The 144,179-nt window shown below is 38.7% G+C and overlaps 3 protein-coding genes across 4 annotated transcripts; 2 read left to right on the top strand and 1 right to left on the bottom strand.

Annotated features, from left to right (window-relative positions):
- The first annotated feature begins 23,911 nt into the window (after positions 1–23,911).
- LOC134002202 (RNA-binding Raly-like protein) lies at positions 23,912–84,631 on the top strand. 2 transcript variants are annotated; one of them, XM_062441502.1, is made up of 8 exons: positions 23,912–24,167; positions 67,581–67,656; positions 68,755–68,802; positions 72,306–72,484; positions 77,097–77,213; positions 79,097–79,266; positions 81,402–81,440; positions 84,003–84,631. In XM_062441502.1, exons 1-7 carry the CDS (start codon positions 23,912–23,914, stop codon positions 81,432–81,434), a joined length of 879 nt encoding a protein of 292 aa, XP_062297486.1. In that variant the 3' UTR covers positions 81,435–81,440; positions 84,003–84,631. The 2 variants fall into 2 exon arrangements, with proteins under 2 accessions (XP_062297486.1, XP_062297487.1); XM_062441503.1 differs by lacking the exon at positions 23,912–24,167 and adding an exon at positions 50,695–50,836.
- Positions 84,632–118,608: 33,977 nt separating this feature from the next.
- Positions 118,609–121,318, bottom strand: rbis (ribosomal biogenesis factor). The gene is made up of 4 exons (XM_062441853.1): positions 121,253–121,318; positions 119,804–119,922; positions 119,571–119,687; positions 118,609–119,458 (listed from the first exon to the last, which is right to left on the bottom strand). The coding sequence occupies exons 2-4, from the start codon at positions 119,912–119,914 to the stop codon at positions 119,390–119,392; spliced, it is 297 nt and encodes a 98-aa protein (XP_062297837.1). The 5' UTR covers positions 119,915–119,922; positions 121,253–121,318; the 3' UTR covers positions 118,609–119,389.
- Positions 121,319–123,706: 2,388 nt separating this feature from the next.
- LOC134002189 (carbonic anhydrase 1) lies at positions 123,707–130,409 on the top strand. The gene is made up of 7 exons (XM_062441483.1): positions 123,707–123,910; positions 124,175–124,372; positions 126,071–126,189; positions 126,916–127,008; positions 127,148–127,210; positions 127,311–127,466; positions 128,797–130,409. The coding sequence occupies exons 1-7, from the start codon at positions 123,877–123,879 to the stop codon at positions 128,914–128,916; spliced, it is 783 nt and encodes a 260-aa protein (XP_062297467.1). The 5' UTR covers positions 123,707–123,876; the 3' UTR covers positions 128,917–130,409.
- Positions 130,410–144,179: the final 13,770 nt, after the last annotated feature.

Below are 144,179 nucleotides of genomic sequence, written 5' to 3'. Positions count from 1 at the left end.
TGTTATTGCAGATCCATTTCTATGAAAGCACACAAGAAACTGCCTATAGTCTCCTCCGTCTCTGCCTGTCCCACTCACTCGCTCTCTGGCTTCAGCTCTCTCATCTAAGCTGATTTTCCATCCCTTTCTTTGGAGGAGCCACTGTTGCCACTCTTTGATTTTGACACACAGATCTGCCAACATCAGCCCTCGGTGGCACAAAGGAGAGCGGTGAGGTGCTACAGTAGGTGTTGAAGAGGTTGAAAGTGGCTTGAGATGCTATTAAAACGAGTTGTAGCGACGGGAGTTAATGGCAGAAAGGTAAAAGTTGGAGGTGACGCCGCTGTGATTCACAAATTGCTCAGATCAATGTTTAAAGAGCACATGGTGTAATTAGTGGGAGTCTATTGTGCTCATAAATCTCTTTTGACTCTTTTATGCAAACTCTACCAAGGGAGGCATGGGCGTTAAATATCCAATTGCCCCAGCAATAACCACCGAGCAGCTGCACTATACTGTATCAGACAGCAAGTGCATTAACCTGCCTTGTTACTTACTGCTGTGGTAATAATGAGAAGCAGTGTGGGCACACTAGCATGGAGATGATAACTCTACATGCATATTAGGAAAAAGAAAATAGGAAAGGCACAAAAAAATGATGTGCTGCCATAGTTTTTACTGTTTCCCTCCATTCTCTATCAAGTTCTGGCTCACACACGTCCTTGTTCAGCCACTCCACCAAAGTGCACAAGTGAGAGGAAGTAACGAAGGTCACCTTAATAATATCCTGCCTACAGCCTCTTAGTGCAAAAACCCCACCACAAAAACAGAACAAAACAAAAAAAAAACTGTTGTTTTAATCAATTTCAGTTCAGAGGCACCGCAGGACATCTACAAGCTGGCAGCTGATGGAAGCCTATTGCATATTCTTAAGACGCAGTAAGTGTGACTATGAAGTTGACATTGGCTCAAGATGAAGTACAGTAGCTCGTTGCGACATGTTTGGACAACATTCTTGTTTGCTCAAAGTGAAAATATATCTTATGAAAGGAGACTGTCCTCAAAAGAAAAATGACACAACAGGTCATAATGTCAGTCGCCCAAAAGCAAACTATTTGAGTGTCAGATGCAAGGGCAGTGGCTCAGCTCAGATGATGTATTGTTCATTATTTGGAGGAGGTTGGGAGGATGCAGATATTAACCCAACAGAGGACTTTGCCACAGGAGAAGCGCACTTACAACTACACGTCAGGACAGTTTCGTTTTTTTTAAAGCATAACTACAATTTTCTTCTAACCTTAACCCTGTGGTTGCTATTGTAGCCATGATGACAAAGGTCACCCAACTTTAAGGAAGTCATAACTTTAAACCACACCTCATGTTTCTCTACCCTAAAAAAATGATAATTTCACTCTAAACCACAATCTCCCCCTAAAGTTAATCAAGTGGTTTTTGTGCCTAAATTTAACCAGCCCTTAACCAAAGTGTTTTTGTCAAATCATAAAATATCTTTATTTTTTGGAACAGTTAAAGAAAGCACAGGCAAATTATGATGTCTTGCCAATTACTGTCAATAGGGGCTCCAGATTAGAAAATGTTCCAATGTGTCATTCTTGAGTGTAGATGGTCAGATCTTGTACCAAAGAGACAACTTTCATCTTGCAGAGTTAATTTCAAAGTCTCCATAGACAATATGTGCGATTAATGGATCTGTAATGGTTATTGGGACTTCTTATGTCCAAATGACCACAGCCTACTTCAAGTAACATAATAGAAGTGCTATACCACAACTTGATCCACTCCTAGAGCCTTATTTCTCTCCAAACCTGCTTGTCTACAGATGAGGGGGGTTAAAACACCACAAACGCAAAATGTTGTATATAAGATACATGAAGAAAAGCCCTGATATTTGACAATAAAGGAACAAAAGAAGGACTGCAGTGTAGTGAAACAATAAGTACAAATCTTTTGTGTCCAATGTCATTATACTGGGATCATAAAAATCTGCTAAAAGACCCTTAAGTGTAGGCTGGAGAGCATATTGGAGGAATAATACAGATCAGCTGGAGGGTAATTACATTTTCTGAGTGGTGTGTGGATACCAAATACACACTTATTTATAAGGTCAAGGTGACTGGGCCTTACCTTCCAAATATCTAGAGCTGAACTTTCCAGCCTCAAACATTACAACAGAATTAAGTAAATATGTAGTTTTTGGACTTTTTAAAACGTTTTTTATTTAGCTGAGCACTGCAAAACTAATGTATGCATGTTTATGTATACACTGTATATGTAGTATGATATAATCTGGGTTGCTTTATATTTATGTCCAATAGATAATAGATAGTTTTTGCACCAAAGGCCAGGATTTGGACCTTTACTTGAGGTCACATGTTACCTAAAATCAACTTCAAACTCTCATCAGAAAATGTTTAACCAGATGTCAAAAGGATTGATGTGTTTTAATTACCAATCACTTGCTTTATTTCATATTTTACTCATTTAGTTAAAGGTAGAGTCAATTATTCTGGAAAAACATAGTTGATATTTTAAGTGAACACCCTAACAAATACACCCCTCCCTTCATGCTCCTTCAATAGCTCCGACCCTTCATATTCATGAAATCACATTGCCAAGGCAATGACCAAATGAGAAATATGACAGAATCCATAGCAATGAGTCACTCCTGTTCGTCTCACACATGATCATGAGCGGAGGTAAAAAATTGTCTCAAGTGAGCACAACAGTCCATCTACACTCTCCGCCTCTCTGCATCCTCCCCACCAATCACTTGACCTGCGTTTAGTGTCTCTGTCCACTGGAGCAGCCGTCTGTCAGCTGGAGAGCTCAGAGGACAGCAGCACAGGACAAACTGCCTCCACCAAGCTGACTGACACCAGAAATTCACTGAACCAAAACAGTTTGCATGTCAGCTCCACGGAAAGAAATCTACAGCTTGTATTTGTTGATTCAATAATGCAGTTGATGTGTTGAAAACACATATACAGCTGGATGTATGCGTAATTTAAACAGCTGTCTGCTCAGATTACGCTTCACTGAAGGTGACAGAAACAGGCTTGGAGCATGTCTACGTGAGACTGACTTGGATTCAGTCTGGATTGATACATTTAATATAATAGAGGCACATCAGTTCCACTTTCTATATCTTCTTTCCTCCCTCCCCCCAGACCATTCAATGGGTGCTGGAGTCAGGACACTGTCACGTCCTCACACAGACAGCTGCTCTGATGACTTCCCCCCGTCGTGTGTATAAGCATGAATGCCCGCTGCTGCTGATAGGCCGTTGTAGTGTTGTGTGGCTCAGTCCAAGCCACTGTGTCTACATGCCCATTTACAGAGCCAGGGCTGTGTATGAACACTGGGTGTTTTTCAGCGCACACACAGAACAGACAGCTGAATTTGATAAAAAGTATTTTGGATTAGAATTGCTGACTCTACCTTTAATTCATCAGTTATACTAAATATAAGACATAATGTTTTATTTAAGTGTTTTTTTTGTAGGCCTAAAATAATAACTAAAATAAAGTGACATTCAAACACAACATTGAATTTAAAACATTGAGTCTACTGGAATCAGCTTGTAAAATACCCATTATGTGTCTAAATTTAAACTCTGCCTCAAGTTGCTAAAACCTCCAATTTCCCCCAAACAAATACAGAACAGAGTTAACAACATCCATGCCCTCAGTGGTGGCTATGATCATGGTCACACTCACATGTACTTACATCTATTTTCAGTAAATTAGAGCCCAATAATTTAACACAAACCTCAATCTAACACACAGCATAGTTCCACCTCATATCATATTCACCGCATATAACATTGCAAATAATAACCCATTCAAGAATATTCTGCTCAGGATTAATACTGCTATAAAGATGATCCATTAGGAGCAGATAATGGTGAATAAAGTATTTAAATCTGTTGCTCAAAGCAAAGCTATGACATTTCTATTCCATTATCTTTTAAGATTATTGGCAAGCACGTCCTGATGATAAAATAAAAAATCCCTTCACCCCAGGTGAGGACATTATAGGTTCCATTTACTATAATAAATACTGTCATAAGGAATTATATCTTCACTATCTTGCACTGACCCATGGTGGGAGAAATTATATCTAAAAGGTTGTGAACGCATCCCCAGTCCAATCCATAACTCGACTTGCAAGCCATGCTTGTGCTCTACATAAAAAAGCTTTGCTCTGTTATATAACTTTCGATTTTTGACCCAATTTCAACTCTTGTGCAGTATCACTCAAACAGAGAGAATGAGAATTCATTGTATGTGTAGTGATGCATACAGTCCTGATCAGAGATGGCAATTCTGCAACCCACATTTGTAACTACTGCAATACCTCATTTCCCCAACAAACTGTCTCCAAAGCGAGGCAGAAATGCAAAACATTTCCATGCAGCGCTGAATCATGCTGTCTCATGAGGGAAATCAACACATTAAAAGCAACAGAAATACTCCATGTAAAGTCTGAAGATGGTTTTTCATGGCCTTGTTGTTCTTTCAAGTCTCGTCTCCTGCTTTGAATCTGTGCCAGTGTCAAAGTAGTGTGTCAGGATGTGTCATTGTCTTATCCAGGCAACACTTTTCAGAGGAATCTGTTTAAGGGCTCCCTGTTTTTTTTGGGGGGGGGGCAGGATTGGTGGAGTGATGCGCAAACACCATCAGGAGCCTGTTTATTTTTAAACAGCCCTGCGCTGATTGTATTTTGAGTGACTTAATAAGTGTCAAGAAATTTGGAGAAACTTTGCTGGGTTTGACACATCACCCAGTAAAGGTCAGCAGAAATTAGTGGAGTAAGAAGGCAACTTAACCTTTCCTTGGGTTGACTGACAGGGAGACAGAAGTAGCTTGATTGCAGCCATTGTGTACTCTTGTGTTTGATGATAATTACATGCCCTGTTTTTTGCCCAGCGGCATAAATATTTCATGAGTTCCTAGATTTAGAAGGACTAAAATATTGTTCTGTCCTGTAGCACAAACTAACTTTAAGATATCTGTGCGGCAGAGTTGCAGTGGGTGTTATACAATCCTAATGACTTCCACTGGTAATGACATTTGTGGCTTTCTGCCCTGATTCTTGCAAGTGTGTATAAATGCTGAGCGAGGAAACAGGCAGTTCTGTAGTTTTACACAATCATGTCCAAAAAAAAAAAAGGAAAAGACTAAATTACTATTTTGACCTCAGCAACCACAATTGCCTCTTTAAAAAAAGACTGGATCACAAAGTTGACCATGCTGTGAAAAGTAAAAGTTTAATTGCGAAGTTGTGAGACATCAAAACAATATTAACATTCATATCACAACCATTTTGGAGAAGAATTGCAGTGTAATTTGACTATAAACACCATCCTTCCCTAAGTGGCAACACAAACAGTATTCTCTACTTTCCTAGCATTATTATATTCTCCCAAAAATATGTGTTGTTTCTGAAACATTACCATTACACTGTATGTGAGCACGGCATATTTGCAGTACTTACCAACACACTGAACTGCAGAGTGGCAGCAGCATCCCTGTCTGCTGCTGTGTGTTGTTCAAAGAGAATTCTTTACGCCAGCAGGATTTGTGTCTGCTATATACAGCGCATAATAAACATGACCCAGCGGCACAAACGAGCACACTTCAGCACTTGTATTGATTACTGGCGGAGGGATAAAGAATATAGCATCTGTAGACACAGCTGGGTTTTGATGAACATTCCCTCTTTGGACACTAGCTGGTAAATGCAGCTGAACATTAATATTCACCCCCTTTTCTGATGCACTGAATGGTATAATGGAGACGTCTTTTCAAAACATGCTTAAGAACAGCGTTTTATTGTCATAGATTGTAAATTATAACCTTTAAAATCTTCTTTCTGTTTTACCTACTTTGTCTCACACTGAGGAAAAACCTGGTATGGAGCCAGTTTAACAGAAGCACAGAGAGGGGGTTGTAGCACATTCATGACTCTTTAGGGTATAGCTTTCCATATGCTTAATCACAAGTACTAAATTGAAATGTTCACAGTGACCTTACCAATTGTTTTATATGAGAATTCTGACATTGTGAGCGTGTTGAAGGGGTTTAAATTGTAAGACGTTCAAGAAAAGGAACAAAAAATACATTTTTTTTTTTTTTTTTTACAAATTTGGGTCAAAAAGCATAAACCTCATAAACAATCCATGACATCCTTAAAAATGTCAGAGTCTTTGCCGCCACAGGGCTTGCCAATTGTGTTCAGTGTGATTATTCAGACAAGCAATGTTTTCAGACTAGAAACTATGTCACTTTTTCAGGTGATTCCCGATTATGTTGTACAAATGATGTGTCAACAGTGTGCAATGCACTTTTTTACATGTTTGCTGACAACATCTGGGTAATAGATGCATTTAATATAAATGCTGTGTTATTAAAATACATATAGTTAGCTTCAATATATGTATTCCTGGTTTTCAAGTGTCACAGCGATCATCATGTTCTCCACATTTCTGATTACTGTTTGCTTCCGGGTCGGAGACAGACTGAAGTCTCTCAATTTTTGAGGACGAACGCATTTTGGTTTTTATCTTCTTGAAAGAAAAAAGGAACCTTGAGACTGAAATGTAGAGAAAACTCATAAAATATACAAAGACTCACCTCCCAATTTGAGTGCCAATTTAGCATAATCCAAGCCTTAAATCACAAGGCAGACACAATTGTTTTTTAACTGAAAAGCTAAAACCAAGAACAAACTGATGGGGCCACAAACAAGTTCAACAGAAAAACTCTTACTTACCTCTTAGTAACTGAAAAGTTAGTTTTTGAAAAGCATGAGACATACTGTGGTGGTTTTCAAACCCAAACCAGCAATCTAAGGCAATAAGGGATCCATACTCTGTTAACACCAGCAGACCAACATTTTCTATGTGGTTAAAGGGAACATATCATGCACACTTCCAGGTCTATATTTTTAGTCTGGGGCTCAACTTTGTATGATTTTACAGTTTTAAAAAACTCCCTAAATTTCTTATACCTTATGCAGCCCCTCAGTTCAGCCTCTGTCTGAAACAGGCTGTTTTAGCTCCTCGATAGGAACTGCATCAATAATCAGTCAGATTTCACCTTTTTTTGTTATTCCTTACTCGAAATGAATGCATCTTAAAAACGTCTAAGAGCCTGATTCTAATCCAAAATATGCACGTGGACAATATGGAACAACCTTAGTAGCTTTACCAACAAAGGCTCCTGAATGGAAAGCCATTTGTGGGGATGTGTGAACAAGCACTGGCTTTTAATTTTCTTGGAGCTTTTATTTTTCATATGTTCATCTCAGATTTGAAACTGTGACCATATTCAACACAGATATCCAACATCATAACAGTATAAAAATAACAGAAAATTATAAAAAAAAAAGCATGATATGTCTCCTTTAATGATTGTAAAACCACGTCACTGCAGAGGGGAATGAAATCAGATTCATCAGATTCATCAGATTAAAGACTAATAAATAATAAACACACTGTCAAACATTACAATGGAAACATTTGAGAACGAGAAGACAAATTGTTAAAGAGACCATGTACTGTATGTCCAGCTAGAGGGTGAATGGGGGCTACAACAATAGTCTGCTGCTTACAACTCTGTTACAACTCTAACAACTGCCATAAAATCAATACTTGGGCATTTTCCCAACTCGTCGACTGGCCTAGTGCCGGGAAACAGGACGTGACATGGAAAAGTGACATCACCTGCAGAGGTTGACGACAGTGAGCAGGTGTCATCCACCGCATCCTCATCCAGCAGCGGTCATGTGTCATGGCCTCGACTGGTATAGATACGGAGGATTACCCACCTGACATCAGAAGAAACCATTTAAATGAAGGACAAAATGTTTTCTACCCTGCATCAACAAATCCAGTGGATTGGTTCTGTTTGTTCTGATATCTTCCCACCTGGATGACTGAGATGGCTCTACACGCCGCCGTTGGACTATTCCTGTCCAGCAGTGATAAATAATAGGATGTTCAACCAACTAGTTTGTCAAATGAAAAGCAATCTGCAAAACACACTATCTATTTATCCTTAGGAGTCTTGAAGATGTTTGTGTGGAGACATTTTTTTATGTGAGTATTTAGAGTGAAAATAAGACATGTTTTTCACCAGCAAGTGATTCACTTTGCTTGTGCGTCGCTTGAGACTCTCCAGATCTTTGTATAAAACTGAAACATCTTTAGAAGGTCATTGTACAGGATTGGACACATAATGTACAGATCCAAAGATAATGTTCAAGTGAGTCCTTAGATTGTGAAATCTGCAGAAAGTTAAAAACAAAATGCATCTGTATTGTTTGTTAGTTTTTCTTAAAAACCTTTTAACATGCTATCAGTACTAACTCATACTGTGCAGCCAAACATTGGAAATTATTTAAGAATCATCTGTAGGAATAGTTTTGCTTTTAAGATGTATGCACATGTGATTTGTAAGGGATTTGTCACATTCACCAATGAATACCCCGAGTTTTGTCTGTAGGTAGAAATAAAAACCATGAATGGTCCAGATGTATCATATGAGTCATGTACAGTCTGCTTTTCTTCACAAATGAAACACAGTTTCAGATAAGGATTATAATGCCTTATTCTGAATGAATTGTGAATCACAAATCATCTACAATAAATATAAAAACCTTGAATACATATATTTTTTAATTAGTATTCTGTACAACATTTCAAGAGTGATTTACAAAGAGGTTCAACATTTTTATTTTTTATTTTGACATGACAACTTATACAGTTCAGTAGTTGGGAAATTCTCACACTCTGACAGTGTTTTTATGCAGATCTGTCCAGAGGAACATCCTCTATTATAACACCTAACAGTGTAACATCACCTTCTGTATAATATTCTCTAAAGGCATTGACTACCCACAGTGTTAAATGTGTTATGTCAGCTGATTTCTGACAGCAGGATTTGAAGCTTTGTGGTGTTACATTCTTCTTATTCACTCTCCAGTAACATTTCTTTGAATTAAACTTGCCCACAAATGGAGTGGAACATGTAACTCTATATAGCGATTTGAGGGCATTGATTACATTAACGATTAACTCTCCCATTGACCTTTTTAAACCTACTCATTGACAGGTGAGAGCGTTTTGGGACATTCGCTGAAACAACTGATGCTCACTTTTCTTCAGGGGACCATCTCTTTTACTACTAGTGGTTTCTAGAGATGTATAAAATCATGCACAAGATCTCAAGAATGTTTCCATTTGATGTAAAGGTGCAGCCATAAAAAATAAAAAAAAGTCTCAGGTTAAAATAGCTCTGTAAAAAAAACGTAGAGCCCAAATGAAAAGCTTAAGTGAGCCAGCGTGGAATAAGATGATTTATCAGCCGTGAAGCTACTCAAGGGGGAGCTGTTTGTGGACATTAAAACAATCTATCAGTGAAACAATGACATGAATTGCACACTGAATGATTATCTATAGATCATTGTGAACATTTAAGCTATTGTATACTGTATTAAGCCAATGGAAAGCTGTTCCCTAAAGTGTCATCATCATTGTAAACTGGGCTATAGGCAGTACAACACAGCCATTGTGGGTCTCTACCAAATTATCAACATATCCTATTTTTTTATGTAAGTAAAATGACACCGCTATACAAATTGTCACCTGTCTAAACCAAAGTGGGCAAACTAAATTATTCATAGGGTAAGAAACACATTTTCATTTTATTAATGTTGTCCTGAAAGTGACATTGAATTTCTATCAAAGTATCTTCCCCTCACATTCTTTTTCATCTCCTGTCTATTACACCCAAATACACCTTCATCAATACGCTCCCGGGTGAGTCATTAAGAGAAAGTCATTACATGTCTTCTGCATACTGAATAATAGAGCTGGCGGTAGTCGTCTTTGTCATTAAAAATGTTATTAACCAGGATGCGACGATACCAAGTGGATTCAGCAGGAAACTCCAGATTCTCCGTGAAAACACTTCAGTCATAGCTGTGTTGGATTCAGTCATTTTATAACCAAAACACAGACAACTAAATTGATGAGCTGATGTTATTAGGGATGATATTTGTACGCCTGGCTTTCATGCAAAACCTGCAAATTGCTGCTCGTAACTGACTTTGTTAGGATGACTGTTTGTATCTCCAAGGATGTAATGAATATCTAACGTGACAGCCATGTCAAAAAGACTAACAGACACAGATTAAAAATAACAGGACATGATTGCTGTAAAATACAATTGTCTCACTGCCTTTAACAGCATCTGTCTAAATACCAATTGCTCTTTCCGTTTTGTTGTTGTCCTTCTGGCAATATTTCTGCCACTATCTCAGGTAAGCAGGGATCGAATTTCCTTACTGTCACCATTAATAAAGTTAGTTTTGTTGTACTGTGCATGCATGTTGCATACATCAAAATTTGACAAACTGCAGCTCTGGGTTTTCTTTTTTTTTTCTTTTTTTCCCCGCAACACTCATTAGAAAGCATCATATTTTTGTCACAGGAAAGGAAAAATCTCTCAGCTGCAGTGTGTGTGTGTGCTGTCACTGTCTTTTGAAATAACCACTGTGCTGCTGTCATGAGTGATAGACTTGAAAATGTATGTCATGTTGCCAAGGACTTCTGATGACTAACTTGGAAGACAGACAAGCACAGAACACACTGCAAGCCACTGAGCAATGGGAGAAAATACTGAGGTTTAAAAGTATGGAGTGGGACAAAATCCCACATTATTGGCTGATTTTAGGCCAAAAATATTTATATTATTATTATTAGCTGAAATATATATTACATAATACAATATAATATATAATTTTTAACGAGTCACTGTTAATGTGTAGACTGCTTAATTAAAGCTGCTGTTGGGCGATGACCCAGCAGAGAATTATCACCTAACTCTGCCATGTCCCTCAGCTTTCAGCTAATTGTTTTTTTTGTTCATTTTGGTTTTGGTTCACACTCGCTTCTCTCATCAGTGAAAAAGCTCCCTGCTTACCTGCCCAACACCAAATGGCAGACAGACAGTTAGCGACTAGTTTGTGATCAAAGCATTTAGTCAATAAAGAGCCAAATGTTACCTGGTAGAGACCAAAATAGAGCTAAAGGGAGAGTTAATATTATACCTACATTTGTCAGATGCCCACAAACACGACTACAAATCAATGCTAGTGCTCATGTCTGCTGCTAACAAGTTCAGTTTATAAGGTATAAGGTGTTTATGTAATGTGTTTTCAGCTTGTTGCACTGTAAAATGGCCAAAAAATCAATTAAGGCAGCTTTTAATTGACTCGTCAAACTTTCTCTTAACACTTTGTTTGGGACACTAAAGGATCTATGTTATTAATATGTTCTGATGGTGTTAACATCATACAAAACTTTGTAAACATTACAGGAAAATTGACATTTTCATAAGTTTCGTTCCAAAGGTAAAGAATGGGCTTTTAACACAGTAATATTCCCAGTATTGCCAATATCTGAATCTCTAAGTATTAGCTAACACAGCATGTTGATTACACACCACATGCGACAAGCTAAAAGCTCTGCAGTCACTCAGAGATCTTGATATATAATGTAGAGGCTCAGGGAGGGGTGCAGTGCAATAGGTATCAGTTGTGATTTAGTGTGAGAAGGAGCGGAGGTGATGGAGAGAAAAACATCAGGCCTGTCTATGCTTACTTCCGAGCTCCTCGGAGAGATGTGAGGCAGTAAACACTAAGCTGCCTGCAGCGCTGTCATATTATTGGGTTAGCCATGAAGAGAACCCGGGCTTAATCCTCTTCAACTCTGCAAGGCAAAGCAGGGAATCAGTGTGCTGTGATTATCACATGACAGTGTTTATAGTTTCATTAAAGTAAATCCATAACTTTGCAAGCAAGCAAATAACATGTGATAAGTGAGAATTTGATTTTGAGTTGATTCATTTTGCAGTGATTACAGGATTGTAAAACATTGCTTTCAAGAGGCAAAAGAGAGAATCCACAAGGGAAGCTTATTATTGTGTAATACTTGTTATTACTTCACCAGCATGACAAATTAACAGGATTCACTCTTCCACGACAAAGCGGTTTATCTATGTATTTTAACCCCCCTGGGGCTGGTGTGGCGAGGCGAACCGCCCCGTCTGTCATCCATTTCCCCACGATTCTTTGATCATTTTGTGACCTCTCCGCACTCCTCTTCCGCCATCCTCCGCCCCGGAGGTTTATTCACATGATGATTCATCTGGCACTCTATCAGCATTAATAATGCAATCTGACAGATGTTGTATAAGGCAGAGTGTGAGGTGTCACTCTCAGCCGCAAACAAGTGAGGAAATGGATAACGTGATAAGGTTTGAGAGGGAGACAGAAAGAGGAGGATCAAAGGTTTAGCAGTTCACTTCACCTTAAGTCATGTTAGTAGTTTACAGATACAGAGCCCCTAATCCTCTCCGATAAGATTTCACTTTTATTCATCATTTACAGATATTTTTTTGGCAAGAGTCATCTTTATTCAGAATGTGGGACATGGAGATGGATTTCATTTTAGGAATGACAAGTATTTATTAAACCAACACATTACAGTTCTCTAAGTGCAGCTAAAAAACAGCCTGGATGATGCTTCCATTTAAAGGTGGCCAATCACCCTCAAAGCATCATTCCCATCATAGGAACTTATGCCATTTTTGTTGGCCATTTGAGTGTTTGAATTCATGCATTGCTCTTAAAAGGATGTAAGTGTTCATCTGCAGCTGGTATGCTATTATTACACGGTCTGGCTTTTGCGCCGTGCTTTAAGGCTTACATGTCATCTGGTGTTGCTCTAAAAGGAAATGAAGGGTTTCATTCAGGTCAAGAGCTTGAAATGCATTTCTCTGATATTCAGCTTCTTCCTGACAGTTATTATTTCTAAAAAACAATATGTTTCTATTCTCAGATATGATGTTTAAAACCTTTTAAAGCTACTTCTGTGCCTTTTGTGATAGCAGTCATTCTGAAAAAGTAGGTGCCATCTTTTTCAGTTGATTGATGTTTGTTTTTTTAAATGAAACCCTTCAGATCTATATGATAATCCTGATTTCTCAACCCCACAACTGAGTTAGTATTTTTTTCTGTCTATTTTTTTTAAAGTAATTGTTTTGTCTCATGTAGTGAAGTTTTGCAAGTTTAAGTTTGTGTAGTAGTTATGTGTAAAGCCATGTGCTGTGTGTGTTTATTACTCCAAAAGGAGAAGAAGTGTTGAGGGCAGCAGACAGACTCCATAAGCCTCTTGTGCTTCACAAAAACCAGCATGTGCTGTCAAACTGTCAAAACTTATACTTCAAGGATTCTGATCGGTCCGCCATGTGAGGCTCTCCATCGCTTTAATGTCTGCGATATTTGTGCACCAGCGTGTGTGTGACTGACTTTATGTATCTGTGTTCCATCTGAGTGACTATACATGTGTATATTTGTCTTTGTGTGCATGCCTGTTTATGCACATGTCCTCATGTGTGTATATTTTATGAGCGTGTCTCCATGTGAGTGTGTATGGATGTTTGTGTGTGTAGATTCAATATGTCTTCCTCAACACTCTGATCCATTTTACTGATGTCTGCAGCACTTATTCTGTATGTCAGTAGACCTGATAAATGGAAATATGCTGGGGCAAGAAGAAAAAACAAAACTGCTACACTTCATGAAGCATGATGACGGCTTCATTGCCCAGGGAGGCCTTTGAGGATTCCCTTGGGCTCCAACTAGCTAGTGCTTTTAAAACTCTGTAACTGTGCCTTGCAATTACTGGTTTGGAGTAAGTGAGTCTGTGGTTTGACTAGTTGAGAATAGGTGGAATTAGCCGCAATTACTACCTGCTGCAATTTTGTTTTGAGACACACAAAGAGAGAGGAAGAGAAGTATCAGCCCCTTCATCAACCGTATCTTATCGTGTTTCTGCAGATCTTCCAGATTCTCAATTATTTAGACATCAAGTGAGCTCTGTGAAGAGTAGGGCTGTCAGCAAACACTGAGACTGTTTTAATTTAACTTTACTGTTATACTATGAACACTGTGCAATTAAAGGGAAATGAATTGAGGGGGCGTGATGAAATGTCTATTTACAGACGCAGAGGGTGGAAGCCTTTATTTTAAATGGAAGCACCACATGCAGCCAGCCAATTAAATAAAGCTGTTGAACAATCAATTTCCATCCAAGTTTCTGTTTCAATTTTTCAGTTTCAATCTTCTTGTGCATGAGACTACTGTTCTAATGTAAAGACTTGCTTTGGATTTAAATTGTTAACATGAGTTGGTGAGAATATATGTCATGATCTCTGCAGTAACAGTGTTGAGGCTCTTCTGAGACTCCTGGGTTACTGAAATCCAACCCTTAAATGCAGGGCTGATAAGTCTCCTTTGATTTTTGAGAACTATGCCCTTCACTACAAGAGGCCCTTCACTATAAGAGGCTACTTTGATATGCACATATTAAATTGAGAGAAATCAATTGAATTGAACACCTAGTGAGCTCTGCTTTTGTCTTGAATTCATTCCTGCCTGCAAAAAAATATTTTACACATACCTGTAATGTATATGTCTCACATCCATAAAGCTAAAAAGGCATTGATTATTCTTGGGTTACGGAGAGCCAATCATACATATGCAAACATTCCCACAATGTTTGACCTTCTTCACCTGTTATAGTCTGTGTATTTCTGCAAACTGGATCATATTTATTATGTTTATCTGCATGTGTTTGAGTGGGATGGAGGGAGTGGGGTTATACATGTAATGAAAGCTGCATATACCATTCCATTCAGAGTATAACAACATTCATATCTCAGTTTCTTGACATACAGTATATTGTCCTGATGTAGAGCCATTGTGTCATAGCTCACTACACAATGAGCTGCAATTTTCACTAAATGTATAATCCTTGAGATGTCCTTTATATGAAACCCTATTTATGATAATATGGCCAGTTTTTTGTTTTTTTTCCCCATTAGCCATGCATTGTATTTGCATTCAGTAAATACCACTCTACGCAGTGGTTTTCATTGTATGTCTGATCACATCCTCTCACAAGTGACTCAAGAATAATCACAAACACAAATACACATATGTGCTGGATTGTATATAGAAGAAAAAAACTCCTTTATGCACACTTTGCACAAAATTCAGAAGATAATGGTCCTACTGCAAGAAATACTTGATACTTGATACTTTTAAGTAGCACATCTAGTGATTTACATAAAGTTTTTATTGGAGTTTTTTCTTTAAGTATGAACAAAATTCATACATTTGAGTTTGCTGTACACAAATTCAGTACTTAACTTGTTTTTCTGTTGCATTCTGCCTCTCAATGTGTGTTTTGTTGCCCCCAGTGGTCACTAAATGTGTCATTTCAAACAAAGGTCTAGTGGAATGCACTTGTCAAATTTACTAAGGCTGGAATTTTTTTTTTTTTTACTCAACAAAAAAACAATAAATGCATTGTGAGTAAAATCACAGAAGATTTCAATGTCTGTATCAAAAATGCAACACAATTTTTAAAATTGTATTGGCTTTACCTGGCCATTGAATTAAGTTCTTTCTGCATCTTTAAGACAAACAGTCAATGTCAATTTGTAGGCAAATATCGATTGACCAGGTCCATAAAGAGAAACTGTAGAAAGTCCTTATGTTAGCAAGTCAATTTCTGTCAACTTGTAACCTCCAAGGCCATTTTTCTCCAAATAAGTTCTTGAAATTGCCGTGATGCACAAGACAGACAAGAGGTAAGATTGATCTACTGTAAGCTATACAATGACTGGAACAGTACACCTCCAGGATCGCCAATAATTCCCCAGTTTACCTTAATGTCTGGGTTCGACCTCTAATGGTGTATTCGTTTGACTGATTGGTTCTCTGGCAGTTGTAATTACCAAATGTCTTCAGCCAGGGGCTTAGTATTTCACACAGGCGAGGGACAGACTTTGTCTCAATTAGCTTTCGGTTTTATCTCCTCTGCCTTTCTCTACACCTCACACCTCGGTGGCGCCGACAAGAATGTTTGTACCTGCTATACACAGCGGCACTATCAGTTCAATCCTTGGCATGACTTTGAAGATAAGTCACCGAACCATGAAGAAGCTTTTGAAGTGTTGGGGATTCTTTGAAGTTTGCAATACAAGGTTATTTTTCTTCCTTTTTTCTTTTTTTTTCTTTGTCGATGTGTTACACAAAGTTTCTGATATGCAGATATTACCTTTGAACATTTAGCCTGGCAATAAGATTGGGGGAGCAGTTGCAGGCATAAACATAACATGATGGAGATTTGTCTTATCAAAGTCCATCTGATAGGTGTGTCAAATTGATGTCCTATCATACAGATCCCTTCACACAGAACTGCCAATGCTGTTTTCAGTGATTGGCATCTCCATCTTTGGAAGCACCACAGCAAAGAGAATTATGTGGATACTTTTCCCATATTATCTCTAATCATGTTCACATATTGAAGTTTTATAAGTTTTACCAACTGGTGCTTTAAGACCCTCCAATTGCAAATGGCAGCAGTTCTGATTTGTTTATTCCTGTCATGTGTGGAGCCATGAATGACTAGAATAAACTTCTCATCCTATTGCACTTGGCTGGCAAAATGATTATGAATAAAAATGAAGTTGACATTGGAAACGGCGAAGCAGGATAACTTGCTCATTGAAGCCTGATGGCCACATAAAAAGAGAGCCATGGCCAAATTTTCTTGGCCAACTCTACACGATGTAAGCTGAGTTTCCCTGGCTGAATATGAAATTAATGAATTTCCGGTGACTTGATTGTTTGTGTTGCTTGCGGTGTGAACGTATGGTCAGAGCAGCTGCACTTCACAGCAGACAGAGAGCATGACTTTGCCTCTTGGTGTGTCCAAGTCACAGCGCCGTGCTACACCACCAGCAGAAATATGTACACTTATAAACCTAATGGCCTAGTGGCGTGCATCTTCTCATGAAGCAGATTTTGTGGCAGGCGGTGCTACAGGGAAGGGCAGCTGCTGCTGACACATAGGTCATGGCAAAGCTACAGATGGCTAACCAGCCCCTCTGTGCAACACCACCAAAGAAGAGGCAATGCCAAATATATGCTCCTAATAACCTCTTGGAATTTGACTCAGGAGGAGCAGAGCAAACAGCATTCATTAGCATAACCCACAGTAAGAGTAAAGCACATCAAATTTTTAAAAATGAGCTTGTTTTGATTACATTATACAGATAATATTACTGCTTTCTGCATAATAATTCCATAAACGAAAACCTGTGAATCTTGAGGTCATTTAAATTCCACTGACGCAGTTGCCAAGCCTTTGAAGCCAAAAAATTGCCTGTCATCGTCTTACAATAGCACGGCGCGGCTCACAGGGGTGCCCATAAATAAGATATATCCTTCTGTGAACTGTTAATTGGAGGGAGCTGAGAACAAGATTAAATGAAATGTCCCCTACTCTGACAAAACATACTGCTGTTTGGCCACATGACTGTTGCAGATACTGAAGCCTGTGTTGCAGTTTGTGTTTTCATTGCAGGCAAACACTTTCTAATGCATAGATTAATGTTGCTAATGAAGAGTTGGGACTTTGTTTTACCTCTCCTGCAGAGTAGATGTTAACAAATGCTAATTCGCCCCCATTAAAAATTTGTCCCAGCTGCAGCTGCAACTTAGAGCGCTAATCATGACACATCCAAATTTTAATGAGGAAAGCAGAACGGTCAATGGTCAAACACCTACCATATAAAACCTTTACAACATTACAGCATGTTTTAAACTTTTGTTGTTGTATATTATTTGACGTTTTTATTAGTTTGATTGTCACTTTCGATTGATTTCAAAGTACAAAATAGCCACTGTGTGCATTAGACAAACACCAACAGCAGTGTCAGACCTGTTTTATTGAGATTTTATCCTGTTAGCTTTAATTAAACACCAGATTTTTCTACAATAGGCCCACAGGAAGTCACACATCACTAAGTGATGGGGCAGCATTAGCTCAGGAGGTGGAGTGGATCATCCACTAATCATGGGGTTGGCAGTTTGATCCCCAACTCCACCTGTCGACATATCAAAGTGTTCTTGGGCAAGACTCAGAACACCAAATTGCTCCCGGTGGTTAAACCAGTACCTTGCATGATAGTTGTCTGCCCTGTGTGTGTGTGTGTGTGTGTGTGTGTGTGTGTGTGTGTGTGTGTGTGTGTGTGTGTGTGTGTGTGTGAATGTATGTGTGAATAAGCAGCAAATTGCAAAGCGCTTTGGATAAAAGTGCTATATACTTGCAGCTATTTACCATTTGTCATTTACAAATCGTTAAGTGCAAGTAAAATACAGTCTTTTCCTAAGATGTATCAACAAACATCTTTTCTTTAAGGAGGGTATGACAGACCATTCGAGCTGGTCGTGTGCTTTATGTTGACTTATTAATATTTCTGGGTATAAGATTTAAATGTCTTTAGGTCCAACTAATATACAAAGTTTGCAAGTGTAGTTATACAGTTATTGCAGTTATAATTTTAGCTACACTGATAGTTAAAGTGATACAGCTGGTATCAACAGTCATATATATGTATTTCAAACCTATAAATGATAAATAACTGGGGTCATGTAGTGGGCATAGATATAATAACATAGGAGAAGAGCAGGCTGCAGCCCTCGAGTAAAAATATACTGTAGTGGAGCTTTTCCTTTCAGCATTTTTCCAAAAAAATGAAGTGTGAAAGTCAATGCAATAAGCATGAACGTTTTAATAATGGAGTGTACCGTCCACCACATTTCAGAGGGAGAAGAAAGGAATTCAAAACATCTAATAAGTGCATAAAACATGATGCATTGCTATAGTAACCAGCATATGACGTACTTAGACCCAGCGCCACCTGACCTTGAGTATGATTCCACTGTTGTATTGCTACTTGTCGGAAAACAAAGGATTGTAAGAGCTGTTTTCCGACCCTGCCTATATTTTCCTGTTGATTTTAACCTAAAATAACTGATGTGTCTGATATGCTCATAAACACCCTTACTGTATTTGAGAAACATATGGTATTTGTCTGCCTGCCCATTATGAGGAAATGGGAATATCCCACCACACTGAGGAGAGAAAGCTTTTAAATATCCTTTCGAGCTGTGTCCCATAGTAGAGAAGAAGCTTTCAAAACAGTCATGCAGAGTGGGTTTTATATCATAAAACACCCTGGTGCTATCCTTAGCAATCAAATTGGATTAAGAGTAGACAGAGATTGATCTATTCTGCGCTCTACAGCTCACTGTTTGACCAGATTAGTTTCAACTCTGTAGCTGTATACTACTATAGAAAAAAAAAAAGAAATCTTGTCATTGCAGTTGAAGTGTTCCCCTGTCCATCACAAACAGTGGACTCCCCCAGGACAATAACAAATTCCACTCGTATATCATCCCATGCCTGCCATGCCTCAGCACACAGGAGTCTCTCCCATCACGTATTACCAATTTCCCCGCTGCAGGTGAACGAGGGCCAACTGAGAAATGGCTCCATTTGCATCTTAGCTAATTGTATTGTTGCTCCAGGCTTTCTAAAAGTCAATGAATTTTCCGAGAACAGAGTTCACGAGGAATAGAAAATGTTGGGAGCTGCAAAGCATAGAGCCACTGTTTGTAGTGAAATGAGCTTTGCTGCAGGGAAGAGGAAAAGGCCCAGCCGAGAAAGGCTGGGGTATTGGAGTCAGATAAGATGTATGAGGTACATCTACCAAGATCATAAATACAGTAAACCATCCAAGTAAAAAAAATAATTCTGTAAAATATACTTTTATGTATTTAAAAGTTCATTTGGAGCTGTGTTTCTGACCACATGATGAATCTAGGTCCATAATTCACTTTCCTTAAGGCTCTTTTTTGCTCTATTTCCGACCATTCCTGAGTGATCTTTAGCTTCTAAATGCCCCACTGTGTTCACCAGTTCGTCACTAACTTTGTCTGCTGTTTGGTGCTGGGGGAGGTCGAGGCGATGTTGACACCTGATTCCTCAAATTTGTGTGTGATGATGGTTATCAGTGAGGTTTCAATTCTAAAACAGCCTCAGTTCCATTACTGTGGCTAGAAGACAAAAGCATACACCCCCTTAATGTATCTTCACACTTCAAATCTAAAACACACTATACACAAAAGATTGCTGACTCTCTCGCTAACCATTGTTTGGAAGAAAAAAAAAGACCCACCAGGAATGGCTTGTTATAGTCATAAATAGTGATGTTGTATAAATGTCCCATTGACCGAAATTCATTTTGCATTTACAGTGCTTCAAGTACCCTCGGTTGGCAAAATTACAGTTGTCCCTCTTTCTTTTATAGACCCTCTCTGCTGTAGCTGTCAACTTACTGAGCTGAATCCGGCCCGACACTGAGTGCTTTGACACATAAAGCCAAAGGGCAGTAAGTGATTGAAAGCACGAGAAAATTAAGGTTTATCTTTCTCTATCTTGTAGACTAAACTAATTATTCAAGAGGAGTAGGAAAATGGAATGTACTTTGTGGCGTTTAATTGCTTTAAGGCTATTGTCTTGTTGATATTGAATTGAATTCCCACAACTGCTCTTTTCTTTAGTCTTTTAAGATTCAGACAAAATGTTCCTGCTGCATACAATTTGTTGCTATAGAGAAGAATATGTTCAACCTACGATCACAGTCTTTACAAAAGAGCACAAATGTATGGCTGGTTGAATCGCAGAAAGCTCTGCAGCTTAAAATACAAATAGAGGCATTGATTTACAAATAGAGGGGATTTTTTTCTCTCGGTTGTTACCATTGCTTTCACAGGCAGAGACACATTTTAAGACAAGATATAAATGGAATGGATCCATGAGGCAATTATTCAACCTCTGCAATACATGGCAGCAACCACATTGGAAAAAGGTGTATACGGCTACCTTTCTCTGTTCTGTTTCACCGAGCAGCGTCTCCAGCCTTTCCTCAGCCCGTCAAGCTGCCTTGGCAACAATCAGAGCAGAGTGGCTGAGGCATGGCGCAGAGAAATGTACAGTGGTGGAGTGGTAGGAAATTACAAAAGGAATCAATTCAATGAGTTCCCTCCCTCCATGAAAAAATGTCTATAAATCAGGCAGGTGGCCAGACCCAAACAACAACCTTTTAAGAGCCTGTCTACCAAGGCACAATGCATTACATTGCAAAGTAGAACTCAGTGTTATGGCCCCTTCTTCACTAAATCCTTTCTTTTTTTTCTTCGACCACTATCCCAAAATAGCAGCGCTGTCAATCACATGACCTTGGTTCTTTTTCTGCCGACCTTATCCGTATTTATTTATTACTGGCATGAAACTGGGTTGCCTTTTCATACCATATTAGAGGCAAAGCATGCCAGGATTTTCTATAATGCCAGAACAGCAAAGTGTTTCTCTGCAAAAGGAGACATCCACCTTTTGAAAAATGTGACACCTATCTGACACGACCACGCTGGCATGAAAGTGAAAATGAAGACTTATCTGTCTTCTGCTCTTTACTGACAAAAAGGCAGCACTCTAGAAGCTGTAATCATTTTTAAAAAGCAGGCTTTGAACACCAGGTCATCATTTTTCCTCTAAAAGCAGTTTGCAGACTGCGTTACGGGGATGACGCTCTTCTTTGTGCTTTTTTGATAACAAATGTCAAGTTCTATGTACTGTCAATTAGACTCCTAGTGCCTATCACATCCTATGTTGATGTCTTTCCATGTTTTTCCTCATGATGCTATCACCTCATAGGATGAGAAGCTTAATCGAGGCTGTAAATAAACTAAATGGCAAGGTCAGCAGGAAAACCACTGATGGAATAAATTAGTGTCCTGCTCTAAAGAAAACAACAAAGAAGACAACATGAAATATAAGAGTAAGGGGCGATAAAAGGGCTCAGTGACCGTTACCCACTACTGATTTATCTATAGAGAGAGGCAATCTAACGCTTCTCCACTGATTTGTCATGTTTCCTGTGTGCTCAATACAGGGAGGTTGTCAGTTTGCGGGTTTAAACTACCGTTAGGTGGTCATAGTGGTGCTCATTTGAGTTAGCACATACATGTGTGTGTGTGTGTCACATTAAATTTCAGTGTCTGCCGCTGATAAATGTCAAGGCCACTTGAGAGATGGCAAACAGCAGCTTATTCCCACACACACACACACACACCCACACACAAAAACAACACACATCGATGCATCGCTGTAAACAGAGAGCCCATAGGAGTCGTGAATCGTCATGCACCCGTACTGGGTGTTGGATAGTCATGGGAAAGCGAATAGAATTAGACTGTAGGTGATGTAATGCTAAAAAAAAAGGGCTGCCATGAAATAATATGTGTTTATTCATGAATGAGCAACTGAATGTTGAGTGTGATCTCAGTCTCAGGTGTAATGGATGCCTGAGAGAGAGCCTCTCTTCTCCATCACATGTCTGCTCTTGAATTTCCCGGTTGACTGGACAGTCTCCTCCTTCGTCTACCAGTGCAAGCGACCTTATGACAGAATTTAACCATCACTCAGTGGCGAATTACATGCTGTTTCTGAGATTTTTGACATAATCGCATGCCATGCTTTAATTAGCCGAACAAACCCAATATAGGATAGCACTTGACAATAAAACTACATGATGTAATTGGGGCGAAACTGACTCCATACTGTGTCATGTCAAAGTAGCTGAGCTGTAAGGATCTTCAGCCCTTTGCAGTGGAAAATTAAGTTGGATAAACTGAAGAGAAAAAAAAGAAAGAAAGAGTGCCAGTGAGAAAATGTGTGTGTGTGTCTCTGCGTGTGTGTGTGTGTGTGTGTGTGTGTGTGTGTGTGATATTTCAACAACATCAATGTTACCTTGGTTACTAATCCTATTTAGTGAGGATTGGATCCATTATTCAGGTCCTTCGTCTCAAAGCTGAATAGTGGTTATCACCGTATGTCAGGGATGGAGACTCAGAAGAAGCAAATATTGAATATTCAGTGTTTTCCTCACATTATTTCACAGTATTTAATGTACTAAGTGTAATCCATTTTGGAATATAAACTGTAATGAAAACCTGGATTTCTACAGCTATAAGAATGAAATAATGTGTGCATTAGTAAGAGGATCAATGGAAGGGCAAGGATAAATACGAGGGCTACTTCAACCTATATATCTATCTATCTATTTATCTATCTATCTATCTGTCTGTCTGTCTGTCTGTCTGTCTGTCTGTCTGTCTGTCTGTCTGTCTGTCTGTCTGTCTGTCTGTCTGTCTGTCTGTCTGTCTGTCTGTCTGTCTGTCTGTCTGTCTGTCTGTCTGTCTGTCTGTCTGTCTGTCTGTCTGTCTGTCTGTTTATTGTATGTATACCCTTTTTCTAGGGCAGACATAACATAATTCTGCAGCAGATCATCTTTCAGCTAACATCCATTCAGATTATGAAAAGGTTACTTAGAAATAATTGTACGAAAGGCCTACAAAAGCTGAGGCTAATGTACGTGATAACTTGACAACACAAAAGAGTCTGAATAAAACTGTAACATGAATTACAGCCGAGGCATTCTGTGATCAGTGAAACGGCACACAAAGCATTAGGGATGCAACAATATGGGTATTGAGATAGCAAAGCGTTCCCACTGACAGCTACTGTATTTGGTTTCTCACAAAGCAGAGAAAAACTGATACAACACTCACATGCAGTTGTCCCACTCAGCCATCCAGTATTTGAACCATGCAAAAATGTGGATTAGGTAAGCAGTTGACTGGCCAGTAACCTTACAGATGACTTGGATTAAACCTTATGTATTAACCAAGTACGTAATCCAAATTTAAATTGATTGATTTAGATTCCAAGAATAAATTCAACTACTAACCTTGTCTTTTCTTTAGGAGCAGAATTAGCTGGAGTTGGCCTGTCCAAAACCTCTAAAGCCCTATCCCTCCCCTCCCCCCTCTGTCTGTGTCCCAGGAGGGCAACTGGAGGAGAATGACTGGTAAAACCCAGACCAGCAACGTGACCAACAAGAATGACCCACGTTCCCTCAACTCCAGAGTCTTTATTGGCAACCTCAACACAGCTATCGTCAAGAAGACAGACATAGAGGTCATCTTTGCCAAGTACGGCAAGATAGTGGGTTGCTCCGTGCACAAGGGTTACGCCTTCGTACAGTACTTGAACGAGAGGAACGCCAGAGCGGCAGTGGCGGGAGAAAACGCTCGTATCATCGCTGGACAACCTCTTGGTGAGTTTTTCTGTAATTGCTCACATGGCAGATCCTACTAATAACATGCGAGGAGGCAGATACAGTCTACAGCACAAAAAAAAACAACCAAAAAACTTCCCCTTAAAAAGAAGAATGTTTCGTCAAAGCTTGTTCTCTGCTAGAGGAATGGATTGTGTCTCTCGGGAACAGAAAATGCCTCGGGCAACTCTCAGATTTTTAGTTTAGAACCTCCCATGGCTCCTTAAATGCTGAAGTGTCTGTGTTTGTTGTCACGCTGTTTTGGAGAAAAATCCCTCCAGAATTTGTTAACTGATCTACTACTGACTGTAAGCACAGTTTGATTTTAACATTTACTCGGCAGTAACTCGCTGCAAAGTATGTCAAAGTTCTTGTGGCACACTACTTAGAGCAGGGCAGAATATGTTAAGTGGCATGGGATGTAGCTGTGCAGGCATTGATTTTGTACTGTGCTTTGTAATGGATTGTTTTTGTGCATCTGGACTGTGAAGTGTTTTTTTATTCACATTTGTTTTGCTCACTACTTCTTTGTACTGTGCTTTGTAATTGGTTGCTTTCATGGATCTTGACTGTGAAATGGTTTTTTTATTAACATTTGTTTTGCTCATTGCTGCAAAAATATTCTGAATATTGTTAAAGTATCACAAGGTACCTTACTGGACAATTTGAAGAAATTCTGCAGGATTTATGCAAGTTTTATGCAAGTCTGACTTTACCTCCAGCAGCATTCAAGTTGGCCCTGTCTGGACATTTTGGCTTGAATGCACAATTAGTTTTGTCTCTGAATGGCCTCATCGTGGGCTTTCTCTTGTTAAAACTCCTTTGAAGCCAGGGGGTGAATTTAAAAGATGCAACAGAGCACATTCCTCAACATTACATTTAGAATATAATTTTAGAGCGATCACGACTGGATAATACTGCATATCGACAAGAAACCTTTTCATTAAAGTCTGCAACGTGTTTGGTATTTCAACTAGGAGACATGGTGTTCAATGTGTAGAGTGCAAATATCACTGGGTTATTGTATCTTACACTGTTAGGGGGAAAAAATGATAGTAATATATTGCAATGATATGATCAAATTGAGCACTGCATGATGTCGGTCCAGTCAGGAAACGGCAGGGATCATTAAATTGTTATAAATGAATCCTAACATGAAGGCTCTGACCTCAGAACTCCCCACAAGGATACACCTAGCTCCACACAGCAGGGATCGTGGAGTGACGATAATATCTTCTCCCCTATGGGAATGTACATTCAAGGCCTACATGTGGACACTGGGGTGGAGGTGCAGCTGAAATGCCACATCTTTGTAATTTCAACCAGGGAACATGAGGTACAGAGAGCAAAGAGTGCAGATATCACTGGGTGTCAGTATTTTACAGAAATCAATGAGATGTTCAAAGACAGCAATGACTGATGAAAGTTCAGTCAGAATTATTATGTGATTGTAGAGTTGATAGTAGATCATCTAAGCTCTGACCTCGTCATTCCCCACGAAGATACACCAAGCTCCACAAAGCAGGCATTGTGACATGATATGACTCTTAATTCATGCTGGTGATGGCATCTGTCCCATCTCACAGAGTGATGGTTCAGCTGTGGTTCAATCTGGTGTCGTGCCAAATTGGCAATACACCCAGTAGTCAGTCAGTCAATGTCAGTCTCATGTTTTGCCTTGCCTACATGTGAAAAGTACACCCATATGTGAAGGGGCAGTACCAGCACACCCAGCAGGGAGGCGAAGGTTTTAAGATGTAACAGTTCTGTGATTGAGGTCTGCAAAGGTTTAGGCACAAAAACACTTGGTTAGGATTGGGAAAATATATTAGTTTGGGTTAAAATGATCACTTAGAAAAGCTGTTAAAGTTTAAAACACTTTCCTTACTCACAGTTGGAAATGTGACAGTTGCGGTTGGAAGTGGAAAGCGAATGGTGGTGTCCTGCAGCAAGGTCCACTAAATCCAACCAACACCTTCATATATAAGGTGACACATTTTACATATTTGTCACCTTATATATAGTCTGAACTGCTCCACTTGACAGGCTCTTTGAAAGTTGCACATGCATGTACTTTTCACACCTTGGCTAAACGTGACACTAACATGGTATTCTCTAGTGGATCAGTGGGTGCATTACATGATTTGGTGTGATACTGGGTTGCATGGTTTGAATGGTGTGAGTACCATGTCTGCACGAACATTTCAGCAGGTTTGTCAACTTACTCTAGGCTAAAGAAGACCTTTTTGACCACTCATACACTCTGCCACTATACAGTATCCTCATGGCACATTTTGGTGTTAGGGTTCATAATGACAGGAATAGTTATTTATGTTTTTATGTATTATGTATAACAAACACAGCTGAGGTAAACAAACCGAATTAAGTGAAATACAAGGTAAAAATAAAATTCCCCAGACTGTAACCTTTTGTGTTGTGTTGAACACAACGCTGGAGCTGACAAAATTTATGTGCAGATTACAAGCGAAGCATTTACAGGAAGAAGATACAGAGTTGATTTATAGGTTTTTGTGTCTCCTCTGTTCAGCAGGACAGGATATATATCAGCCTTTAATATCAAACCAATAGTCTGACTTGACTGACCCAGCTGCTTGTAAAAATCCACCTGGCTGCAAAGAGACCCAAGTGGTTTCTTCGTTTTCCTTCCTATTGTGAATGAATGAATAAATGAAGGCTTTATTTCAAACATGTAGAAAAACAAAAACAAAGAAAAGATATAAATATATGTATCTTACATAACAGAAAACAACAGTCAAACGCACAAAACAAGGAAAACAACATTGATTAAACATGTTTGAAAAGGAGTAGGAAGCAGCATTCGCTTATTGAATCCTACCCCTTCTCCAATTTATAATTCAACTATTTATTATTTATTTATTTCCTGTGTGTTTATATCTTATTTATGTATGTATTTTAATCCTAATTGTTATTTATATTTACTTATTACCATATCTAAATAATCAAACATATTTGTCTGATACAGACTCAAAAGAAATAAAATAAAATAAATTAAACAGATAAACAAATAAATAAAGAGAATAATATGTGCAAACCCTAGTGCTCGTCCCACCCTCCTTCCTCCCTGTACCTAGTGTAAACCATGTGCTTATACCGTAAAGGTGATGTTGGCTGTTTATGAAGGGCTGTGTGTGTGAGTTTTTAATTTAATTTAATTTATTCTCTCTGAAAACCAATCTTACTAAAAAGACATATATATAATAGCAATAATGAAGGATTTTTTGTATCTTTTTCTTACGATTTCTCCATCACAATAGAAAAACATCAACAGCAAGTAATGAGCTCTCTTCGCCTGATTAATGGTGGCTAATGCGTTTTTTGCTCCTCAAGTCTCCCATTAGTTTGATATTTTGCGATATGGATGCTGTAATCAGCGAATAAGCAGCAAAACACATCAGTTATTAAAACCCAGTCACAACCAGAACCATCGCCAGTCAGAGCCAAAACCATCACTGAGCACTCTACCATATCCATGATAATAGCATCAGTGATTTATTCGTGACTTCTCTGCAAGTGTGATTGCTTGTTTTTGGTTGAGAAAGCAAACATAATGGAAAGTATTTTCATAAACTCCAGAGTTCATTTCAAATCAAATCTTGCAGCAAGACAACCCTGCCCTCATTGTTATCACTCAATCTACAAGTCATGTGGCGGGAGTATTACTGGGAAATTCATCCTTAATTGACAATTAAGGACAACCTCAGTCTCATCCTCCCCTAGATGATGGTTTTTATATTAACATGGCTAAGAGAGGGATCTGTCATCCTGTTCCAAAACGTTTCATTAAAGCGTTATTATCTGCAAGTCGATTGCAACTCAATTTCAGAGATCACATCTGTAGGTAAGCTAATATTGCGCCATGTACTGAAGGGACTGCTCTCCAATATGTGCTTCAAACCATCACTGAACATGTTTACCAAGATCATCCACCGCCAACGTAAAAAGGAGCAGAATATGTTGTCGCGGAGACATTGCTATGTTTTGAAAAGCATGCTTTTTTCTGCTGGCTGTGGTCACTGGAAAAGGAGGTCAGTGGAATAATCACATCATACTGTGACTGCACAGATCCACTTCTGCTGCTCAAGCGCACTGGTGATGACTAATCTGTGCACTCAATGATACACAAGTGTCAAAGGTCATAGCCTGATGCCACCACAGAAGATGAGACTGTCACTCTGTGTGTATCATTGTGTGTGTGTGTGTGTGTGTGTGTGTGTGTGTGTGTGTGTGTGTGTGTGTGTGTGTGTGTGTGAGCATGGATGAAAAACAGCTGATGAACAAATGCAGAAATTCTATAATAACACAGCTGGCAGCATCTTCCTCCTCTCGTCGCTGAGTGAAAAATGGATGCTCCATTACCCTATCAAATATGAATAGGAGTTCATGAGATCACATCTAGGATTGTGAGCATAGCAATCATTACTAAATAGCAGTATATGCGATGCTATTCTGAATGGTGTAAGTACTGTATTTCTATGCAATTCATAGTTACAAGCATGAAGAAATTTCTCTATAACCACTTCACATAAGCACGGATGAGGAATATTTAGTCTTGGAGGGGAAGACGCGAAGAATGAGTTCTTCTGATGCTTCTCTTCACGGTGCTGAAACCTTCAAAAGAGAGAGTGGAGAAAGAAAAATGCCTGTCCAAAGATTAAATACTTTAATTTTGTTCTCCAAGATGTTCTCATCGCCAGCCAGAATTGGTTTTAATGCTCTCCAGTTGCGAGCAGCTCTTCCATTTCCTATGTGCATTAAATTATAGAAATGTTGTCAATCAACACCAAAAAATCAAGCAGACTTAGTATGCGTACTGAAATCGCTGAGTATACCTCATATTGTTGCTTTGGGGTCCCTCGCTCCATAATGCTAAAACATTCAAATCCAAACTGTGTCCCAGATGATGCAAGAGAATATTTAAAAAATCTGCACAGTTTACTGTTTTAGGAAGTAAATGAAAAAATAATACTTTTTATATAATCCTCTTACACTATACAGTACTTGCAGGCATTAATCAAACTGTTTTGTAACGCTCCTGCCAACATAAAATTTGGAAACATAAAAGAGAAAGCCAAATGTTTGTCCAAAGATTAAGTGTTGTTATGTTAGATGTTCTTGGAGAGTTCTCATCCAAAATTTAGTTTTAATGTTTTTCCAGCTGTGAGTAGTTCCTCTGTTCTCTGTTTGCATTAAACTATGGGACAATCCTGGCAGTCAACACCGAAAATACAACAACAAAGCAGAGGTTTATGTAATTTGATCACTTTGGTGTTTGTCTTCCTCTCATTCTGAAACATTAAAGCTACAATGCGTAACTATTCTGCATTATAATGTCTAAGAACTAGACCTGTTATATTTTTTGTCCAGGTGTGTACTTACATTACCCCGAATGCATCCAACAATCTTCAAACCCAGAGAAATGTGTTATTTTAATCTTTGGTTATTGTTCATTTGGTCACCTATACGTGGCCTCATACACCCTCTACCACAGAGTATACAGGCACAAGATGGTGATAATCTTGTAGCACACATGTCAGCATTATGGCTGTTTATGATATGTCTGGGTTGTGTTTGTCCGCCAGAAAATGTTCAGAAGAATTTTAGTCAAGAAGGATTTTAGTCATTGGACATCTGAATCTTAAGTTAATCAGAGAAACAAGCTGAACAAACATGTTGCTTTATGTGCATGCTCTGTGCAGCTGATGTGCAAGTCCTTTAATGTTTTGTAGCTGTGAGTCGGATTTCACTCATTCTTCAATTTCTTTGTTGGACATTAGTGTCAATTACAAGCAAAAACCAAGCAAAGGCAAAAAGATCAAGTAAGTTTGGTAATAGCAATAAATACCAACCAATACTGACATGCGTGATTAGCCTAATTTGAATGCGCTACATGTTAAAACCCTGTTTAAAATGTGCATGTTGTATTGAATGTGTCTCTCTCCATGGTGCTGAAACAATCAAACCCAGTATCTCTCTCTCTCTCTCTATATATATATATATATATATATATATATATATATATCTCTACCTCTCTCTTTATCTCGCTCTCTCTGTGTCTCTCTACTTATTTTGATCCCCCCCAAAACTAGTTTTCATTTCACTACAATCACAACAAAGTCACTTAAAACGATGTAAGAAAATGTTCCAACCATTTGAGGTCAGCTGCTCTGTTGTAGCATACGACATGTTAGCTGCAAACATCTCTGTGTCTCACTTCTGTGTGGATGTGTGTTCCCTTGCCTCTGGCTAAAAGCTGACTGGGGGGATTCTTCTTGACACACACACAGTGACATGATGATTGCTGGCATTCATGAACCTCAAATGAATCTGAGCAGATTTCATCCTCACCCACTGAGATCTATCTGCTGTATCTTTATGGTCTCACTCCTCGGTGGACTCAGTGGGCTGCCATGGAGACAAAGACTGACAGATTTTTTCACTCTGAGCTGTCCCAGCATGTGCTGAGCCTCCATATAATATTGGCACTGACTCTTGAAATCCATACAGCACAATGACAGTATATAACCCATTGGCTGTTTTAACATTCAATGCTGTTTTGCAGCTAGTCTAAATCAAACTTTCTAAGTTTTATGGGATTTTCTGAGGAGTTATAGTTCTATAAGTCTGCTTTGATGTATTTGCACCAAATGCTTTGTGATGCATAACACTCTTGCCCTTTACGTAATAAGACTAGTATCAATCCTTTCTTGTTTTTCTCAACTATAGAGGTGGTTGTTTCAGCTATATCCGGATGTGGCACTGTGTGCTTTTGTGTGTCTGCCTGGAGGCAGGAAAAATGTGATTGGCAGATGCTGATTGAAGCCCTGATGGAAAAGGACAAATGAAAGAATAACAGTCCATATTTTTCTTAGAGAGGCCATGTATGAAGATACAAGTTGCTGTGCAACCTGGGAGACGAGGAGAGACTGAGAATGGCAGAAAGAGGTTAATAGCAGAGAGAGGTTGAACTAACAACATCTCTTGAGAGTAGCAAGAACACCTGATAATCTTCCCTCTGTTGACGCCTGTTTTGAGTAGTCTGACCCTCCCTGAAGAGATCTGCATTCTCTTCCACCTGGAAGTTTCATGGTGAAGGTCCATCCCATTACAATATTAATGACCACTGTGAAGGATAATGTGTGATGGATCACCAATCATACTGCCTCCAAATGGCATTGGCAAGAGTTAGGCACATAAATAATAAAGTGATTTAGATGCAAAATCCATCCTAAGCGGATTACAAAGGCAGTGGCACTGCAATCAATCGTCATTTAGGGCCAACATGATGCATAGCAAGCAGCACAGAACACAGAAACTGAACTATACTGAGAAGAAGGAGAAGACGGAGCAGGGATAGGTAGAAGCAGAATGTGCAGACAGTACTGCTTCAACTATGGCCACAATAATATTCTGGCCGTGTAAAAATACACCTGCTGGAGGTGTATGTTGTAATTCTGGATACACGCTAATGCAATGTTTAATGTTCTTGTGGGTAACTCAACAGATAAATATGATGTCATTTTGGAATATTTGGTGCATAACTTGAGTGAACTTTGATGGCTTTAAGTTTTTACCTCTGTTATAGATGAGTTTACTCTGTACAGTTTTGTGCTATCCTAGATGTAAGCTAGTATTTGTTAAAGAAATGTGATGAAATCTTGCTGCTTTCAATCCAAAACTGTGATCTTAGTCCACCAAGTGCTGATTTACAGCTTTTGCAACCTACTACTGTATGTGACTATAGCTATGAGCCCCATTTACACACCAACCCACCAGAATACAACATGAAATTAAGTTTAATACACTGACCAGCTAGTGTAATGCTACAGCAAAAAAACAAACGTGTTTTCTTTCCTCAAATCCACTTTGTAGCATTCTCATTCCATGTCACCCTCTTTCTCCATGGCTGTGTTTTCGGCTTTACAATACTCTCATTCTCCTCTTGTACGTTTTTTTTCCCATGCACAGACCTGCCAGCACTATGGCCAGAGCTTGTTTATTGTTTTGCTACATGTACAGATGGATGGTGCGCGTTGATAACATGTCTCTACTTGCGTGTTAAAAAAATCATAACGCTATGATTCAGCAGGCATTCATCACACCATCTGACATGCCTCAAAATTGATATTGTACAGCTGGACAAAGACTGTGATTGAGGCTTTATTGGACACACCTCGCACAATATAACATACAAGCCTACAGGCACCTTCATTTGGCCTCAGCTCTGCAGATTTAGAAGCCATTCTTTATACTTAACATTTTGCACAGGTGTCCTTCTAAATGTTCTGTTGAGCTGAATGCAAAAAAAGGTTTGAAGGCATTCTGTAAAAAATGTAAGAAATGTATTTTCAAGTGAGGCAAAGCAAATAGCAATATTTCCTCACAAAATACATGTAACTCCCTGAATGCACTATCTATCACAGGGATAATATATTGAATATCCAAGGGGGGATTTTTCCTTTATTTCAATCCAAACCAATCCTCCTGTATCTTCTCCACCTGGCTGCTGTGATTCTCTCTGTCATTCACCATTAGCATTCAGAGACTCACTCTCACTTTGAAATTTGCATAGATAATTCCAACTATGTCTACAATAACTGCACGTCTCAGTGACTTCAGTTTGAGAGCCAGGTCTGGAGGCATGAACAGCCATGTGTGAGAGGCCTTATGGGTTTTTGCAGTATGCAACTAGATGGGCCAATTCTTCTTGATCCACTGGACTGAGCTTTGCCAAAACTAACCCCATAAGGCCCCCTCTGTGTCTTTCATGTCCCTGTGTTTGCTTCTCAGGCTGTGAGAGTATTCAGTGGGTGTGCATGTGTGTGTCTGTGTTTGTATGTGTGGGCTGTGTGTGCTTTGCAGAGGGGGGATACGTTGGAGAATTACGGTTTGTGCCTCTCTCAGAAAAAAGGATTTTCACGAGAGCAAAGGCACTTCACGCGAATTGTAATGTCAATACATAATCTATTTCTCTCTCTTTCTGTCTATTTCCTCTCTTGCGTCTCTTATTCCCTCTCTTTCTTCCCTTCCATATCTCTTCTTGTCCTTGTGGGTGATTAGAATGCACCCTGGTTGTCTCTCCTCTCGCTCATTAATCACGCTCGGAGAGACTGGGCCGGACGTTGAATGCACAGTTGGCCTGACCCAGCGCTTGACAAAAGCATCCATAACACCAGGTACAGAGTAGGAGCGTAAGCCCGCAGCCATACAATAACATCAAAAGTATACCCAAGACAAGAATTTATTTGAGCTGTAATGTATTCAGAATGTAAAAGCATGTTTCTTTTGTGGAAACAATACTGAAAAAAATTTAAAGATTGTCATTGTGCACTTAATAGGCTTTAATAAAGCCACCCGGGAAAACCAGGAAAGCACATTTCCCCGGCTGCCAGGATCTGTTTCTGTCTTGTTTTCTTTCTTTCTTCTTTTTTTTTCTATCTATCCCTCTCTCTCTCCTTCTTTCATAAATTCAGACAAATGCTTTAGTGGGGCATGAGCCACAGTTTGGACAAAGTGAGATGGATTACTGTGTGGATTTTGGCAGGGGAAACTGCAGCTAATTCTCTGATTAGAAACCTGGGTTCAGAAGGCAGAGAAACACTGAGCTGTGTATCAGAGTCAGAGCGCTGGACTCAGTGGGCAAGCTGTGTGTATGTATGTGTGTGTGTGTGAGTTTCTTTATGTGTGGGGGTTTGCATATACTCATGTAGATCTCAGAAAACAACCTTCTTTTGTTGTATGTGCATTTGGTTTTGTCTGCATTTTTACTTCACTGATGACATATATGTAGTTATTTAAATGCTATGATAACATGAGCAAAGTATTTCACTCTCACATTCAGTGTTTCATTCTCCATCATCTCTACCAGAGCGCAACAGGCTAGTTAATATGATACCATTTTTTCTTATGCACTTAGCCAGCAAGTGTGCATGAGCAAAGTGCCCTTGAGCAAAAGAAGAAACCTGCTAACTCTGCACCAGCAAAATGAAAACTAATACCTGCCTAGAGCCAACCCATATTCCAGTGAATCACATAATCCCAGACTCACATTTAATCATAAAAAATCAAAAGCACAAGATTAAAACCTTGTTATCGCTGCCAAGTTGGCTGACAGCTCTTCTAAAGCACAGGCTAACGCTAGACAGCAATAGCAGTCTTTATTGTTCCTTGTACTGTTAAATATGTTCACACATCAATAAAGACATATATCAAAGGAGGAAATACACCTCTTTTTTTATCAAGATAAAGTGTGAAACACAAAGTGTGATGATTCTTTGTTAATTAATTGTTCTTAAATGTATGTGATCAAAAAACAGCCTTTAAAAGCCTTTAAATCTTGTTCTTTGCAGTGCAATGTCACACAGATGAAATGCTGCTAATGAGAAAGACAAAGTCTGCTTGATACTAACAAGTATTTTTTTTGAAAGCAAAGCTACAGTCTTACATTGCAAAGACTGATAACATTATTGGCAAAAAAGACATTATCAGAGCATATGTTTAACACAAATATACTTCAACCCCAATGTTGTGTTCCTCTTTAACATATCATAAAACATACTTAGCTTCTTGCTGTCATGATACTTCATTTCCTAATTTTAAGAGAATTTCTTGTGAACCTGATTTTGAAGTTTTGACGTTTCAGAAGTTCGCTGAAGGAAACTTAATTACAACAGAGTTTAATCTTCTCCATATTAGTAATTGGTATGTACAATACACAGCACCACCTCCATATAAGTCTGTTTGGATTTTTGTTTTTAAACTTTATAACAGTTTGTTCACAAGAGTTGAGTTAGACCTCTCTGGAGCCTAATTAAAACTGGAAGAAGTAATATCAATACATACATTTTTTGCAAATATATATATATTTGTTTATGCATAGCCCGTACATCATATAGAATGAAATGTTTTTCTTATTTGTCGAAATAACAACCTTTTATGGTCATTTCTATATTTTCTCAGCTTCATTAAATGTGCAAGCTCAGTTTGTGGCAAAGGGAACGCTTCCTTTTGCCACTTCACTACTTTTTTTATATACTGGGTTTTAACAAGGTCAGCGGAAAAGAAAGAAATGTATGTATTTGACAGAAGACAAAAAAAGAAAGATCTTGCAAATAGTATTACTATTTTTACAGCAGTGGAGTCAGACCTAAAAACAATGAGAAAGTAAAGTCAGTGTCAGCAAAACACAAGAGTCCCCCATGTTAACTTTGGAGAAACACTGCAATGCAATTAATTTGTAAGGTAGTAAAGTCTTTCAAAATTTACCTCCCCCACCATTGTTCATGACAGGATCTCACGTTCAATATTGATGCTGACATGCGTCAGTAAGTAAAAGACACATCCATCTTCATTCTTGTCTTCATGTCTTTGAGCTGACCAGCCAGCTACCGCATTCTCAGTCTGAGCTTACATTTTTTTTTCCTTTAGCTGACTGAGGATCTTTGATAGCAGCTTGGAAAGAAACTGATGGAAGACCAGTCTGTGAGAGACGGTGAGAAACAGGATTAGCTCGAAGCCTAACAAGCATCCTGGCTAAGATGTGTTCATTAATATTACATCCATCTACAGAGAAAGTGAGGGGGGAGGGAGGGGGACACAGACAGAGAGGCAAAGTGGCTTTGGACCACTGAAGAAGAACGGAGTTGGATAATTGTTCCCCATGCATAATCAAATATGCCTGTTTACTACTGAGAGCTTAGGTTCATATTTAGGGCATGCTGATGCAGGCAGGATGAATGGATCATTTGGGTGAATTTGTTGGTTGAAATCTGCAATCTGTGCTTTCATGTAATGCAAAAGATAATACAGTGCAGTAGATATGCATGTTGGCACGCTGCCTGTTCTGATTAGACAACATATTTGGAATAAGCACATTAACTAAAGAGGCTTGTCTTCACTCTGACTTTATCTGTAGTGTCTCTGCGATGTGTATCAAGAGTAATGAGCCTTTTGTGTGGGATTAGTGTTCTTACAGATGCTGTATGTGTGCATGCTGAAAAGATAATTCTCCAATAAAAAGCTGTGTATGTGTAGCAGGTGTGCAGCCTTGCTATGACAGAGACCACTGCGGTGTGACCTTTACACAGAGCATCAGCCAAACAGACAGACCTTCCTAACAGACCTGACACACACCCCAGGGAATGAAAAATCTGCCCTTTAACACTTCATAATAATTGATCCAGTCAGTCATGTCTGTCTCTTAATTTGTGCCGTAATTGTCGATACGCACCTCAGGCTGAACGACAATAGAGAAACGCGGGCGACAAAAGGTGACGTATTGTGTGAGTAATGGCTCGTGACTTGTGATTACACATGCAGAGATAATTACTGTGACCCCAGAAGGTTTCTGCAGACCCGTGCTCACAGGGCTCTTCAGAGTAACCCCTCTGACTCCCACGCGTACTGCATGAATTAAGAATCACTGTGACAGACTGGCTGGGGAGTTCACCCCCCTGAATGAAGATGGACAGTATGAACAAAATAACATTAAAAACAGCCCATAACCTCGCCGCAAGCAATGTCTTGCTCTGTCATGTGTTTGCTTTTCCTCTCACATTTCCTTATTTGACTTTGCATGCATCCCTCCTCTGTCTCCTCGCTATCTCACGCTACTTTGCTTTCACCCTTCCTCATGCCTTCATTCTGTTACTCACAAGGCCTTTTCGCAAATTACACTGCAAAGCTGTGGGCTTATGAATCATCACATCCACTTGTTAGCGCAGAATACTGACTCACAGCTCAAGGACAGAGCCTGGCCTTCATTCAATCAATCAATCAATCTGACTTTATTTGTATAGCACCTTTCATACAGGTTAGTGCAGTTCAAAGTGCTTCACAGATCACTGACAAGCTGATAATAAGACAGAACAAGTGTAGACTGTAAAAAACACAAAAAAACTCTATTCAAGACCAATGTGCATGAGAAAATAAAAATGTAATAAAAATAGATTAAAAAGCTATAATAACAGTGATAATAAGAATGAGAATAAAATACAATAAATTAAGTGACTAAAATAAAGTAAATTGTGTCTTTAAAACATTATTGATCAAAAGCCAGGCTGAAGAATCAAGTTTTAAGTTTACGCTTAAAGATTTCAATACTTCCAGCTGCTTTCAGATCCTCATCAGACTGTTGTAGCAGTCAGTTCAGAGCATAAAAGCTCAAATCTGCTTCACCAAATGTTTCAGTTCTACAATTTGAAACAACCAACAGATTCATGCCAGAGGACCTGAGGGGCTGTACTGATTCCTACACTGTAAGCATGTGAGACATACAGTTTATGCCAGTGTAAGACTATGAAGTGCATTTAAAAACAAGGCCAATAATTTAAAAATAAATATGGAAACTTACAGGCAGCCAATATAAGGGCTTTAAAGCAGGTGTAATGTATTCTCTCCTTGGTCCTGGTCAGCACTCAGGCTGCAGATTTCTGAATCAGCTGATGCTGATTTATGAGTTTTTTTGGTTGACCAGATAGGAAAGCACTACAGTAGTCCAGCCTGCTCAGTATAACAGTGTGTCTCTGTATCATTCAGGAAGAGAAATGGTTGCACTTTAGCAATATTGTTGAGGTGATAAAAAGCAGATATAGTGACAAACCCCACATGAGCCTTAAAGTTCAGATCTGAGTCAAAGACCACATCAAGATTTCTAGTTTCCAGTTTCCAGTTTCTTTCTCTAAGCTTTATAACTTATGACTAATATTTCTGTTTTATCCTGGTTGATCTGTTAATGTAAAATACATTTAAAAAGGGTATCAATCGGTCCTATATCATAAGAAGACACGGGCGCATTTCAATCAGGAGAGACAAGTGAATGGAGAAAAAAAAGATCTGTATAATAGCAAAGATAGAAATGATACTCATAAAACGTCTTTGGCGCTTGGACTCCACAGGGACATCATCCCTTAGCAACAGTGAAATAGATCCCCCCATAGAGTCCAGACACTGGTGGTGGCGGTTGCTGATGACTTCTGATGAAACTGATGGCTGATGAAATGATAAGACTGATAACCTTGCGAAGCCTGGGCGAAGATGGGGGAGGAGGCGGAGGGGCACACATAGCAGCTGTTTGCCAGACTAATGTGGAGAAAGCAAAAAAAAACAACAACACAACAGCAACCAGATGATGGGCTAACAATGAAGATGTGTTGCTGTGCTATTGAATAGATGTAACTAGCTTGTGAACAGCTGATACTCAGTCTACTCCCCCCGGCACCGACTGCTATGAAATAGAGTGAGCATGAATGAGGTGTGATAATGTGATGATGGTATGAGGAATAAAACTACGGGCCTAGGCATGCAAAAGACTGAGCCTTCGCTAAGCTCCATAAAGTTGTTTGTCATCAACATAACTGTGGAATAAGATGCAAGGGGTAAAATATATAGATTAAAAAGAAGTGGCCCTAACAGGTTATTTTAGAGGTTTTGTTATTATCAGTTACAACAAATAACTCCCTGCCAAAAAGATAAGAGGTAAAACAGTTCCAGATAGTCCAACGTGCTCACTTACTCTATTTAAAAGAAGTTTGTGGTCATCTGTATTAAAAGCAGTGCTCAGATCGAGTAGCACCATCACTGAAGGTTGATTGGCATCTACATATATCCTGATGTCATTTACTAGGGCTGTCTCAGTGCTATGATTAGCCCAAAAACCAGACTAAAACATCCACAATTTATTGTTTGAGTAAATACAATTGTTTGAATTGAATGTACACTAGTTTTTCTAAAAAATATTATCTAAAATTGGAAGATTGGATGTTGGTCTGTAGTTGCTGGGTGTCAAGAGGCTTCACAAGTACAGTCTTGAATGTTGTGGAGAAGACGCCTCATTGCATCAATTATTTAGAAAGTGTCCTCCTCAGACACATTTTTAATAGAGGAGGTCAGGATTGAGTCAAGGGTGCATGTGGAAGACTTCATATATTTAACACTTGTATTTCAGCATCATCCAGGCTAAAACTGTCCAGCATGACTTCACACTGTATGCTGGATGTTTCTTTAGCTGTTATGGCACTGTGTAGTTGACAGATACTAGACCTGATGTTGGGTGTCTTCTAATTGAAACGCATCACAAACTCATCACATCTACAAGCAATAAGATGGTTGCTATGGTCTGTAACAGGGTTAATGAGGTCATCGATGGCGTTAAAATGCACTCTGGTGTTACTTATTTTATGAGTTTATTAGGCTAGAAAAATAAAATTGTCCTACAGTCGGTTTAATATTTCTGATAAAATCTCTTCATGCTCATGTAACTTATTTTGGCACCATCTGCATGCTCTGCGATCCAGCAGTACTTCTTTAATTTAGTGGTTTTCATAATTCTTCCATGACATGCTCCTCTTTTTAATCGTTATTTTAATTTTAAGTGGTGCAACAGCATGAAGGGCTGCAGCCATCTTATTGTTAAATGCATTAACGAGACTGTCAACTGAGGAAGGAGTAGATGTAATCTGGTTTCTTGGCAATATGTGTTAAGAAGTTTGAGGTCACTTCAGGGGTAAGACAATGTTTTATTTATTTTTTTAACTCTATATAGAAGTTGGCAGCGTAGAATAAAAGGCATTAAAAATAGACTGAAAAATGGTCTGAGAAAGCAAAGTCAAAAAGTATATTGTATATTGTTTTTCAGATGAGGCATTTTGTCTTGATGCATTTATATTTAGAGTGTACATCACCAGGCTAAAGAAAATCATAAAATTCATTCAAGATAATACAAATTCTTGGGATGTGAGCAGCTCAAATCTATTGAGGCAACACTGTGTCTCTCAGCTAAGACTGCTGAGAGACACGATCCATCCATACCTCTAGGGGGGTTGTCTGAGCTTGAGGAAGCTGTGGGCAGAGGGGAAGTGTCCACAGAGGCACAGGTCTTTTTAATGATCAGTCATTCGCATGGAGAAGCTGAGACTGCTGCCTTGGGCATCACTGTCCGGCAAAGGTCAGCAGAAGCATGATGATGGTTAACTACCTCGAGTTTATTGCAGTCAGCACTTCTTTGCATAAGCGGTAGACAGACGTAAGCACCCTGACACCATCCAGATACAGTTTACAGTCAGGCTATAACCATCCCAAGGTACTTGCAGCTCTGTTTAGAGCAGTGGTGCATGACAAAACTAGCCACTTGGCCTTCTTAGACCTCAAGCCTGTGCTATTTTGGGGAGTGGGGGGAAGCAGAAAGATTTCTTCTGTGAAGCGCTTAGTGATGTCTCTGCTTTTGAAAGGTGCTTTGAAAATAAAGTTACTTACTAACTTAACTGAGAGGGCACAAATTTGTTCCTGACACGAAAACACGTCTAATTGACTACACACTAATTAACCAAAACATCTGGTGCCTCATCTTGATATTTTTACACACCCCCTTTTTCACAATCTACTTATCTCAAAGCTTCTCTTAAAATTCAGCTCCCTGTCCTTTATCTCTGTCTACTCCTTTGTGACTGGTACAGATTTAATTAGGGAAATCAGTGAGGGATAATGATATCTACCTGAATTGACCTTTTTAAAAGAAAAATAGAAATGAGTGTCCCATATATTTTGCATATTGAGTGTAGATTTGATCAAGACACCAAACTACCTGCTTGCTTGATGAAACTTGCTTTGAGTAGAAGGGACAAAGAGAAGAAAAAAGGTACAGTGAGAAAACATCAATTGTGGCTGTCAAGGGGGAGGAAGTATAACACACAGCTGGCTGCTCTGTGTCTCCAAGGAGAAATTGACAAATCCAAGCTTTATACAGGAAGGGAGGGGTTGTCTTCAATAGATAACTGCTAGTTCAAATTGCATTCTTGACCTTAACAGCATCCTTATTAGGCTGTAGCCTTGGTGGAGAAGTACAAGTGGTAAACTAGTTGCAAATTAAATGATTATACAAAAGGAGGCGCAGTTAATATGAGGAGAATTTGTACTCATATATTGCATTCATAAAAGATGTGTACTAGTGTAATGTTACATAATGCAATATCAGTACCAAAGCCTTAAAACACAGAGTGTGTCAACACACCGAAGTGGGCCTCTGCAGCTGATGAGTTCTGGGACTTTGCGTGCTTGAGTTGAAAAGTGTGTCACTGTTTTCTCCGTAGCCTACCTGTGTGACAGAATTATTAATGAGCTGTGTCTGTATTTATGCAGCTCATCTAACAGGGGAAGATGGGCTGCCTTCATTACTTTGAGTTGCGGGAGCCGTTCTGTCAGATGAAATTTGAGCCCCGACCAAGACGAGCACTTGTTATAACAAAAGGGGAAATTCATCAAGTGTTCATTTGGTTTGAAATGACGGGTCAATACAGTGTCAATCTCGTGTCCTCATGTCTGGAGTAAATGGAGATCATGAAATGAGGAGTATGTGTCTAAAGAGGAACTTTCTCCCTCGGTGGTCACTGAGCACCACACTGTGGCTCTCAGCAGTCATTACCACTTGTTGGCTGACACCAGTATGGGTTAGCTTGCAATTGTGGCTCACATTGCAACATTGTGCCCCTCAAATTGTTTAGCTTGTCCTCCTAAAATGCTACTTTACTAGGTGAATTAATTTCTAACTTATAGTAGGTACTTATCGTCCTTTTGTCAGCTGTTTAAAGGAAAAGGGGGCGCACAGTACAGTTAAAAGATTGGCTGACAATTTTTCTAGTCGGTCTTGAAACAACAGTCAGGTGCCCATATGATCACTGAAACAGGTCTTACTCTCTGTATTCATTCAATTCAATGCTAACCAGTAGAAGATCCATTTCAAATATGCAAAATACATTTAAGCAAACATTTATTCAAAAATTAATCTGAAGATATTCTCTCTCCTTCCACAGTATTTTCCTGTTGAGACAAAATGTCTTTAATTTTGAAAGATATCTACATGATTTGACAAATTTGGTCAATTTTAAAACCTCATATTACCTTCAAATAAACTTTTACCCAATTAAATAACACTGATCCACTCATGCGATCCTTGAGCCTCTGTTACTTATACTCATTCAAACTTTTTGGTATTGGAATTTAAAGAGTTGCCTCTGAAATGAGACCACAGTTATGAGCAGTAACATTTTTCATTTTGCATACATTATTTTGGGGGCTTGTGCACAAAAATAGGGGTGCTTGGTAAGAGTTTAAATATATTTTTGCACAGAAGGAAGACTGTGGATTGTGTCCCCTAACACTATTAAAAGTACATTGTGAAGGGAACTCTTAATAGGAGTGTTTACAGCAAGAAAAAGCGTGTCAGTGTTCATTTGGACACCTGACTATTGGAAAAACTGCTAATCTATCCTATAATGTGCTTATGGGTGAAGACTGAATTTTGGTCCAATTGGATTTCACACACATCAAAATTGAAGGTGTGAAGCCAAAGAGGTGTAAATGCCAACTTTTGGAAGAATAATATTGCTATACATGTATATTATTATCAATTACATCAAGGCGGTTAATGAAGTATTGCATGTGTAGTCGCAGGGTTGATGGCTAAATTCCCCAACTCCCTCCATCCACGTGTCAAATTGGCCTTGAGCAAGATGATAAACCCCAACTGCTTCCATAGTTTAGGCTTTTTTCTTACATGGTAAGAACTCCTTTGTACTGTACCAAAGTAAGTCCACATTAACTTTTAGGAAAGTGTATTATCAATTATTATTATTACAGCACAAAGTTTGGGGGAGTTATTTGTGTTCACCGGGTCATTCTCTGGTCATCCTCTATCCTGGGAGCAGTAGGTCATGACCCGTCTCTCCGCAGTTCATCTGTCTGCCTACTGAGGTTGGCTGGGATAAGCAGCTGTCTCGATAAGACAGGCTGTGTCCTACGGTAACCAAGGTCAGGTGGAGATATGCTGTGCTTTGTGCAGACGGTCACACTCATCTCCTCTCAGAATGGATTGCATGTGACCTTTGTACGGGCTACGTGACTTCACTTAACTTCAGTCAGCATTGCGGCCTGTCCAATACCCAAGAGAGGCACAGATGAGTCAAGACTAACCTTATTTGGACAAGTAGTAGGGTTAAGGGTTTGGTAAGGGTTTAAATACTCTTGTCCGGATGTAACCAACAAAATTGAGTTACACTGTACCGTGTTTTCAGTTGTAACAGTAACTCTGTTCTCGATCGAGCTTCGGTAAATGTTCCTGTGTAAGATGTTCGCTTAGGTTAACCAGCTCTCCATCAGTTCTTTCACACAATGTGTTACTTTAAATGAGGTGCTGCACTCAGGCCTCACTTTGTGTGTGTGTGTGTGTGTGTGTGTGTGTGTGTGTGTGTGTGTGTGTGCTCTGACACAGATGTATCTTTGTGAGGACCAGTCTGAGTCACACTGAGAGAGTGGATATTTAATATGTGAAAAGCAGTTTGAGGGTTAAGATGTGGTTTAAGATTTAAGCTAAAGGTTAAGTTCCACGAAGTGTGGTTTGTCAGTGAGTGTCCTCACAAGTATAGAAGTGTGCACTGTGTAGAAACTGCTATTACACATTTTCAGAGCTCCTCACAGTTCAGCATGAATGATTTTTCAAATGTTTTGACCAAAACTATGCATAGTTCTGTGAGTTATTTGTAGTATTTGTTTGTTTGTTTTTCCTCAGGCTGAATCACCAGCAGAACTGTTTTGCTCTGTTTTCAATTTCTATTCTTAAAGCTGCTCAACAGACCAAGCACAGCTGATTTTCATCTCAAATACAGAGCTAGCCAGGTGTTGAAGCACTTGCATTTTATGATGATCTATGACAAAGGGGACACCTTTGGGAAATATTTTGCACAACACTGACACCTACAGGAGAAAGGAGTTATCTGAGAATATCATCTGTAAATTGCTGTATGTAAAGGAAAAAAAGTTTTAAGTTTATTTTTGTGTGGCATTCTTGTTCAATTACATTTTATATGTAATTGCAATTTAAACGTAAAGTTTCTGGCCTCAAAGAGTCTTCAGAAATCCAAAAGGCTGTGGTGTTTGCTGCTGTTTCCTCCTTTGGATTTGACTTTTTTCATGCAGCCAAGATGCTCAAGCCAAGGTGATCTCATTTATGTACCTGAACTGTTATTTACAATTTAAAATGTAAAACATCTCTTACAGTATGTGACACATGTTCATTTCTATCAGTCAGATCATTATTTCAAACAAGTACTTTATCTACATTTCAAGCCATAGCTTTCAATCTGCCATTCATCATCTTTTGGGTATGAATCACTCTTTTCTTTGGGAGTGTCACTTTTTCCAACTCATGGCAAATAAATAGTTAATCTCACATGCAGAAGGTCGAATTAATGAAGTGAAATCCATCAGAATTGCTTTTCCCTTTTTACTCCCCCTTTTGGTTGAAATCATTCCAGTGGGAAATAGCTCGGCTATTGTGGCTCCATTACATCCAGGAGACATTATTGTCTGTGTATTGGGTTTTTCTAACCCATGCCGCCCTGTGTGGTTTATATTATCTCTGCCGACTGCGGGTGAACAGCCGTGGCACTGATAGCGTCTGAGCTGAATTAGATTTGGCAGCCTTTAATGCCTGTGTGAATAGCAATTGCGGATAGTTCAACATTTGAATATTTCTTAATGTGATTCTTTGCACTCTGCTGACCCTGACAGATGGAGAGAGAGCAGGAAGCAGAAAGAGAGAAAAAACTGAGTGAATGAATGAGTGAGTGAGACAAGGAGGAGGGAGGTTAAATAAGGCAAACGAAGGAAGTAGGAGGGAGTGATATTGTCGATTAGATCTTAAAAACAACACAAATAAAGTCTTGGGAGGATGTGGGTTGGGTACATGTAAATCTTGTGTACTGCAAGAATACAATAATCTGATTAAATGAAGGTACATAGTGTATTAGGGGATGGATGAGAACAGTGTTTTCTTCCCAGGCTTTAGTAAATAATCCCTCCCTGAAAAACACAATTAAAATAGAGTGTGTGTGTGTGTGTGTGTGTGTGTGTGTGTGTGTGTGTGTGTGTGTGTGTGTGTGTGTGTGTGTGTGTGTGTGTGTGTGTGTGTGTGTGTGTGTGTGTGTGTGTGTGTGTGTGTGTGTGTGTGTGTGTGTGTGTGTGTGCATGTGTGTGTGCGTGTGTATTTTCTTATTTGTTAACTTGCTGTGGATCATCAAGTTCCTCTGCCTGGACAAGGATTTATTTTGCATCATTAACTGGAGTTTTTGTCCACAAGAACAAAAAGAAAAGATTCCCACTAGCTATTTCAGTGTAGACAAAAAAGATTAAAATCTGATTTACAACAAAATGTCAGTACATACTGTATGATCACCAGAACAGACATGTAATAATACATTGTATTCATGGGACAGTTTGTGTTGTATTTTTGAAATATTGATCTGGCGACAGGGGGCCACTGAAACACATTTTGGCGCTGGTGCCTCAAAAAAAGCTCCTGGCTTTCAGTGTTGGCCTTGGTCAGAAATATTCAATTCTTCTGTTCCCTTTATGTTTCCTTCATGCACTTCAGTTTTTAGGTGAACTGAAAGAGTCTGAACGTGTATGAAAAGGTGTTTTTTTTCTCCTTTTCTGTCTGTATTTTGGTTTTGTAAAGGACAAGGACAGATTGGTGGTCCCTGCCTTTGGCTCAAGACATACTGGGATAAGCTCCAACCTCAAATAACCCTGAATAAGCAGAAAGGGAAAATGAACAAAGGAATGAACACATTTTTTCATGTAAATGCAAGATTTGAAGCCAGGGAATTTAAAAATAAAGCTGTGTGTTATGTACAAACCAAGACAAAAATCTTGGTGGCATATAAGGTGACGTATGTACAGAGTTGGCTCAGTCACATTGATTGCTTGAAGATACAGAATCTGCAGGAGGTTTATTTGACTGTAGAGTTTAATCAGCTGAATATGAAAATGCACCCAAGCATATAAAAATCACCAGGGCTGCTATTATTGGATTTAATTATTCACTGTGTACAGAGTTTATCTTGGAATTGTCTGCATGATATCATCACTACAGTCTGTCCCTCTGATATTCATCTCATGAAGAAACTAGCTATAAGCGTTGCAATAAAGAAATAACATATGTGAAGAATTCATATTTTTAGTGTTGAGGTTCTTGTTTCCTTTAAATCTCTCAGTTGGAAGCGGCCATTGTTGTCATGCTGTTTTCTCTCCACTAGAGTGTGCAATTTTCCTTCCAAGGTTTGAGTTGAAATCCACACTTGACTCAGAGGGGTGCTTTTGTTGAAAACCTGTTGAAATGTTTCCTGTAGTCTTCTTACAGTGACTGAGTTCTCTCTCTGTGTGTGTGTGTGTGTGTGTGTGTGTGTATGTGTGTGTGTGTGTGTGTGTGTGTGTGTGTGTGTGTGTGTGTGTGTGTGTGTGTGTGTGTGTGTGTGTGTGTGTGTGTGTGTGTGTGTGTGTGTGTGTGTGTGTGTGTGTGAAGGATCCTTTTGAAACTCTTTAGTTTTTAAGTATTTTTCCTTTGCTCACAGCAGTTTGTTGTTCTTCCTCCCTGTATGAATTCCCCTTTGAGCACAGTGACCCCTTTGAGCAATTGCCTCGATTAATCTAAGATGCATGTGTAAACTCAAAGAAGGAGAGTGAGGAAATTATGAAATGTGCAAGAACAAGGCAATAAAGTGGCACCGATTTATGATCACGTGAGTTTTTGTTTATTTGCCAATGCAAAGAATTTAAATGAACAGTGTGCAGCTCCATAGGGAGAAAAAAAACCTTGGAGCCTGAGGCAGATTGTGGGTTTTTTTTATTCCTTAAGGTTGACACTGGCCTGCTGAGTTGGACTTAATCCAAACAGATGAGTCGTCGAGGCTTGGTAAGCACGGCAAAGAGAGACGATTTGCTGTCACAGACTGCTAAGCAGTTGCGGCAGTTGACACACTAGATATGTTCGCAATTACTCAGTGCCAAAAGCAGTGCCTCTCTAATGAGCTGAGAGAGGCTGTAAGTCATAGGCCAATGAGATGTGATGGCTTGAGCAGATTTATATCCATCATGTAGAAAATCTTCCCGGTCATCCAGTGTATCCCTCCATCTCAGCTATAAATGAGGGTCATTTGTTAAAAGGGAGTGTGTTTCAAATGTCAGCAGAGATTGTCTGAGAATGCAAAACGCTTTGGATTAGATTGATGCATGCACATCTTCTTGGAAGATCTTCATCTCTTTAAAAATAAAGAGTAATGATGTGTTTAGTGCTTTAAAGACTGTATGAGGTTACTACAAACTCGGGGTATATTCTTCTTCCTTAAGGCAAACACCACATCCAAGTTAACATCGCTCCAGTTGTGTAATTTCACATCAATCTTACCCTCATATTAAGAAAATACATGAAATTACTTTTACTGGATCTAACAAGCCTGTTATGCAGTACAGCAGGGGAAATAACTGCTCCTCAGTCCTCAGCAGTGATGGGTAGTCACAGTGTAAATTTGACAGTAGGGTGGTCCTGTGGGATAATGTGTATCGGAAAGTTTTTTTACTCTTTCTCACATAAAACATATGGGATTTAAACTATATGACAATTCATGATGGAGATCATTAAAATTAGTTCGAGCCCATCTCTCTGGAAGCATCAGCGCCCCCTGAGGAGTTCAAGATTGAGACATTGAATATTTTTAGCCGAACTGCAGTGACCTTGGGGTTTTCGGGGCTGTGAGGGAAAAACTACAGCTATTGCCGAGATTGAAAGAACATTTTGAAACGGTTGATAAATCAATTTCACCACAAGGTTTATTTATTTTGTGGAAGATCTTTGAAGCCAACATGAACGAGTCCTTTAAATGATTGGGGAAAAAATGTGGCATGACTAAAACCTCAAAACTGCTACTAAATGGACCTTGTGCTTAGATTGTACTGTCAACTTTAGGTGGTGCAGTTTTTCTCCAACTTGTTTACAGCAATTGAAGTTTCACATCCAGCTTGAAACCACTCTGAGAAGAATAAAAAGAAGCTCTGGCACAAGACGACTAAAACCAGCTTCACAAAGGAGCATTTAATTATAATATGTTTCTTGAAATGAAAATGTAAAAAAATTTCAAACGAGGAGCTTTGCTTTGCTCGGAGATTTATTCTGATGCTCATTTAAAAAAAGGGCCTTGAGGCAGGTGAGAGTATTAAAAACAGCAGGCCTTTAAAAAAATCTCATTTTGAATGCAATAAGTCACAGAACGAAGCACATCAAGAGAGGCATTATTAATTATGATGGATTCAAATGTCCTCACTTTGTCATTTTGATTGCATGCATCCTCTTCTAAATGTTGAGTTTGTTTGCTGTATTATTCCATCATGGACAGCAGATGTCTCTGCTTTACTTCAAAATACAAGGTAGATTTTTTTGTCTCCATTGTTGGCTGCTGATCTTTGTAATATTTTCATACCTTCTTGTTGTTCTCCTTTTCCTAGGACTAAAAGGCCATTTTTACTGTAAATGGTTTTGACCTACAGTATAGCTCAGTGTATGAACCAGAAATTATATCTGCTGTATTGATTCATTCGATTTCACCAAATTCACTATAAAAAAAAAAAAGATGAAATCCATCAAAGTGAAAAGCTAACAAAAAGACAATTTGTCATTCTGGAGCATGTGAGAGTAGCAGCGGTTTCAGAGCAGAGCAATATTGATTGAATTCCTGCTACTTCCATGCAGTTGGCTTCAGAGTTGTTTGTTTCTACTGTGCAATTTATCTTGGCCCAAATAAAAAGCGTTGATATTCAACCCACACAACAATAATGTAATATAGTGGAATGAATCGCACAAAATAAAGATCCAGGCTGCTTCCTTATCCCTGTCTCCTTAGCAACACAATCCCCTTTGCAAGTAAGATGAGATCCACCTTTTCTCAAGTGTGCCCAGAGGTTGTGGAGGGATTTATTTTTTTATTTTTTAATGACCCTCTGTACACATGTGGAATAAGATAATAATCAGACCATGGATGAATATAACAGCAGAGTGATTAGCTGCTAGATGATGCTGCCGTCTTGCTTTACATACAGAAAAGGTCAATCAGTGCTTTGTTTATAGGCAGGATCTGTGTCACCTCGAAGGTCAAAAACAGTGCTGGATTTCAGGGTTTAACCCCTGTCTTTTAAAGGTTGGATTGGGATAAAATATTAAGCAACTTGCTTACAAACTCCTCAATTCAATTACTTTGATTTAAACTTAGAGTGAAAGCTCAATCAATTGTGTTTCATATTGCCATCGGTTTTTGGGCTCCTTATTTAAATGGCAATGCATTTTGGCATTAGCAATTCATTGTGCCGAAATCTATCACATTTACATCTCAGCACACAAGAGTGTCGACGGAGGACTGCATTGCTATTCTTTATATTGAATTGCCAGTTGTAAAATTCGTTTTCAAATTGCATGAGCAGATTACACGTTAAATTGTGTGTAAAATGCATTGTAATTTAAAAAAAAGACTTCCCTTGAAGCATACAGTGAATCATATTATTCTCAGTAGAAAGTCAGAATAAATTTGAAGCATTTTTGAAGAATAGTAAGTAGAAAGAAAAACACTTGGAGGACAAAATTCTGACTAATGTATTGTATTTTTAGACAATGCAGAAGGAAATATCTCAACAATTATTGGACAGATTGTCATGGCATTTTATACAGATATTCACTGTCCCCAGAGGATGAGTCTTTATTACTTTGATCATCCTCTGGCTTTCCCTCTGGTCCCACCATCAGGTTGACATTTGTGATTTCAAGTAAAGGTCTTGGCGGCTATTGGTTGATGTAAGAGCTGCTTATGTAGAATGATGTAAAGTGAACAACCTGGCTGAAACCTGATCCTTAACATTTACAGGTATGTTAAAGCACAGATAAACCTACAGTTTGTGGTGTTTTGAGGAGAACATTTACTAAAACTCTCACTTGTGTACACTGTAAAGTTAGGTATTTCCATAGTACCTTAGTTTATCATCAATTAAATCACATTCATCTTCAATTTCTGATGTTAATAATGACACTTTTTATTAAAACTAATCAATCACTGAATTGTAACTGTTATAGCGCATCAGTCTATGATTGATTAGTGAGGTATTTGTCTCTTTTTTAAATTTAGTATGCATTCTTTTATTAAGGGACGATTCATCATTTTCCATTTCAAAGTCATGACTTCTCTTTTTCAATAGACTTGATCAATATAGATATTAATGTACCTTATGAAAACACAGGAAAGAGGGGAAAAACATGATAAAATAAGAAATTAAATCTTTATATCAGATAATCAGTTCAGAAAAGTTTGACTGTTTAATTAATAAAAACTAAAGTCAGAATAACAAAGAAGTTAAACTGAGACTACACATTCCTGTCACCTTCAGTGGATTCAAGCAATGCGTTTTTCCCAATAATGACATTAAGATGCAGATAAGATGAGTTTTTAAATCACATCGGTTCTCTAGAGGTCATGACTATTTGTTTTCCAATGTTTGTCTTATAATTTCCTGGATTTGTGTACGAGCTGGCACTCCGCTTTAGCCCGGCCCCCCCTCTCCCGTCTCTGAGCATGGTATGATCCTCGCTCAAGAAGTGCCTCCAATTCTCCGTCTGAAGGGCTAATTTATTTCCAGTCAGAAAGTATCGCAGCGAGCCGAAGTCCTGACGCCCCGTGTCTCTAGCACCTGAAAGAGGATCTGAAAGAGCGCAAAGCTGGACCCCTACACAATGACCATGTACAAGGGGAAGCGTCGCAATCATCGATGTAAGTTTGCACAGCGTCATTAAGGGCTTCACGTCCTCCTACACCGAGGACATTTTCTTTTCTTTATGCTGATGTCGCTGTGTGTTGTTTGCAGAAGATACAAGTTGCAGATGTTAAACCACAAACACGCATCTGGATCGCCTTAAAAAAAATCGGATGCAGGCCTGTTTAAGTTGAATTAATTTGGATGAAATGTGGTTTTATGCAAACACTGTTTCATTGTGTCAAAGTTAAAGGCAAAAGCCACATCGCGTCTGCCGGGCTGCCTGCAGCTTTTGTCCTTTTTTTTTTTTTTTTTTCTCAATCTTTGCAATGGTTACCTTACCCGACCAAAAAGGAAGCCAAGTTACCTGCTGCTCGCTGGCTGATCATTTCTGCATCAAGATATATCCGTTTCAAAAAGCCATCTGTGTGCACCTGCTCTGTTATTCATTCTGCTGAATTTAGCATATAATGAAATGTTTTGACTTATCAAGGCTGTTGATGTGTTTGTTATAAATAAAGAAAAACAGTCATTCAGGTACGCACTAAACATTCAGGCATATTATGATACTTGTATTTAAATTCGAGTTTCATTATGCTGATTTGTCCTGCTGGTGCTTGACACACACACACACACACACACACACACACACACACACACACACACACACACACACAAACACAGTAGGTTTTTAATACAGTAAACACATTATGATGCCAAATTACTTCACTCATGTGGTGACAAGGAAACTAAAAGGTTTTTGCTGTCAGTCATAAATTGAGCACCACCAGTGAGGTAACGGTAACAGCTGAGTGGATTAGATGATCAATTGATCAGGTGACAGAAAATTAATTGGCAACTCTTGTCATCTTTCAAGCAAGAATCTTAACCAATATCTACTTAAAGCTTCTTACTTGTGATTATTTGCTCCTTTTCTCAACCTCATGTGATAGTAAACTGAATATATTTCGACCATCAGACACAACAAATGATCTGAATATGTTCCTTTGGTATGTAGGTAAGTTTGCTGAACATTTGTGATTTACATTATAGACAAAGTAAATAACAAGCAGACATTAGTAATTGACCATTTTCATAATCAATTAATCATTTTTGAGTAATTTAAAAAAAAAAAAATGGCTCAAATTCTGTGATTCCAGCCTCTCAAGTGTGAATATCTCATGGTTTCTTTTGTCTTCTATACCAGGAAACTGATTTTTGGGTCTTGGACTGACAAAACAAGGCATTTGAAGATGTCACCTTTGGCTTTAGGAAGCAGTGATCTGATTTTTTTTCATCATTTTCTGAACCACTAATGAATTAATTTGAGAAAATAATCGATAAAGAAAATAGTTGTTAGTTGCAGCCTTAATTAAAGTCAAGATACACTAAATGTGCCACTGATCAATACTGCTTAACTGTTTATGCTTTCCTAAATATAAAAAGTCAGACAAATCCAAAGATAATCGCTCTGTTAACAATTAAAGTGTGTAAGCACATCGTTAATTGCCAGTTAGCTAATGTGCTGTTGGCTCAGTACATTTAACACACTGTGACTTCCCTTTTGTCTTCTATACATTTGAGTGTGATACAGGTTTAAAAGTACTGTTTTGTGGTGGGTTTGTTCTGTTCTAGCCAAAATGCAAAAAATATATTGTGCCATGCTGAGGCTACGAATAGACTGTGCTGCATAACTTTCTGGATGCACATATTGTTTAAAGACAAGGTGGGAGGAAACCCAAATTTGGACGCAGTGCACAGAACACTCAGTGTCAAGAGACGGCAAGAGCAGGCAAAAAAATCCGAGAGCTCTCAAGCAAAAGAGCGAAGGAGATGGTGGCCAAGGAATCTGTGCTTGTAGGCTCAAATTGGTGGAGCAGTTGAGCCTGTTGAAGAGGTTGTTCTGAATTATTATCTGTCAGCTATTGGGCCAGAAACACTGCAAGAGACTGCCAGTGGTTACAGGTCCAAGCCTCTGTGTTTAAGAAACAGCAGCAGTAGTGAAGTGCTATATTTGAGGTTAGATTTATCTCTAGAGCAGGCCGTGAATCTGTTGATGTCGATGTGTTTTATTAGAGATTCCCAGGTTTTATTGTGTACTGATACACTGATCACTTTAAGCACCTTGGTCACCTCCTGCTCGTACACAGCAAATCCATCAGGCCTCTGCAGGAGTGGAAACTCCCACAAGTGCAGATTTAGAGGCTCGTTGGGTTGAGGCATGAGTGCTTTGAGCAATGGAGTATGGAAGATTTCTTTATTTTTTTATTGTTGTTGTGGGATGATTGAAATTTGGGGTTGGGAAACACTTTTCCCAGGAGCATATAGTGCAGATTCAGCAATGTTAGAACAGTGGATGAGTGAGTGACGCATAACTGTATAGAGGTTTGCGTAGGTGTAATGTTTGGATAGAGTTACTTTGAGACTATGGAGATTTATATTTATATCCTGGCACCAGCAGCTCAGTTCTGTGACGATGCTACATAGATGTGGTACAAATGTCAAGGCTTTTATAAATAGTGACACTGTATTACATAAAAATCAATAAATTAGCAAAGATGTCTGTTGTCTTGATATGAATGTGCTGTTTAAAACCCATCCTTGTTTATCTACACAGCAAGGTTTATTTTTATGTAACTTTAGAAACTGTAAAAATATATTTTCTCCCAAAGCATTTATTGTATTTAAAAGCAATTACAGTTTAATTTACAGGATGTCCACTGTGGCATGTTGTCACACAGCACAAGCTGCTATTCAACAGGCTGTTAAATTTGTAAGCTTGTACAAAATTGCTTTTTGTTATTCGTGCCAGGGCTCACAATGCCAAAGAGGAGCCACAGTATTAGCAAAATGGTGTCAGGTGCCAAAAAGTTGAGAAACAGCGAGGGAAAATGAAAAATGGCAGTGAACAGAAAGCTCATGAAGATCATGCTGGTGCTTCAGCTGCTAGCTTGGATATCATACCACCGCTGCTCCCACAGCAGGAACCGCCCAAGCCAGAGAGCAGCGCTGATGGGTTTATGATGCCTATATTAGTGACCTGCTATAGGGTCGGACACAACAACAAATGGAAGAGTGGATATGCCTGGCTTGGTGTCAAAAGAAGAAAGTGAGGATGTTTTGTCTGCAGGGAAGCTAAACAGAAATCAGGAGTACACTTGGCTGAACAATGTATAAATGGAAATTATTGTGCACCAGATGTTCGGCGGCAATGGAAAAAAATACAAGAACAAACTAAGTATTGCTCACCAAAGAGCATTGGACATTTCCCAGGCAAGTCAAGAAGACACCCTGCCAAAGCAAGTGGTGGATATGCAGTCCAGCTCAATTGAAAAGACAGCTATCGCATTCAGGGTGACATACACCACTGTAAAGGAAACAATGTCATTCAAAATGCTCATGCACCTTATGAAGATGCAGGTCCTAAATGGCACGGATGTTGGCGAAGTCCATACACCTGACAAAGCTTGTGCAGAGGTAATTGAGTGCATGGCTTTCTTGAAGTGATGCAAATTTATTGATGTTAAAAAGATTGAGCTTCTGTTAAGCATCACAGTTAAAGCTGCAGTCTGTAGTAGAAAAAAGTGGCCAGAAAATTTGAACGAGTGAAGCCTCCAGGTCCCTCCTTCTTCCTCTCTGCTGCTGCTACAGCCCGGCCTTCTAAGACCCTCCCCACATAGGAATCTGCCCACAAGAGAGGAAACCTGTTTGACCCAGTGGGAGCAAAGCAGACGCTGCATGGGGGAGGGGCTGCAGAGTGAGAGCAAAGCAGACGCTGCATGGGGGAGGGGCACTGCCGAGTGAGAGCAAGCGCTGTGTGGGGGAGGGGTGCTGTCAGCAGTGCGTGTACAGTGTCATTGTCTGGGCTCTGATTGGTTGTTTTGACTCGGGAGCGGTGGATTCTTGCAAATCATTTTACGACCACCGGGTGGACCCATAGAAAGAGAAATCTTATTCTACTGTCAGATCATAATGACAATTTTAGCAAATATAACACAATAATAGTTACAAACTACAGCTTTAAAGACAAAGCGCATTATTTATGCTGTGACGTAACGGGTGAGAGTGATGTTGATTCCTTGACATGGTTGAACTGAAAGAAGGCTCCTATGCCAGCTCAATCTACAGTCTTTACGATGAAGGTTTGACGACTTTTTGAGTAGAAATCTTATCAGCATCTCCACAAAAGGACTTCGCTGGTGTACACTGCCTTTGCACACTGACTTGAAATTGCAGTAAAAGATTCCGTTCATAGAAGTAGCTGGCCGCAATAATTTGAATTTCTCATCTCGATGTTGCACTCAGTCTATCATCAATCAAGGAATGCGAGATTAGTGCAGGAAATTTCCCTTCACTGATGCATCACTTTCAAACAGCCAGCAAGGACTCGTCAGGCAGGAATACAAAAGCCTGTAGAAGCGCCTGACCAACTTCGGGTTGGCCTTGATGAAAGATGTCCTTCATGACTTAAAGAACTTGTCTCTTAAATTTAAAAAGGAGAATTAATTAATACATTTGATCTCAGTGCTGCTCCTCTCTGAATATTCAAAAAGTCCAATAAATGTGAACTAGTGTATGAATAAAAGACTAATTCACTAATATGAATTAGCCCTTTATTTATCTTGAACATGTCCTTTTTTTTTTAAATCCTCAAATCATCATCAACAAATAAATAAATAAATGGACCATTAAAAACATAACCTTTCATGTTCTTGAATAGATACTTGGATAGTGGCTGAGGTATGCCAATGGGACCCCCCTCCCCAATTGTCACAGGGTATTTCACACACTGGTGGAAGGCCATAAATATTTAAGATTTTGCAGCTCAGGAATCTTTGGAGATCAAATGGGGTTCCAGCCCTCTGCATCACTGGGATTTGTCTTCTTTACCCTTGTGTGTGTATCTTATATGTTCTGCTGTGTTTTTTCTCATCTTCAGGCTAGGGAGACTTTGAGGCTCGAGACACGCTAATCAAAATCAATCACAGAAAGAAACCTCCTTCAGACAATCACTCTTCAGACCTTTTCTCTGCAGATTTTTGCTCCAAACGTCTGGGCTTAAGTTATTGTTTCACTTGCGCTTTCTGTGTTGATTGAAGGGCTGCAGCGCATGACAAATAAAATGTTTCTTTCTATGCTGCAGATGTTAGTTTGTGAGTGTATGTGTGTGCTGTGCTTCTTATGTTGTGGAGGGAGGGAGGGATGGAGTGATGGAGTGAGGGGGGCACAAGAGGCAAGCTGTTAGATCTTTTGTCAGATGTCCTCCATGTATCTCAAGCCATGTGTCAAGGGTAGTTGTATTTGTGAGTGTGTGTGTGTGTGTGTGTGTGAGTGTGTCTAAGAGCGTTTTTTATGCCTTGCAGACTACACTTCTTTTCAGCTTAGCCCCATTTTGCCAAAAAATTCAGTTTGCGTGTCCATGGGAAGGAATACAAATCATGCACAACAAAATCTTTGGTAGAGCTATTAGTCGGCTGCTCTACTTCTCTTGAATAAATCACAAGCAATTACAGAGTATAAGCTGTTCCAGATACTTTAGTTGCCACCTAAGATGCAGAATCACCAGCTATGCCTCCACACTTTTATTTTTGACAATGTTCAGCATCCACATCCCACTCCTGTGTGTACTGGAAATGTGATTTTTATCTGTCAGAAAAGACCTAATGAATCTCTTCTATCGATAATGAAATAATGTGACAGAGATGTCACAAGATGTCGCTCCTCCAGAGTCCTCATCACTCTCCCCACCAGCAGCTCAGGGCGTAGGGGAGCTAAGGCTGTTCGGACTGTTGCCAGGAGACTCGCCAATCAGTGTGACATAAAGACGAGCATTCAGTGACACACACACTGACATCTGCACACATACGTACAAGCGTGTGTTGAGCGTCGGTGTTGTCTCTGCACGTATGAGCAGAGACAACACTGACACTCACAAGCACATGACACCTTATTATCCACATTCCTGCGTGCAATAACGTTTGGGGAGGAGAAATTTCAGAAAATGGCAGATTTTTTTTGTTCTTATGTTGAAGAAGAATATTTAGAGCAACAGGCTTCGGTGGAAGGCGTATTAATTGGATCTAATGTGCACAGTTGACAGGTATGACCACAGTAGTGTACCAGTCGGCAGAATCGTGAAATTAATGTCTGTCAAGTGTCATGGCAAGCACACTGAAATAATTAGAGAACTTGTAACATATCACTCGCTCGCTCTGCTCCTATCACAGCGTTCCTCTCACATTCACACTCGCACTCACACACCTATGTAAGGAACACAGGTTTTGAAAGGAAAGTACAATATTACATCACATTTTCATGCATGTAGGGAAGAAATATGCCTGTCAAATGTCTCTCATTCAGTGATTCTCTTTATTTCCTGGTTAAAATGAAATATAAATGTCCTGGTGGGAATTATAAAGCAGCATGATGTAAGAACAACTCAAAGATTTCTGTTCTAGTTTCTACGCCAAAGAGCCAATAAGGGCCTATTTTTAGCAGTGAAGAAAGTCCGTCGGCTTTAACCTGATTATCAACGGTTGTCATGATTGTTTCTCACCACAGAGTATCAGAAGAAAGCACTTGTTCTAAATGCATATGTGTTTGAGACTAACTGCTTGGTGTTTGTTTTCTAACGGGTGCATCACTCCCCACCGCTAAGCTCAGCAGCGTTTTCCTCGTTGGGTCGTGTTCGTCCGTCCAACAGCCCGAATCGTCCGCTTTTTGAAGTGCATCATTGTTGACTCATGTGAGACTGCTCACTGGGTTTTACAGGTCACACAGAGGGATGAGATCTCAAATGGATGCCATGCCTTTATCTATTCTGCTGGTGCCTGAAGGGGCTGGGGATTATGTGCTGATCCCCTTGGACTTTGGTCGATGCAGCCGCAGAGAGGCACTGAGGCAGGGCAGCAGACTTAAAGTCATACTTCAGTGTTTACAGAAAGAGCAATGCTCCAGTTTTGTAATGGGATGTTCACTGAGATGCTGTAGTCATATATAATAAAATGGGTGTTTAGTGAGCTCTGGTGTGTATTATAGAGAGACGGGATGGAAGAGTGGCTGTGATTTTTGAGGCACTGATCATCGTTTTGTAGCCAGGGGAGAAGATGAGTTTGTAGAATACGTACAATACAGAAATGGAGCTGAAATAATTAGTCAATCATCAGAAAATGATTGCAACCATGTAAAAAATGCAGTGGCGAGAGCCTCTAAAATTGCTGCTAGACAGTCGGACAAGACAAGCAATTTAAACATGTCAACTTGTGCTTTGGGATATTATAATCAGTAATGAATTCATTGTAGCCCTATATGTAAAAGTGCAGTTAAATCCACAGATAATTGTTTAGTTTAGTTTAATTAGATTAATTAAATATCAAGACTCTTGTTGGGATATTTTCTCTCATTTGGCTAATTTGGCTTAAATATTTATGTATTTACCAGACAAAAAAAAAAGTTCACTGGTTACAGTTTCTAAATTGTTAGGATATGCAGCTTTTCTGTTTTAGATTCATGTAGATTAAACATGTTTGGGTTTTGGACTTTAATTCTGATGTAACCGAGGGGTCTGGGAACGTGTCAGAGGCATTTTTACATTATATTTATATATCATAGCTTATTTTATAGGTTAAACATTTAGATCAATTAATAAAAATGTAATCAAAACATGAAAGCAATACTTGCAACGTGGAGCTTTTTTTTTTTTTTGGGACCAAAAATGCATTTAATGAAGCAAAAGTTGTGAAGGTGCAGGTTTTTTTTATGATATCTGGATGTCTGAAAGGCTTGGAACTTTTTGTCCTTTTTTTTTTGTGCAAACAATGTAAATGTTCCTTTCACTGTGCTTCCAATATCATATTACATTATTGATATGCAGTTCCTGGAAAATGAATTTAGTAAGTGTTAATGGATAAGATTCCTGATTTAACATGGTTTATGTCGTCATATCACCCAGTTGGAGTCAGTGACATGAAATAACCATTATACTGAATTTTAAAACTGGGTCTTAATGTGATGCAAAGGAATACGATGTGTAAACCAATATTTTGAATTCAAACAGAAAAATGTAGGGAGCCACATCACCTCACCTTGAACTTTGATTCACAGCTCTCCTGAACAGCCCCGTTTGATGTCTGATCTTCAAAGGTTCCTAGAACAGCACCTTTGATATGCAGATAGTCGTCGCCCCCCCCCCCCCCCCCCCCCCCCCCCCCCCCCTGTAATTAAACAACAGCCATCCACGGCATTTGCCTGCTGTGAATCTCTTGTGGAGAGATGTCAGTAAACAAGCTGTTTTTCTGCAGGTGTTGAAAATGTCCCCGAGCTTAATAAAGGAAAAGGTAAACGGTTGTGTCAGTATGAAGGGACCAAAGCATCTGTAACCTTCATCGAGGCCACGGCAGGCACAAAAAAAAAGGAAGGACAAAGTTAACGTGTGGGAGTGAATGAAATTGTCTGATTCAGTATGGCGGAGGACTGCTTATTTTCCCCTTCTTCTTCTTGAAAATCGAAACCTGTCCAGCACAGTAAGGATTGACTGTGAATGGTGATTTTGATTGTGATTAAATCTGTCAATTAAGCTGTCAGTATATACTATACCTACAATATGGCCTTTATCAGTCCTTTGAAATACATCAGAGAAGCTAAGATAAAAGGCTTGGCAGCCAGGGCCTAGCCTGCAGATCTTGATTGGTACAAGACTGCCGCGATAGCTTGATTGAGTCTGGCGGGTCTCATGTGGCATTCATGTGGTGTCAGAATAATCGGGCAAATGAGTTACTGAATGGGAAAATTCATGTTGATGCCCCCTCAGGTTGGAACAACAACTCGGAAAGTAGTTGAGATGATGAACGCAGAAATATGGCAGATGAAAGTAAATGTTTGGTTGATGGCAAGAAACGTTTTAATAATTCATGTATGGGTGCTTGTGTCCATATTTATCCCAATTTCAGTTGCTAGTTTGATAAAGTAACGTCAACAGTTTGATGCTGTCAAAAAAGATTCTCAGTGCTGCTGTTATCAAATACTCCCTTCTGTATTCTTGTACTCTGAGAGTGATGGTGGAGGGAAAGCCAAAACCATGCTGCTGTCTGAACGAAGCTGAGATCTTTTTATGGGATCTCTCCTTCTCCTCACCATGACAGTATTGTGAGTAGAAAATCCTGTAGTTTTGCCAACCTCTTCATTTTGTCTGGTTGACTGATGTTATTTAGTTATTTACTCCTGGATCATGTCACTTAACTGGAACATTGACTATAGTATCCATCCAATCCAGATTTAGGTGTAACTTTTCCCCCAACCTGGCTCTTCTAAACTAAAAAGGCCCACTCACAGGTACAATTTTTTCCAACGCTTTTCATATGGTGGATCACTACCTCATCCTTGATATGGTCTATTCTATTGATTTAATTCAAAATGCCGTCCTCTGGTTTAATCTTCATGATATATATATATCAGTTTGTTACCTTTCAGGGTTCACAGTCTGACTATATAATTGTTGAAGATGGTGTTCCTCAAGATTTCACACTGGGACCACTCCTGTTTTGTTTTTTTTAGTTTTTTTTATGAATGACGTACCTCTGATTGTCTTGTTGCTGATGACACTGTTATTTACATATCTAACTATATAGAAATTGAAAATTCATTACAGAATTCTTTAACTTGGTCCATATCTGGTTTCATTACAACAGACTTGTAGTTGATTTGTTAAAATATGTTGGAATTTGGATTGGCCCCGAACTCACCACATTGGTTTTTATTATAAAAAAGAACACATGGTTGTCTGAGTTCACTCAATTAATTCTTAATTCTCAGTTTTCCTATCTATTATTGGGAAGCATTATTAATGCTGACATTGTTATCAGAACACCCTTCATGTTGTATATAATTCTTTATGTAGGTTTGTTGTGTGGTGTCCATATAGAGCTCACCATTGTAAGAACTGCTTAATTGGTTGCATTCTGCCTAGGAGGCAGCTTAACTTGGTTCAGCTCATCTTTAGATGTGTTTACTTTAATTGCCCTTCCTATTTGAAACACCTTTTGGATCCATGTAGATCTTCATATTTACTCAGACATATCCCTTTTTTATGTGCCCAGAATTTTCAAAAAAGTCAGTGGCAAGTCATTCTAGAAAGCTCCATGCAACTGAAATAATCTTCCTCTTTTTCTCTGATCTACTACAACTTTCCGCCGCTTCAAGACTTTATTTTCTCCTCTTAAAACAACCTGTTTATTGTTTTAATTTGTGTGTACCTACAATAATCTGAAGACAGACTGCTTCAGTTGCTCTTTATACTAATGTAATTAATTTATGCTACGGGTCATTGTATCCAGCTTCTCTTGCACAACAGCTGAGGGATGGTGGGGAGGGTGAGCAAGATGTGGTATTTGCAGTGCATGTTGATTATATAATGTTATGTATTTTGTATTTGCATATATAGGATGCCCTTGAAAATTAAATGCTACATCTCAAGGGGCTATACTTTCAGTAAATTAAATGTAATGATTTATAGTGTATTGTGTTGGGTATTACATGAGGCAATTCCTTCATCTCAGACCCCCTGATTCCTCGCAGACTGGCCCAGCCTCACATTTCAGTGTCGAGTTCAAGTGAAAGACAATCAGGCTGAGGCCAGCGGGAAAAGTAATTTCCTGCATCCCTACCTGTTCCTTCTATACGTCTATCACCTGCTGATTGAGCTCCTTCACTTTCTTCAACAACAACAATTTGCATCATTACTTTGTTCAATTAATTAAGACACTGGGGAGATTGGAGCCAGAGTTCCTCATTCAATGGAGAAATGATCAGCATATGCCTGTGTATTGCACTCTCTTACACCCTCTTTCCCATTCTTCCTCTTTCTTGGCCTTTTAATGTTTACCTCATCAAATAGACATAGGTGTTTGCATGGAGAGAATGAAATGAAAGAAAACCCAAGCGAAAAAGTGACAAATGTGTTGGAGAGGCATCAGCTCTGGTCTATGGGGAATTTTCTTCTGTTTTTGGAAAAGAAAATATCACATTTCTCATTCCATGAAGGTCCTCGCTGATATGTCTGAAAGGGAGTTTATTGCAGTCAGTCACCTGGTTGGTGTGCTGCGTGTCTGCGATATAACTCAAAAGGGAACGGCAAAGCTTTTTAGATAATCGGGAAGACAAAAGACGCTTTTTACCTTGATGGTGACAAGGTCTTGTAGTGGTTAACAAGACCAATAAATATCACTGGCTTAGCTTTAGTGATAAATTGTAATAAATCTGTAATGGTTGCTGTTTTGTCATCAAATCTGCATTCAAACCAACAGCTGTGAGGTAAGGGGAGCCACTAGTTTCATTTTTATCATCAGTTAAATGCAATAGTCTCACACTACAAGCACACAAGCACAATGGCCACAGATAAGAATGAATTTCTGATTCTGATAAAGAACCTTTAACTTCCAGATCCCAAAATAACCCCTCACTTTGCAATTTCATTATATATTGATAGCATCTCAAAATGTACATGTCTGTTAAAAGCACCAGTTTGTATTCCTCTTGTTTCATTCTCAAGATATTCTCCCAAAAATGAACTAATTCTAGTATAAAACCCAATTAATGGTGATTTTTTAAATTCTTTTTTGTGGACCTTTTGTGTTGTTTAAATCCCTGCTAGCTTATTTTTGTTCTCTGTATTAGGAACCAGACATACTGTATTAAAGGGGATAACTGACTCACATCAGTTGGTTTTTTTTTTGGTCAATTATAGCTTCTGTGCTGCACCACAGCAGGTGTCCAAACAGGCCATTTGCAGCAGCAAAAACGTACAAAAAAGCAGCTGTGCTTTGGTTGCGAGGTTAATGTGAGGAATTTAGACATGGAAGAAAGGTAGTTTGGCATGCAAATTACTGCTTTTGATGTGGTTTTGGCCATATAATTAGTGTTATTTATAACCAGGACATCAGTTACTGTTAATAGGTTTTTCGTCTAAAATGGTATTGAGCGTGTAATGCCTGACATATGTTAAAACAATATTCTTTATCACCAGATTTAAAGAGAAGCCTGTGCAAAATGAGTTATTGAAAGCTGAGTGATTGCATGTCATTATTCTAATACGGCGATGAGCACAGTGTCTTGCAGAAGAAATATATTTTAAGGAATTCACCCCTCCATCCATCTTCCAACACTCTGCCCACATTAATACAAAGAGGATCTTTGGCTGACTGAGACACAATCTCGCCGTTTCTCCCTCTCTCTGACTTTGTGTTGACCCCTGCTACCCATGCCTGTTAGCTTTCCTATGAAGCCTGGGGCTATTAGCTGCTTTTCCCTCCTCTGGTTTCCCCTCTTTTTTTTTTTTCTTTCCTCAGAGAGGAGTGAAAAAAGAAGGTAGATCATCTCTCTCAGGAAGAAACGTAGAGAGCGAGAGAGACGGAGATGAGGAATGAAATGAATGAGAGATTGCGGTCTGATTTGTTGTGGCTTCAGCAGGACCAGCAGGTTTTGTGTCTGCTCCAGTAGTTCATTCATATTCCTGGAAGGAATATGAAGGTGTCTTCCTGTTCCCCGCATTCTCAACAGAGTCACCCTCTCCTTATGTTTTTGGCTCCTGTTGATTTTCACTGGAGCTCTCTTTCTCATCCCAATGATTCCCCTGCAATATGTTGCCATATGGCACAGTGTACAGCCTTGATTTATTCAAATCCTCAACTTCCATTGCTCTGGTGCTATTCATCCCTTGCTAATGAAAGGATGGAGGGAATAAGACTGGCAAAGTTTTCGTTGGCGGCACAGGTGTCGAATAGAAAGGCCCTACAAGCCATCTTGTGTGAGTGCATGTGCAAGGGAATTGAAGGTGATAGGGGGAAAGAAAATGAGTGGAATGGAGATAGAGAAAGAGACGTTGAGGGATATGGCGAGACTGAGGGCAGAGCAGGAGGCATGAGTAAGGGTAGTCTGTGGGAGACAGAGATGTAAGGCAACAAATGAGACCAATAAAACACATGGGCAGGTTCCTCCGGGGAGTCACGGATCCTTGTTTTTCTGACAGAGAAACACAGGTCTTGTCTACAGTGATTACTTACGATCTGTGCCTCTGTCTTTCCAATGCTATTTACCTGCAGGACCCCCCCCCCCTTCCATGATTCCTCAGCCAATAAGGGTGTTACCTTAAATATTTATTCATGTCTGTGTTTGTTTTTTTGACAAACAGACACCCTCCCTCTCTGGAAAATAGAAAACAGGAGTCAAGCTCAAACATATCTATAAATAATTACGGGGCTGCAAAATTCAAATTGCATCATATGTATGTTCATGAGGCTGCAAGGTTGAGCTGTTTTTTGTTCTATTTGCTGGCCAGCCATAGCAATGCAACATACCCTTAGCAACCCTTTGTGTAAGTTGTTAAGCACCGCAGGGAGCTCCGGCCACCTCCCTCTGTGACCACACTGCAGATTGAGCAGACAAACCGATGGTAAACAGAAGAATAGCTGACACACAACTGAATAATCCACACAGCTCTGGTCCCTGATCCAGTTTACAGCGTAATCATACATAAGTCCAGCCCTCAGTGCTGCACAGATAGTGTTTTGCTCAAAAATGCATCAAGGATCCTTATTAAGGTGGCATGCAAATATAGTAGTAAGCCCCTAAGCCCCTTTTCATGTATGTAGATGGACAAACTGAGATTTAGTGGGAAAATGTGGCAATGAAGTTTGAAGGAGGTTTGCAAAAACACATTTTGCATCAAAGCTGCTGATTGCTAATATGACCTTGATTTAAACCAACTTTTAGAAACCAAATAAGTAGACAGTAGTTCTGTATTTTTTGGTAGGCTAGAAAAAAAACATTTGATCATGCTAATACAAATAACAGAAAATTAATTGCCAGCAATGTTGATGGATTAAACTGCAAAGTCATTTATAAAACATTTTCTGGTTTCAGCGTCTAAGACATAAAATGTTGCTTTTCTCTGATGGATATGATTGTTTATTGAATATCTTTCTGTAATATGTCGAACTAAACAAGCAATTTAATGGTCTAATCTTGTAAACAAGAACACTGTGTTGGCATTTTCTGTCATTATGTAAATTCAATGTTTAATCAGTTGTTTGAAGAAGTGATTGACCAATTCAATTACAACTGAAAATAACCATTAGGTGCTGTTTGAATTCAAATCCAAACTAATAAAACTTCTTTAGGAGTAGCTGTTGTTTGAAGCAGTCCAAGGTTTTATTTCAGGGTCAACGTTTCCTTAAAATCATTGACATCATTAAAAAGAAATAACACCTCTATGAAACATAACGAGATGCTATTCACACAGAAAATGCTGTATACTGTGCTACAGTGTAAGTTTTGCCTGAATGCAGACAATATTGTAGACCTGAAAAAACTATAAGACAAATGATAGAAACATAACTGGTATACTAACGCACTAAAACCCAATCATGTGTGCACACTTGAAATTTTGAGATTACTTTTACAGCAGTAGTATCTAGGAATAGAGCTAAAAGAATCAGTAGATTAATTGATGAGTCTATCTTAATAAAGTTAATAGGCAATAGGCAACTACTATAATTTGTTATATATTAAAGGGCCATTCCCTAGTTTCAGCTTCTGAATTTCTCATGTAACTAAACCTGAAATTATTATTTTTTTAAATATCGTAATATGCTTTAGGGAAATTAGGCATTTTTCACTTTTTTCTTAAATTTGTTAGGCCAAACGAATAATAATTGTTAGTGTCTGCCCTGCAGTGTAACAAGGATTTGGCTGAACAGAGTACTGTATGTGACCCTACATGCTGTAGTAACACTATATAAAAAGAAGATCTAAGGTTCAGGATATATTGATTGCTTGAGATTCTTGATACCAGATATACTTAGTTGGATAGCTGTGGTCTAATTAAATGTTTGATCTTAATGTGTCTCTAAGTAAACCGTCAGATTAATGAGCGAAATCATTATTATCTCCTAAATCAGCTTCACGGTCAATCCCAACGTGCTTCATCAAGTATGCTCACTGACTCATTTGGCCATGCAGCTCTGCGTTAAAAAGTCTGTGTTCTAGCATGTCTAAGTAGGTAGTATACAAACAGACCAGGATTTAATCCTATTTGTCGTGAGAGCAGCCACTGGGAGAAGGAGGCAAGAGTTTGCCAGAAGCTTATTTTCACCCCAGTGCAATTTCACTCCCGGGGATTGGGGCGCTTCTACGTGTTTGGTGTTGAGGTGGAGATGGGGGAGGAGGGAGAGGGCAGGCGCATAAATTATTTAAGCAAATGTGTATTGCTGGAAGGGACAAAATGATAGTGAGAACATGGCTGTATGCAAAAAATAAAAATTTGTCAAAAAGTGCTTTTGAAGTGATTCACATACCTATGAGGCACTTAGCCGAGACTCTTACCCAGAGAGACTTAACCATGTCGAGTTTAGGCTGAATGGCTCAAGGGCACCTTGTTGATTGATTGATCGCCTTTCTGACTAACATAAATGCAAATGGGTTGTGTGATATCAAACATAATATAAAAAGCAGATGATGGGATTCTTGTCAGACTATGCAGTGTTTGTTTTTTCTCGCTTTTTGCTTCAAGTGATCCATTTTATTCTGCCTCGTCTGTGCTGTTTATTCATAACTGACCTCAGATAAGGAGGAGGATTCTACTTTTTATTACCGATGAAGGTTTTATTCTCATGCATGTTCTTAATTTTGCGAGATATAGCTTCACGTCTGCTATAGCCATAAAGTTTCTGGGCTGATTTTGCTCTGCTTTTGAGTGTTTCACTTTGAGTCGGGGTGCTTATTTTGACCCCCTGGCTCCTCTCCCAGAAGCCACTTAGACTGTGCACAAAAATACGAGGACCTTGCAGCACCCTTGGCAATGCACAGATAGCGATTTGAAAATTCTGCATCACTGACTGGCTTGTTCACAAAGCTGTACACCTGATGGTACGGGTCTTCTTTTTTTTTTACACAAAGAACGAAAGAACAAAAATCAAAGCTCCTTTTACACACAGCTTTCTTATACTAATTAGTTTTCATTGTTTTTGTGTTTTCAAGGATTCTCTCCTGCCTTGCAACAAGAATTTTATTTCTATAATCTTCCCAGTGCACGAGAGCAACATCTCCAGTCTCACCTTAGAAAATTGGCTCCAACATTGCACCTTAACATTAGTGAATGTGTCCTAAAGTGCTGCTGCTTTGTGTGTTGCTTATTTAAATGAAAAGTTCAGTTTTACAGTGAAAATGTCAGACCTCAAGGAGAGCTTGCATTGATATTTTACTCTCTTCATCTTGAAGTAGTACTTTCATGCTCTCCTGTGTTTAGGCACTGCTTTGAGCTATACGCTGTGCCATCACTACCATCATGAGCCGTCGCTCTGTGTGAGGATTTTCGAAGAAAGGAACTTAATGCACATTGAATGAAATCCTGTAATGCCCTTCATTCTGTTGGGTAAACTCCAGCATTTATGAATTTAATAATATCAAATATTTACATATTTAATAATCAAATCTAAAACAGTCAAACCCTTTTTTAGCACTTATTAGCAGTATATAAACACTTAATAAATAGTTAATAACATGCAGTAGTGGGTTGTTAGCGGATATGAAGACATTGAAATTGTATCAATGTATGTACATGGCAATACCACATCTATAACTGGTGTATTAACAGTTCATACATGATTAATAACAGTGTAATATAACTATATGTATAATATATATATAACACAACACTCTTTGCTGTAATGGAAAAATGACTGACAAGTGATTTGTTTGTGTGTTTTTCAGACATAAACATGGCAGGTGAGCCCAAGCCTTACAGGCCTAAAGCGGGCTCCAAACGGCCGCTCTCAGCTGTTTACAGGTAAGATTTGTCCTCCTTACAACATGCTCTTCCTTCTTGTCATTACCCTTTAACAATCTTTCACATGCTGCTGCTCCATCTGATGTAAACGTGGAGTCCCATTTAGAATATGAAGATTCCTATTATGTTGGGGAGTTTTCTTCCGTCTTCTTCTTCTTTTGAACCTTGAATTTCTAATTTAGTTTTTAATACACTCCACATATCCCAGCCTTGACTGGAGTTGGTTCGGCACGAGCCTGTAAAGCTCAAAGGAGATGCTGTTGTATAAGCTTCATTATGCATGACCCTGATTTTCTGTCCCGTACACATCTCCTGGTCACAAACTGATCAAAGCAGTGCTTGTTTACTGGAGTCTAACATGACACAGGAGCAGACATGTTTTTCTATTCACCGGGATACCTTTCTATAACAGTTTGTCCATTGGCAAAGTTTATATTCCCACCAATTTACTCCATTTTGAATTGTTAGTTTGTTGCATTACACATCTTCTTTTACTAATTCATCAGTGTGTACATTGTGTTATTATGAACCCTCATTTGCATTTCATAGCTGCAGCTGAAAACAGCCAGGGTGTAATATGGTAATTATGGAGCGGGAACAGGAGAGGCAAAAACCAACACTACACCACTTTAAATTGAAATAGTAATACATTAATCCTAATTAAAATTCCTGTAAGAATAGCAAGATTTCAAAAAGGATCCTTCTTTGCCTCTCTCTTTATTTTTCTTTCTGAATTCTAAATTAGTTGCCATCCTCAGTGTCTACTTAACACTGATTTACTTCTCTAGGTTCTAAGAGAAGGTTTTTTCTTTCGTTCTTTGGCTGTACATCCCCTCTGCAAATGTTCTTTTTTTTCTTTGTTAATCTGTGGTCTTTGCATGCCAGTATGGCTTAGGCTTGCTGCTTAACCTGCGGTGAGCTTTAAGAATAAACTAGAGCGTGTCCATTCGAGTCAAAACAGCTTGAGTTTGATCTGCTTACTTAGTTTTGACAGATCCAAAATGGGTCCTTACAACCCATCGCTTTCTTTATCTCTTTCTCCCTGTCTCTCTCTGCCCCTCCTGCCCTTCCCTGTCTCTCTGCCTTTCACTCTCATAGTGGTTATGAATTCGACTACGAGTACTACAGGGATGATTTCTACAACAGGTATGTATCATTCTCACACTATTATAAGAATTTCAGATTTCACTAGGACACAAATGACCGTTCTCTACATCTTGCCCCTCTTGTATTTACTGTCACTAAGCCTGTCAAGCTTTCCATTCTCTCAAGGCACATTTGCAGTTTGTAATAATAACAGTGGTCGATTTACAGCTGAAAATGTACTCTTTTTAAACAATGGGTTCTTGATTTCAGACTGTTGTAGACAAAAGCCACTGTCAACTTTTGCTCAAAGACTCAAACAGCTGTAGACGGCTAACTAATTAAGCAAGCATTAGCTCCATGATTTATACGTTTTTGATTACCGTTGGTTGCCGCCTGACATTAAAAAGTCAGACCTTTTACACCTGACCTTTTACAAAACAACAGTCTTGTAAAATGGGTCTTAACTACTAACTTTATAGCTACTTACACATTATTGTGCCGAAAAAGAGAGTTTAAAACTTCATGTCCCAGGCAAAATAGCAACCTCACCAGTTGATGATCCATATAGACGACATGGAAAGAGCATTATTCTATTGGGTTCACCTAGTTACACCTAATATAGAGAGCTGGAGCCATGGCATAATGTCCGGGCTAATATGTGTTCCACCAGCTTCTGTAATTTAATGTAATCTCTTATTCAGTGCTCCCTTTATCAGTCTTTCTGAAAAATTGAAGGTTTTTCCTGGGTTTACTTTACATATTCTAATACAGTTTAAGATTTCATTATAGCAATTCCTATCAGAAGTTGACATTGTCGTGATTGTAATGAAGTTAAACAAAGATAAAGATTGCTTCGTGAGCACAGAAAAAACTACAGCCCCCAAAAAAAAAACCCAACTGCAAGCGTGGCAGCACACTACTTACATCAACGTAACTTGGGTTATGTCAGTATCCATAACGCTTCCAAAGCTTTCTTCTAAAGAAGTAGGAAGGTAGTAGACGGCAAAGATCACAACTAAAGGTTGAAAAAACGATCAACTTTCTAGTTGTAACCGCTGCCTCTCTACAAATGCATAAAGCGTTTGCTCCTCGCTCATGGACGCTACTCCTCTGTTGAGTCATTACAGCCCACAAACATCTAGGACTTGATGAAATGGTGTTCATCAAAAGTCGCTAAAAACACCACTACTGAACAACAATATTACCTACCATCCTTATCTAAAGATACGAAGCAGTCAAGTCACATACTGTTGACAGAGGCTTGTCTCCAGGGCTGGAATGTTGTTACTTATGACATCATTTGGCTTTAGAATGTGTTGTATCACAATAAATCTCTACTACTTCGTTGTTCAAAAGATGTTGGAGTCTCAAAAAATCACCAGGAGCTGAATGCAGTTAGAGTTTTATTGCCAGCACTAGAACCCTGAACCAAAACATACACAGACCATGTCTATGCAGAAATTATACAATGATCTCAGATAAAAGTTTTTTTTTATACTTCTAATTTTGCTGACCTCCGTGGGAAAGCGTCAACTCCCCCACAGTGAAGTCACTTTCAACCAATCATCTTTCTTTCAAAACAACCTTATCTCATTTTCTTGGCACCATTCAATATGGTGGTACAGCTTTTTCGTTCTTGTCCCTGCTGCACCTGACTTCGACTTGGTCGGGCCTTATTATGGGCACGAGTTTTTCCATTCCGTCATCGGCCTTGAAACTCAGTCCTCAGATTTTTTTCAATCAGAGTTTGGCACAGATCATTCAGCTACTGTTGGTTGCTTCAAACAGCGACCTCTACAGGTCATTTCAACTTCAATGGTGTTAAGGTGCTTTTCTTACTGCATTCTTTTCGCAATAATAATAAAAGTATGGTATATTTAGTCACATACATTGTAGTTTATATTTATCAGATCATTAATGTGCTTATTCACTCAGTTAGTGCAGAATCCCATACATCTCTTCTTTTAACATAATGACCTCAGTTTTGATTATCTTTAGCAAATAATAGTCAACAATCAAGTACCCTTTTAGCAGATACAACATTATAAGCATGTTAGAAATCAAGTGAGAAGTTGGTGAATTCTCCATTGACTTGTATAGAGACGGAAGTCCTTTTGACACCAAAACGGTCGCCCCCTGGTGGCCTTTTGATAGAATGCAGTTTTAAGTTACTTCCGCGTTGGCATCATTTCAGAGGACCGGAACTCCCCGCTTGGTTTTACTTCAGCTCCCCATTAGGACTGACTATCTCTAATAAAGCCAATAGGGTTCAATACATATATATACTCAAGTAAAATAAAGAAAAATGTAAGAATTTTGCTCTGACATAACCCTGTTAGGAGGCTTTGCTTACACACTTGTTCATATTTTTCATATTTATCATACGATATGTTTTCACGTTCAACATTGCAATGAAAGGAAGGCAAACATTACGCTACCTTGGGTATTTTGGCTCGGTTTGTTGTAGTCTAAACGTTCTCAAATCTAATAAAGAGCAGCACAAAGCTGTCAATCTTACTCTATACCCCCAGTCAATGTGATAGTGGTGAACAGGGCTTTTTTAAACAGAACCTGTAGATCCAAACTAATGTTGATGGTGAATAATGTGCTCATTGGCCGGTGACTATTATAATGTTAGTAGTCTAGTTATTCAGCCATGCTAATGTTTGAAGCTAACATCAAAGCTGATGAACGCGCTTTAATTAATTTGTTACACTTTTGCTTTTGTGATTTTGGGGTTTGGAAAGAGTTGAAAAAACACCATTATCCAACCTCTGACTACAGCCCCATACATGCCACTTTAATATATTAAGAAATGCAAAGCTTGACAGACCTGGTGTGCCTACTTATAGTATGGTTGGTAATCTATGATTGGACAGCAGCTGTTTGGGCGATGGGTTTAGCATATGGTCAACAGGTTTTCCCTCAAGATTTTGACCCTTCCTGTTTAAAAATCCATTGTTAGATTTAATTCAATAACCTTCCCCACAGAGTCACCCTCAAACAGTCATCTTGTCACAGTGGTGGAACAGATCAAGCGTGCCACTCAAACATGCTGATTAAAGAGCACTTGTTGTCTCTCTCATTTATCCACCAGTGATCATAGTGCCTGTTTGTGGAGGCATTTTCTAAATGTCAAACTTGTTGAGAGCTGTGACAGACATCTACTGTCATGGAGAATAGTCACAAACAGCACTTCATCTGACATTAACACCCTCTTCTTTTCATCCTCTTCACATTTAAGAGGATATGTGAAGTGATTATTTGCATGCATATATTGGTCTGGATAGCTCTACACAAAGAGGTTTGTGGTAGATTTTAATTGTAATGTCTGCCTTTTGCTTATGTGTGTTGATTGAAAGACAGAAAGTAAAACCATACATAGAAAATCTACTTTGAGATACAATGCTGGCAACAGATAATGGGCTTTAGATAATGGTGAATCTTTCAACTCCACTAGACAGACATTTTCTGAATGCTGAAGGCTTCCTTATAATAGACACTGACTTATAGAAAAGGTATTAGAGGTGAAGTGTAATAGTATAGGTTTTTCTTCTCTTGAGGCTTTTTGACTACCACGGCCGAGTGGCTCCCCCACCCAGAGCTGTGATCCCTCTCAAACGCTCCAGGGTGCTCGCTCCCTCCTCCCGCCGTGGGAAGACCTCCTTCCCCGTCAAAACTACCTCCTCTTCCTCCTCTTCATCCTCCAGACCTCCCACATCATCCTCCTCTGGGCTCAAACGTATGTACAATAAGGTGCTTTCTACTCTTGTCTTGTGTTTACTGTAGACTAGTCAGATTATATATATATATATTATTTTTTTTTAATGTCTTTTTTTCCCCACAGGAACACTGGCTAATTACACTAATGGCATTTTTTCTCATTTTCAAAAAAGACTGAAGGCGTAATGCAAATCTTAAAACCCTCTCTCCATAAGAAAAAAGCTGTGGCATAATTTTGCTGTGTTACTTGCACCACCACACTATAAAAAGCTATTTAATTCACTCCGGCAGCTCAGAGCACCCCACACTGATATGTACAGCAAAAACACTAAACCGCAAACACAAATATAATCCGAGCTTTCAGAGCAGCACCCATTCTGCAAACAGTGTTACTCCTGTCATCCAGGATCCATCTGGATCTCATTGGTCTTCTGATTAAGTGGTGATGCATTATAATGTACTAAATGTAATTAATGTGCGATTGGGGCCATCTCTGTGGAGCTGTGGTCAGCTGTGTTTTCCTAAACGTTGTCTATCCGTAGCATGTGTAATTGGCTACTGTGTTTGTTTCATTGTTGCCTGTCTGGGCCAGTGTTATCAGCACAAGCAGCTTGGTAAGGTTTGTCAGGAGGACCCAGTTGCAGTTGGTATTATAGAGAAGGGAAAAAAAGCCCATCTCCTATCCTCTTTTTGGACAGAGTCAATGAATTCTCTCCTCTGTCTAAGCAGTGCTGCTGTATGTTTGGGAGACTAATTTGCCCCTGCCAGTACCATAAAAAATCAGTACTGACTTTGGCATAGATAGATTGGGCAGCAAAATAAGGTTAGCTTGTCCAAACAACAGGGTGGGCAGTTTGAAACACTTGGGCTGTACGAGTAATGATTCACTTGAGGGGAGACAGAGAAAAAAGAAAAAAAACAGCCATCAAATGCATGGCTCATGAGGATGGATAGATTTGTGTTTTCCCCTTTTGACTTTCATAATCTATTTTCGTCAGTCAGTTTTTCAAAGACATGTTTGGACTTTTGGCCTATTTAAGCAAACACTGTGAATGTAGAAGGAAATATATGGAAATAAATGTTATTAAAATGTTATTGAAACCCAATGTTTCAAGCACCCAAGCAAGCTAAACCTAACACCAACATCCATTTGGCCCATAGTTTATATGAAAGTATTAATGATGCATGCAGCTTTATAATGGTTTACACAGATAGTCATAGACCTAAGTGAGACACCATCCCAAATATGGTAACAAACCTCCTTCTCGCCCTAAAATCAGGCAGCTGTCTTTTGAATAAATAATAATCTTTTTTTTATAAATTAAATACAACCTTCTTAATTTTTGCATTTCAAAGTGTTTGTGTGGTACATAACACGATAGGTTCGATGTCAGAATGTAAACTAGAGTTGTAAGCTGAAAAGAGCTTCATTGATTGAACATACCCAGAGCGTTCTAACACATCCAATAGTGTTCTCAAGCAGTGGAGATTGCTCGTTGATGAAAAGTATAGATACAGGTTTATTTTATTTTATTATAATTTATTGGTGACATTTGTATATATTGGTGCATTGCAGAAAAGCAATAAAACATGGCATCTCTAAAGTTCATATGTCCAAGCTGGTGACTTTTCAAGAACTATTTATTTCAGTATGAATTACACCAGCATCACCAGCCCCAAAACTCTTTGTCCAGTTTAATCTTCGTAGACCAGTGATTCAAGAGATCCTCACTAGCCCCAAGATAAAAAGTTCTGTGGTTCATCATAAGGGTCCTAAAATTAGATTCATTACTCATTCCCTAAATCTCTCCTTATGCTTATTAAATAACAATGTCATTTTTTTTCTCCCTTTCCCTTAAACCCGAGCTATCTAAAGATGGCATGTTGGATTAGGATGTGTATGTTTTCTTTCCGCAGCTTATGTGACTGATAGCACAAAAGGAAAAAAGGCCTGGAGGCGCCGATAAATTAGAGACTGTTCCACACTTTCTTATCATCAAAGGACAACTAGTAAGCTGCCCAGAGCGAGCTCAGATAATGTTGGAATCAGGAAGTAAGTGTGTATTTTGGGGTATATGCGAGTAGACGTGTGCATTCGTGGATTCTGGTTTGCACACATAGAAGCAGGTGATACTGAGAGGCAGATAGAGACACTTCAGTGAGTCCCACCACTGAGATATCCTTTAATATCCACAATTTTCCCTCCTTTTTTGACTCCAGGAAAGTTACTTTTCTGCTGCTCTTTTGCTTTGCAGTTGATGGCTGCTTGACAGAACAACATGAGATTAGTGTTTGTGATTTCCACACACATATTCCCTATGTGTATGCCCTTCAGTGTGGCAATATATTCCCCCTTTTCTCTGTCTTTCTCATGCACACATGAATCATTCTGCTTCTGCTTTTTAAGGAAGTTACATACTGAAAAATACCGCAGAGTATGCATCAGCTCTTACCTGGCAGTTGTTTTTCAGTATGAATTCTTCTGAAAGATTAAAATGTCCTTTTGGGAAATCTAGTTTACTGCGAGCTAATATGTCTGAAAATGTTATCATGCGCAGACATCGTCTCACACTTTAGATGTTTATGTTTTATGCAACAGTTTAGCTCATTCACAGGAGCATGCAGACATAGAAAGGACTGCAGGTCTGCATTGAGATGTGGTGTGAGTGTAAATATACATGAAATAAACTAACTTAAACATCTGAATGCAGACAAGATACCATATACAAGTACTGTTTTGATTCCATGCATGTCTGCTGCCTCTTGATTTTCCGGCTGAATCTTTACAGGAACTCGTGGGTTTGTTTACCGAGCGCCCATCCATCCTCTTTCCAGCCTTGACAGAATCTGATAGATGTCAAAGAGAATTTTATGTTTTCTTCTCCACTTGTGGTGTCTGTTTTTTCCCTCCTTTCAAAAGATGGCACATTTCAGCTGCCGAGGGTTAAGGAATAAGATTATCTTATTACTTTATGGTCCAAATTCTTTAATCTGTTCAGTTCAAGCTGCTAAAGACTACACCCTCGTTTGAGCAGCTGTGAGACGGACCAGACTGAATTAATGGTGACGTCCATCAGATAGAACTTTTTTTTTAAATATATTTTCAGCAGATGTTATTTGCATATGACATATCAAGGTTAAGACTCAAGACTTTTACAATATAAAGTTACGCTTCATCTACTCAAAACTTTATAAATGTATTGTGGAGTGAACACATAGTGTAAGACCTAAAGCAAAGCAAGAGGGGGAGAGCAATTATTCATAAGGCAGTAAACAGAAGCTGTGGGAGAGAAAATCGTGCCCCTTCTTTCTCTTGCATTGCTGTTAGTGAGGCAATGATCAGGCAAAGTTGCAGCGAATGTATGAAATTTAAAAATGCAATCGAAAATAATTGATATTAGTTCGTTTTTGTTGTTGTTTTTAAAATTCCAGCTTAGTGTTCAGAAACTAGACTGGATTAAGAGACCGAATGCTATTTTGCATCGCAGTACAATACACGCCATGTTTTATTCATATTTGATTTCAAAACAACCTTTAGCAAGGTGTATGGAAGAAAAAAAACAGACACATAAATTTAAAATAGGGAAGGAATTGTTATTGGTTTGAACTTGAACATGAAACACTTTTGATGCCAAGGAAATGCTAGTTTATGTTCTATAGATGAAGTTTGAGGTAATTTCACTGCACTGCATCGTTGAGTTACACAACAATTCAGCAGTGCTTTATTTAATGGGTCTCAAAATTTCCTGATACTTTTTCTGGAAATAACTAATTTAACACCAATGTTAGGGAAATCACAGAATGAGATACTTGTTTGAATTTAGTTTATGAAGTTTATAAGCAGTTGACAATTTTCACACTGCTGAAACCTTAATCCCTGGAAAAGCCTGATTTGTCGTTGACCTAAATTATGCTACCATTTATTTTGAATTACTAAAATGGAAGTGAACCAATAGTCTCAATTTTCCTCATAATATTTATCACAAAATTATAGTTTTTGTTTTTTTCCCCCCGGGAAACATCCTGAGAATTTACCATCACACTTTCTTTCTAAGAAAATATTAGGAAACCATGCGACTTGCAAGTATTACAAATAATTCCTCAGACTCTCGGACAACTGGATAAGCTCAAAAACGCATCGTCATCACGATAACATTAATGCTGTTTCATTTTATAATGCAAGACTATTTCCTGAAATATACAATATGCACACAGCCAGGCAGATCATCCTTCAGTGTAAGCAACCCAATGCCAAACATCTACTGGCAACTGAAAGATAACAGTAGTTTGTTCACACATTGGCACCGTCGAGCCAAACTTCAGCAGCACTGCACAGCATGGTGGACGTAAGCCATGCAGTAATCTTCAAATTGAAAGCAGCAGGTCCCCAATTTCAAATAGCTAACTTTACAGTTGGCCAGAATGAGATGTTCTTCCCTTAAGAAAGTGTGACTCAGAGTTATGATATGATAGCCAAAACTAAGAGTATTAAGAGATGACAGTATGCAGTCTGTGATGAAGCACGTGAAATGCCATCATTAAAATGAGTGTACAAATTAGAATTAGGAGAAACTAAGCCCATCTTAAAGTCGCAGTAAGTGAAGATGTGTGTTTGTCTCTTTGTGCTGCAGCAGTGAAGACGGACCAGCTTCAGACTATTAAACGGGAGCTCACTCAGATCAAGATGAAGATTGACTCTTTGCTGGGACGTCTGGAGAAGATTGAGAAGCAGCAGAGAGCCGAGTCTGGTGAGAAACACACGGCAGAATCTGAGCGAGCCGGGAAAGAAAGGGAAAAGGGCCGCTGAGGGAGGGAAATTAAGAGCACACACCGGCCATAAGTCTTAGTGACATTGCGGGAGATAAGAGCAGCAGAGCTCTCTGTCATAACAGCAGACAGGTGTCAACGCCATGCTGACTCAGTTTATATGAAAGGTCTTTATAGATGCCCTACATTACAGGACGAGTGCAGCTCACTGTGAAGGTCAATAGTCGACTTTAAGATAAAATGCATGTTCCAGTTTTCACCAAGCATGTTTGCACTGGTTTATTCCAACTCATGTGCTTTCTCTTTTAACTTCATGACAGTTGAACACCAAATAAATCGCACTAAGTCCTATTTCTCCTCCAGGCAAACTGCTGAGTGATATACTGGAAGTGAGAACAAGAGTTAATCCAGATACAGGAAACAATGACACATCCAAGATTATTTGATCACAAGGTGATAGTGGGTGTATTTAAATTGTAAAAGTCAAAATTCACAAGAGCCAGTGGTGGACCAGGTGGCAAAGCAGTTATTACTATAAACATTTTACATTTTGGATTTTCTAATTGTTTAAATGTCTTTATTGATTCACATGTTGGGTCCAGCCAATCAATTAAATGTTGCAGTATTCATTTCAGACCAAGATGTTAAGGTGTCTACAAATCAAAACTCTAAAATAAAACAACAAACTGAGTATAGTATAGTCTAAACCTATAGTTTGTTTTCTCTGCTCCAAATCAGTGGATGAATTGGTGAACTAAGTGCATTTTCCCCTTAATTTGGTTGATATTCACACAGAGAAAAATCAGAGTGGATTTAAACGCATCACTAAAAGCCACATTTAATTATTTAGATGTGACTGGGGTAGGAGCAAGAATATAAACACAGGATGATGGTTCTGAAGAAAGTACTCTGGTTCTTTGTTGCGCTAGTTCAGATTGGACCTCAGTTCATTCTCCAGCCAGCTGCCAACAACTGTTAATTTTGCTGATCCGCATCCCAGTACACCAAATCCCGGTTTAGCTCAGATTTGCATAGTATGCCTAGAAGTTGGGTTGGATCAAGGTTGGATCACATTACCACAAACAATCCACTCAGGATTTCATTCCAAATCCCCTCAAAGGGTCTTGGTGCGGTTGTTTTGGTCCACACTCGAGTATGATTGCTGTGTTTAGACCTGCCCAAACCAAGAGGAAGAATAACTACAGTTCAATTTAACCAAATTGAAAAGCACAGGTCTGAAAATGCCCTGAAGTAGCAATTTTCCTCAATTTTTTGTAAAGTTGATTTTTTTTGTAAAAAAATCCTCCCCCATGTGTCCACCTTTTCTCCAAACACAGTACCAGTCAAAAGCTGACATACACCCTCCAATTCACTTGAATGAGAAAGAGAAAAGGATTTACTTTTAATTAAAAACAAAAAAATAATGAGCTCTTACAAAGATGTCATTTGCTGACTTGAAATTTGCATGAGAGATTGCAGCATTCAGTTGAATCTCAGAAATAGTTACCATGCCAAACGCTTGTCTGGAACCACCCACACAGCAACTGTCAGCATCCATGCCATCATCTATTCATCTACAGTATTACTGCATTAGTTAAAATTAAAGTGTATTATAGAAAGATGTGGGCGTAGACAGGGTATACAAATTGCAGTCTTAGATCTCCTGATCGTCTGTTGAGGTTTAACTACACGCACAACACAACAGCTAAGTGTAACGTGCAACATGGCCTTGAGGGACTGCTAAGGGTCCAAATTCTTGGCTTTGTTTATTCACAAATTGAGAAAATAAAAAAACGCTGCCAAGTCAGCTTCTCTACTGAGAAGCTGTGTAAATTATTTCTCTCTGCCCTCCTTTCTCACTCAGAGGCTCAGAGAAAGTACGAGGACAACTGCGACTCCCTGCATGAGGAGTCCGTGTCAGAGACGGCAGAAAACTCTGGGGAGGAGGCCGGCGAGGGTGCGCTGGACGTGGAGGCGGGAGAGATGACCGATGGAGGCGAGGACGACTACGACGAGGAGGGCAGCCACCATCTGGTAAGAGAAACGGTTGACAGGGCCTGACAGGGAGGGAGAGAGCAAGACACTTTGGGAAATCTCAAGTGGGCAGACTGTCTTCGTCTTCTGAAAATTAATTTTCCAGAATTATTCATGACCACAGATCTTAGAGAGCAGGGCTTCACATGAGTGAATGGTGAGAGCGCCTGGACTGACAGTTTCTCCCTGTCGACCCCGGCTCAAACAGTGCGAGCATGGGCTCTCCGCCGGCCCACACATAGGCACAGACGCCTGCTCACACACATACACATACATACCAACCAGCCTATAATTAAAGCAGACGGTTGAAAGAACATAGGAGAGCATTTAAGAGCGGACCTGCAAAGGTTGGCGTGTATCTGATGCTGAAGTGGAGGATGAAGAATAGTACATAAGAGCTTTTCTTTTACAAGGTCACTGAAGAAATAGCACTGGTATAGAAAAGCCAACAAACAGAGGATCTGTGGAGAATATTGAGGTATTATGTTGGATCCTTTGAAATATTTATTTGGTGTATTAAAAGTCAGAAAATAAAAAGATGCCCAGAGCCCAAGGTGAATAAATAACTCAAATCACCTGTTTTTGTCCAACCAACCATCTAAAACTCAGATTTTCCATTTTAAATAATATGTAATAGAGTAAAGCAACACATTTCTCACATCAGACTCGAATCGACAAATGTCTTAAAGGTGATTTTCTTTTTCTACTTTTAATCGACTAATTGTTTCATTCCTAGTGTTGTCACATTGTCAAAATGATTCATACTGTTCAGCATTGCTGATTTGAATGATTTTTGACTAATATTAGTGGATTCAAGATTCAGTTAAGATTTTCGGGGAGTCTCCTTATGCATGGTAGTGACTAGTTTAATTCACCTACTTTGTACTACATAAAATAGACAATTGCACTCACATATTACACTTAGTTTAAGGAATAATGAGGGCTACATTTTACACCTTTTTTTTATTGATTAATCTGGATTAGTGGATTAATCCTTTGGTTTATAAAATGTCAGAAAATGGTAGATACAGTAATCTCCATCTCTTAGTCCTCAAAGTAAAGATTTTCTTTACCAGAACAGAAGACAAGGAAGAAAAAAAAAAAAGCAGCCAACCCTCACGGAGGTTTTCTTTATTTGAATGGAAGGAAAGAAGATGGTGTACAGATTGTAAAGACCACCTGAAGCAAATTTGTAATTTGTGCTATACAAAAAAAACTGATAGTTTTTCAATTACTTTTCAACATGAATTGATTAGTTAGCGACTGTATAAACGTGTAACTTAATCATAACTACATTAGTCTTAAAAAATGCATTGTAGATTAGTTATAATCGCAACAAAAAAAATCACCTAATTTTTGCGTTTTTCAATATAAAAAATGTGCTGTAAGATGAACTGCTGTCGAACTAGAAGTCTTAAAACAGCCTGGTGTCTGATTTAAGCCTTTTGTGTGTAGTTCTTTAATGAACGTAGTGTTTTTTTCTACTATTATGTCTTCTGAATATTAAAAAGTAAAGGTTAATTTAGCAATTACACAAAAAAAGATCTAACTACTGTCTTCTTTACACAGTTCTGCTCAAATGTGTCACCCTTTAACTTCATTAATTAATCTTAATAATAAATATATAATGATAGTTATATGCATGCTGGGGGCTTTAAAACACCTACAGTGCTCCTTTTTACAGTATATAGTAGTTATACATTATATCCCCAAAGTATTAATTAAACGATGCAGCCACTCTGCATTTTATTTTATCTCAGTGATATCAGAGCAGTTATCCTTGGTTTCATCTGGGTTTACCTGTGCCAAGCTTTCTCAATTACGGTATATTTGTTAGTCATTAACCAGGTGAGCATGGGTATGGCATCCGTGATGAAAGCTCTGCGTCCTCACTAATGGAAGAGATTATTTTTCAGAGACATGGTGAAAGAGATTTATGTGTTTCCTGAAGGTCACACTGATCACAGATTGTGATAATGTACTACAAAGTCTGTTCTTTAGGTTAGCATGGTTGCTCTTGTTGGGCGTATATCAGCAATGACCTTTAGAGAGGAGATTAAATACAACCTGTGTGCTCTGTTTTAAAGGCTATTGTATGCATGATTTTAACTTCCCCTCTTTGCTCTCCTTTTCAGATAGAGAACCACGTATCAGATATTGATAACTGAGATCAGGTAAGAGGATTTTCTTTTTGTGAGTGTCAATAACAGCAGTTATGTGGTTGCTCTTACGATCCTGCTAAAGGTCCTGGAGGCTCTTACAGCCAGTCCTCATTACAGGCTTTACATCCGGTCCTCATTAAAAGCTGTAACCACTGAACTGTGTCTTGAGCATTTCTAAACATTCGTTAATCATTTCCGAAGTCATTACCTCCATGGCATTTGGAAGACCAGCTCCACTGAAGGGCAGCTAATGCCGAATTTGACAGAGGGAGCAATAATGACATTCCAATGGGCCAGAACTACCCATAAACAACATTCATCTAATTGAATTGTGTGGAAGGAGGGTACCAATGGCGAGGCCTAAGGTAAAGAGTTTCCTGCCTCTCGCCTCTCGGGGGTTGTGTAATGATGCAGCCACATCATCAGTTGGCTCAGCACTGGCTGGCTCAACAGTGGGGGGGTGCTAAGCTGTGGTTTTTGGTTGTACCCTATTGATGTAACACTGAGTTCAGCTGTGTTAAAGTTTGCTTTTCCTTTGCTAATGAAAAAGGAAATCTCAAAAAGTGGCTTTGTTTATTTGAGACTGTATTAACTTTGACACCTGATTTTAGTTTGACAAGAATGCAGGCGGGGAGTTCCAGTCCTCTGAAATGATGCGAACGCGGAAGTAACTTAAAACTGCATTCTACCAAAAGGCCACCAGGGGGCGACCGTTTTGGTGTCAAAAGGACTTCCGTGTCTATACAAGTCAATGGAGAATTCACCAACTTCTCACTTGATTTCTAACCTCAGTAAACGTTTTCAAAATGTGTTTATGGTCTCAATCGCTAGTTTAAAGCCTTCTTCAATGCAGTATGATGTTCATTTGTGAAATTTTGGCCTCCCTGATTTTATATTTGACGATAAAGCAGGGTATGCATTAGGGCGTGGCTACGTCATGATTGACAGGTTGATTGGTTCACAGGTTCAGGAGGGCGCCTCTTGCTCCTCCTGATGCCCATATAAGTAGAATCCGTGTTTGTTTTTTACCCGGCATGCACCGGAAATTTTCAAGATGGCGCTGCCCAGATCTGAAACCATTCGCTTCCAAGCAGCAGTCCACAAACCATGTGGATGTTACGTCCATTTTATATACAGTCTATGCAAGAATGTGAATTACTTTTACATTGTAGTCATTTGATTATTGTTAGTGTTAAATCGGGTAAGTCGACAAAAACAAGAACATCAAAATTCAATGCCTATTTCACTAACCTTGCACTAGCTATGGACTCAATGAAGAACATACAACTAGGACTACTACTGACCAAAACTAGACTAAAATGTCTTAAAAGATTACTTTGACATTTCGGAAAATACAGTCATTCACTTTCTTGCCGAGAGTTAGATTAGAAGACTCATGTATGAATATACTGAATGACGCTTTAGCAAGCAGGTGCTTAGCTTAGCTTAGCTGTGTCTAACGACTGGAAACAGGTGGAAAAAGCTAGCATGCTTCTGTCCAAACCTTAACAAAGAAAACCACATTAACTTATCTCGTTTCTTTAATATGTGCAAAAAGTCAATTTTCTCATGTCTCAAAATAAGAAAATAAGCATATTTCCCAAAATTTCAAACCTTTTTTTTTAATGACAAGAAGTGAAAATCCTTTAGCATACACCAGTAGCCTATGAACGCAAAAGATAACCAACTGAAAGTAGTGTTAGCATTACATCCACATTCACAGCCTTTCAGTGTTACGTTAGCATTAGCTTAAGTTTTTATAAATGTTCTCAAAAAGTATGCTGGTCTTCATGTTTTACATTGTTTGTCTTTAAAACGTCTTGCCCAATTTTCAGAAATATTGTAGTTATGAATAATAAATCTACAACTTTTTTTTTTCCTTCTACAAACCGATAACATTACCTATAAAATTATTATACCTGCTGTCATTGTTTTCTTTTCAAGAATTGAGCATATTGTTAATTAGCTTTTGTTATGGGAAAATGTTTATTAATATTTTCTTGGCAAGAGTTTTCACTTCTGAATACTGCTGTAAAGTTTATTTATGTACATGAATACATTTTCTCTGCCAACACCACACCTTTTTTCTCCCTTCATCTTTATCTCCTTACTGAGGCGTTTGGTGTCCCAGTTCTCCCAGCATATAATAAAAACCACACGCACCATTTTCACTTCAGCTTTCCATTTCCTTTCCATATGTCTGCCCTTTTAAAATTCTGGTAGTGGCCATTTCACAAAACCTCCTCAGAGCACATACATTTAAAAACCTGAAAATCCCACTCAAGGTTGTGGAGAATATATGAATGTTTTGCTTGCAGGCCTTCCAAGGATAGAAAATCAGAGTGGCAAGAACCTCAATAAGTCATGTCCAAAAGGATTAGAGAGGCAGTTCAGGCTACCAGCAAAATATTTCTGCTTTTTCCAAGATATTTCTGAGGCCATTCAAAATGGACAAGCTCTAAACTCTGCTTAATCCTCATCAGATTTACAGCATTATAAATAGCCATCATGTTTTAAGGAGGAGACACAGTCCTATAATGTGTTTTTCATCAGCTTTCTCCTTTATCTCGCCAGGGTGAGGAAGCAGACACCCCCAGTCCGTGGTATTAGAATTCATCATCACCTTCAAGAGACAGAAAATGATCTCTGAGGGGATCAAGACAACCATTCTGGACTGTAAGTTGTGTTCAAGAGATGCTGACTCACATTTAGATGCCCAACTGTGCAGCACAAGCCGAATGCGATGTGCTCTCTAAAGAAAATGTATTCAACACCCATTTTAATGCATTGACTTTACCTCATGGATATTTTGTGGAACTTATATTTCATTGCAAGAGTCTGACAGTATAATGTGCTAATCTTGTTCCTGAGAGAGGCAGAAAAATAAACGACAAGTGAAGGAAATGAAGGTTTTTTTCTGATTTATATATTGAATTACATTGAATGAAGGGAATATGACTTTGTTGATCTATTGTTACTGCTTTTATGAAATGTGTTTGCACTGTAATTTCACAAACTGTTTTCCACTGAATTTCTGTTTTTGCTCAAAATAAACGACCATCAGAACAATCTGCAACCGCAGTACAACATTCAGAAAATGAGTGAAACATGGTTTCCGTCTGGTTTCGGATTTAACTAAGCCAATAGCTGTGAGGATAACTTTATCCAGCTTTATCCATTTATCACACAAATGCCCTGTGGGGCTGTTCCATCATATATTCCAACTCCTGCCAAGTTTCAGAAGCAGAAAGGGCTTCCTGTGTTTGTGAGCCAACACTGGCACAGGCCTCCTGCCAGGGAGCAGTGCCCTAATGTCTCAGTGCTCTACTCCCTGCTCAGCCTGTGCATCCCAACATGGACCGCTACTGTTCAGGAGCCAATGCCCTTTCTCCTTCTCCTTTGCTATCTCCCTGTGAATTCTGCATTGATTTCATCTGATGTAGGCAAAGGAGTGAGGCGAAGCTTCTGGAAACAGTCGAAATTGTATTATTTTAAATCAAACGTCACATTTTTAGATTATCGTGTGTGATCTGTGACTACTCCAATAAGACAAAATGGCTTTTGTTGCCTTAATACAAACTAAATCTCAAAGCGGCGTTAGAAAAAAAGTGTCACATTCCTCTTTAATGACAGTCAATATTGAAGTGAAATACGAACTGCATACAGATTAAAATAAACTTGCCAACACTGGATCTTTGGTGCAGTTTCTTAACATTATTTTTCACGATTTCTGCCAGTGGACGTTCACATTTATCAGGTACGTTGCTGCCACGTGGAGCTGCTAACATGCAAAAGTTTAAAATGCAGCTTGAGCTTCAGCTGAGCAATTATAATTAACCTAATTATAAATAAATGGCTGCAAAGTGAATTATGTCACAAGCAATTGGATGTCAGCATGTTGCACTGTTAATTATTCACGTCAAGTTTGCCCATTTGTTTGCGGTATGTAACATGTTGTGAAGAGTAATTTTGCTCCAAACAATGACAGAAGCATGTTTGTCTTCTCAACCTTTCAGTTTTACATTAAAGCCGTTTAAAAGAGGAGGTAGGTGTTAGCAAGTACTGTACAGCTATACGAGGTGTTTCCAACCTAAATTTGACTAGTGTTCATCAGCCAAAAATCTGTAAAAGCTTATGGATACTATTATGCCTGATTGAACAGTGCTCTGAAAGCTTATTAAGAAAGGAGAATACGATTCTGTCATTGTTTTAAGTAATTCGGCTTTTGGCTGAATTCAAATTTACAGACTTTGTTGCAGACTTCTTAAGACTCCACTAAGGGTGGAGACCTCATTGATTGAATTACACACTGCTATTTCCAATTTGGATAAGACACAACAGTATTATTAAAGGTATAATATGTAACTGTTCCACAATATCTTGTCTAAAAACAACTAGACGTATGTTATGTATTTTGTTGAGTTATGCATATTATCCCAAATGTTTCCAACAATGGTAAAACCAACAAAAAACATTGATTTTAATCAAGGTCACAATCTGTTTCATTTGGTCGTCTGCCAATGGTGTCATATATCCTTTGTGCACACGTCAGCGTTGTGGATGTCTGCCAGAATCTGTCATGAAGTGACTTTTTATCCAGTTTTAAGCCACATTTCTACGATACACTTTTGAGATCTCTGTCATTGTTAAGTATATCTTTTAACAGGATGAAGGATTTTAATTGTCGGACGTCTCGATCGCCAAGCAGCACCCGAAAAACACTGATTTTTTTTTTTGCATAAAACTGCTTTATTCAGTGTTTTTACCTGCTTAAATACTGTGTCCATTTGTTTTGGGGGCCTCTTCGGATAATTCAGCTCACAGTAAAAACCTCCTGAACAGCAAACACTGAAGGAATCCTAACCAGGAGAACCTGCATGCACAGCAAGTTAGTGGTTTAACAATGACAACAACTCCCAAGATCCCACGCTTTATTATGATGTCATCGTTTGCTATTGTTTTGATTGAGAGACCCGTAGTGGTAGAAAATGACATTGTGTGTTAAATTGCCAACAAAAAACTTGCAAGTGCAAAATGTAACTTGCATTGTGTTGAAACAGTATTTAAACCAGAAATATGTGGAAGGAAAACATGACTCTTAAATGCTTTGACAAAATACTGATGGTAAAAAAGCAGTGTAAGTTTATTAATAGTCTTATGATTATCAATAGCTGATGTAGATTTGCAATGTCAAAGTCCAGAGGGTTGACATTTGGATTCAGCCTTATACTGACTGAATATCAGCTGATGTCCATTTTTCAATTTAAAAGTTTAACCATATGATTCACTGTCATTTTTGGTTTAAAGGGTAAAAATGTAATATTTTCCATGGCATCTAGTCAAGTAGATAGTTGTTTTATTGTGCACAGGTTTTGAGATATCCGTCCCTGAGACTTTTGCTGCCACCCCAATACAATCACAAGGTTTGTGAAATTCCATTTGTCCGATGTACCTTTTCTCTCGCCATTTTATTTGACCCTGGGTGGAAAATGAAAACTGTGGTTTAATAACCTGAATAATTAGTTAAGATTAAAGTGTTTTCCAAATGTAATGGTTCAATTCTTTCAAAGCTACAAAGATAAAGGTGCATTTCACCAAAACCAGGGCAAATAAAACTTTAAACTATCTATAATGGCTGGGTAACACTAAGGGGAAGTTAGAACATGTGTTGTTTGGTGATTTGGTTGAACTGACTCTTTAAACATACATAAAAGTGAAGGGAAAGCCACCTCGCACAATTTCATTAACACAACAGTCCCTGGCAGTGCTGCCTAAAAAAAAAAAAAGAAATACATCAAATACAATTTTAAAAAGTGACTGTCCTGCAGCTCATTCTAAGTAAGTGTCTGGTGAATGATGATAATGTGTAATATTTAGCACTATTTTTGTATCCAGAAACATGTTTAAGGGAAATGGCTCTGCTACATGTTTATCTTTTTTGCTGGTAGCCTGTTATTTAATGAACAGTATGGTGATGTGTCAAATATTTTGCAAAAATTAAAAAAAAGCAAAAAACAGCCTCATTGCTTTTTAAATGTTGTACTTTATCTGGGTCACTTTAGTTTTTTGGCTCAACACTGACTCATTCAGTTTTAATTTTCCCCTGTAAATAATTCCTTACCATGATTATTTCAAATGCCAACTAGATTAGAAAGAGAAATTTGATTGCGTTTAAAATCATGTTGAATTAATATACTGACAGTTCGTTGGAGTCGTTGCAGGTTTTAACCAGAATCACCCTTGGTTTGGGGTTCAGTGTGGGGCTTGTAGAGATGTGTAACTGACAACTGTTGTATAGAAATGTACATTTTTTGTAAAGATATTTTTATCAAAAGGCATGTTTACTGTATCTTTGTATTTTCAGTTCATGTATAAAAAACAGTATATCACAACTGTTGTATGCCTAAAAGAAAAACCTCATTGTCATTGTAAATAACTATTTGTGTTCTTATCAGTCAATAAAAATGTTTGTGTCACATATTTAACTAGTCAAACTTTAATGATCAACACTTTATTTTTCAAATAAATATGAACTGAAGGATAAAGAAACCATTTGACTTTATTGTAAAGTGCTCTAAATGCAGGCAGCATAATTATGTACAGATGGTTTACAGGCATCTTTAAATATTTGGTGCATCACTCAGCTGTGCCAGTTAAAAGTCCATTCTCCTCCTTCATTATCATGCGCCATCCCTCCGTGCAGACTCCTGGTTTAATCATGATTTATAGTTGATTATGCAGTGCATGTGCTACATCTGCCACCAAAATAACACTTCAACAAGTTATACTATGCTGTATTTGAATACATGTCAAATTAACGTCAGTCAACAGAAAACTGCACACCATGACGGCAGCTTGTCATCTTGTATTTCACTAATGGCACCAGTCTCGCTGCTGCCACCTTATATGTGTTTGTATCTTCAGCTGTGAGTCTCTTCTAGATACAATATGATGAGCAATTGTGCACTTGAAGCAGGTCATTTTACTCCTGGCTAATCGCATCTCAGGTGACTGCAAGGATGTCCGATGACCTGCACCTAATGACAACAAACTAGTATTGGATCTTGTGTTCAGAACTGTATTGGTTGATTTTCTTCACTTGCACCAATACTTAATAGTGATAGGGAATTTTGATCCAGTTTAACCAGAACATTACTCTACACTCCCCTTGAACCACATTACAGTATATAGAAACATTACTGATACATACACGCTGTCAAAATTTGCATCAGTAATAATTTGTAAAGGATACAATGAATTACATATTATATCCTGCATATTTACAGATCTATTTTCTATATTCTAGGGCTTTACTGTGATATCTTTTAGCTCCTGTCTCTCCTTTGCCTGGCCGCTCCGGAGTCTCTGTTCTTTACTCAAATTGGAAACTTCTCAAACACATCCATACATGTTTGAGACAAAATATGATATGATGAAATATGTGAATGGACAATGTGAACAACAAGCAGAATAACCTTTAAAACAAAGACTACAGAACAGACAGCTTTTTTTGGGGGGGATACAGAGTAGGCTGAAGCCCTCGGTTTTGACTTTCAGATAGCATTTTTACATATATTGACCTCACATTTGTAACTTTGACTATATTTAACATAGACAAACAACATTATACAAGTATCTAAATGACTGAAAATCACAAAAAGCGTATTATGTCTCCTTTATGTTAATGTAACTCACTGTCATTTGATTTTTAGGTGTTCCTTTATGGGTTAAGACAATTGTCAGATTTCTTACACCAAATAAATAAAACCCAAAATCTACCTTAAAAAATAATTGTCACAAAACTGAAAACAAGGCTGTGGGGTTTTTTTCTTAGCTCAGTAGATTTGGAGATGGGTTTCAGTAGACAGTATGTCAGTTTTGTACAGTAGTCATGTTAAAATATTGATAGTGGAAAATATGAACAACAAATTCATTGTTTCTTAGCATTCTGCCAGTCATGTTTTTAACAGAAGGTGGGAAAAGTTATCCTCCTCTATAGAGGTAATGATAATTAGGTGAGAATTATATTGATCCATGTGGGGAAATATTGTTTTTGGATTCTGCCTTTACAACAAGATCAGGGTTCAAAGTCAGCTCTAATATATACAGTCCATACCAAAAAGTATTTGGATAGTTACACTTTTTCCTCTTCTTCTTCTGGCTCTGCCTCAGCTCAAGCTGAGACTTGGCACTTTAATGTACAATCCATTATTTTAGTCAAAATTGAATAAACACAGAGCCTGATCAGGTTTGTGGAGAGTCTGTACTCGACTGTGACAAGCTCATCAGATCAGCGGCTGACATTATTATGTTTCTCATCTTCCAGCTCAGTCTCAGGACTATGAAATATTACAGCAGTTGGACAGGATTTTTATCCCACATGGACTATTGTACTTTGATTGTGTTATTCCAAAAACATACATTTTTCACCTCTTTGCACTTCCTGTCTGCTGAAATCAAACCATGTCATGTTACGAGTCTAATCTCCAAGGCATCGGTCTAAATATAATGCAATTCATTCATCTTTCAAAACATGAGATGCTTTGTAAAAACATTATAAACAGCTGCTAAAAAATGAAAATAGCAAGTACTAAAAGATGGAAAGCCAAAAGCAACTAAAAAGCTCCTGACATTAAGGCAAATCCTTTCATAAATGAGCATGTATGGTGACTTAAATGATGATAATGATTCGAGCCAGCCAGAGAGATCTGCAGGGTTGTGTGTATGTGTGTGTGTGGCATTAGAGATTTCCCTCCTTGTTAGACTACAGCATTAATGTCCTTGAAAGGTTTCGGCATGTCACTTTCACTCCGTTAGAGACTCAGTAAAGGTAGCTGGGCAGCAACAGATGGCCGATTTAAAGCCTTCCGTTTATCCACAGTAAAAAGGAAATGCAGTAAGGTTAATGAGGGCCAACTGCAATGCCACACACAATTAGCCCACCACATCAAGTCCACACCACCAGTGACTGACATGATTGCGCACAGCTGTTCCCATTTAACCCCTATAAGAGAAAACTTTTCACCCCTGCATAATGCACTGAAGTTTATTCATTTATACAGAGATGACTGAGTAAGCAGCTTCTGAAGTGATGAAAGAAAAATATTCAGCCATGAAGGATTAAATTGACTACACAGTTTTAATTCAACAAGTCCTCCAAAGTAAACAGCCACACGAGTCGTTTGCACCACGCGCTCCACAACGATCCGTGCTGCCTCTATCGGCAGTAATCAGCAGGATGACATTATTCACCTGTGCTTTTGAAAACTGTTAAAAATCACTGTTAAAAACTATAATGTGACAATGTTCTGGTTAGGTTCAGGCACAAAAACCACTTGATTTGGGTCAGGGAGAGATCATGGTTTCAGTTAAAATGATCACTTGAAACCTGGTGTGGGTTAAAGTTACCACTCTATTAAAATGAAGCTACCCTCGTCGTCATGGCAGCAGTAAAAAGCACAGTTGAAGCTAAAATATTATAAAAAGCTGTCACGACTCAAGATTGGAGGTACTAAGGCACTTTTTGCAGGTTGGGATCTATTCATCCACCCTACCATCCACCTCCAAATGAGCAAATTTGTCACCTTATATATACATAAATGCATCATTTGAACTTTGTCACTTCTCCGGATCATAATTACTACTTAATCAAACATAACTATAGGTTGTCTTTTGTAACTGAATTTAATTTTAATTTTAATCTACTGTAGCTGTTAAACGTTCACTTTCATTGCTGACATAAAACAGACCAAAAAAATGTTTGTAGTTTTGTTGCTTAATGCTGGACATTACATTCATTTGAATGGATGACATCTCTGTAAATGTGGACATGTATTTTTTCATTGTAAAATAAATGTTTTATTCAGTCTCATCCACATTCATAAACACCTATATACCGTACAGCAGCTGATAGATTCAATTCACTCATTTTAACTTATCTCTCCCCATTTGGATGATACATTATGTGATCAGTACGGTTTCACTGTTCGCATTTCCATATGGATTTGCATCTTTAAATGATCTCAACAATAGCAACCACACGGATTACTGGGAGAAAATAAACATAATTTTGAACCGAGCCAAATTTGAAACATGTTTAAAAGGAGCATTTGGTTTATAACTAGTGCACGTTGCTATATATTTCATTTGTATACTCTTTTTTCCCCCTATAGGCAATTACAGTTGAAAAAAATATATGTACAATATGAAAACCTCTAATACTGAATCCCTTTTCAAGAGTTACACTTGCTTTATTGGAAATATGAATTTCCCCCAGCTCGCTGCACAAATCTCAATTAACATTTATATTATATTAGCTCAGGGGTGCATGATGAGCATATTTTCCAGGACTGATTTGGAAAAATATTTAAATAAATCTGCGCGTGTTGCCAATAATCCAAGTGTCAAGCTACAAAAGCCGAATAAAGTGTCCCGATTTTCATCTCTGCAGTAGCTTTAATGAAATCTGTAGAATTCATGACAGCAGTGAAGGATGAGTTGTTGCAAAGTCATTAAGTTTGGTTAGAGGGTAGCAGGCTAACATTAGCCTTTAACACTTTATTGCAGAAAATATCTTTGTTGGATGTATGGCTGATGTGAAATTAGATCCTCTCTTTCTTTTTAGTACAAGACAAATATCTTCTGGTGACCTGAAAAGACATTGACAGTATGTATATGTAACACTTTGGTGAAGAATGAAAGATTTTAAATGCTACAGCATAGATATAAAACACCAGATGTTATCTTTCATCATAACTCATGGGTAAGAATCCATCCTTTTTACCTGGTTATTGTTTACTATCGCCACCTATGGGCAGCAACTATGGTTTTCGGCTGTGTAGCACCTAATTGCTTTACTCTAAATAGGACTAAAGAGACGAGAGAGGCAGGCATCACTTTCCACACAACAGTATAGAGTAGATGAGAGATTTATATTTTACCTATGGGCAAATAAACACAACCACATCATTCTAGATGGCAACACAGAGCACTAACCAACCACACAATCAGCCAGCATATTGTTATTCGAGGCACGTAACATGTTCACATCTAGCTAACCTGAAATTAGCCGCCTTGAATCCTGCAATCAGTCATCAGATATTACCATCACTTGTTTCCAGTTTACCTCATGCCTTTACACGATTTCCCTTTCAGTAAAAGCAAATTAAAAATAATCCAGGTCTTGATCAGGTGAAGCAAACCAGTGGGAAAAGGGAGATCAGCAGTTCAGGTTCAAGTTCTTTTCACACTCTGTCGTCACATAAAGGTTTGAAACAAGCATATGAAAACCACATGATTTAATTGGGTGTAATGCATGAATAATAATAGGTCTACAGTAGCCTCTATTGTGTATTATGAAGAATTGAGATTTGCAGTCAGAGTGTAGTTAAGATAAAATAGGATTAGACTTTTAAATATATATCATCCATATAGTAGTTGAATATTAGAGATATGTGAAAATAGTATATTGCATACACATGTTCACATGGTTTGAAACAATGTAACAGCTAAAAAATAAAATAAAATAAAGGCTGTACATGAATAAATGAAACCTAACAAGCATTAAACATTTTATAGACCTGGTGTTATTTGACACAAGTTCATATTTTTGTTCAACAATGAATTCTTTATATAAAGTTTCAATTTTGAGTTTTGTGTGCATGTGCATGTGTCTGTGAGGGAGAGAGAGAGAGAGAGAGAGAGAGAGAGAGAGAGAGAGAGAGAGAGAGAGAGAGAGAGAGAGAGAGAGAGAGAGAAAGAGAAAGAGAGAGATTTTGCTTTATGTACAATTTTTGACATATATATATATATATATATATATCTATATATTACAGTAAGTATGTTTCCCTCTTGTGTTATAGTCCATAATAATGAATCTATTCAGGATTTCTACATAAAATATTAAATAAAAATAGCTTAAAGTAGTATACTAGCGACTCAGAATACAAAAGACAGTTGTTGCATATTAAGTTCAGGCAAAATTGAAAAAATAAAATCCTTGTCTGCAATATAAATTAAGCTTTGAGTTACATTAATCAAAATTCTACCAGAATCTTTTTTTTTTTTTGGATCACACACACTTGTCTTCTCTTCATTACCTTTAATAAGAAACCGTATTAGTGTATTGGTAGAAAAATACAAGGATTATCAAGACAACATAAGCCTCTTTCTTTCACCATTGTTTCCAATCACAGCAAGTTTAAAACTGAACCAGATAAGATGGCTGCCATATGGTTGCATCCCAGAATGGCAAGTCAGCATCTAATGTTTTATATTTATATGCTACAGTACCTCTTCCTAAATTTGTTTTATTGCCTGCGCAATTATACGCCTATTGGATGATATTACATTGATTTAGGAGAGAGGAAGAACAATCACTCCTCCGGTCCTGAGCTGCGAAAGTCATCAGGTTCGTTAGATGACATCAATCATGGGGGTAATTCAAGATTGAAAAACATGTCACAGTGATGTATAGCGAAGGTAGAACAGAGAGCGGGTTGCATCATAAAGGTTAATCCTGTTAAATACAAGTCAGAAGTAGACAGCCGTCTGAGAGGAGATACTGCATGTGTGGTTTGGATTTGCAGTTTCAGCAGAAATAAAATGTCACATGGGAGCGGTAAAATCAAAAAAAGACCAGATGAAAAGCTGAAAGTATATCGATCCTTTTGTAGAAAGTAGAATATGATTACATATAGAATATTAAGTAAAAGAGTAGACTTCATATGGTGTATGTATCAGTGCTACATACAGGGAGTGGACAAAATAACACACAACAAATAACACACACAAATAACACCTCACCTGTAATTTCCCCTGTTAACTTTTATTATGGATCAAATTAAAGTCAGGGATAGTCTGTCAGTAAGAAACACATTTTAAACACATATAATATATTAATTATGTATATTTTACATAATGAATTGTCATTTCCATTCAGTCACATGTGATGGTGAAAATTACTGAGTATGGGGTTTGATATGAGTTAGATAATTTCATAGATTTGTGTTCAAAAGTCACCCTGATCATATTCTGTGTATTAATTCACAATCAGAATATCAATAAATACAGCCATAAATAATGAATACACAATAACAACACATTCTGCCAGTAGTGGTTCCTGTGCCTCGGAGCAGGACTCAGTTCACAGTGAAAATACAGAATGCAGGTTTTTATTCATGTGCAGGTGTTTGTTGAACAGGTAACAGAGTGCAGAGAGAAAACAGCTGCTCTGGCTGTGATAACTGCACACCTTTATTAGTATTAGCACAGTGCACACACACACATGCAGACACAAACTCCATTTAAACATCTTTACAGCTGTTAAAACGAACTGACAGCTTATCCAGCTTTGATCAGCCGCTGCCATCACCAGAAACAGACGCCGCTTCACGTGACGCTTCAGAGGAAAGGACGTCCTAAATTCTTATAAAAAACGTATTTCTTAATTTCCTCTTTTCGTATTTCCATGCATCGTCAAATGACTAAGACACAGGGAAAAGACAGAAGTGAGTGAAACGTAGATGCAATTAAAAGACTTGAGATTTACCCGTGGACAATAAACTGAGTGGGATTGCCTTGGGGAGGAGAGTAGTTTCAGCACTATATAAATTGATGTACCTTGCCTCCCCTGGCAGCTTATCTGCCATTAAATATGAATGGGAGAGGGACTTGGTATGTATCCCTGCACAGTGGGAGACACAACAGCTTTATCTAAATGTGTAAGATACAAAAACCTATATAGTACACTACTGCCCATTGATCTCCATCTCTATAGTATACCATAGAGATTAAAGAAGAGCATCCCCTTTCAAATGTGTGCTGGCATGGCTGTGGAGAGGTAAGAACACACATCAAGTCGTGGCATTGCCCTCCAGTGAGGAGTAAGGCAATTTAAAGATTGTCATCCTTAATGTCCACATACAGTCACATGCACCATATATTTGAATTAGCTGTTATGTCAGTTAAACATATTATTTTGATTAATTGGAAATCAAACAAACCAAATTGCTTTAGGCTTGCTAATTGGTTGAAAAACTTAATGGATTTATTGTTAATGGAACAGGCAGCCTCAGCCCTCTTTGAATGTGATATGGGCTTGATGGACCCTGAATCTTTATATGGTCATCTTTGAATAATAAGATGTATGATGTATGCATTTTGTTTGTATTGTACATATTGTTGTACACTGTTGTTTTTTGTATGAAGGATGACATTGTCTAACAGTATGTATATGTAGTATAATAGTGTTAAGTCCCTTGTTGTGCATTTGAATGCAGAAGCTATCAATAAAAAAGTTCCTTTAAGCTAGTGCAGTTTTCCAGTGTTAGGGATACATTTTCATAATGTGATACTTGTCTTCATGATACATCATTTTGCAATGTAGTCTTTGCTTGACTACTGCATCAGCAATTCAAGCAATGCCTGCAGTACATCTGTAAGTTACTTTGCCTTGAAAACTTTCTTATAAAAAATCTCCTCAGACTCTATTAAAGTGGACACAAACTGCTAATTGGTATTCAACGTAATATGACTCACTTGTGGTCCTTGTAATTTTGAATTGCTGTTGTTACTGTCTGCCTGAGCCGTGATGGTTCATCAGAGACAAACACTGCAAAATGATGTAATACAGCATTCAGGAAAGTCTGAAAAACATGAAGAGCGCTGCTAAAAAGCAGCAGACATTTCACATTGGTACTTTTCAAAAAAAGTCAAACCAAGGCCTGAAAAATGAACATGACATTGAATCAATATCTTAGAGTCAATTAGAAAAAAATGTGGTGGTACTGCATACACTTTATTTTTTCAACCTGTATATATTTTCATGATATTATTATTAGTATTTAAAAGGTGCACTATGTAAGATTTTGCAAGAATTTTTAGTTTAAAACATTCAAAATGTAACTAGATTTATCAAGAGTGTGTGAATAAATAACAATTTTTCATGTCATATATGTATTGTGTTGTAATACCACCTTGTACCTCAAGGATCATAGTTAGTCTCTGTAACGTCCAATCTGCCTTCAGTCCAGCATTAGAGGAAGAAGAGGTAGCACTGCCCCGAGCCCATGGAGGTATTATAAGAGGTGGATACAGCACCGCCTTGCAGCCAATTTTTCCCGGTGGCCACTTGCAGCATTTCAATAAAAAATCACCCTGAAGCCCAACAAATCAATTTCTCCATAGACCACCATTGTAAAAGAGATATCTGTAAAACTGTTGACTGAACACTTCCAACTGCAAACAAGGTCAATTTTAACTTTTTCTTTTTATTTGTAAAACTTTCCTGGAGCTGAAAAAAGCAATTCAAAAGTCTGTGATATCACTACAATGTAAAGTCCACAGGCCAAGCAGGAACTTGTGGGTGGGGGCAGCAGGAGAAACACTACTGTGCATATTCAGTGGACCCCAAGAAGTAGTCTCCATTTTCAGTCCAGTATCCAGCTCTTATAATACATCCATACCCGAGCCATGGCAGACGGCTAACTCTAATGTCTCCTTAGCATTTTGAGATCTTGTGAAAAACGCCATAACACAGATTCATTGTAAACAAGTGAGTGATAATTCTATGAGAGTGGTAGCTGTGAAATAATGTGTTTGGGAGGAAGCGGAAGGGGCTTATTTGTTTGGTGCAGGTGGCCAAATCTTACATGGTGCACCTTCAAAGCCCATTGCTCATTTACACATGCAGCACACATGGAAGATCATTATCTTTCAGTTTAAGTCATGCTTCCTACCACCTGACAAATTTTAATCCATCAGTCACTCTCCTTTTAGCTCTGTTTCGCTCACCAAACCTTAAGAAAAAATGATCACTAATTAGCTGCTAAATATTCCACTTCCGTCACCAGCTTTAAGAACTTTTATGCAGAGAACATCTGCCTGCTGTAGCTGGAAATGAGGTTGATGGAAGCGGTGAGACTAAATCCAAACAGTAACAGTAAATCATGAGCTGTAAAAAACAAAACAATGAGCTGAAAGATGCTAAAACACTATGTAGAGTTTAGGGGAAATACAGTCACATTACATCTACCCATAAAAACATTGATTCATGGAGCTTTAAACAAAGTAGAATATAAATACTGAATGTTATGTTTACAGTAGTCTATCAGACAATGGAATTATTGTTAAAATACAAGTCATAATTTAAAACTCTACATGAATAAAATAAAAAAAACTAAACAAACAAGAAACTGTTTGGTTTTTTTTAAAGGCAAACAGCCAGCACAAAATGTGGAAAAAGGATGAAACACATCTCCCCCATGCAGTCGAAAATCTGACTGCTTGAAACAAGACGGGAGTAATCCTCATTACCTATGCAGCTGTGTGGGTTGAGTTATCCCTTCAGTTCTGCACTAATTGCTCTGAATCAATAAACCTATTTAATCCAGAGGAAAAGTTCTCACATTCAGGGCATCACGATCCTTGGAGCCCTGTATGTACGAGAGACGGGACACATTTATCTGTGTGTTATGCTTTCCAGAGGAGCGCATTAGGAATCGCTGACTTGAAAGAGAGACAGAGGGTGAGACAGGCAGGCAGACAGAAAGAGATAAAGGCAGAAGGATACATTTTGAGTGATCTTTTTTGAAGCAGTGTGGTTTTGCTACATGCCTCAAGGTGTCACTTCATAATTGAATCCCTTTCTTTGTACTGCGGTGAGGCCAAGGAAGCTCGAGGACAGCCTGAGGAAGACGGCACGTACATCTCCAGGGCACGCGGGCCACGGATTCCCCCCACCACCACCACCACCCCCCTCTGCTGATAACACTGCATATGAGCAGTATCACCACCTGATAACTCTCCATGGAGACAGGCTCCTAATGGAAACAAGTTATTATGCATCTCAATGGGGAAATGATAACACGGCACACATTATAATTGTCACATTATAATTACGAGCAGTGAATGGAGAGAAAAGGGACCCTTCAGGTTTCGTGACTGAATCCGCTCCTGCACCAATTACGCTCTCGAGAGGCTACTGTCCATTCATGCACAGCCACAAATTATGGTCATTTCAGTCCCAACTGTTATCATTTACATTGTGACAAAACTTTAAAATACGGTAAGGAAGATAATTTGCTGTTTAAAAGGAAGAAATAAGTGTGGATTCAGCACTTAACACATAATCATTATGTGTTTTTATATAGAAGATGTTTTTTTTTAGAGTGGTTGAAGAAGTATTGGGACCTCATTAAAAAATGGTACCTAAAATATTGCAAGAGAACATACAAATTATTATTACTAGTCAGAAAAATGGATGTTGTATTATCTTATATGACATTATTAGATTGTTAATACTGATCATCGTCAATACATGAGTAGAATTGTATGGTCGTAGCCAAAAACATGTTTCTCTTGTTGTTCCTACAGTTGGATGTTTGAGCTTCACTGTGCAGAATAATGTATGTTGCAGAATTTGACACTTGAAGGTTGTTTACACATCCATCTGTTGAAAGTGGAAAGTTTCTTCTGTTTTCTCAACTTAAATCTGAGTTTACGCTTCACATGTGACATCACAGCTGGTTTGGAGTCAATCGTGCTCCAGTGTGCAACCTACACAAGTGTGATGTGGAAACTCAAAGCCTTTATACACAATGGAGTTTACAGTGATAGGAGACATCTCATGCAAAGCAGTTAAGCTTATGAAATGAGCAATACTTGCATTATCTATTCTGCATTTTAATGAGGTACAAGAAGATGCTATTTATATCATTTTTAGAATAGAATAGAATAGAATAGTCTGTATTGTTATTGTACATCAGTGTGTGAATGGGTGAATGAGATGTAATGTAAAAGTGCTTTGAGTGGTCGTAACAACTAGAAAAGCTCTATATAAGTACAGTCCATTTACCATTTACTAAAGATCCTCAGGAAGTAGAGTCTCTGCCTTCTTTACCAACACTGTGGTGTTAGCACTCCAGGTCAGGTCGTCCTCTATCTGGAGTGGTAACAGAACATTTATATTGAAAAAAACATGTCAAGCACATTTTATTTTTCCAAGCAGAGGATTTTTGTATGTCCTGAGGGGATCTTGAACCATTTTTATCATTTTATAAACAGTATTAGGTGCAGTATTTTAGACCAATGGTTCCCAACCTAAAGGTCACACCAATCCATAAGCCCACAAGATAAATCTGAGGGGTCATGAGGTGATTAATTGAATAGGAAAAAAGAACTAAATTCTGTGACATCAATTTGTATTAATTATTTTGACTTTTAAATAAAATATTGGATATTTTTGGTTTCAAACAATTATTTAAATGAAACAATCTGAGAAGCTTAGAGGGGAAATCACTGTTGTTGCTTAGGGAGAACTGTGCTAATGAATAGACATTTGAAACCAACACTGAGAGGCCTCAAGCCAAACAGGTTAGGAAGCACTAATTTAATCTTTAGTCTACCAATGCATTGTATTTTGAAGTTGTTGTTTTTTTCATATAAATTCTAATGATGGGGGGAAAAAAGACTCATTGTAGCTCTCAGATAAATGTGTGGAGTATATCATAAAATATTTCCCTATGAATTGTAGTAGAGTGGAAGTATAAAGGAGCATAAATACTGCAGTACAAGTATCTCAAAAGTGTACTTAAATACATTACTTGAGTAAATGTACATGAGGTTAAAATGAGCAAATATGATTTCATAAAGAAATCAAAAGAGTACCTGGAAACATACATAATATGAAGGCTAAAGATTTTTCTCAGCGCACAGCTGCAGATCACAAAGACATAATGTTACTACCTGCACTGCCAAGGTTAGTCGCATAAAGCCGATGAATGATTCACTCTTTCACTGTACTGGTCATGAATGTTCATCATACTTTTCTTGACTTCTCCGGGCTCAGAAGAGGAGAATAAAATGAATTTTCCTTGATCCATTCTGGCCTTATTCCAAGGCCAAATTGGCTATTGATCTCCGTCTCTTTGTCTATTAAGGGGGAGCCTTGCATGCCAAAATCGGTCACTGCTGTGACGGCTGCCCATATCTCAATGCTGATTGATTCTGTGCTGGCTGTGGCTGGCCGTGCCAATCCAAGGTTGATGGGAGAGCGGATGAGGATGATTGTCTGAGGTTGCAGTCTGCCTGGCAGTCGATGCACATGATCAGTAGAGCAGGAATCCACACAGACTGATCTTTTTGCCTCCTTTCAACGATACCTGCACACTCTGTATTTCTGCCATCAGCTGAAAAGGAAATGGATACATAGAAGAAGGTTATTCCATTCATTCATTTGCAGGGACTTGGTACAATCAATACGGGCAGAGTGGAAGGAAGGAGCTGTATCTCAGGCACTGCAAAGACTGTAGTGATGTATAAGGAAGCAGAAGAAAGGAAAATCCCTTTATTGTGGCCCAGTGAGAGAACAACAGTGGCTTTGATTGCTATTTTCTAAGAAACAGTTTTCTGAGAGGAGAATTGATTTCCAAAAATCCCACATGAACTAAGCTATTTTTATTTCTGTTCAAATCCAACGATCCTTCATCATGTATTTCGTAAAAAAAAAAGTATTTTCAAATCTTTTCACACAACACACAGATTTTTAAAAGTGTTCTGGCTCCTGTAGTTTAGAAGTACTCCCTCAGTATTCACTCTCAGTTTATAACAAAGTCCTGACTGATAATGAGAAGAAATCTAATCTCATATGTGATATTGTTATTGATTTCCAAGACACAGAGGCATGAAATGGAATTAGCTTCATTTAAACATAGTAATTTAAATGGGCTTATTTATTTAATGATCTATTTATCCTGGTCTCTTGGGGGTAGCACATAAAGCTATTGAGACAACACTGTTATATAATGTTGTTATGGCTTATCTGCCTACACATACAGTAGACACACAGCATTCATTTGGTGTTGTGTTTCTGGCCACCCAATAAATGTAAATCCAATGCTGACTATTATTCTGTTTTGATCCTGTGGTTAAAAAAACCCCACAAAAATCTGGCTCTTTACCTGCTTAATGCACCACAATGTTCACCAGCTAGTTCCTAAGTTTGTCTGTCCACCACTAAATGCTGGTCAGGCAGCGTAAAGTGAGTTAGTCAGAGCTTTCTTTTCCTGAAAACAGCTGCCTGCTGTGAGCTGAATATGCTAAAATGTTCTTTCAAGCTGAGTGAAACTGCAGAATCTGCTGATGATCGAATGAAATCTTGCAACACATAACTGCCCTCAAGAATGACACGTGGGGTTTATTGGTCGAAGGCCCAGGTGGGACAACCTCATAGATCACTGACACTCCCAAACCAACGAGTTGGTGAGATTTGAATAATAAAAACACTGTGTTAAGTTCAGGATATGACCATGGTTATGGTGCAGAGAAACTAATGCGTTTGGTAGGAAAATAGGAAGCTAAGAGCCATGGCCCATGTCAAACTGATGTTTTTTTCCTCTCTCTGCAGACTTTGTGACTCTATATTTCCTCCTTTGATCCAGTCTTAATTCCTACAGTCACCGGAATGGTTTGTCACTTTAATGTAATCATGTTGTTTTGGAGCATTTGCTGAAATGATGAACATTTTTCTTGAGAGAGGGTAGTCAACATTGATAAGTACAGCTTTATGTTACTGTATCATAGCTATACATGTCAAGGGTGTAGTGTGGGTGTTGTGAATGTTTCATGTTTTCTATGGAGCTATTGCGACGGAACATGCATATTTTGTAGTGAAAAAAGCCTTCATCTCTGTTTACTAGGTGTGTTCTTTAACAAGCCACACATAAGCTTCTCCACAAACATCACAGTTCAAACAAGTGCCATTAGGATGTGTTTTGTAAAAAGCTGTCACTAGAAAAAGGTGCAAAGTGGGCAGATGTAGCCTTGCTCACAAAACACCCCAGGCAAAGATGACAAGATTATTTCATCTGATTATTATTGACATGAAAAACATGTTCGTCAAGATTTAGTTTTTTCACCTTGAGATGAATATGTCTTAAATTACAGGCTACTACTGTGTGTGAACCACAATACTTCATCTGACATTCATCAAAAAATACCTATTAAAGTACTGCTTTGAGAAAAACAACCCACGAAATGTTTCCCTTGTTCTTGGCTTTGCTGCTCGTCAAAGAAAGACGTTCTGCCATTCAGTGATGGTGTGCCTGTCGAAGCAAATCGGCTGTTTCTAAAATGTCAAATGAAATGGTGCAACCTTTCCGAAAGGTTAAGCGTAACAAGAGGAGCCTTTTACTGTACAAACCCCAGTGCCTGACAATCAGTGTGGCCCCAACACGAGATTAACCTCCCTGAGAAATGACAAGAAGATGATAAAGACATCAGAGGAAAGAATGCTGGCCCTGTCGTAAATTGAGTCAGATGAGTCTTAATCATAACGACAATATTAAAGTCTCCTCCGAAGTATCAATAAATCATGAGTTACACTGAGGGTGCCTGCTGAATTTAAATTTTATCTCCATGCATAATTAGATTTTCCTAAACAGCTGCTCAGGGTATTGTGGAGGACTTTATGGGGAGGTGATGGAGCGAGTATCCAGCGTGGGGGAATGAGGAGGGATCTAAAAACGATGGCCTACATGCTAGATGAGAATGGCTTGGATACTGGTCTGATTTAATGACTTTTTTCATTAAAAAGGATGCGGTGTGATCGATTTCGAGGTCGTCTACGTGTGAAGTGGCTGCTTTTGTTTTGACTAGAGAGCGGATGTTTTAGATGAGGAGTGATTAACCGGCTGTACTTGGAATGACTGAATACTGCGGGTCAAATACTCACATTACCCTTCTAATTTCAACACAAGCACACCTGTGATCACTTTGTGGTCTCACGGGGAATAATGAGCTTTGTTTTCACCTTCCAAAACTGTTCTGCCTTGTTTGCAAAACACCTCATGGAAAATCAATTGATGAGTTTGGTTTCCAAAATGAAGTCTTCTCAATTTTGAAAAACAGGACACAAGTGTGGCTGAAACGTATAACTGAATTAACTTTTTGTTCTTTGGAGGATTTTAGCATTTTTCAGCTATTGTTCTGGATTTACAGCCTGCAGCTTTAATGTTCACTTTGGTACACTGCTTTTAGAGCTACCTGCCCAGCTCAAAACAATAAAATGAAGTTAGTAACAAGCTTTCCCTAAGAAGTTAGAGGAGATCAAGAGCCTCCAAGTGGTCTAATAATTAATAAATGCAGCTTTAAGCTCTTTCCTAAACAAATATTTCTACCCGTACCTTTGATGTACAGAATGAAGTGATGCCTATCATGTAGCCTTTTAAATTGCAGGCTTCATTGAGGCTGTATTATAGTAGCATTTTCGTTGAGTTTTAATTAATCTTTCAGGCAAATGTAAATGAGCACCCGTTGATGTGTGTGGAATAAACAAAATCTTGATTATGTTCTTTTGCTGTAGGGTTGCATAAAGAATTGATTTCCTGCCATCATTAAATATCAAGTTAAAAAAGTACTGCCTCACTACTTGATCCAGCTGAATATAAACTAATCACTGTGAAGCAGTTTTGGGTCACTCTCAGCTGCCTCTACAGTCGCAATTTGGATGATTAAAAAATAGCTGTTTTATTTTTGTGTTACTATGATGTCTGATGTGTCTTTTTCTTAGATTTTCTGTTGCGACTTGAGTCTTTGTGGCTCTCCTCACTTTGTCCATTTCACTAAACAGTATTTTAGCTAATGCTGCTTGAACTATCCAGCTGCTCAGTCCAAATGAGCCAATGTAGCTTCTACAGACACAAAATGAATCATTTCAGATACACTTTTCCCAAACTCAGCCCCTCTGTTCCCCAAACCTAACCAACTACTTAATAAAACCATGTTATATCATCAAATGTTTTTATCTTCTAAGAGTTATTCAGAAGTGCTTTTGAAGGCTTTGAAAAATGCACTTAGATCTATGCAGTATTCAAGGTTAGGATTATTTTTGAGCTTTCAGTTTATCAGAACTTCATCACAGCATACGTGATTCAGTAATGAAGAGGCAGGTAGAGATAACTAATCCCATTCTAATCATTAGCAGTATGCAATACACCTGTGCACACTCTGGTGGCAGAAGCTCCACCTCTTGGGAATTGTAGTTTTTATCTGTGGCATACAAAAGGAAGCCATTCTTGTTAAAGAACACACAAAAAGGGGTGAAAGACAGTCAATATAGAAAAACATACATTCACCTTATAATAGAACAATACATTCACCATTTAGGAAATGGGGCTTTTAGAGGGATCAGACTAGAGCCATAGTAAAAAAGAAGGTTACTTTTTTACTCTAACTTTTAATAAACTTTTTCTTTTATTCTCTCATTTATTTGATGCTTTTTTGAAACATTTTTATCGTTCTCATTTTCTCTCATGTGCATTGGTTTCAATATTTTTTTCTTTTTCTTTGTAAATTGTGCTTTGTTTTTGTTCCTTCATCATTTTTGTTCCTTTTCTTTATGTTGTCCTTGGTCTACACTTGTTCTGTCTTCAGCTTGACAATCAATTGTGAAGCATTTTGAACAACATTAAACTGTATGAAAGATGATGTATAAATAAAGTTTGATTGATTGATTGATTGATTGATCGATTGATTGATTGATTGATTGATTGATTGATTGATTGATTGATTGATTGATTGATTGATTGATTGATTGATTCATCATAAATCAGAGATCCCCAGATCTAATAGGAAAACAATAATAGAACAAAGAGCTATGGATGCGTATCAGACAAGGGCCATCATGAACTAAGAAGAAGTCTGATATTCAAAAGAGCTAATTTAAAAGGCTTTGTTAACTGTGACAAGATCCCTCACAAGTTTGTTATTACAGTCAGAGTTAGACAGAAGAGAAACATATGTTTGTTTATGAGGAAAAATGTTCTACTCCATGTTCAATTTTAAAAAAACACTTTCACAGATTGGATCTGCCATATTGTGATGATTACTTCAGGCAGTTTCCTCTCTAAATGAATGTAGCTATTTAGACTTGTTCTTTGTTGAACAATTGAATTCATTGTTTTACTAATGTTTCGCTTTATCGGAAATGGATTCTAAATGTCCCTTTCATAAAGATATTGCGCTGCCTTCGACTTTATCTAGAATCCAATCTTGAGATTCCACATATCAATATGCTGTGCGCTGTGATAAGATGCCACAGTGCATATCGCATTTCATATAAATGTGTCTGAGAGAGATCATTAATAGCGTGGCAAAGATGTGCCACAAATGAAAATGCAGCACAGATGGGTTTTTGCACAGTTCATTACTTAGACTGCCTTCCGAGAAGAGGATTGTGGAAAATACAGTGTGTGTGCATTGAAGAGTCATGTACTGTACAGGCAAAAAAACTACTGTCTGCTGTTGGCTCTGAAGACCACAGTAGGACCGCTGTGAAGAGAGAGACAATACCGACGCCTGTAGAGTAACGTCAATGACATCTGTTATTGTTGCACATTCAGTAAAGAACAGTCAAATGATGAATTATCTGCAGCGTGGAGTCAATAGATTCAGTAATAGATATCCTGTTGATTGTCTCATTTTCACTTAAGTGTTGATTATTAGGCTGCTGAAGAACAATATAGAGGAGACAACAGCATTCATTTTCTAATTAATTAAATATTAGTATTTCACCGAAGAGAAAACTTTCAAAAGTTTTTGTTTGGTTACATCACTTAGTAGTATTACCCAGTGAGTTTTATATTACTACCAACAGTCATTCATAATAAAAGATGCTATTGAGTCAGATATCTCAATTTGGAGCTACACCAATGTGGAACATGGAGCACAAAATAAAGAATTCATGAGGCAAGATATTTGACTTTCTAAACAAACTGACCCCAAACTGAAAGACTGTCCCCTTCCAAAAAAAAGGAAAAAACTTCAATTATTCTTTTTTTGTCAAGTTAAGCCTTCCAATACTTTGAATGTGCCAAGGGAAAATGGCAATATGCATAGTGAAGTGAAGACTAAAAAACCTCTTTCAATGAAAAATCACAGCCCTTTTTTATTTCTTATATTTATTTTTTTCCAGTGAGACCCATGAGAAGGGGTTTCAAAATCACCCTGTGAATAATGTATTAAAAATATGTGAAGTTTCCTAATAATTTGTTCAATTAGTCATTCATTAGTGAGAGCACACTTTTTCTTTTTCTTTTTTTATTCTGTCCCATTGCTCTGAGTACATTTGACACCAAAATTCTACACAATTTGTATTTATTTATTTATTTTAACCAAAGTTAACATTTAATTTAATCTCTAAAATGTTGGCTTTTTTTTCTTTTGGTTCAATGTATTTTAAGTGGATAATAGACTGAAAACGTATAGGTATTCCCACTTTCTTGCTGCACTGATCCACAGGAGAGAGATGAAGCTTTAGAGGCTGATCCTTAACTGATAGAAAAAGCACTTTTAAAATCTCCTTTACTAGCACTGAAACTGAAGGCTGAATTCCTCTTTCCTTTCCTGTTTTCAGCCTCAACATTCTCCTTTAATTCTAACATTGTCATGTATTATTATGTTGAACTACTCCTGCTCCCACTGCGTATAAACATCTAGGAGCTCCAAGTTATATTTTTTTGAGAATGAGGCCTGTAATTTTCCATGTCACTCTCCAGCTCACACAGGTGTACGGTGTTTGGCTAATTAGACATCTTGGGGGAAACTGCAGGCTTGTTCTAAACCGTTTTCCTGGTGGTTCATTTTTAGAGCAGCAGCGTCTCAACTAAAAGCTCCTGGCTTGTAACACATATCTTTAGTTAAAGTAAGAAGCTTGTTGGATGCCAAAAGACACCAGTTTAATGTGGATTTTTAGGCTCCATGATATGCACTGAGGCACTCTCCTTCAACGAAAGCAAAACATCCAAAAAATATTTTGTCTGCTTTACTTTCAACAAAATGCTGATAGAAATGTGACTGACAGATATTACTTTAAGCTGGATAATACTTCATTTATGCAAAATGTACATAATAATGAGATTACCCAAAGCTGCTATGATCAATATCTTATATTAATGAATCAAATGAGTGCTGATAATATGAACGAAGTTACTCATAGATAATTAGCATCCTACTTTACAGCATCCCTCAGCTGGAGCATTTTAAGCATGTTTAATTCATTGTTGTGGTTTCATGACCTTTAACTTTACTGTTTTTGTTCTCTCTAATCAGCATTATTTTAAAACACAGCAGGAAGCTGTTTTAAATATAGGCCTCTAACAAGCTGCATTAAAAATTTTGGAAAAGCTAAAAAAAACAAAAAAAACAAAAAAAACAACACATTGTATGTTATCTGGCCAGCACTAAAGAACACAAAGTTACTGAGTAGCTGGTGGAGTATTTAGCAGCATAAGGCCCACTTTACACGACAACGCTCCCGGGTGAAACCGACAAAATATTTTATCAGATGTGCCTTTCGTTTAGACGGCGACAGCGTTTTGGGGGCTTAAAAACGCAAAAAAAAATGAACCCACCCTCCAGAGTGGAAATCTTAAAAACGCTCCACCGTCGCGTTCCCGTCTAAAGGGTAAAAACGCAAAAGTCTGCCTTAAATGCAGCAGAGTATTTGCTGCCGTCTGAAGCTGTAACCTAGGTGACAGACGCTCTTCCATGTGACGTCACGTACCTATCCTTCTGCTAATACCTGTCTGCTGCAGCGGGGCCGACAATGACAGAGGAGGGGAGAGAAGTGTGGTCCGAGACAAAATGGTCAGTTTTTGTTCGCTTCTTAGCCATGTTTTGGTTTTGGTTTTCCATTTGGCGCTACTAGGGAGAGAAGTAGAGGGAAGGTTCTGGCGTGCATACAACATTGAATTCCACAAACTTTTGCGTCACCGTATGCACGCAGATTTCCCCCAAAAAACGCTCGTCTATACGCGGAATAAAAAGTGAGAACGCAACGCCACTTTTGCGTTTTCTGTTCAGATCGTTTCCGTGTAAACATAGCCTAAGAGCAACATTTTTCCCTCAGGAGTAGGTGGAGACTAAGCAGCAACTACCACGGCTTGAGGCTGAAGCCAAAGTGGAAGTACCTTAAAGTGCAGTGCAACCAACGATCACTTCAAAGTCAGTATTGCAAGGGGTCATTTTGGAAATGATTGCTCCATTATTAAGACTTGAGGACTTATAGTAGGCTTTCATAACTGCTGTGTGGGAGTTGATTGACACTTCCCTCTCCTGCTGCTCTCCCCAGCTCCGGGATTCCCACTGAGTTGGACTATTATCACAAAATTTCAGTTTCTTGATTATAATGCCTGTAGTTAATGTAGTTAAGTAGTTAATGCTGGCCCGAGTGTGTACCACTCACACAATATATAATATATAGATCACACCGCTTTTCTTAGCAAGACCCAACCCAGCCAGCATTAGCTTCAGTCCGAGGTAGCAGACCCACACTTACCCCTAATATGGAAGGTACTGGTCCTGGCTCCAAATGGAAAAGATGGCACCAACCATGAGCTGCAACTCTGGGCTTCAATGCAAACCAATGGGTGATACTTCAATGTGTACATCTTCATACAGTTGGTGGTGGAGGCAAAAACAGAGTAAACACAGGACTCAGTGGCCAAAAGCATGACTCCAAAGTGCACCATGTCTGCTCAGGCAACTGTTTGCTAACACATATGCCACAACAACTTTGTAAGCTATGTCAACTATATGTTTAAAGATTGTTGTGCTGTGGCCAAAAATTCAATTAAAGCAGGTTTAACATAGTTGGTTTTATGAATATTTTTTGCAATTTTTATTAATACTATATATATATACTGGGCATTGTCTTTTTTGGTTTTATTTCTTTCATGTTGACCTGAAGCTCTCTCAAATCCTCAGCTGTGCCTCCCATTTTGTTTTTATTGATGTTTACTTGTGTGTACCTTCACTTTCTTCCATTTTAGCCGTCTCAATGTACAGCCACGCTCCTGAAATCCATTTCTTCACAACACCTCTGGGCTCCCTCACTTCCCTGGGGTATGGTGAGACCTGCTGTCATCATCTCCTCTCTTCTTGTCTGTAGGTTTAAAAATGTCCCTCTCTCATCTGCAGGGCCTTAAGAGGCCTAAACACCAGTCAGAAAAGACGGGGTTTTACATGTCTCTCATAGAGGCAAACATCATTCAACAGAGCTTTTCCACTCAATATATAGGTTTGAGACTATCTGGCAGTACTGTATAGTAACATACACGCTAAAAGTCACTTCAGTTATGAGCCATAAACCCCTCAACAGATTTTTTTTTCTAAAGTCTATTTTGGTGACACTCTGTTAGCAAAGCAGCCAAGCAATCCTTTTCCAGGTATCACCTGTCAATCAAATGCTGTGAGCGATATTTTGCAATCTTCTCTCAGTTTTCCAGCTGATGAAAGTTTTTATAGGTGTTTATATCTGCTCATGCTCTTCTTCTATTTATTCTGTACAAACAACATTGCTGCTTCTGGTAACATAAAAAGAAAAAATCGTATTTCCTCAGGAAAGACCTGCCAAACAGCAAATATAAAAGCTTTCATGAGCTGCCTTTCAGCCCGACATTCATTAATGGAAAAATGTATTCGGTTGTTTTTTAGTTGTGTTTAGAGCCACTCCCAAGTGAGAATTGTTGGCAGTGATTCAAGCATCTTAATTAGGTCCTAACCTCGTCAGTTTGGGGACGTAGACTTCTGAGTGCCACACTGATCAACATCCACAGAGATGCTGTTAATTGCATGGTCCATGTCTCTACAAATTATTACTTTCTTTTGAGTCTATAAATCTTTATTTTGTGATGATCAAAGTAAAGGCCTATTATATTTGTGTGAAGGTTTGTTTAACTACTTATTGAAAGGAAAACAGTTTATTACAAATTGTGCTTTATAATAAGATTGTACTCACCAAAGTAACTGCTGACACGTAGACATCAGTGACATGAAAATTGGAGGTAAAACTGGAGGTGAGCACAGCTGAAATGTCAGAAATAATCTCTCATGTGGGGAATCCTGGAAGCCTAGTGGTTAAGCTGCATTCCTTGGACCGTGATGTTCCCCATTTGAGTCCACCTGACCTATATTTACTCTCATTTTCTGTCAGCTCTAGCCTTCAAATGTCAAAAATGTCCCAAAAAATACTAAATCAATACTAATCAAAAAAATGACAAGTACAGAACTTGCCACTGCCAAAGTTGAACCAAGAAGTGTCTGTAAACTATATTGGATGTTTCCAGCACACAGTTTGGGTGATATTTGGGTCAATAGCCTAAATATGTGTGATTTGGTTAAACAGATTCTCTATTCTAAAAACAAGGAATTTTACAAGCCTGATGTTGACGTACCTCACTGTCCAATATGTCATGTGAGCCATGGTTCATAGTTCATGTTCAAGTACCTGCCCAACGCTTCTGAAGAGCCTCAGCCTCCTCCACCTCCTGTTTCCTCCCAACAGTCCACTGACCTTCTCACCCCAGTCAGCACAGCAGAGCCTCTTTCTCTCTCTGTTCTTCCACTGAGACTTCCTCTAATCAACAAGCCCTTCACGTATGTCCCTTTCTCTCCAGAATCACAGAGCTGGCTCCCTTATTGCCCTTCGCTACTAACGCTGAACATATTCCTGTCTTGTTACTGAAATATATGAATAACATTTTCCCTTGTGCTTGCCCTAAATACATCTTCTCTCACACCTTAACAACCGGTTGTTGAAGTTTTGGTATCTACTTAAAACTTAGATTTTTAAAGGTCAGTTTTCAATTTCTATCTTTTAGCACTACAGGCCAGTTAAAGGGGACTGCATTCTGACTTAATCAGCTAGTAACACTGTAAATTAACATATTTCCCTCTGTTAGAAACTGTGCAAAACATTACAAATAAATAAGAATGAAACTGGAGACCTTTTGGCATTTGTATTTTTTTAGAACAAATTGGTGGTGAGGGATAAACCTTCCTGCTTCACATTCACACACTTGCTCACATTTGTACGCTAATGTGTAGCAGGGGTGCTATAGTCATCCACAGACTGCCAAAAAAGAAAAAATATGCAGCCACTGGGACCAATGACTGGGACTTGCTGTGCTCAGGCAGCTGTTAAGAGGAAAAAAGTGAACTATAGATTCTTAAAGTGAAGTTTAGAAATGAACCCAGTAACCACAAACTATATTTAGCTGAAGCACCAAACAGAAAATTTGCCAAATCTGGACCAAACAGTAAACAGCAGTTTTTCAAGGCGACTGGCAAAGATGATTAAAAACTTGCTGGTATGAAACTGGGACTAATTTTGCAACCAACATTAAAATTCAAATGATGAAACAACTTTGCTCAGTGAATCATTAGAACATGAAAACAAACAGAACACCGGTAAGATAACATTTCACTGTGTCTTATCAAGTCAGTCTCATATGTAATTAGTTTTAAGATCTTGTTTTTTCACATGTAACATGTTGGGGGGGGGGGGGGGGGGGGGGTCTGCATGCGAGGGGAAATGCTACTAAGTTTAAACTCACTTTAAAGCTCCTGAAAACTTGGTTCTAACCTTATGTCTCAGTTAAATTCAATATTAATGACTAAATAAGCAAACATTAAAGTTACATTTCAGACTGCATGGTTGCAATTTAAACAACAAACAACAGATTTCTCTCTCACGAAATGATAAAAATGTTTTTTAGTTTTCAGAGCCTTTAAGAGAGATACATTTTAGAACTATATAAGTATAAAAAGCACTGCATGTCTTTCCAAAATACATACACATCCAAATTATCACTGGGTAAAAAAGACAGGAAGTGCATCACTGAGTCAGACTATTCGACTATTCAAATATATTTATGTTGTGTGTGAATCTCTTTTATGGAATATCCAGCATGCACACAAAGGACTTCCCACACACACACACACACACACACACACACACATACAGGTATCAATACCTTTGAAGATGAGAAAAAACTGCAGATATATTTTTTCTGTAGGCAGCTCACCAACTGTGCCCCGTTAGATCTTTTAATATACATCACAAGGTTTGAAATTCACACTGCTGCATACACAATTGCTGCAGTAAATGTGGAGAAAAACATATTCACACACAAATTCAAAGTTGAAATTTGCTCTTCTGCATGTCAATTAAGAAGCAAACCCATTTGATCTCAAAAATACGAACACCACTCTGTCTTATCTTTAACATTTTTAAATTGCAAACATTATGGTGAATATGTTTTGGGAGGGAAATGTACCAAGGGGAGAGCAATGAGTGCCTGCTCATGCACTAGCCAGAAGTTATAATTCTACCTGATTTTACTTGAAATTGAATTGATTTGCATTGCAGTATTGCTCCTTTGAACATATTTTGCACCGCTTTCTATTTGTCTGTATTTGTGCTCATATGAGTGTGAAAAACAAAGAGACAGCGCAGCAGAGGCAGGCAGAAATAAGTGTGCTGTGTTTTTAGAAAGCCCTGTTTTCAGACGATGGCATCTGACAAAGGAGGAGGGGATGAACAGATGTACTTTGTTCATGCGTCTGACAGGTGTACCAGAAATCTCCCTCTCTCCACTACACTGACAAGCAAGCATGCGCTCCTCTCCAGATCTCGTCTGAGCCGTACACCTCTCTCCTCCCTCTCCTGTCCCTCGGGCACAAACCGACCGACAGTACCCGCAGGTGGAACTTCGCCGGCGACTTGAGCAACATTCCTGAGATCCTATTTTTTTTTAAAGCAACTCTGTGCGCTGTGTTCTCTCAAGTGTAAATCCTATTTCATTCCCTATGAGCCAAACAGCTTGCAGTCACTTGATGCTCTGGTGGTTTGTTGCAGATGGAAAATAGAGCTGCAGAGGCTCTGGTTTGTTTGTTGGCATTTGTTTGTGATTCACATACAGCATGTGGCTTGGACTTGATTGGGTTCTTGACTGAGAATCAAGGCATGCACCTATAAGCTCACAGCGGTCAGTCCCAAGCTTTGCCCAGCCTTAATTCCAAGTTTTTGATTTTTGATGTAGCTTGTGGACAAGAAAAATGTTTTTGAAATTTAAAAAAAAACATTTGACAGATAATGTTAATGTCTAACGAATGTATAACTTCTGAATCAGGCACCAAGTCTGGACTAAATTTAGTTGATTTCATTTAGATGTCTGGTGTAGTCATTGGTGCTGGCTCCAAAATGTATTAGATATATAATAGGATCCGACACACAATGGATTATCGTTCAAAGGCTTTTTAAGTCAAGACAAGGCAACTCTTTTCATAAAGCACCTTTCAAACATAGAGGCAATTCATTTCCCAGTAAGCTAGTGTTGTGTGCGTCCCCAGAGTGTCAAAGGCAACACCCCACACTCTTTATCTTGAAGGTTTGGCTCCAAAATGGAGAAGATGGCGCCAACTATAAGCAGCAACTCTGGGCTTAAAAAACGGCTCCAGTGCAAACAAATGGGTGACGTCACTCCCTGCTGCTTCCATCTTTATAAAGAGTCTGTGTTGCAAGTTGAAGAAATGCATTAAAATTACATTTAAAAACACAAAAATACAAAGAAAAAGAAAATGCATTTAAGTAGAATTTGATTTAAAAAGGCTAGATGAAGAAATAAAGCTGAAACATAGTTAGATGGCAGTTAAATAAATAAATAGATTGTATGTTTCCCAAATGAATTAAACAAACTAAAATGTGCAATTAGATATTTAAAAAAACGTTCACTTTTCAACCCCGGTCAGCACAAATGGCAGCATTGGTCATTTGTTTAAAAAAGCTTCAATTGATCCTCTTTAAATTTCTGTCCCCCTGACAAGCGACCTCTAGTGGTAATGTGAATAATGACGGTCTTCTATCCAAAGCAAAGGTGGAAAAAGTGTAAATTTGTGTCTGACAAACGCAGTCAAACTTTGGCACTAACAGATTACCTATTTTGTATTAATACTATATATCTAAATTAAAAAATAGGTTAACTGGATTTACCTATTTTATTGGTAAATCAAGATCACAAGTCCTGAGTTGTCATCAAATAGAGATGTGTTACTGTATACAGCAAGAAAACATGATTCATTAATGAGATAAAACTGCAGTCATAAATGTTTTCTCGTCTGCAAAATCAAGAACACACATGCTGGGTTTGTCTCCATCAAATGACTGTTAAAGCATTTTAAAGGCTGTTTGGTTCTTTTGTGATTTTTCACAAACCTTACACTGTGTCCACATCCATTTAAAGTCTTAAAAATTCTGTTTGTCCGTTGACCTTGATGTAAAATAACTGTCTAAAAAGAAGACAAAGGAGAGGAAATAAAAGAAAACACATTTACTTGCTGGCATTGAGAGAATTCAGACCATTTTAATCATGGCCACCACTTATACTTAAATTAACTCAGCGAGGAGTCCTCTTGATCGAGACTTTTCCGCTGGACCCCAGGTGTTAAGAACAATACATGAAAAAGCTTTAATGAAATCTGAAGATGCTGAATCGCAGCTATTTCAAAGAAACACTTGTGAGGAATCTAACTGTCATCATGAAGCTAGAATAAAAGCCAGATTTGACATCCCACTGATAGAAACAAGGCTTCTAGTCAGATAAACTAGCTTTTGCTTATTTGAGTTGCAAGAAAGAAAAGTGATTGAGATCTAGGAAAGATTCTCAGATGATGATAAAATGACAATAAAAGTTCTATGCTGGTTTTATTACATCTGCCAGTCTGTCTGCCAGTGATAATACTGCCATTTGAGTGGAAAAGTACCCTGAGCGTAGGTTTAATCTTAGCTTTGGAGGGACAGACTCACGATCAAACAGCAAATCACACTGGGGGAACAGTGGCAGCCAAAAATCCCTGACTTCAACAGCAAAGATTGGAGCAAAATATACAGATTCACATGAGATTAGTCTGCAGGCATGAAAGCGTGAGGAGAATTTTAGGTGACTGAAGGCACAGTAAGACATTGCTCAACTGAGCTGTGGTCTCAAGAGCAAACCTTAATCACAATTTGAATCTTGGCTGTCTAACTTGTTGGCAAAGTGCCTTAAAGACATTAAGGGGAGATTCAAACGACTAGGAAAAGGGCTCCATTTTAAAAGGGGAGCCATTACTAGTGACAAAAAAGAACTTCAGTAAAGAGAACTTCTAACATGAGTAAATAAACATTAACAGCATCTCCATTTGTTTTGGCTCATGCTGAATTATGAGAAATCAGAACTGTTTAATAGCCATGCATCATATCTATCAAGGCTAATAATTTCATTTAAATGGTCTTTTTAACCTTTAAAATACCATAATCACACCCTTTTTAAAGTCAGATGGCTTTCTTTTTTATGTCAAGTGTGCTTTGCTTTGAATAGTTCACCACGCTCTCCTTTGACACAGCAAATAAGACCTAGCTGTCAGAGACACATGAATCATTTAAAAGCATATTTCATTTAAAGCTGATAATGTATTCATTTTAGTATAAAAAAAAAAAGAAGAGAGATAAATGGGGAGAAGTTTAAGAGAAGAATATATCCCCATCACGTCTTGGAAACGCTGATGTCTTTGGGTTGATAATGTGACAACCGCTGCGATCAGAAGTGGCTGTAAAAGCAAATGCGCATATAGGCAAAAAAACACAACACACACACACACACACAGTTGTTGTGTCCGTCTCACTTGCACACACTAACACATTGATTCTTATTTCTGTCACAGGGGGAAGTGCAGGTGCTGTAACCTTTTGCTGCTAGTCCTGTCAGAGTGAAAAACCCAGCTGTGCGGTGGGAATGACATACTGCAAATAGGCCTTCAGCTTCTTATTGGCATTCAGCGAGCCCAACACTCCTCTCTTTCTCTTTCTCTGTCCCCAACTCACACACACTCAAACAGAGATCCACTTCCCTGCTTGTCACCATGCATATTGATAAGCCCATCCAGAGCACCATCTTGTGGACATTTCCAGCTCTGGTGGCTGTCTAAAAATGTCACTTTTGATTCCATTCAATTTAGCAACTGACTAATCAGCTTCAGTCAAACGTGTATGGGAGGTTTCCTTTTTTCTCTCTCTGTCTCTCTCTCTCTCTCTTTTCTAATTATGAAAAGTAATTTATCAATTACTTCTCAAAATCAATGTTTACTTCTCCATTATAAGGCAGCATCATTAGTATTGTCTGTCTCTTGCTCTTCTTGGCATTTGTCTCCGGAAGACTTACTGAGCCAAGTTTTTATATAATTAAATGTTTTTAAGTTTGGATCAAAGAAATAATTTTAGAGCAGCAAGCAGAACTCTAGTATTACTTTTTTTTTTTTTTTTTGCATGACTAACGGCGACAAAACAAACAAACAGACACATTCGCTCCCTCCCACGGATCCAACGACCCCCTACCAGCTCATGTAGATTACATTCAAAATTCAATGTGCATGTGCTGGCATGATATCTGTCTCCCCAGGGTGTGTAGTGGTGCAATCCCACTGCCTGTGCTGTGGTGCAGCCATCTGGATCACAGTGGGAAGCACCTGCTCGAAGGCTGACACCTTAACACTGCATCTGCTACACTCTCCTCGCCAATCGTTTCTGACTGAAAACCTTTTCCTCTGGACTTGAAATAAATGTCTCTGCCCAAAAGGCATCGATTGAACACATTTAGGAGCAAATCTGTCATATTTGTTGACATTTTAAAAACAATAGTTGAAGGCTTATATGAACATTGTAATCATTCCCTCCTGCTCATAATGGCTATTTCAATGATCCCCTCTGAATCTGCATACAATGTGATTGGAGACAAAATCCACAGTATTACAAATTTAAAAACCAAAATGTATTTAAATATATTTAAATGTTTATCTAAAGCAGTCTGGGTTATTCAAATAAAGGTGATATCTTCCACAGTTATAGACTTTTTAATTCAAGATTCCCTATTTGTGTTCTCCAGTTTCTCTGATGAGCTGACCTAAGTTTGGTGAATTTGGTACTAAAAATAGGGTAACTCTGACAGATATCCACCTAATTTCTGATATCAGACTGATGACATCATGCATTTTGGCACAATGAATGTTCAAATGAGCACCTGACTATTATTTTAATACAGCATTGAAAACAGTGAACCTACCCCTTTAATGTTTAGTTTACTCTTGTCTGCCTTGTTTCCAGCAAAAAAAATGCAAATTTGTTGCCTGCAAAGTACAATTAGCTCTGGTGGACATAGTGCAGCAATTAGCAGCTTAATATGCTGGTATTTCCCTCAAAAGTGAGTAAAAACCTAAAACAGAGCTAAAAGGAGAGTGAATGAGATATGTATTTCTTAAGTGGACGGAAGCATGGCAATGCTAATCTTGCTCTACATGCATCAACTTGCAAGGTGATAATGATGTTGGCGTTGTGGTTACAGCTTTTTTTCACAATGCCCCCAAATGGACCCCCAAAACAACCTTCCTGTCATTACAGGTCAAAGCTTTTCAGTACATACACCCTCACTGAATAATATGTTCACTCTAGTGGATTAAAACCGCCACTCAAACAGACCCGGCTGTTACTGATAGTCATCATCACCTTGAAAATCTCAACCTCTTTTTATGTCAAGTGCTGGTTTGTTTACCAGTCTCACTCGTGCTTTTCACCTTGCTCCAGATTTATTGACCAACTAACTCAGTTAGAGGTCGACACCGAGACAAGCAATCAGCTGGGCACCATGGATGCATTAAGAGAGAACTGGCGCACCCGTGACCTCCAATGACATAGCAGTATGCAGCAGCATACTGATAACGGCCAGCTGCTCAGGGGCAGGAGTGGAAAAATCTATACTTCATCTTCAGGTGCAGTTCTAATCGCAATGACAGAGAGAAGTCATGAAATAGAGCTTATAACTACAGCACAGGGGTAGACGAAGAAAAAAGAACGGACAATATGACAGATGGCAGATGTAAATATGTCCTATGTGCTATTATTGTGTTCACTACACACACTAAAACCCTGCAAAGACCTTCAGAATAATCTGTACAAGATGAGATAATTAATGATGCTTTATACGTGAATTGAAATCAAGCTTCTACATGAAGTTTTAATCATTATCATGTGGAATATTTAAAATCTTTGAAGTAAATACTGTCATCATACAAGCAGTAATCCCAATAACATCCTTTGTGACTTCAGTTACACAAACTAAATCCTAAAAATAAACACCAAAGGCTACAAAGAAGTGAAAAAAACATTTCATAGCCTGGCAGAGCAAAACTCTAGGTGGGTATAATGAAGGGCCAGCGGTTATATCATTCTTTTGAAAATGTTAAATTTTTTTAAATGACCTTTATATTTGAACTTTGAATGCAGACAGAGTCAAGATAAGGGAGAACAAGACACTTATATCAATATTGTTTAATAAGGTAAGTCAATTAGTTAATGAACAGAAAATTACTTTCCTTATATTATAAAACCATGCCCCCCTCATGCATGTTAATAGAGAGGATGAAACCGTTCAATATAATGGACTCTACTACACCGACACCACCAACAACACCCTCAATAATACACACAAGGTAGAATTATAACTTTTCAGACAATGGCAACGAAAAACTTTGTAAAAAGTCGAATTTATGGCAGAGCTGCTGTATTGGATTGCATGAGATTGCACAGCTGAACCTAATGTAATATACATGTGGTTTTGGGCAGTCGTCCAGAGAAAAACAAGCTGAAGCTCTGGGAAATTTTTTCACCATTGAGATTTTATAGACAAATAGTAAGCAGTCATCAATAAGCAGCAAGAACATAATTAGAGCTGCTGCAATGAATGAAAGCAAAACATCTCTACACAAAAGAATAATAAATCAATAGAAATAAAAAATATCCTATAGTCCTGGAATACAATCTCAATATTACAATTGACGGTGCACAAGTCTGTCAATCAATGACATTTCTCAGCACTGAATATACCGAAAGCTTAAATTCCACAGACGGTTTTACTGTCATGTAATAAGTGTAAATTTCAACTTATCTGCAGTCCTCATTTTGGCATGAAATGTCAAAATGCTTCGGAGGTAAACTGACAGCTCCTCTGAGGCTTTAAACATCCAACATGAGCACAGAGGAGTGGATCACTCTGCCTGTATATCAGTGTTTATGACAGTCTTTCTCTCTTGATACGTTATAGCTGAGAGAAGAGTTGAGCAGCGCTGTCAACGTTCACAGATTCCTTCGGTGGCTCCCTGACGACCTAATAAGACCAAAAAAAAACAAAAAAAGAAACAATCACAGTGAAATGTATCACGATGATTGAAATGCTGGATGATGAACGGAACTTTTATGTCCAAAATGTGCCGCGTTACCTGTGCTTGTTTCTTTGGTTCAGGTGCAACCGATTTCGAAAAACTCTTCACATCCCTCTGGACTTCTGTGAAGATTTGATTGAGGTTCTCCACTTTCTCATTTTTCAAGGCATTGATCTGTGAAGCCGCACAAATTACACTAGAGCAGGTGCAGCAAACACTGCATACAAGGGAGAGATTCCAAATATGTGTGAAGGAGAGAAAAAGACAAAAGTGCGGGAAAGAGATCTTACGTGTTTGAGTGTTGTCGTGACAGGCTTTGTTTTGTTCTTGTTTTTCAAGTGCTTGTTTGCCACTTGAAAGACGTTCTTCTGTTTTTTCCCTTTTTGCTTATTCTTTCCCATGTTGTTACCTGGGGAGAGAACACAAATCAGCATGGTTGCACACATGGGGAAAGATTTCATTTCTGTAGCTTGGCCTGTGGGTGGTTTGTTTTCCCACTTATTGGTTTCAAACCCACAACTGCTGTTTGCCTGCTCAAACAGCAGTTTTCATTCTGATCACACAAGCTTGAGGCTTTGCTGATCAATACAGATGCTCAGATTGTTCCTGGTCCTCCACTTGCTTCCTACACTCAGTAGGCAACTGATTAGCTACACCAACACCTCACGCCGCCAGACAGTGAGTCACAACACCTGAACAGGGTCAAGAAATGGATTGGCAGCATGGATTGAGAATTTTTTTTGCAAACAGACAGCCAGCCTTCTCAAAATTCCATGCACAACAGCGTCTAGACTTTTACCAGCAGTTGCACCATAAACCAAAAAAAAACTAAAGAAAAGAACCCTCTCAGTTTGCAGTCCTCAGGGTGAAAAGTAGGGGTGCTCTCCAAGGGTATCACAGACAAAACAACTCTTTAAAACCTGATGCTCCCAGCTCCAAGGAGACCATCCTGCCTTCCACACCTGTCAGCTCGCAGCAAGAAGTTAAAGTGGGGACCATAAGCACCACAACTGGAGTGGGAAAAAACACATCTAGCCGGAGCACAGTGTGTGTCACAGTGGCTGAGTCTGGTATATAAACAACACAACTCTGCAGATGCTTTCTGCCTCACAACTAATCGTAATGCTGTGGTGCAGGATTGCTAATACATGCATTGCGAACCTTTTGTAGTAGTATTAATTGTAATAATAATAGTCATAATAATGCAGTTTAAATCGGCTTTTATACATGTAAAAGAAAAATAGGCCAACCACAGTTCTTTTATAAGTCATAAATTATACTTCTTGTCTTTTTGATTTCCCCATAACCTTTCAGTCCTTGTAGTGTGATGACAGCAACAAGGCATAATTTTTAACTCAATATTGTTAGAATACTGTACAGCCTCTATATGGGCTGACCTCTATTTTTTCGTGGAAATATATTTAATTTGTGATACACGTCACAGCTGCCTCGCCTAAATGGAAAACAGGAGTCCTACTGACAACCAAATGTAATGAATACATATCAAGCTTTTGACTGGTTTGTTGGAGAAACTTTAAAAATACTCTTTACGCTTTATCCGTTTGGGTATAACTCACAAACGCTATTCTGTCTCACTTTACTGGCAGTATGGGGCTTTGTGTGTCTAATATTTTCACTATTTTCTACTGAAGATGGTTCATTTCACTAAAAAAACATTACTTTAACAAAAGGAATATAAAAACAACGTCGACTGAACAGTAAAATACTTATAGACAGACCTTAATAGAAGAGCTGTTTGGGGTTGTTATCCTCATGTGCTGACAGAAACGTGCCTTCTTTACTACGTCATTTGCGTGCGACGCTTGTCGACTTCCACTTGTACGTCACGATTTCTTTTTTTTTAACCCCCACCCGCATTCAGTGAAGACCCGCCCTACTCTTCCTCTGATTGGCTAGTACTCATTGTCTTCGTAAATTGTTGGGTTTTTCATCTTTTTTACTTTTCAAAAACCGTCGCTTACAATATGTGACATTAAGACAAAAACATAATACATTTAGGCATCATTTGAACTAAGAATAATATAACAGGTATGACTGCACTCAATAGGATGATACGTTCAACACTTCAACATAGGGTAAGATTGATGTAAGAAGAAGAAGAAGAAGAAGTAGAATAATGAAGAAGATGATGATGAATGGGGTTGAAGATAAAGGAGACAACAATATTGTTTGTTGTTCATTTTTACAAAATTCACGTTTGTTATCGATATCCACAAATCTTTAGACGAATTTGTTGGTGGGGCATGAGGAGTAAGACGGTTAGAATATCAGCCAATCAGAGGCAGCGGAGGGGCGTGTCCTCGCTGAATACGGGTGGGAATAAAATAACGCGTCACTGTTTAAAGGTCCTACCTAGATGATCCCAAACTGTTTAGTCTCATCTATCAGAAGCTTCTGTCAGGTGATAGAATTGGAATTCAGAATGACGTCATAGCGAAATGAATGACAACACATTGTAGCACAACAGCTTTCTCTGCTACAATGTAACACATTAGTGTCCGAAAGGAACGTTGCTGCAGATTAAAGAACGTGTTGCATCCTTTCAGCCAAACAGTAACCAAACACTTATAACCATAAGATATTTTTGAAAGAACTAGAATCGTTGATCCTTCCAGACTCCAGATGTTCAGGGCATAGCTATCATTTCAGTCTAGAAAGACACGCCAAATGAGAGAGTTACATAAAAAAATAATACATGGGTTTTGATGCCTCACCTATAAAATAAATAAGAAGTGACAAGTACAATCTGTGGTGAAATATGCCAGAGACAGTTTGGTAACATATTAATGCGATCGTGATTGGCCTATTTTGAAAGCTGTTTTAGAAATGCACCATTCGTCTATAGCCATTTCCAAAAAGAAAAAGCATCCATAAGACACCCCATCAATGAAAATGTTGATGGAAAGTGCCTGACAGCATGTAGGCTATTTATGGACTACCCCACCTGTCAGTAGGCTATGTATAAGACTAAGTAATTTCCATTTGATTGGGTTAAGATGGGATCATATTTATTTTTTGTTTGCCTCTGAAGTTGTGTCTATGAAGAAAAGGAAAATCCTCCAGCTTGTAGTGTCACTAACACACAGCAGGTGGCAGCCTCACACCACCACAGCTGCAGTGCATTACTGTGTCCATAACAACCTCTATCATTTCCCAACAATGTCATTACATTAAAAGGTACATACCACTTGGAGCTTCATAGTCAACAGGAGGATGAACTGATCCCTCACCTTATGCATTTTCTTTCCTGTTGCATTTTGGAAGAATTTCTGCAGTTTTAAGCCTTGCTTTATCATTATCCCCATTAAACTGACTTAATATCGCTTCTTTGCCAAACTTTAAATATGTTAAATGTGTGCATATCAGTGGGATAAATCAGTGTATGATTATAGTGTGTTAGTATTTGATTTTACCCTTTTTCAGTGGACACTGAGTATATTTATTTGCTTTAGAAAAAACTGATGTGAATGCTGGAGCACCATCAGTGCACAAAGTAGGCCCTCAGTTTTTCCCTCATGGGAAGGACGCAAAAAGGGCCAGAACCAGTCATTAACTTTGCTTCAAATAAAGACGTTATTTACACGTTTTTCACTAAAAATAGCCTATGTTTTTTTGTGACAAATACATTTCTAACAAAATGTTTATGGTTATGATAGTCAATAATTCACACTCATTACTTTCCCCAGTGATAACAACTTGATAAATGTGATAACCCATTTATGGACCTATTTAACTTTGGTTTAGTGTGCCCTTCTATAATTTCATAATGACTAACTAACGAGCCTACTTTTCAAGGTGACTTTAACGCTGCATACTGTCGCGTAAATCCGCTACTTCCTGACATTATAGGCAATTTAAACCCGTTAACTGAACGGTGAAAATGCGCTCAGCTCCAGGAATATGCAGCCTGTCAATGTAGCTTGACGGGGGAGAGTGAGTGAGAGAGTGTGTGTGTGTGTGTGTGTGTGTGTGTGTGTGTGTGTGTGTGTGTGTGTGTGTGTGTGTGTGTGTGTGTGTGTGTGTGTGTGAGAGAGAGAGAGAGAGAGAGAGAGAGAGAGAGAGAGAGAGAGAGAGAGAGAGAGAGAGAGGAGAGAGAGAGAGAGAGAGAGAGAGAGAGAGAGAGACTCTTCATTGATCCACAGTGTTACGGTCCATCTAAACTCCTCCCGGTAATTGCGCGGACATCATGTGGCCAACACCAGCCTGAGAGACACACCACACACAGGGGACCCTATATAAGCTCTGCAGCTGTCAGGTGAAGGACACTGACTGCTTTGCGCAAGGGGGACGACTCGCTTTAGGGGATTACAGCACTAGATACTCATAGACCCAAACTGTAACCATGTCTCACGCTTGGGGATACGCAGCGGACAACGGTGAGGCGCTTATTACACATATACGCCATAATGTAGGGATGACATTACATAGAGGAATGTTGAATATCAGTGAAAAGTGTGGCTTAATGGTTGGAAGGGCAGTGCATGCACGGGTCACTGCAGAGATTTTTATTTTTGCACATTTTTGGGGGATTTTTACGCGCGTTTTAAGCACATCACATTGCGCAATTTATTCAATGAATGAAACCCATATTACAGAACTAGCATTCTAATATTCACCGTGTTACCTTTATATCATTCTAGGACCCGAAAAATGGTGTGACAATTTCCCTATTGCCAATGGACCCCGTCAGTCTCCCATTGACATCCTACCTGGTGATGCATCTTTCGACGGAGGGCTGAAGCCGCTCTCCCTGAAGTACGACCCCTCCACCTGTCTTGATATCCTCAACAACGGACATTCCTTCCAAGTGACCTTCGTAGATGACGCCGACAGCTCAAGTTAGTGCAACAGAAAAAAAAATGTTTTCCATGAATACAGCAATGTTTGATTTATGATATCACTGGACTCGGGTTTGCAAACAAAGAAAGTCTGGTCCAAATGGTGATTTTCTAGGATGCAGTAACCTCAAAAAGAAAGAATTGCGGCATTCGGATCTAATTTTTCTGCATGGCTGGTGGTGTGTGTTAAGACTCAAGCTTAAAGAGGAGATATATAACTCAAGCATGTTAATAATATGTTAATATGTTAATATGTTAAAATATTGATATATATGCGCACCAGGCGTATATTGGAAATTAAAATAGACTCAGATTCTTAATTTATTGAATAATAGCCTAGTCGTTTTATATTTGTTTAATTATTATCATTTTATTAAAAGGGCAATTTTCATCAGGAGAATTTGGTGAATAGGCTGGGAGGAGGGGGGTTCTATTGAAAAACCATGAACAAAGAATGCAGATCGTAATTGAATTGGTAATGTAACCCCCTGGTAAACCTTTCCCACGCTAACCCTTTTCTGTGGGCAGCGAGGTCAAAAGCACAGAAAAACGAAGAATAAACCTGGTCATGGTTAACTATGAAGGAGCCAAAAGTGCGTGGGAATGTGTTTAGCTACCATATAAACAAAGTTTGACTATTTCTGCCTATAATGTAATTAAGATTTCATTTTTCCCCCCTCTAATTTTTATCAATGCATTACTTGTTTTTCTTCATTTCGATTTGATTTTAATTCCAAAAAGTGATGAGAGATAATTGCTCCAGTTTTTTTCATGCAGGATTTTGAGGACTTATAAATGATTGGTTTTCCTCTATAGGATAATGACGAATAGGGTTATATAATCAATGCAATCACATGGATTATTCTTCAAGTGTCCATAAATGAAAACATAGGCACGTCTGATAAGGATCGGAGCTGTATGAGTTACAAAGGCCTTTTAATTCTTCCTTGACATAGGCACTGCACTTATTTTCCACAGTGCCATTCTAAATAAAGGCTGCTTGTCATTGTCATCAGCTCATGCATCATGTGTGTGCACAGTGGACAATATGAATATCTCAGCATCTTTAGAAATATTAGTTAGTAATGCAAAAGAATCCTTTCTAAGAGCAACACACACTTTAATTTGTTTCCTTTGAGATCAGTACTGCTCCTTCTTATCATTTTGAGATCAACTACTGAGAGTAAAATATCCTGTTTGGAGAGGTCAGTGTGTGAGTTAGTAACATCCCACCAGAAATAGAACAATATAGAGGATTATCTCCTGCTGTTTCTAACTACTTTGTATACTGTACATAGATGCATTACGTAACATTGAAGGGAAGTTCAATGTTAACAATACCTGGACATCATCTTGGACTGAGTGTAACCCTTACTTTGACCGGAGCTTGCACAACAGGAACTGAATCTGCTTCCATGAAATAGGAAGTCTGTCTGCCAACGTGACGTGCATGTGGTTTCTGTGTGTTTGTGTGTGTTGGTACACAGTCACGTCTTACTCATGTTGGTAATAGTGGGTTTTTGGTCTTAAAAAACAGCTTGCTTATGCTGAGAAAATGTGTGTTCCAAGTAGAATTTTCCAAACTTGCATGCATCATTTTATAACAGTGTTACAAAGTCACCCAAGCCTCCTCATAGCTACATTCACTATGGGCTAAGCTGACGGCTGTTATGTATGTGTTTGTTTGTTTTTTTGCAGCTCTGACAAATGGACCAATCACAGGGACCTACAGGCTCAAGCAGTTTCATTTCCACTGGGGGGCTTCTGATGACAAGGGCTCTGAGCACACCGTGTCCGGGACCAAGTATCCTGCTGAGGTAAGGATGCTCCATATCATTATGATGGTGCTCACACAGCGACAGTGTCTGACAGATTGGGGTTGATGTAACAGGCAGATAAGGACAAATTGCAGTTTTAGTTTGTGTTGTGAGCTGTTAACATTTCTCAGAAGCAAGCTGAAATATGGAAAATAACAGAGTGGCACGATGAGTCGCACGATGTTTTGTAATTTATGCTTCAACAAAAGTGTTCAGTCATCTCAGTAGTAACCAGACACAACCCTCTAGCTAACTTGTTAAGTTGCATTAAAACTACAGTCTAAAACTAAAATGGCGACTTCGTAACACTTCCCAATCACATTGTGCAAGAAAATATGACCACGACATTAAAAAATTCTCAAAAAGTGTGTAGTGTAATATTTTTTTCTGTTGAAAATGTATAATTTCTGTCAAGCAACACTTACCAAAAGTGTTGAGCAACCCACCATTAATCAGCCTTTACCCTCTATCTCTATAAAGATCATAACTGATGCAATGTTAACTTATTCCTCAAATGCAAATATGTAAAATTAGTCAGTTGTATCTCCCTTCCAGTGCGACATCTATCATCAAATACAAATTTCAGGCAATACACAACCTTATAGAAAGGTTTCCTTGGAGAAACAGATGGTTTATGGTACAGAATGCGTGACAGTTACCAAAATAAAACTGACCGCATTTTCAAGCCTCTATAATTGGATCATTTTTATTTGTTTTTATTTCCAGCTCCATCTGGTGCACTGGAACACCAAATACCCAAGCTTCGGTGACGCTGCCAGCAAGCCCGATGGTCTCGCTGTAGTCGGAGTTTTCCTGAAGGTCAGTACCAACTGTAACCCACATATTGTATACATTTCATACCGTGATTTGCTTTTAATTAAATGTTTATTTACCATAATGGATAGAATTGTTGATCATATAATTAACCTTTGACATTATGTGTGTTACTCTTTTTCAGATTGGTGATAAAAATGACAGTCTCCAGAAGCTTCTTGACGCTTTCAGTGGCATTAAGACCAAAGTATGTTTCCTTGACAACCATACTTTCCTACATTTTATTGATAATGAGTCATTTGACTGACCTGCTCTTCACTTTCTGTTACTATCTTTGTTGTTTTTAGGGCAAACAGACCACTTTCTCTGGCTTTGACCCTGCTACATTGCTCCCTGGTTGCCTGGACTACTGGACATATGATGGCTCTCTGACCACACCCCCTCTGCTGGAGAGTGTTACCTGGATTGTCTGCAAAGAGCCCATCAGTGTCAGCTCTGACCAGGTACGACTGCTCAAAGAGCCCATTTAGCTGTAGCAGAGGGATTTGCCTTGCAACCGTGTTGGCTGTGTGCCTGCCATCTAGAATAGCCCTGTCTGCAAATCCGCTCCTTTACAACCATCTAAATCAAGGGCTTAATTGTTCAGATTAGCTGCACAGCTGAAAGGAGAAGAAGAAACCCCTGTGATGGGAGGAAATGCAATACATGAGAATATTTTCACAAAAAGTCATTTACCAACCAAGAGAACGAGGGCAAACAAGAGTTCACACACTTGGCAATGATGTTACCTTACCACAGTATTGGTAAGTGGGGGAGTTAACCGGAAGTTCAAGCCACACATGCAGCAAATTCTGCACGTGAAAAGTACCTTCAGTGGGTGTATGATTCCAGTTATAGCTGAGTAAACACAGTATTCTGGTACATAGTTCCTGCACTTGTGAAATACCAGTATTTACTCTTAAAATTACACCCAATCTACCACACAAATGGATAATTGTCTTCTAAGCACCCATTAATCTAAACCAACAGCCTCTCTAGTCAGGTTTACCCTTGTGGTTGGAGTCCGCTGGCCATGTGAAATGAACACTGCCTGGTCAAATGTTTATTTCATGACAGCGCGTAGGTCTCTCAAGGGTAAACATGTGAAAAGTGTGGACATAACCTTTAGACCTGGTGCCATATAAGGCTGGTACAGCAGATAAAGACAAAATAATGACTCATCTGTGGGAAAACCTAATACATGTTATTAGTTAATGATTTGTAATCAGCTGTTTGTAAGACAAACCCACAAGCTGATTTTTTTTGTCCCACTAGTGAATAGGTGCCCATTGTGTATATAATATTCAAGTGGCTGAAAAATGCATTAATTCATTAGCTATACTTCCCTAGGGGTCACCTGATACCATCCTGTCACCACACACTTGTTTTTCTTACCCGGCAAAGGAATAGTTTGACATTTTGGGAAATTTCCTTTCTTGCTAAGAGTTAGATGAGAAGATTGATACCACTCTCATATTTGTCCCTTATGTATGAAACTATAGTCAACAGTTGGTTATCATAGTTGAGCATAAATCACATTGCAAAAGCTTGCCTAGCTCTGTCCAAAGGTAACAAAGACGTAACTTGTTAATAGTAATATTCTAAGGTGGGAAGGTTCACTGGCTCTAGCCTCACATTTTAGCACAGGCTTTTGGGTATACACTAAGCTCAGAGGCTCAGACTTCAAATCAGTGAGTCAGCAGCGAGCCAAGAGACAACTGTGTGTGCTGATTGACAGTCGCAGGAGGTCAGCAGGAATGACTAACCCCGCAACTGTCTTCTCCCTTTTCACAGATGGCCAAATTCCGCAGCCTGCTCTTCTCTGCTGAGGGTGAGGCCGAGTGCTGCATGGTGGACAACTACCGCCCTCCCCAGCCGCTCAAGGGTCGCCCTGTCCGTTCTTCCTTCAAGTAAAACCCTTCCCCCCCTTTACAATTTGTACCCTTTTGCCCCTTCCCTTCCCCCTTTCCTTTTAGTGAAATGCCCAGTTACCTCTCTTGCAGTTAGCCACAAAGCACACATATCTCACTCCATCCAACCAGAAATTAAATTCCAGTGGTCCGTTGCTTTTAATGCTGAACAGTCTAACTGTGAAATGGAGCACTAGCAGGATTTGCATCTCTATTTCTACGTCCGTAATAAACCAGCAAAGATGCCCTGTCGTAATTTATTTTATAAGACAAACACTTCACCAGGAAAGGCAACACGTTTACCAGGATTTTACATCTGGTGCACGTGCTTTGTAGAGACATTAGGTGTGTGGGTCTCCTTCGTGTTGCCCAGGATGAAAAATGAAGATTAATTACAGTCAAAATGGTGCTCTTGAGCCAGCAAGAAGTAGTAAGCACAAGCTAGTTGCAGTGAGCAGGGGGAGGATGAAACTATATCACCATCTGTGAGGAGGGGTAAGGTGCAGATAAGAGATGGCTGTGCGTTCATTTACACATGCAGGCCGCATACACTCCCACTGCCAGTCTGTCTGTAATCTCTGACTGACTGCCAGCCTCTGCATCACAGCAGCTTAATGAAACACTGCAGCCGCCTCCATCACAACCGATTGACTCAGAAAATCCCCCTCTGGCACACACACACACATACACACAGCATTGCACTCAGTCTCATGCAGACACGATGCCTATAGGCAGTGACCTGCTTATTGATCTCAGAATATACAACAACAGAGGACATGAGGACACACTGCTGCTAGTGCTAGCTACTGAACATCACAACAATGGCTTACTTCTCTGTTTTTACAATCTAATCTTCAAATCTTTCCTGTGTTTGTCATCCCATATTGTGTTTTTATTATTATTATGGATTATGTCTTCTTCTTTTTTTTTAGTCTGCTTATGCAAAATATGTCTTAAGTGATTCCTAAATTATGTTTTGTAACCAAAAGCTATTCTGCATTTTTGAGGATTAAATAGTAATAGAAAGGAATGATTCTCCTTTTCCAAATGAAATTTAATGTGTAAAAAAATCCCTTCATGTGTTGTACTGGAATCCAAGTGTATTGAATGCTAATGCTTAAAGCGCACAGTCGCCACGTGGGCGATGCCATTGTGGCAAATGCACAAAGCCAAGGAAGAAATAACCCTGCCAAGAAAGCCAAGGAAGAAAACAACATGCCAACAAATACGATTATAGTGTCAGCCTGGTGTCAGGCCCTGCATAGAAGACTCATTAACAAAATAGTTTTGGGACCTCTGGTTTTGGCCGTTGATTCAATTCTGAAACAATGAAGTTTGGCAAAGCAATGTATTTACAGAAAGATTGTAATTAACATTAAAAAAAGACAAAACGCCTTATGCAAATCACTGTTAGGGCCGTCCCAGGAGTGTGTCTTGTTGTTATTCTCTTTTGGAAGTGGATGTTTTACTAGTTTAATAAATATATTTTATGACTAAGATGTGTCCAGTGCTTTCTATGATTACACTTGTTGTTGCTTCTTTTTCTCCAGTTCATTATAATCTCAATTAGTGCTTTAATTACCATTATCTATTTATGATAAAACAACTTCAGCATAGTTGTTAGTTATATTATATATAAAATATAGCATTGCATTAAAGGGGCAACTTATCAAACACCCAAATCACAGAACACTATGTGTCTGCATACAGTGGAAATGAGGAAAAGTTTTTTTTTTCTAAGAAATTAGATGTTATCAAACTTTCTATGTACTTTTGCACACATTTTTTCTTTATAAGAGCTTCCTTGATGTACAATCATTTGGGGGAATTCGGTTTCTAGCCAAGATTTAGATGAACAGATTGATACAACTCTGTCAGTTATATATGAATAAATATGAACCTATAGGAGAGGAAGTTAGCTTAGCATAAAGACTGGGAACAGGGGGAAACAGCAAGCTTAGCTGTGCCCGAATGTAAATTATCTGTCTAGCAACACATCTAAATCAAACTATATGTGTGGTTTGTTTAATCCATCAAACAAGCTTAAGTGTAAAGTTGTTGTTTTACAGGTGGTAATACTGCTCCCATGTCTTTATGCTAAGTTAATTTTACTATCTTGCTGTAGCTTTTTATTTGAAGCAACTATGAAGTTTTCAAACTATAAAGTTAGCTCCGGTTGTTGGGATTTTTGTTTACTTTTAAGCAAAGTAAAATATTTGTTGAAAAACTGACTGAAAAATAAATTCAATGAGCTGGATCCTCAGCACTGATATTTTTCTGCACTGAAGTGCAACTACTGCTAAGCATATTTTAACCATTAATCTTAATTACACACAGAGACATGGGGAAAATTCCTGCAAAGTGTCATGCATCAATTAGATTGTGGTCAATAGGTGACAATTTTCTATCATGTATGGGCCAGAAAACACTGCCAGTTGCTAATACCTTAGTGTACTGAAGAATTTAATCAGTAGGCTGGTGGTATTTCTCTGAGAAATGTAAACATCACTTGACTTCTCACCTCTCTTGTAAACCCTCAACAGGAAGACGAGACAGATTTTAATCAACAGAGATATTCTGCGTCCTCTTTTTGAAGTGTGGGTGTTAACTCATCTTTCCATTTGCCCTCGAGGCTCTCTGGAGGAACTTGTGCATCTGTCGTTTTGGCATGACCACACAGAGCAATGAATAGAGTTAGACTTGTCCCTAATGTGTCCTCAGTCCCCAGTGTGCCCTCAGTAACCCCTGTGAAGCATGTGTCCTCCAAAATATCAATGAAAATAAAAGCTATTGACTGTTGGTATGCCTGTCTGACTAACCCAGTCAGAATCAATACTATATTAAACCTTTTTTTTTAACAATTTTTTTTTTGTTGATACAAACTAGAAGAGAAATGTTTATTTAAGGTCACATGTGGTCAGTAGTAGCTGCATTAGGAAGTTTTATAACCAGTCAGCCCACAAGTTGAAATATTTTGGTAGCAACAGGCGACCAATGGTTCAAACCACTCAGCCTTTATTTACACTATCTGGTGGTCAAACCAGTTGATGAAGAAATGGTGAGTGCCAGTCCACTTTTATTGTTATGCTAAGCTAGCCTAGCATGCTGCCTATCAGATGTGCAGTTTGTGGATTTATATGAAAATCTTACACAGTGTGTTATGGAAATGTATCCTGGGAAGTCCTTTGGCCAAGCCCGACCCGCCATTAATTACTGCTTCTAGGCTTGTCAAGATATCCATTCTCCCATGCCCATGATGTGCTCATTGATCTTGGAGATAGGCCTAATGCCCAGTTGCTACTTTGGGTAGTTACATTGTTAGCCAGGTCATGTGATCATGCCTTACCTTAGAACAGATATGCTAAGTCAACACATTTCTTTAACTTTTGCTTGTGAATTTTGGTTCTGTAAAGATTAAATTACACCATCCTCCATACTCTTTAAATGCCAAGTATTGCTTAAAATATAACCCATGATGCTTCGACATGTGAGAAATCCAATCCTCAGGCTGGCCTAGTTTTGGTTGCAGACCTAATTGGACAATTCAGGGAGGGGTTTTGACAACATTAAATGTTTTGGACTACATTCTCTGCACAAACTGAATTAAAGGTGTGAATAAAACCAAAGCAGTCTTTCATTATCCTCTCTGCTAGATTAGTTTAAAGAACTGGCAGTGATGACCTTAGTTACTGCTGGCATTTCAGTACAGTTTCCTCTTGTATCTCACTATCGCTGCCTATGGGCCTTTTCATCTCACTCTGTGTTGTGACAGCTGGATGAAAGGGAAGATCCTGCTGTTTGCCATCATGTTACACAGATGTGGCCATGCTTATCTGCATGTTTTGCCCCCTTCAGCACATGCCTCTATGAATGTAACACACAGCCCGGTCATTTAGTCTGCAGGACAAATGTTTGACAAGGTCAAAAACTTCAATGTCATAATAGATTCATTTTAGTTACACTGGCCTGAACCCTGTGTGAAATACATGTGATGATAATGGCGCATTGTTAATTTGAATGGATTTCATTGAATTTGTAAGGTGAAGGCAAAAAAAATCAGGGCTAATTCTTTATAGTCAGCGCATAACAGAGATTTGACACACACCGCGGTCACCATGTCACAGTTTTTCCTGCAGGCTTTTGACCAATGCAGCAGCTTGTTACATAATCAAGCGTGTCAGGCGGGTGATATAAGGAGACAGGAACTATGCACACATCCATAACCTCAGAGTAGGTAGGTTAGGGTTAGGGCTAGGGTTAGGTAAAAGCAAGAAAAGAAGAACATCTAAATGCACAACACTGCAGTATGCAGTCAATATATTTGACGCTGCACAAACAGGGTGAAGTCTAACCTCTATTCATGGACTGTGACAGCCATTTCCACAGAGGAAGCCCACTGACGCAGGGTTGTGTTATCTCATTATGTGAGGATAGCATGGCCGTAGCTACCATTGAGGACACCGAGGTCATGTCCTCGGTATTTTTTTCTTGAAGTTTTGTTTAATTGTGAAGTGAAAATAGCCGACGAGACAATTATCCTTGCATCAACGGACCGTCATGTGACACGTACTTGAAGATTCCCCTGCCATGTCAAAACGAAAGTATCCGGCTATAGCCAGCGGTGGAGTGAAGCCTTGAAATCGCCAGAAATATGTCTACATTTGTGAATTGGATTTGACCCGATTTTGCAAACTGTTCATTCATTGGATGAGCCCTTTTCTCCCTTTCCCAGCAGGCCGTGCTCCATTCCACATTTTAAGAACAAACAAAGAAAATAATATATTGCAGTTATAATTTTTAAATATACAACCATGGAAGTTGTAGAATACTGAAATAGGAGTTGATTTAAGTTGCACAATTGGAAATGATAAGAAAGAACTGGACCACAAGAATGACCATGATTGAGAAATGCACAGCAAGAAAGCAGTATGAATACATCATGGATTCAACCGAATTCACATAAATTGTAGTCTCATTTTTGACCTCGGTATTTGAAAAATCCTGGCTACGGCCTTGGAGGATAGTAAACCTTTCTGTAGCCTATAAGGTTTCTGTGTCTATGGTCCTGTTCTTCAAATGTACCTTAACTAATCCAGGCTAACATGCAGTTAACAGGCTAAATGAATCCTGAGAAGTCTCATCTTGCTAATTTGGTTCTTTGAATGCAGTTTCAAGATTGATTTGTTTGTCCTGGATAAGTTATCTGGAATAACAAAGGTAAGTATATTTGTATAGCACATTTCAGCAACAAGGAAATTCAAAGTGCTTTATATAAAACATAAAAGGCAGCAAGAGAGGATATAAACGGAACACATGGTAATATAAAAATATATTTAAATACAATTAAAAGTGTTAATTTGTAAATAAAATGAAGCTAAAATAGAATAAGAAAGATAAAACAGGAGCATAAAAAGTTACAGTACAGAAAGATAAAAATACCTGCACAAACAAAACTAAAAAGTAAAATGAGTACAGAGTTGAAACTATGATCAACATTCATATGATTGGCTGTCTAGGTGTGTTGAGAATCCTCCCAGCATGCACTAGGACAAAGATCCATGGGCATAACAAATCTTATTTTATGTCTCATGGTATTGATCAATTACTTCTTGCTGATGAGGTCATGTGGGAACTATTTCTAATTAAAGAACTCTTTGACCCTGTTTACTCTTGTTTTTAAAATGCATTTTGGGAGTGGACCACCAAAGACAAGCGTAAACAACCACTGAGACACATTGTGATCCGATCACTCAAACCACATTCCAAGTTGGTCTGAGACACATTTGGTCACGTATCTTTTGTAGTCCTGATGCGTCCTGATGTATCCCCGCCAAGGACATAACAGGGAAATACGTCATCAGTGCAGGACATGGTGGTTGTTTTAGTGACAGTGGCCAACACCAAATGACTTTGTCCTGCCTTTGTCTCAATATTTGGAATAGCCTGTACATCTATGTTAGTTCTTGAAATATTTGTGTTTTCTTGGCTAGCCCATGCAAAAGTCAGTGTGTGGTCAGTGAGTTGTTGTTTTTTTGTTGTGTTTTATTTTTGTGTTTCGAAGTCCATGACCCCTGTAGATTAGGGCATAGAGGTCTTCTGAGTAGTGGTGTTGTTCCTTCACCTGAATACAGTGGCGGGTGCAGTTTTGTGTATCAGTGTTATTTCCAGCTATTCACTGTTGTTACTTCTGAAAACATTGTTGTAATGTTTTAAATGTGATAAAAAAAACAGAAAAGAAATATGAATGACATATTCATTTCATATCTGCTTCTGTAGAAAAACTCCTTACATACACTTGTGCAGAATCTACAAGTCATCAGTTCAAACATACTGTACAGGAAGCCGTCTACTTAGCGCTGACCATTTTTCAAACTGTGAGCAAGAATGACCCCATGTAAACATTGCAATAGCGAATTTCCCCAGCAATTTCCTGCCCTCTGTCTTCATTGCCATTTTGCGTAAACATTCACTTCTCAAGATGAGCGTTTCACTTGCGTATCTGGAAGATCTGAAGTCTACTGCAACAAATGGGTGATTCATTTCATTCAACCATACTGCAGAATTAGGAAATAAATGTTTCAACAGAAACTCACCTTTAATCGGGCAACACGATGCATGAGATTGATCTAATTCAAACTAATGTATTGCATTTCATGGGCCTAATCCCTTGTACAAAGCACAAGCTGGTGTGTACTTTATTTCACAGACATGCAGAGTATAGCTATTAAGAAACGTTTACCCTCTGTGTCACTCTTGAAACCTCTAAAGGCAAAGTCATTTTCAAATGTAATCAGTAATTTGGAAGAAAAAGAAAATAATCTTGGAATTCTTTAGGAAACTGGATATTGTTTATATACTTGAAAAATCACCGAGCTAAGTGTTTTCATTGCGGCCCAAGACACTTTGAGACAACCGGATATTTGCCTCAAACATCAACAACAGTGTTTTTACATGTTAACCCATGGGGATCATGCTAGTGGCCAGAAAACATAGACAAACGGAAAGTAAAAATGCAAATATCCATGGAGGGGAATTTACCCAAGAGGCACTCTGTTTAATTTCTCATGAGGAAAGGCAAACAAACAGACTTGTTAACAAATATTTTTTTTAATCTTGTCCATTAATGGAAATCCAGATTTATCTTCAAAATTAATCAACTTCCAATATGGCCTCATTTTCTCTGTCCACCTTCTGTGCAAATGCCAAATGGGGCTTAAAATAGCAAATTAAATTGATTCCTACCAACAAAATAGCAGGCTGTGTGAAGTTATATCCTGAAAATGGAGCAATAAAAAAATCCTACAAAACCTTTTATTAGATGAGACTGAAAAAAAAATCGGACATGTCTTTTCTCCTGCTGCTGTACATCAGCATGACACTGCATATGACAAGTCCACATAATGCAGATCTAACTTTAATGGGATCATAGGATAATCCCTGTTAAGTGCAGGGTCATGCTAGTGTTGAAACAAACTATCTGTGGTGATTACACACTGTTATGACATATGGACCATCTCCTGATCAGCATCTGTTTATATTTTTATTAATGGATCATTTCAATCCTCATCTGACAGGATGTTGATTAGCTATTTGTTTATGGCCTCAAGGCTGTAGTCTATTTTAAATTTGTAATCCTCAAGATGCTTATTCATTTTGATGACATCATTAAGCAAAGCAATGATGATTGTTTTTTTTTCCACTGCGCCTCAGAAGCTTAGTCCAATAGCATCTCTCATTTATCTGTTTAAAGCCAGTCCAACGCCACAGCAGGGGGATTCCACAGCAGATGGCTCCGGCAAAAAAGTGAACCGGGTTCACCTTTTCTGCAATGTAATGTGGCATCATCTCAGAAGGCGGTGTGCTAGCCAATCACATGCATTCAACGCAGCCATTCCTAGTGGAATATTTTGTAACTTGAAGACCATATTTCTACTTTTTATTCTGTGATGAAAAGATGAAATAGTTACTGGTGTTTCTGTAAAATCCCGTCTGTGAGTATTAAAGAGTGTTTCGCAGTGTTCCAATCTGTCACTCCAGCAGGATTATATTTCACTCTCCACATTGTGGTCCACATTGTAAGCCATCACGGTTCTTCTAACCAATCAGGAGCAACATTTGCTTCGGAAAACAATTTTTCTCCGAAACGTCACTGTGTACATAACTGCCAGGCTATGTACATAAGATACAGAATTACTCGCTCACACAGGTAAACGAAAAGAGGCTCTGCTGTACCTCCTGCAAGTAGGAAAAAGGAAGCATGTGATCAAATGAATAAAGTACTGTAAAAGTACTCCATATGTCAGTAATGTGCCTACTATACAGCTGCACCACTGGCTTGGTTGCACATTCCTTTGAACACAATTAGCAGTGTGGGAAGCCAGTGAGGGATCAAAGTTCTTGTCGCTGCACTAGTGACTCCTATTATTTGTTTGGGGCGCCTGACGAGGAAAGGATCTGGCCTTATGACCTATAGTAGGTGAAAAGGGTTAACCATGAGAATCCAAAGAGACATATGTTTGTACCCTAACCCTAGCATGGGATCTTGCTGATAATTTGAACCTGCACCATCGCACTTAACTCAATTGGCAATAATGTATTTGTGGCTGTAAATTCACTTCCAGCACTCTGCATTTTGCACACATCACAACTGGATTACACCCAAGAAGATGCATCTTTGTGGAGTACGCTGTTTCAAAGGAAGTCCAGAGTTGATGGTCACAAGACTTCAGCATTCCAGGCAATAGGATTATCCAGTTTACCATGACCAACCCTGTTTCTGTCGTGACAGTGGTTCCTTGCAAGTGTTTGGTGTTCAAATATCCACGTCTTAGGGAACTGTTTGCATGAAACACTTGTTACTGCTGTCACGCCTTTACCCAAATATATATAATATTTAGGCTTGTCCCAACTCAGTGATTTTTGATGATTTTAAAGCAGATTTGTTGTTATGGACATACAAATCATTGCCATGACACCTTAGTCAGAGGGTGTGCCTACAGAAGTAGCTGAGTAGACTAGATCCTGCAGTATACGCAGACCATGCATAAGCCATATGACATAACATGATCGTGTTGTTTTTAGCAGGCTGTTTGGTGAGAGGCCCCTCGTGCTGATATCTCTTGACTAACATGTTTGTATTTTCTACCGATAACAGCAAAGGGGGGATTGATAGTAGAGGGGTGTGTCACCTTTGGAGGCCGCCCCACTATCCTCGTACAGTACAAGAATAACCTCATCTAGGTCACCTACACAGTACCTCACCACCTCCTCCTGCTCTACTGGTCACACTGATAAGAAGAATAGTGCTATTCACAATAAGGCTATCAGGCAAGTGGTTTGCTCAGGGAAAGTATGCCAAACCTGTACCAGTCTCAGCCATTTCTTTGTCCATTAGATTGTTAATTTCTTGACTAGCGTTCTATTGCTCTTTGTCCTTTGGTTTTCTCACACATTCAAGGAGAGAAACTTTCAGAGGTGGAGAGATGTTTCGCCTGAAAAGATAAGAACAATCGGTTATTCATTCTCTTCTTCCCCCTTGCCTTTGTTCCTATTTTCCCAGTCGCTCATCCTAAAAAATTCTTGTCTTTTTCTTCTTCATGCCACCGCTGTTATCCACTGATTCCCCCTTTCATTGCTCCTGACCACAGTCAAATTAATTCAGCTATGGGCCGGATTTCTGTTCATGCTCCTGTGCTCTCTCAGAGGTATGCTGGCTAGCATTACTTATAGGAGTAAGGTTTCTTAGAGAGATGCTGGAGGTCATGTCTATCACGTTACCGCCTGTTGGCCAGAGCTTGTGAAGATAGAGGAAAGTGTAGCACAGTTACGACGCTATGGCAACATATGCCACTCAGCTTTTCATTTTTTAAAAACGCTGTCAACATGTCTGGTTTTTATTTCCTGATGACGCAGCTTTTATAAAGTTTTTTAACAATGTTTGATTAGTATTTAAGGGGGGGGCGTTTTCAGTGACAGATTCTTGTGTATTATGAATTAGAATCACCAGGTTAGACAATGACCGCTATCGGTATTCAAAGGTGTGTATGTGTTTGTTTTAGATTACGTATTAAAGAGGTCCCGTTTGCACAATCTATCAGATGATTACTGTAATCTACTTTTAAGTCGTCATTCCTTTTTGTTAGTTATTTGACAGTCTTGATTTCACGATCATGTGACTGCCAACTACAATATCAACACAAATATGCCAATTAATTGAAGTAGTACTTTTTTCTTCTATGGTTTGCTTCTGTAAAATCTAAACTATTGCATCAGTATTAATAAAATAAAATACAATATCTAGAAACAAGCTGACTTTAACTCATGATTAGCTTGACTACAAGGACAACACATGATAATTAGGAGTATTCGGGAACACGATGAAACTTGATATTATCTTAACAGCTGTTACACAACCAAATATGTACACAGTGAATGAAGTGGGCTAAAATCAGATTTCCAAAAAGACATGTCAGACACAATCTTTACAGGAAGACACATCACTCACTGCAAGGTGGCGACACGAGATGCTGGGAAACAATGTTGAACATGATAGGGGAGGTGGGGGCGGTGACACGTTACATAAGAGTCACAAAAATGAAGAATCCAAACTTGATTTACAGAGGATACAGAGTTTCCCTCAATTATTTGAATGTTCATCATTATGGGGAAAACAATTCAAAAATACAAAAAGACACAACCAAAGTTAAGAAAATCAAAGGTTCGTCACTTATCTAACAGAACAGAAACATCTGTCACCACACCACCACTTCGACAAAACATCTCGGCGGCTGTCGATATATATAACGCGTCCCCTTCATTTCAAAGGAGCACTTGACTGGCGCCATGTTAAACGGGAAGGAAATTCCTTTAATGTACAGAAAAGATCATGCCTTTGATTGTTCAACATAGCCTAAATATGTTCAACGAGGCTCCTTTATGTGCTACTGTACAACATGGGGTGATGAGGTGATAAAATGCACCAGAAGTAGCCCTCATTGTCTCTGGAGATTGCAAAGATTTCAGAGGTTACGGTCTCATGACATGTGGTTCACATCACATACATGTAACACATGTACTGTAACATTTACTATTATGGTCACAGCCTCACTGCAAATGCATACCCAAATTTAGCCATGATTAATTACGTGACTGGTGAGCTATTGAATAACTGCTGCTCTGACCCCAAAAGAACATTTTGTCTTTGGAATAAGGAGAGCTCCTTTGTCAACAATTACTGAACTTTTTGAGATATAATCGAATAATAGTAATAAATTAAAACTGGGGATTGTCTCGTTTATTCTGAGGAAGCAGTGATTTGTTCTTTGTCCTTGTCTCCTAAAAGAATAAGTTCATAATTTTCTGACATCTTCTAAAACAAACTTTAATTACTTCCTGCCTCTACTACCTGTTTGTCCAATCCTGCACAGTAAGTATGGTATAATTATACTGTACATGCATTGTGCACAGTTGTAGGAGTACAAAGCGCAGGATCCTGGTTAATCTACGTCTCATGTACTGCTGGCATGAAATGAAAGAACCAAAGAATAAAAGTGCTGATTAATTTATCGGTTTGATACGCATCAGATCTGTACTGGTACGTACTGCCTCTGGAAAGATGCCATATGCTCACACTCTAAAGTCCGACACCAATAAAAAGCCTTGCTTTCTTTCTCCCGAATGCTTTGCTTTACATGTCAGCAAACTAGCTGCCACACAAAAAATGAAAGCATTACACCATTAAACTGTGTTAAAAACATACTTAAGTGCTGTGATACAGTATTTAGCTTGCTTTAAAGGTGCAGTATGTAAGATTTAGTGGCATCCAGTAGTGAGGTTGCCCCCCCCCCCCCCCCCCCACACACACACACACACACAAACACACCCTCGAAGCATGTTGGAGAACCTACAGTGGGTGTGAAACTTACAAAAAACGTGAAAGGACCTTTTTAGAGCCAGTGTTTCGTTTGTTAGCTAGAAACTTGACGCATGATGCAACATTGCATTGCATGGCTCCGTGGAAGTGGGCCCACTCCCTATGTACTGTAGATATGAAGATCTCATTCTGAGGTAACACAAACACAACAACTCTTATTTTTAGGTGATTATACACTTATATTATATTTTCAGTCAAGTCCGTTCCTCTAGATGCTAATACATTCTCCACACTGCTACATTCTCCACACTGCACCTTTAAGATTTATTGTCTGCTTTGGCTTTTTCTTGATCATATATTTTGTAGTTCAAATTCTTTACTATTTTGTCACTCCCCCTCAGCTGTGTACAGTTTGCAAAGAGTATCGTATCTGATGCTATACAGGGTGCGGTTGACTGTAGACTGGTCCAGACTTCTGGCTCCATATGTTGGCTTTCTGATAACACTGTAACCCTGATAACCAAGTATGAGAGGGGGGGGGGGGGGGGGGGGGGGCAGAGCACACGTACTTACAGTAGTGTATACCGTAGATGAATTGCTCAAAACTTTAAGAGAAAAACCAAAGTATACAGAGCTGCAACGTGCGGTGTTACTAAAACTACTCACTGGTCATTTCTGTGATTTTCTGTGATTTCATTGCCTTTGATACATGATATGATACATGTTTTTGTGTTGCTGATCAACATACTATAACACATGAATTAATCTTCACTATTTTATTACAAGATTTAGTGGTTGTTCTTTTTGATAATATCATACAAGCTTCCTCAGCAGATGGACTTTGCCATGTTGTCATGAAATTTCTATTTTTCATAACTTGATCACAAAATTTGTTACAAAGTTGTACTGATGAAATTATCCAGAGATTGGTGGTAATGTAGATGGTTAAAAATGTACTTTAATATTCAGGCCTGCAGAAGTTAGGCAAACACTACTCGGAAATTAAGCTGCAACAATTTACTTCAGTTTAGTGGTCATCTCAGCAGAAGTTAAACAGGAACTAGTTGGAAATTAAACTCATGTTCAGTTGGGCGGAAACTACAATGTTTTACTTATTTTTACCTAATTACTCCTAAAATGAATGTTACCCTTTTTAATCTTGAAACTGAAATTATAATTTAGCAATTTAATGTGCATTCTGTACAATAAAAGAAGCATTATTCTTTATGCTTAAAAAAATGCTTTTTCTCGGCTGTCTGGAGTATATGCTCACACTAGATAAGATTCCGCAGCATGTCTGTGCACTCTAGCAAAAGCTGAACGCAACTGAAGTGTCATCTACCACAGTCCCTTGCCTGCAGGCTCAGCAGCTGTACTAGCGAATACGAAATGACAGCTTCATGTAAATCTGACAAATCGCACGAAACAAAGAAGACCTCAGGGGTCAGGGCTGTAAATTTGTGAGATGTTGATGCAAGCTTGTTTGTGTCTGTGTGTATGTGAATGTGTGTGTATGTGTGTGAATTTGAAAAGTAGAGAGAGAGTCAACTTCCAAAACAAAGGTTGCTCACAAAGTATGCATGATTACGTTACAGAGCGAATGCTGTAGAGCCATCACTACAGCTGTTTCACCAGATGGACATCACCTCTCTCCCCGTCTCCTGGCCAAGTGTGTTGTTAAATGTATTCTCTGAGATGCTCCACAGTAGCCTGATGCAGTAACTCAGCCACTGAGGCAATCATATTTATCCACATATCCTCTACCTGTTGTTGTACAATTAGATTTTCAAGCTCTTACATACATATAATGTCTTGTGCAGTCTCCAACAGCTTTGCAAATGGAGCATCAGCAGCTGCAGATGCAAAATGTTCACACACATTTTTCTGTCTATTTTAAGAGGCCATGTGGTGATGGCATTAAATTGGACATGTTTCATTCATGCAAAGCAAAGTTCACTGACAATTAAAGGTTCCCTGTTTAATGGTTAATCGTGTTTGTATTGTTTGTCGAAGCTTTATCTGCTAATGAATGTGTATGGGTATGCTGATGGTGTGATACACATTACAGCCAAATGCAGATGCATAATTAAGTATGTAGTGCATCCAAGCCATAAAACATGAGAATAAAGAACACAAACAGACACAAATCTGTATCTAGGTTGGTACATAAATGTTAGCTAATGTTTTAGGACATCTAACCCCAGCTGGAAACATCTTATCAATTGGCTGGGCCAAACACGACTTATCAATAAAACAAGTTATAGAGAACAAAGCCCAGTCGTAACGAGGAAAAACGTCACTTCTGAGTTCCTGGTTAGGGTTTGAGATAAGGCGTGAATCAGTAACGTGCAATGAGGTCCATGGCTGGGTAGGCAGGATCAGCCAGAGCTTAAATCGCATACAAAAATTATTAAAACTCAATATTAAAACAACTGCAAAGTCAGTCAAAATGCTGCTGTCAAAAATGTAGCTAGTTACTGACATTAGTGGATTATAGCGCGCACACAGTTACTGCCAATTCATTTTCTGAGACATACATTCACCTCCATTTCTACAGGATTTACAGCATAGGAGCACCCAAAGACAAGAACACAATAAGAAATCACCTGTAGCTCAACAACAGCGGTGACAACAGCATCGCGAGACCTTGGGAGGGTCACCTGACTGCACACCACTGGCATGAACTGAAGTTAGGTTAAGTTTAGGGTTAGGTTTTGGGTTTGACAGTCCACAATGAATTGAGGTCAATGCAATATCCAAACAGTGATAGCTGTGAAAACTATATGTGCATGTTTGTGTGTGTGTGTGTTTCCCCTCTGCTGCTTTGATGAGTTGTTCTGATCTGCTTGCAGATAATGATGATTGCCGCTAATTACAAAACTGTAGTACACAGGGACATCAGGAAGCTGGGTTGGGCTGGGTGTTGTTCCTCATGTGAGATGCTGCTACTAAATCTGTTGCATTTCATATTTGGATTTCATGTTTGGATGCTTCTTATTTTTGTTAAGTTTAGTTTAGTTTAGTTTTTTATTTTTGACCTTTTCTGGCAGAAATCAGATGCTACAAGAAGCTCAGATTTTAGCCAAAAATAGCTGATTTGATTTTGGTCAGTTTCACAAACTGAGTTTTGATTTTAATAAATGTTCACTCAATTCATTAAGAGAAAACTTTTTTTTTTAGGTGACATTTCAATGACCTACACAACTGATGTCACCACAGTCTCCTTATCTGCCCAACTAAAAAACAGATACTGACTGTGTCTCAGTGTTGGCAAAGCAAACACAAATGCCTCAGCCATTTGAAGTAAAAACAGACAGAGCAGACCAGCTGATTGTCATCACCACTTCCTCCCCAGTGAGTTCTGGGGCAAGCAGGAGGGGGGCCATCGTCAGGTC

This window comes from Scomber scombrus, chromosome 20 (genome assembly GCF_963691925.1).
Source record: "Scomber scombrus chromosome 20, fScoSco1.1, whole genome shotgun sequence".
Classification (NCBI taxonomy): Eukaryota; Metazoa; Chordata; class Actinopteri; order Scombriformes; family Scombridae; genus Scomber; species Scomber scombrus.
Note: the sequence above shows the minus strand (reverse complement) of the source record. Positions and strands in the feature narration are given on the sequence as shown.

Excerpts from the sequence above, each read along its gene's own strand:
- rbis (XM_062441853.1), bottom strand. The coding sequence starts at position 119,914 with ATGGGAAAGAATAAGCAAAAAGGGAAAAAACAGAAGAACGTCTTTCAA. Across the intron at positions 119,688-119,803 it reads TCACGACAACACTCAAACAC|ATCAATGCCTTGAAAAATGA; the intron begins GTAAGATCTCTT and ends GCGGCTTCACAG. Across the intron at positions 119,459-119,570 it reads AACCAAAGAAACAAGCACAG|GTCGTCAGGGAGCCACCGAA; the intron begins GTAACGCGGCAC and ends TGGTCTTATTAG.
- LOC134002189 (XM_062441483.1), top strand. The coding sequence starts at position 123,877 with ATGTCTCACGCTTGGGGATACGCAGCGGACAACG. Across the intron at positions 123,911-124,174 it reads GGGATACGCAGCGGACAACG|GACCCGAAAAATGGTGTGAC; the intron begins GTGAGGCGCTTA and ends ATATCATTCTAG. Across the intron at positions 127,467-128,796 it reads TCAGTGTCAGCTCTGACCAG|ATGGCCAAATTCCGCAGCCT; the intron begins GTACGACTGCTC and ends CCCTTTTCACAG.
- LOC134002202 (XM_062441502.1), top strand. The coding sequence starts at position 23,912 with ATGACTGGTAAAACCCAGACCAGCAACGTGACCAACAAGAATGACCCA. Across the intron at positions 67,657-68,754 it reads CCGCTCTCAGCTGTTTACAG|TGGTTATGAATTCGACTACG; the intron begins GTAAGATTTGTC and ends TCACTCTCATAG. Across the intron at positions 79,267-81,401 it reads AGGAGGGCAGCCACCATCTG|ATAGAGAACCACGTATCAGA; the intron begins GTAAGAGAAACG and ends TCTCCTTTTCAG.